The following is a 137,210-nucleotide window of genomic DNA, read 5'->3' as shown; positions in this document are numbered from 1 at the left end:
TGAATTTAATGTCCCAGTTGTAGCCAAATCCACTGTTCCTTCTCTTTTGCAAGCTCTGCAAGTTGTGTGGCCATTGTGTGCCCTGACAGAAGCGGGGAAGGCTGGCGACCGTGTGCAGGTAGACTGGTCCCCACCAAGGAGGGTTGTCCACTCTCCCAGGAACAGTGACCCCCTGGCCACATCAAGTGTTGTGTGTCCCTCCCTGGACCTGGAGGCCACAGCTTCTGCAAGTAAGCAACTGGATGTGACTCTGGACCTGCTTAATTCCCACAGGCCCGGAGACCGCCTCTCTCCAGGCTTTTAGCTCAGGCAAGCAGATGTGGGTGAAACGGACCAAAGGTCAGTTTCTTTAGTATCGCTTCTCAGGAACCTCCTGTGTGGCCCCAGGAGGGCAGGGCCTGTCATCAGTCACACCTGCACCCCTAAAGCCCCTGTGGGCCGAGGATGGCCACACCCTTCTGCAGCACATGCCTCAAGCTCCCTGAAGCAGAGGTTCCTGCCATGCCTCAGCCATGGACACGCCTGGTGGAACTGTCTCACCTAAATCGCCCTGCCCTTCCTCACAGGCAGAGAAACACACAGGCAGGGGTGGGCAGGGCCACGGGCCCATTACTCTAGAGAGCGGCCAAGCCCAGCATGGGGCTCCCCTTGGCTCCAGGGTGCAAAAGAAGCCGGACAATGCAGACATCACCTGCACGTGGCCCTGATGTCCCTCCTGATCATGCATGGGTACTGTCCCCACCCCTACCCACCCTACCCCAGATCCAGGACCCCTCAACAACTCTGCTACCAGCCTTTCCTTCGTACGCCACCTTTATTGTGTTTCCCCAACTCCTGGGCCCCATGGTAGACTGGCCACATGGCTACTGGGCTCCTGGCCTTCCTAGGGGTAGCAGCTGGTGGGCAAACACTCTGCCCTGCTGGAGAGCTGCCAGGCCATGCCCGGGCGCAGGCTAGTGGGGCTCCTGGCTCAGTCCTGATAGCAGTGCCAGGGAGGCGTAGAGTGCACACATGCGGCCCTGGGCCTGCGGCTCCCAGCACACGTGGGGAGTGTCCTCCCCCAGCTCCAGGCCACACTCGTCCAGCAAGACCCTGGCCGGTGCCCCTTCGCCCCAGCTGCTCCCCAGGAGCCCGGGGGGCAGGGACATGGTGCTGCGCTCCTGCCACGGGGCACTCTGCTCCAAGAGGTTCCCCACCTGCCAAGACAGGGCAGGAGTGTGTCAGATGGGGAAACTGGGCACCTTGTGCCTGCCCGCACCACCCCTTCCCAGGTGCCACAGGGCCCCTTCCACTGGCTCAGCCCATCCTCCTGCAGCCCGAACCCTCTCACCAGCTCGAGCGGCCCCAACAGGGTCTGCGACTCCAGCGCCTCCGCCAGCAGCTTGTGCTGTGTTTCACTCAGCACTGGAAGAGAGTCAGGTAAGAGGGAGGTCCTGAAGGCCCGCCTGGGAAAGCCCACTTCCCTCCCTCCCACCCCCCACCTGCCCCCAGGGGCCGCTCACTGGTCAGTGCCCCCAGCAGGTAGACAGCAGGGACGGCGAGTTCCGGCACCAGCATTCTGGAGGGGAGCACCAGGCACTCCAGGACAGCACCTGCTGGACCGTCCAGGGGCTCCACTGGCCCAAGGCTCTGGCCCTGCTCCAGCTGCAGGCATGGGAAGGGCAGGTGAGCCTGGCTGGCTGGGCAGGCCTTGTGTGCCCCGGGCACCCTCCCCCGCTCACCGCCTCCTCCAAGGCTCGCAGGGCCAGCTGGTCCCGCAGCACCCCCTCCAGGCCCTCCAGCAGCAGCTGGCACAGGTCTCTGTCCAAGAGCTCCAGTTGCTTGGAGATGGTCTCCACCTCTGCCTGTAGGCCCTGGAAGTCTTCAGTGAACGTCCCCTCCGCAGGGACCCCATCTGTAGGGACAGAGGGACTGGCACTGCCCGGGTGCTTACAGGGCCCTGGAAAGCCTTGGTCAGGACAGGCAGACCCCAGGCGGCAGAAGGAGAGCCCACCAAAGGTCCCCGGGGCGGTCAGGAGGGCACTGACCTGTCAGGAAGTTGGGGAGGCACCCCATCATGGAGAGGCCAGAGAGCAGCTGCGGCCAGGCGCCTTCGCTCGTGGAACCCTTGTGGCCTGGGCAGGGGCATGGGAGGGCAGGGCTGGTCAGTGCAGGGGATGGGTGTCTGAGCCAGAGAGGGCTGAGGCCTTCCCCGGGCCGTCACAGCCCCGGTCACCACCGCCAACACTGGCAGCCCAGGGCAGGGAGGGAGGCCAGGGAGGCCCAGGGTCAGCTGTCCTGTGTCGCCCCGTGTGTGTGTATGGGGGGTGCCCACTGCCTCAGGGAGCTGCCCGGCCTCCCTGTGCCCTGAGAACACGAGGAAAAGGCCTCAATTGCCAAGGGAGTGTGCTTTTCCCACTGGACACCCCACGCTGGGGGCTCTTGGCTCTCACCTGTCGGGGGTGGCTGGAAGGTCCTCTGCTTCTTATCCGGGAAGAGAAGGACGTCTGGCAGCCAGGTGGGAGCAGACAGGGACAGGCATGTCACCCAGATCCCAGCATCCCCTCCCCTCCCCTACTAGAAGCTCCCTTATCCAGCTCAGGCCCTGCCCAATCACCCACACACCAGAGCACAGGACCTCAGCCACCTGCCAGACACAGGACGTTGTTCAGCCAGGGGCTCACAGCAGCCCAAGCTGGTGGCTGGCTCTCCCCAGGCTTCCCTGCTTCTCTGCCAGAGCCTGGGCCTGAGACACCCCCAACTCCAGCTCACCCAAGTCAGAGTTAATAACCAGCTGGGCCACCCGGAATGCGAGGATGCTGCCCGAGGGGATGGTGACCGTCTTCTTCTGGCTCAGGTGGCCCTGGCCCTCACCCTGAGGCATGGAGATGGGCTTAGGGCTGGGCCCTGGGCACCGGACTGTGGGGTGCAGGTGTGGGCTGGGTGCGGGTGTGAGCTGGGTGCTGGGGGCAGGCCTGCCGCCAGGTGACTTCGGCTCCGCAGCCAAGCGCAGGGCTGGGAGCTGCTCTGAGGCGCCTTGGCAGAGCCCAGCCCGCTGCCTCCATCACCCACTGCTGCATGCCCACGTGGGGCCAGGCGTGGCCCGGGGCTGGCTACACACCTGCAAGCACATGGCTCCGGGCAGGGAAAACCGGCCTGAGCCCTCCCGCTTGTGGGTCCGCGTGACTTCCACCTCCTTCTGTGTCTGCAGCACCTCCGTCACCACATACACATTGTCCCTGCGGTTCCGCAGCTGCTGCAGGATTTTGTGCTCTGGCTGCCGCAGGTGCCTGTGGTCCGAGGAGCAGCAAGCTCACTGGGTGGCAGTCCCCCTAGACGTCTTCCCTCCCCTGACAGCCCCATGCCACTGGGGGAGGTGGTGCAGAGGGGCCCTGCAGAGGTCTGTGGATGCCTGGGCACTGGAAGCCTCTCTGTGCGCTCCCCACGGGGACGGGATCCCATGAGGAAAGGTGGACTCGGGGACTCCAAGTGCAGACTCGAGCGGCCCCCTCCCCTGGGCCCCCATGTCCACACCACCACTTGTCCCCACAGCAGGCTGGGGCTCAGTCCGGTCCTTAGGATCCAGTCCTGGCAGCTGAGGCCCCAGATGACCCCTGCAGCTTCCTTCCTGCAACCTGGTTCCTGCCACAGTGCTCTTTTGCCTCTGGGACTTTCCTGATGCCCCAAGGTTGTGACCTTCCCAGGAGCAAGGCTGGGACCGGGCACAGTGGCTCACCCCTGTAATCCCAGCACTTTGGGAGGCTGAGGCAGGAGGATTGCTTGAGGCCAGGAGTTCAAGACCAGCCTGGTCAAGATAGCAAAACCTCACCTCAAAAAATAATTTAAATAAATAAATAAATAAAAGCAGGGTTGCTTGGGGTGGGTGGGGCCCTGCCCTCTTAGGGCCCACCTCTCACGGAGCAGGGTCTGCCAGGTGTTAGGGTCCACACTCAGCGAGTACACATTCATCGAGGTGCTGGAGCTGTCAGACACCGCGGCCCCGCCTGCGATCTTTGCCTGTCCTGGGGCTGCCAGCTCCACGCTGCCCTGCAGCTGCCCATCCATGGCATCGTAGAAGTGGAAGCTGCTGCCACGCTGCAAATCTAAAGCAAGGCCAGACCTGAGGCCGTGCCCACCGCCCTGCCTGTCCCCCGCCCCCACCAGCCCTGTCCCAGCCCCAGGGCAGAGGGACCGTTGGGAAGGCCCTGGCCTCTGGAACAGAGGCCCAGAGCGAGAGCCTGCAGAGCCCGGTGGGTGGCTGGCTGGACCCAGCCCGCTCCCCTCTCCCATCCAGCCTCCCTGGGGCTCCGTCTCAGCACTACATCAGGCACCTGGTTCCGGGGCATCCGGCTCCAGGATGTCCTTGATTGACAGGTTGACACATTTATAACGGGGTTTCCAGAACCAGGAGCTTGAGGGCTTCCTGACCACCAGGCAGTAGGGCTGGAAGCCAGTGGAGCTCTGCAGGCTGGTCACAGGGATGAGCTCCCCGCCGTGGTCCAGCTCCCGGACCACTCTCCGGACCACCCTCTCAAAGGCTGACCCCATGCTCCTGAGGAGGGGAAATGGGTCAGGCATTGTGCCCTCAGGGGGAGGGCGGGAGGGAGTGCAAGAAGGGTCAGTACCCGGAAGCCTCCCACGATGGGGGACTCCTTCCCTCCACAGCAGCCCTGCCCAGCTCATCCTGGGATGCTCCCACTAGCAGAAAGCTCCTGTCCCTGGCCGCCCCCCAACACAGAAATAGTGTTCTCCCTGTTGTCTATGGGACCATGAGCACCTTCAGCCAGGGACAGTGGGGCCTGATGCCCAGATCTGCTCTAACACAGAGGGCTCTGTCCACTGGAATGGCTGCCTCTGGCTGGGAGGAAACAAGCTGTCACCCCTGAGTGTGGCACAGGGACCCACTGCACAACCCAGCCAGAGTGTTGCCCCAGCCCAGTGCGTCCTCCAGGGCCTTCTCTGTGCCTGCAGCTCCATGAGCCACCTGTCCAAGGCTGAGGCTTTGGGGGTCAGAGGCCATAGCGGGCCTCCGCTGGGATATGGGTCACCTGGGCCACTGTGGAGGGGCCGCGGCTGCTCCAGGAAGCCTCTGAGTGCCGGGTCTGCTGAAAGTGGAGACTGGGCCCAGAAGGCAGCTGAGGGCGGGACCAGGACCGGCCCGGGAACCTGGATGGGCACCTGGGAGTCAAGCCCAAGCCCAGGTCCAAAGGCCGGGCCCCTGGGCCGGCCAAGGGTAGCCTTTCCTGAAGCCTGGAGCTTCCGCCCCCGTGTGCGGCGCGGGGCCTTCTGGGCGAACGCTGGGGCAGCAGGGCCAGCATCCCCCACCCGGGAGCTCCAGCCAGGCCGGGGGAGGGGGCGGGGCGCAGCTCACCGTGACTGTCGGCGCCCCGAGGGTGGCGCGTCTGCTCTCCCTGGGAGCCGTCCGGGGAGCAGCAGCTGGAGGTGCCCAGACCTAAAAGTGAAACTGCAACCTGACGCAGGGCCCGCCCAGGACGCCCTCCCGGAACCTTCCCGGAGAGCCCGCCCCGGCCCCCTTCCTGCCCCCTTTTCCCGCCCCCTCTTCCCGCCAGCCCGCCTGGAGCAGCAGCCTCGGGCGTCCCGAGGAACCTTGGCTTGGCGCTCCATCCTGGTAGCCTCAAACTTCATAGCACTTTGTGGTTTTTCTTAAAACTCTGAGCCTGTGCCCGGGCAGATCACCTGAGGTCGGGAGTTCAAGACCAGCCTGACCAACATGGTGAAACCCCATCTCTACTAAAAATACAAAATTAGCTGGGCGTGGTGGCCCGTGCCTGTAATCCCAGATACTTGGAAGGCTGAGGCAGGAGAATCGCTTGAACCTGGGAGGCGGAGGTTGCAGTGAGCCGAGATCATGCCATTGTACTCCAGCCTGGGCGACAGAGTGAGACTCCGTCTCAAAAACAAGCAAACAAACAACTTTGGGCCTGTGCCAAAGGGTCTGGGCAGATCTTCCAAAGATGTACAAAATGTAGAAATTGCCCTCAAGCAAATGCAAAGATGCTCAACATCCTTAGTCATCAAGGAAATGCAAATGCAATCCACAGAGAGATACTGCACACGACAAAGATGGTCATATTACTAAAGGTGAATAACCAGCACGGGGGGGACGTGGAGTCATTGGAATGCTTGTGCAATGCTGGTGGGAATGTCAACCCGTGCGGCCCTCTGGAATAAGCCTGGCAGCTCCTCCAAGAGTCACAGTGTGACCCAGCAATTCTACTCCTAGCTCTGCCCACAGGAATTGAAAGCAAAGATGCAAACAGATGCCTGTGCACCAAAGTTCGTGGCAGCATCCTTCGCCATAACAGCAGCATCCTTCGCCATAACGGCAGCGTGCTTCGTCATAGCGGCAGCATCCTTCGCCATAACGGCAGCATCCTTTGCCATAACGGCAGCGTCCTTCGTCATAGCGGCAGCATCCTTCGTCATAGCGGCAGCATCCTTCGTCATAGCGGCAGCATCCTTTGCCATAGCGGCAAGGTGGAAACCCTGTCCATCCATTGAGGGGTGCGTAGACTAAACATGGCCAGTCCAGGCACTGGAATCCAGGCCATGGAACGGTGCCCACTGTCAAAAGGAATGAGACTTTGATGCACTGGGCGACACAGACGGACCTCGGAGACATGATGCTAAGTGAAAAGCCAGGCACACGGAGCGGACGGCGTGATCCTGCTCACATGATGTGTCCTGAATGGGCACGTCCAGAGGGCAGAAGGGAGATGGCGCTGCCGGTGTCCAGGGCAGGGGGTGGGAGCGACGGTTGCTGGTTTGGGGTTTCTTTCTGGGGTGAGGAAGTGTTTTGATATTGGCCGTTGGTGATGTTTGCATACCTCTGAATATGCTAAAACCCACAGAATTGCACACTTTAAATGGATGAATTGTATGGTATGGGAATTATATGTCTCATTAAAGTGGTTATTTTAAAAATTTAGTGCCCAGTAGCAACACCTAGTCTCGGCACAGGCTCCCTCAGTGCCCTACTGACCTAAGTCATGGCGGGCCCAGGGCCAGGGGCCTTGAGCCCATCCCTGCACACTGTAGTCCTCACACCCGGCCCTCCCAGTTTCTCTGGGGTTGTGGATGGGGCCACTTGGGCTTGGGCCCCACTCCCAGGCCTGACCACAGTGGGGACGCGGTGGTGCCCTGTGGGTCCCTTCTGGTGCTGTCTCCTGGCTCTTTTGTGTATTTTTTGTTGTTTGTTTTGTTTTGTGTGAGGCAAGATCTCTCTGTCGCCCAGGCTGGAGTGCAGTGGCGCAACCACCACTCATTGCAGCCTTGACCTCCTGGGCTCAAGTGATCCTCTCCTGTCAGTCTCCTGAGTAGCTGGGACTACAGGTGCTCAGCACCACACCTGGCTAAGTTTTTGTTTTTGTTTTTGTTTTGAGACTGAGTCTTGTTCTGTCACCAGGCTGGAGTGCAGTGGCGTGATCTCAGCTCACTGCAACCTCTGCCTCCCAGGTTCAAGCGATTCTCCTGCCTCAGCCTCCCGAGTAGCTGGGACTACAGGTGTGCGCCACCACGCCCGTCTAATTTTGTGTGTGTGTGTGAGAGACGGAGTTTTGCTCTTTTTTGCCCAGACTGGAGTGCAATGGCACGATCTCAGCTCACTGCAATCTCTGCCTCCCAGGTTCAAGCCATTCTCCTGTCTCACCCTCCTGAGTATCTGGGATTACAGGTGCCCGCCACCACGCCCAGCTAATTTTGGATTTTTAGTAGAGACAAGGTTTCACCATGTTGGCCAGGCTGGTCTCGATCTCTTGACCTTGCTATCCACCTGCCTTGGCCTTCCAAAATGCTGTGATTACAGGTGTGAGTCACCACACCTGGCTGTAAATTTTTTAAATTATTTAATTTTTAGTAGAAAGGTCTCACTTTGTTGCCCAGGCTGATCTTCAACTTCTGGGCTCAAGTGATCCTCCCGCCTCAGCCTCCCAAAGTGCTGGGATTCCAGGGCTGAGCCACCACACTGGGCTTGGGTACTATTTTGCAGACCAGGTGGGTCTAAGGTTTCATCTCAGGACACACTGCTGGGCAGAGCTGGCCTTCCTCCGTGACCCCGGCAGGCAAGGAGCCCACACACTGCTGCCCCCGGAAGCCAGCGCCCTGGGGTGTGGCAGCCCATCCCTGCTGGGTAACAGGGCCAGCACGTGGTGAGCTGTTGTGCTGCAGTCTCCAAAGTGAAGATGGAATGGGCCGGGCACACAGCATCCCTGCAAGGCCACAGGTGTTGGGGGCTGCTTCTCCCTGCCCTGTCCTAGCAGCCACTCCTGAGGGGTCAAGGTCCTGGCTGGGGCAGGGTTGGGCAAGGAGGATGCAGGCTCATTTGCTCACCCAGATCCTGCAGCCCAGCCTTGAGCCCAGCTGGAGGTGTCCAGGGCAGGGGTGTTGCGGCAGCCTGGGGCTCTGCACCCTCCACCCTTCACCACCACATTCTGCCTCTTGGCCTTTACCTCCAAGACCTCTGGGGCCACACCAGCCCCCCACCCTGCCTGGCTGGCCTGGCCTGAGCCTCACCCTGAAGGCTCTGTCACAGTCACTCATTCATCCAACAAATGTGTATTAGCACCTGCTGCTAGATGATCTTCCAGCGATCCCGGGTTCTAGCAGCAAACAAGACAAGGTCTCTGCCCTGGTAGGTGTGAGGCCAGTACGCTGAAGGGGATTTCTGGTGGTGTGTGCGTTGGAATGCTGCAGCCACAAATAACTGGAAATTCAGATGCCAACAGAAGGAAACATTATCTTGTGTAATCAGAAACCCAGAACTGCTGTGTACCCCAGGCTGGACACAGGCAGGCCTGAGAGCTTTGGCTGGTAGTGGGCACCTAGGGCAGGGGGACCCAACCCAGCCTGGCGGGCTTCTAGCTCTGGCCCAGCTGGAGCCCGTTAGCTGGGTGTGGGCCCAGAATCCTTGCTTATGGTAGCAGGAAGCTCCAGGAGCCTGAGTAGAGACTAACAAGTTTGTGCGCGTGTGTATCCACGTGCGTGCTGTGTGCGTGTTGTGTGCGTGTGTATGCACGTGCGTGTTTGTATGTGTGTATGCACGTGCGTGTTGTGCGCGTGTGTATGCACGTGCGTGTTTGTATGTGTGTGTATGCACATGCGTGTTGTGTGCGTGTTTGTATGCGGGTGCATGCATGTGCATGTTTGTGCGTGTGTGCATCCACGTGCGTGTTGTGTGCGTGTTTGTGCGCGTGTGTATACACGTGCGTGTTGTGCGTGTTTGTGCGCGTTTATGCACCTGAGTGTTGTGTGCGTGTTGTGCGCGTGTGTATGCACGTGTGTTGTGCGTTTGCGCGCGTGTGTATGCACGTGCGTGTTGTGTGCGTGTCTGTGCCCGTGTGCACACACGTGCGTGCTGTATGTGTATGCACGTGCGTGTTGTGTGCATGTTTGTGCGAGTGTGCTGCACGTGAGTGTTGTGCACGTGTGCATGCACGTACGTGTGCGCGTTTGTGCGCGTGTGCGTGCGCATGCACGTGCGTGTTGTGTCCACGGGTTTGTGTTCACGTAGTGCATGTACACGTGAATTTGCCCATGTGCTCCAGCTCGTTGATGCAGGCACGCATCTGCATTTATAAGCATGTAAGTGGGCCTTTGTGTTCCTGGGCGTGCATATGTTGCTGTGTGTGTTCGTGTACAGGTCAGGGTGCGCAGCCGGTGCCACGCCCGTGGCTGTCCGCTGCAGGAAGGTGAGCCCATCTGGGCCTCCTCCCTCCTCCCCTTCTCCCGCTTTTCTCCTTTCCTTTGCAGCAAAATTCCTGGAAAGCCCTGCACAGCCTTGCTGCCTCTAAGTCTGTGGTGCGCCAGGCCCCTCCCAGACACCGGCAGGAGGTGGCGGCCTCCAGAGTGCAGGGCGGGCCTTGCCTCCAGCAGGGGTGTGAGGAGCCCAGGCTTATTTTCCGGGAAGGCCTCGCAGCCTTGTGGGGGAATGGGGTGGAGGCGGCAGGCACGGCAGCCCCTGTGGGACCTGGTCTGAGACCAAGCAGGCGCCGTCTGTGGCCAGGAGGGGCAGTTGAGGGCCCGGACGGCTGAGGAGGGTGTGGCCCACTGTGCCCGCAGGTCAACGGGCAGTGACGAAGTTACCTCAGCTTCCAGCTGGGCGTTGGACAGGTGCTCTGTCCACACTCAGTTCTTTAATAATAACCCCGAACGGGAAGTGCTCAAAGGATGGCAGAGGTCAGCCTGGGAGGAAGGAGGGAGGCCGGCCCCGCCCCAGCGCTCCCGGCCCCCATTCACAGGCGGGGCCAGAAGCCTTGAGGGCAGGAAGTCTGCAGGGGGAGGGCGAGCGCCCCGGTCGCCTGTGTCGGGGTTCATCCCTCCGCCCAGTTTACGGAAGTGGGCCAGGTCCGCGCAGGTCCTGGGGGGCCAGAGCCTGGGGAACACCACGTCCCTTCTGCTGCGTGTGCAGAGTGAGCGGCGGGCGGCGGGGCTGCAAGGAAGGGCGGGCCCGGGGGCGGCTGTCTCGGAGTGCGGCCGAGGGGCCAGCCCCTCAGAGGGGGCGCCTCAGCCCTCAGCAGCGTCCAGGCCCCTGGTCCTAGGAGCCAAGACAGGCGCTGGGGTGGAGGCGCGCAGAGCACGGAGGAGGGGACCAGCGAGAGAGGTGATCCCGGAGCCGGGAAGGGCACGAGGACCCACGCCTGACCGCGACCTGGACAACCCGGCCTCGGGAACCAGCCCTGCGCAGGGCGGGACTTCGGGTGCCTGCCAGACCCTGTCCCGGCCTGGCAGCAGCTCCCGAGGGGGTCTGGGGTGCCGGGGAAGTCCCCACCATGTCCTGGCAGCCTCACCCCTCGCTGGCTTCTCTGCCTTGCCCCGCCCTTCCCCCCACCGTCTCATCCCCTCCCCCCCGCTCCCGTCCCCCTGCCCCCTCCCCTCCCCGCCTTTCCCACTCTGCCCCACCGTCCCTTTTCACGGCGTCACCTTTGCTGGTCCTCCTGCCCCCTGCTCTACACACAACTGCACTCCAGCCTGGGTGACAGAGCAAGACTCCGTCTCAAAAAAAAAAAAAAAAAAAAATTAGCCGGGCGTGATGGCAGGTGCCTGTAGTCCCAGCTGCTCAAGAGGCTGAGGCACGAGAATCACTTGAACTCGGAGGCAGAGGTTGAGTGAGCTGAGATCACGCCATTGCACTCCAGTCTGGGTGATGAGAGCAAAACTCCCATCTCAAAAAAAAAATCAGTGGCTTAGTGAATATTTCTCATAATTCTGAAGGCTGAAAGTCTGAGAGCAAAGTGCCAGCTTGGCTGGGTTGTTGGTGAGGGTCCACTTTTTGGTTTTGATGAGATGGGAATTCAGCACGACTTGTTTCACAAGATATAGGTCACCAAGAGCCCGCTGATAAAGCAGGCTGCGATAAAGAAGGCAGCCAAAACCCAGCAATACCGTAGCAGGACCAGCTGCAGACAAAGCTCCTCAGACACCGGATTAAAGAAGGAAGAAGGTTTTATTCGGCCGGGAGTGTCAGCAGACTTGCGTCTTTTTTTTTTTTTTTTTGAGACCGAGTCTCGCTCTGTCGCCCAGGTTGGAGTGCAGTGGCACGATCTCAGCTCACTGCAAGCTCCGCCTCCCAGGTTCACGCCATTCTCCTGCCTCAGCCTCCCGGGTAGCCGAGACTACAGGAGCCCACCACCACGCCCCGGTAATTTTTTTTGTATTTTTAGTAGAGACGAGGTTTCACCGTGTTAGCCAGGATGGTCTCGATCTCCTGACCTCGTGATCCACCCGCCTCGGCCTCCCAAAGTGCTGGGATTACAGGCGTGAGCCACCGCGCCCGGCCCAGATTCGTGTCTTAAGAGCCGAGCTCCCCGAAAAAGAAATTCCTAGCCCTTTTAAGGGCTTACAACTCTAAGGGGTCCATGTGAAAGGGTCATGATAGATCAAGTAAGCTTGAGGAACGTGACTGGGGGCTGCATACGTCAGCTAACAGAACAAAAAGTTTTACAGTGCCTTCTCATACAATGTCTGGAATTTACAGATAACACCAGTAGTTTTGGTCAGGGGTTAATTTATTATTATTATTGTTATTTTTTTTTTTTTGAGACAGAGTCTTGCTCTGTCGCCCAGGCTGGAGTGCAGTGGCGCTATATCGGCTCACTGCAAGCTCCGCCTCCTGGGTTCACACCAGTCTCCTGCCTCAGCCTCCGGAGTAGCTGGGACTACAGGCGCCTGCCACCACGCCCAGCTAATTTTTTGTGTTTTTAGTAGAGATGGGGTTTCACCGTGTTAGCCAGGATGGTCTCCATCTCCTGACCCCGTGATCTGCCCGCCTCGGCCTCCCAAAGTGCTGGGATTACAGGCGTGAACCACCGCGCCTGGCCTTCCTTTACTTTCTTAATAAACTTGCTTTCGTTTTCCTCTACCGGCTTGCTCTTAAGTTCTTTCCTGTGGCCGGGCGCGGTGGCTCACGCCTGTAATCCCAGCACTTTGGGAGGCCAAGGCAGGCAGATCATAAGGTCAGAAGATCAAGAACATCTTGGCCAACATGGTGAAACCCTATCTCTACTAAAAATACACAAACTAGCCAGGCGTGGTAGCGTGCGCCTGTAGTCCCAGCTACTCTGTAGGCTGAGGCAGGAGAATCACTTGAACCCAGGAGGCAGAGGTTTCAGTAAGCCGAGATTGCTCCACTGCACTCCAGCCTGGGCAACAAGGGCAAAATTCTGTCTCAAAAAAAAAAAAATTATTTCCTGTGTGAAGCCAAGAACCCATGTGGCCTCCCGGGCTGAGCCCCAATTTGGGGATTTGCCCTGTGACACACAGACACACAGTCAGCTGTCTTCCTTTCTTTCTCTTTCTCTCTCACTTTCTTTTTTTTGAGATGGAGTCTTGCTCAGTGGCCCAGGCTGGAGTGCAGTGGTGGGATCGTAGCTCACTGCAGCCTCGACGTCCTGAGCTCAACCAGTCCTCCCACCTCTGCCTCACTAGCAGCTGGGACTAAGGCACGCACCACTATGCCCAGCTTATTTTCGGTATTTTTTTGTAGAGACAGGGTTTCACTAGGTTACCCAGGCTGGTCTTGAACTCCTGGGTTCAAGTGATCTGCCTGTCTGGATCTCCCAAAGTGCTGGGATTCCAGGCATGAGCCACCGTTCCTGGCCCAGCTGTTATCTTGCTGTGTTATCACATGGTGGATGTTATATATAAAGTTTCAGTGCCGCAAAAGAAATAGCACTCGAATATAAAATTTTCTTTTTAATTCTCAGCAAGGCAAGATACTTCTACAGAAGGGTGCGCCCTTACAGATGGAGCAATGGTGAGCACACACCTGGACAAGGGAGGGGAAGGGGTTCTTATCCCTGACGAACGTGGCCCCTGCTGCTGTGTTGTTCCCCTATTCGCTAGGGTTAGACCGCACAGGCTAAATAATTCCGATTGGCTGATTTAAAGAGAGTGACGGGGTGAGTGGTTTGGCGGGAAAAATGGTTATGACAGAGCAGGTAATTGGAATGAGTCAGGGCAGAGCAGGTACTCGAAAAAGGTTGCTTTATGAGGAAGTTAAGTTTAAAAGTATGAGGCAACGAATTGAACATATTGATATATTGATTCTTTGAAAAGAAATTTAGAACTCATATCCAACAGCGGAGAAAAAAGAGAGGTGGTCTCTGGCTGCTGCTGCTGCTGCTTTTTTTTTTGAGATAGAAATCCGCTGTATCACCCAGGCTGGAGTGCAATGGCATCAGCTCACTACCTCTGCCTCCCTGGTTCAAGCGATTCTCCTGCCTCAGCCTCACGAGTAGCTGGGATTACAGGCACCCACCACCATGCCCGGCAATTTTTTTGGGAAAGTCTTGCTCTGTCGCCCAGGCTGGAGTGCAGTGGCGTGATCTCAGCTCACTGCAAGCTCCACTTCCCGGGTTCAAGTGATTCTCCTGCCTCAGTCTCCCAAATAGCTGGGACTACAGGCATGTGCCAACATGCCTGGCTAATTTTTGTATTTTGAGTAGAGACGGGGTTTCACCATGTTGGCCAGGCTGGTCTTGAACTCCTGACCTCAGGTGATCCACCTGCCTTGGGCCTCCCAAAGTGCCGGGATTACATACAGGCATGAGCCACTGTGCCCGGCCACTCTGTCTGCTTTTTTTTTTTTTAATTTTTTTTTGAGACAGAGTCTTGCTCTGTCACCCAGGCTGGAGTGCAGTGGCGCCATCTCAGCTCACTGCAACCTCCGCCTCCTGGGTTTAAGTGATTCTCCTGCCTCAGCCTCTCAAGTAGCTGGGACTAAAGGTGCGTGCCACCATATCCGGCTAATTTTTGTATTTTTAGTAGAGATAGGGTTTCACTATGTTGGCCAGGCTAGTTTCGAACTCCTGACCTCGTGATCTGCCCACCTTGGCCTCCCAGAGTGCTGGGATTACAGGCATGAGCCACTGCGCCCGGCCACTGTCTTTTTTTTTTTTTTTTGAGATGGAGTTTCGCTCCTGTTGCCCAGGCTGGAGTGCAATGGCATGATCTCAGCTCACTGCAACCTCTGTCTCCTGGGTTCAAGTGATTCTCCTGCCTCAGCCTCCTGAGTAGCTGGGATTATAGGTGTGTGCCACCAAACCCAGCTAATATTTTTGTATTTTTAGTAGAGATGAGGTTTCACCATGTTGGTCAGGCTGGTCTCGAACTCCTGACCTCATGATCCACCTGCTTCGGCCTCCCAAAGTGCTGGGATTACAGGCGTGAGCCACTGCGCCCGTCCTGTCTGCTTCTTATAGGGCACTAGTCCCATTCACGAGGGCTCCACTCTCATGACCTAACCACCTTCCAGAGGCCCCACTTCCTGATTCTAGCACATTGACAGTTTGGATTTCAACAGATGAATTTAGCATGTGGGGGCGCAAACATTCCGTTCTCAATGCTCTGCATGTGCTGGTCATGTTCCGGCAGGCCAGCCCCGGCGGTCACAAGGTAGTGGTCACAAGAGTCTCAAGGGAAACGAGACAGGGCTAGTCCACTGCACAAGTGCTCATCAAGCCCCCTGGTGGGAAATTTCATCCCGTTCATTCTCAGAGTCCTTTCATGGTCACCCATGTCCTGGCACATAGGTCACTCCAGAGTCACCCGCGGGCTTGTCTCCAGACCACTCGCAGGCTGCCTGGAGGGAGAGAGGCAGAAACTCTAGTCAAGTGTTCAGCTGGGAGAGTTGCAGCGGGAGAGGAGGAGGAGGAGGGAGGATAGACACGACTGGGTGGTGCTTAGATGGGGTCTGCAAGGCAGCAGGAAGCAAAGATGGTTTCACATGGATTCCGCCTCTCCTAGATCCATCTGGGCTAGGTGGGACTCCTGGCTGGGGCTCCCATGGCCTGAGTCAGCCTGTTCTACTGCCTGGACTTCCCAGCCTCCATTCATTCGCCCTTCTGCTTGGGGAGCCAGCCTTCTCCAGCCAGCAAGCTGCCTTTGCTGCTGCCACTAGAGAAGCCCTCACAATGCCCATCACCGTATGTGAGGTGGAGTGACACTAGCCTCGCTAGTGCTGGCCCTGGGAGCAGGACAGAGGCAGGCTGGGTGGAGGCCATGGACTGTGTCCTTACCTGCGTGCACAGGTGTCTCCTCAGAGGCACCATGCACGGGAGTCCTCTGCGTCACTGTTGCCATGTGTTTCACATCTGCATATGTTAGAAACCTTGGTATCTTATTTTTGCTGCAGCTACTTGTTTTAGAGAAAAGAGAAAGCATTTTCATTTCCTAACACACTTCTCATTTCCTATACTCTTTCTTCTTGTAGATCTGAGTCTCCGTATTGTATCCTCTTCAGCCTGAAGAAATTTATTTTTACTTTTTTGAGATACAGTTTCACTCGTCGCCCAGGGTGGAGTGCAATGGTGCGATCTTGGCTCAGTGCAACCTCGGCTTCCCGGGTTCAAGTGATTCTCCTGCCTCAGCCTCCTGAGTAGCTGGGATTACAGGCGCCCCCCCACCACATCCAGCTAATTTTTGTATTTTTAATAGAGACAGGGTTTCACCATGTTGGTCAGGCTGGTCTCTAACTCTTGACCTCAGGTGATCCACCCACCTCGGCCTCCCAAAGTGCCGGTACAGAACCTTAAGAAGGGCTTTGCAGTCCCCCTCCAAAAAAAAAAAGGGTCTCGTTCTGCCAGCCTCCTGTCTCAGCCTCCCGAGTAACTGGGACTACAGGCGCCCACCACAACGCCCAGCTAATTTTTGTATTTTTAGTAGAGGCGGGTTTTCACCATGTTAGCCAGGATGGTCTCCATCTCCTGACCTTGTGATCCGCCCACCTCGTCCTCCCGAAGTGCTGGGATTACAGGCATAAGCCACTGCGCCCAGCCCAGGCTAGCCATTTTAACGTGTACAATTCAGTGGCATTATTACTGTCATAATTTTGTGTAACCATCACCACTACTTCTGAAACTTTTTCATCACTCCAAACAGAAACCCTACACCCATTAAGCAACATTTCTCCATTCCTTCTTACCCCAGCCACTGAACCACTAATCTACCTTCTGTTTCTAGGAATCTGTATTCTAGATACTTCATGGAAGTGGAATCACACAAGATTTGTCTTTTAGTGACTGGCTTATTTTACAAAGCACAATGTTTTTGAAGTTTATGAAAGGGGCTGGGCAGAGACCAAACTACACCGGTTGCGGTCAAGAGATCTCTATTGGAGGTATCGAGCGGCACCACGAAAGGAGAAGGAAGAGAAGAGAGAGAGGGCTGCTGGTATGCTGAGTTTTATATCCCTTGGGCCTAGGTGGATTGGGCTAGGGGCGGGCCCAAGGGAAGGCGGGAGATGCTTCTTTCTGATTGGCCCTCCTTTGGCGGGTTCAGACAGTGCCTGGTCAAGGAGGGGAGAAGAACCCGGAACCGGCGCCATTAAGGTACCCCTGTTGCCTAACAGTTTATCCATGGTGTATCCTGTGTTAGAATTTCCTTCTTTTTTTCTTTTCTTTCTTTTATTTTTTTTGAGACAAAGTCTAGCTCTGTCGCCCAGGCTGGAGTGCAGTGGCTTGATCTTGGCTCACTGCAACCTCTGCCTCCCGGGTTCAAGTGATTCTTCTGCCTCAGCCTCCTGAGTAGCTGGGACTACAGGTGCGCGCCACCACACCTGGCTAATTTTTTGTATTTTTAGCAGAGACGGGGTTTCACCATGTTGACCACGCTGGTCTCAAACTCCTGACTTCATGATCTGCCCGCCTCAGCCTCCCAAAATGCTAGGATTACAGGTGTGAGCCACCACGCCCAGCCGAATTTCCTTCCATTTTAAGGCTGAAAAATATTTCATTGTTTGTATGGACCACATTTTGTTTATCCTTCCATCCACCCGTGGACACTTGGGTTGTTTCCGTCTTTTGGCTATTGGGAAAAATGCTGCAGTGAACACGGGGGCACAAATATGTTTGAGTCTCTGATTTCCATTCTTTTGGGAATATAGCCAGAAGTAGGGTTGCTGGATCATACGGTAGTTCCATTTTTGTTTTCTCCTAGAAAGGCAGATTGCCACATGCAGCGCCTCATTTGGATGTGTCTGGAATCTTGGAAGCTTCACTACCCTACGTTCTCCTACAAATGGACCTTGAGAGCTTGTTTGGAGGTTCTACCAGGGGAGCCCAGCTCCTCTATTGGGTATGGTCGTCCTCTTCAACTGAGCTGCAGCTTCGGGAGGGACGCACATGAAGCAGTGAGGAAGGAAGGGGACACCCGCCTAGCCAGCCAGATCAGCCGAATCAACCCTGGCGATCAATGGGATGACAGGTGTCGCAGACAGATCGCCCTGATATCCGGTAGTTCTACTTTTAACCTTCTGTGAAATCTCCATCGTTTTCTGCGGTGCTGCGCCATTTACATTCCCACCAACAGCGCACAGAGGTTTACACTTGTACATGTTTCCACTGACGAACCAAAAGCTTTCATGTCTTCAGAGGTTCAACATGTCTATCCAGGGAACCTTGCTCTCCGATGTCTTCTCCTCTGGCCACAGTAAGAGGTTTCACAGACCCTCCTGGGTCAAGAGTAACTGTTAACTGGCCCTTTTCCCATGGGTCCCCCCGTAGACCCCTCCCAACACTCAACCGGGGCGAAATGAAACGCAGGGACTGTGGGAAGGAACTGCGGTATGGGCTGGGAGGGCCCCAGATCTCGCCCCTCGCCAAGTCTCCCAAGGGGATGCGATCCCGGACTGCACAAGCTGGGCCGCGCGGCCTCCCAGAGCCCGAGCGGCCCCTTCCCAGCCGCGACCAGGCCACTTCCCGGCGCTCACTAGTGACGTCCCCGCCTCGCTCTGCGCGTGCGCCGCTCCGCCTCCCCGTTGCCGTTGCCAGGGCGACGGCAGGTCCTCGGCGGGACGGCAGACATCCGGGCCTGCTCCCGGCGGCTCCGCCCCGCCCGGGGGAAAAAGGTCGCGTAGCGATGACGTCGCGGGGGCCTGGCCGGGCGTCGCGGACTCGGGAGATGGAGGAAAAGGAGATATTACGGCGGCAGATCCGCCTACTGCAGGGTAGGTCCTGCCAGGGCCGGGACGCGAGTCCCCTTCTTTCCCCCTCACCTCGCGGCGGGTCCCCGGCCCCCTCCTCGAAGGGATCGCTCACCGCCCGCGTGTTCTGGGTGGTGGCTGGGGTGGGGGACGGTAGGGTCCGCCAGGACTTGTGGGCCAGCTCAGGGCCCGGGTCAGTCCCCGGCTCCAGCTTTGTCGAAGGAGTGGTGCCGGCCCTGCGGGGGCTGCAGAGGGTGGAGACAGGGCCGTCGCTTAGTAACCCGCGGGAGGCGGCGGCTTTCCCCACTACCACGGGCTGTAGCGTCCCCCGGCGCCCACCCTCGCTCCCCGCGCCCCACTGCGGGGCTGGGACTGGTTCATGGCTCATTTCGGCAAAGCAGGCTCCGGGCGCACGCGGGTTCCTTCCTTGACGCCCGTTTTGTTTTGTTTTGTTTTGTTTTTTTGAGACAGAGTCTTGCTCTGTCACCCAGGCTGGGGTGCGGTGACGCGATCTCGGCTCACTGCAACCTCCTCATCCCGGGTTCGGGTGATTCTCCTGCCTCAGCCTCCGGAGTAGGTGGGATTACAGGTAGGCACCAGAACGCCTGGCTAATTTTTGTATTTTGAGTAGAGACGGGGTTTCACCATGTTGGCCAGGATGGTCTCTAACTCCCGACCTCAGGTGATCCAGCCGCCTCGGCCTCCCAAAGTGCTGGGATTACAGGCGTGAGCCACCGTTCCCAGCCTCATCGCCTGGTTTTGATGCCCCTTTTCTCCGAACAGTCACACTCCCCTTGCCATTCCAGGCGCAGACTCAACAGGCTTCAGCTTCCACACTTAAACATTAAAAAACCCAAATTGGTCTTTCTAAACTTAAAAAAAAAATCCATGTTGGGACGCAGTGGCCCACACCTGTAATCCCAGCACTTTGGGAGGCCATGGCAGGAGGATGGCTTGAGCCCAGGAGTTTGAGACCATCCTGGGCAACATGACAAGACCCGGTCTCTACAGAAAAATTTTAAAAAGTGAGATGGGCATGGTGGCTTGTGCCTGTAGTCCCAGCTACTCAGAGGTGGAAGGTTCGCTTGTACCCAGGAGGTCCCCGCTGCAGTGAGCCGTGATCAGGCCACTGCACTCCAGCCTGGGCAACAGAGAAAAACCACATCTCAAATAAAAAGCCAAAACCAAGCAAACAAAAAAAACTTTAAAAATTAAAAACCCTTTTTGCTTTTACTCTCACAAAGGGAAGACTTAAGGATTGGGAAATCGTGTGTGGATAAGAGGCCAGGTGGGCTGCCTCCCACCTGGGGACACTTCTTGGGCTCCCATCACACCTGCTCTAGGGTGTCACCACGTCTGGGTGTGGCTTTCTGTGCCCCCGGGGGCAGGGCCTGTGGTGGGGGAATGCTGATAACTGGGAGGCTGGCTGCTGCTGCCCTTGGCTGTGTTCCTGGCTCTCCTGCACCGAGATAGCTATCCAGGGACTTATTTGGAAAGTCCTGTGATTGTGTCAGTTCACTGCAGTAGGACTCTAGCCCATTGCTATCTTCCCTTCTGCAGGGAAGACTATGAATCTGGCAGGGCAATGGCCTCTGCTCCTAGTACTCTTTTTTCCTGTTGTCAGGTGTGGGGTCCTCAAGTGTGTCAGTTCTGTTACGCTCAGTGGAGTGACTCCTTTCCATCTGTAGGCAAGCCAGAGGGCCTGTGTGGCCACTTGTCCCCTCTGATTCAAACAGTGCAGAGGGGATCAGTGCAATTCTCTTCAGACTGAGTGATACGTCTCATCAAATGATTGTGGATTCAGTAGACCAGCAAATAAGGGTTGTTATACCACATGGTTCATTTCTGTGTTAAGCAGGCAGAAGTAGGATTGAGGTGGAGCTGATGGAGAAAAGGCTCATAGAAGCGACAGGCCCAGGTGATGCGGGCTGAGTTGTCAGTGAGTCCCAGGCTCTGGGGGCTGTCCCTCCTGAAACTGGCAGGGGCTCAGAAGTGAGGTGGGATCCGGGGGTATCTTGCCAGCTGATGCCCTTCCAGGGTAGTCTTCATTACTGCGGTTACCCTCTGGCTAACTGAGCCTGTGGTTCTGTCTTCTCAGGTCTGATTGATGACTACAAAACCCTCCACGGCAATGCCCCGGCCCCTGGTACCCCAGCAGCTTCTGGGTGGCAGCCACCCACTTACCACAGTGGCAGAGCCTTCAGTGCCCGCTACCCTCGTCCAAGCCGGAGGGGCTACTCCTCACACCATGGGCCTTCGTGGCGCAAGAAATACTCCCTCGTGAATCGGCCCCCGGGACCCTCAGACCCACCTGCCGACCATGCTGTGCAGCCGTTGCACGGGGCCCGGGGGGGCCAGGCTCCTGTCCCGCAGCAGCATGTCCTTGAGAGACAGGTCCAGCTCAGTCAAGGTCAGAACGTGGTCATCAAAGTTAAACCGCCATCAAAGTCTGGCTCTGCTAGTGCCTCAGGGGCCCAGCGGGGCTCTTTGGAAGAATATGAGGACACCCCCTGGAGTGACCAAAGGCCCCGGGAAGGTGAAGGTGAGCCCCCTCGGGGACAGCTGCAGCCCTCGAGGCCAGCAAGAGCCAGGGGGACCTGCAGTGTGGAAGATCCTCTTCTGGTCTGCCAGAAGGAGGCTGGTAAGCCCAGGGTGCTGACGTCAGTGGGCAGTGTGGGCGACGGTCCCCGGGAGCTCCGCCGGACGGTCAGTGAGAGTGTGATCACCGTCAAGGCGAGCTTCCCATCCTCCACTCTGCCCCCACGCACTGGCGTGGCCCTGGGCCGGAAGCTGGGTTCTCATTCTGTGGCTAGCTGTGCTCCACAGCTCCTTGGGGACAGGAGAGTAGATGCTGGCCACGCAGATCAGCCAGTTCCGTCTGGCTCAGTGGGGGGCCCTGCCAGACCGGCCTCAGGACCCAGGCAGGCCCGGGAGGCCTCGCTGGTTGTGACCTGTCGAACTAACAAGTTCCGGAAAAACAACTACAAATGGGTGGCTGCCTCCGCGAAGAGTCCCCGCGCTGCTCGGAGGGCCCTCAGTCCCAGAGTGGCTGCAGAGAATGTGTGCAAGGCCTCTGCCGGCACAGCAGACAAGATGGAGAAGCCGCAGCTCATAGCCGACCCAGAGCCCAAGCCCAGGAAGCCAGCCACGTCCTCCAAGCCAGGGTCTGCCCCCAGCAAGTACAAGTGGAAGGCCTCCAGCCCCTCTGCCTCCTCCTCTTCCTCCTTCCGTTGGCAGTCGGAGGCCGGCAGCAAGGACCATGCCTCCCAGCTCTCCCCAGTCCTGTCTAGGTCCCCGTCGGGGGACAGAGCAGCAGTAGGACTCAGTGGCTTGAAGCCCCTCTCTGGGGAGACCCCGCTCTCGGCTTACAAAGTGAAGAGCCGCACTAAGATCATCCGGAGGCGGGGCAGCACAAGGTGGGCATCCCGGCCGGCTGCGGTAGAGTGTGAGGGGCTGTGAGGGGGGTTTGTTTGGCACCCCTAATGGATCTGCTGAGCTCGGAGCTTTGCCTGCAGTCGGGTTCACATTTCCAGCAAGAAATGAGGCAGGAAGTGCTGCTGTGGTGGTTTGGGCTTGCCTGGGGCCGGGGCCCTGGCCGGCATAGACTTGACGGGCAGGTTTCCCGTCCCTCACACTGCTGGCAAGCCCATCCTTTCTCCTGCCGGTGAGAGACAAGCAGCTCGCTGGGGGCAGCTTCCATTCCAGTTGCACAGTGTTCACAGACGGAAGGCTTTGTGCCAGGCCAGGCGCAGCAGGAGTAGCTCCCAGGGACCAGCCCAGGGTCCATGTGTCCCAGGGGGATGGTGAGACAGTGAGAGCAGTGTGTCTGCCCCTGGCCTGGACCTGCCGGCCATGGGTCTGTGCTGGGAGGTGGACCAGGGCTCTGGGCCCTGCCAGGGGTGCCTGGTCTTTCCTGCATGCCCTGTGTCTAGGGCTTGGGCTCCAGGAGGCCTGGCCTTTGCTGGCCCCGAGGCTGAGGCTGCTCCAGCTGGGCTGAGTGGGAAGGAGCCGGGGTCTGTTGGTGGGAAGGAGCCTCCTTGGGCGTTCCTGGCTTTGGGCTCTGTGGCCTCCCTCACGGAGTGCTAAGGCTGCAGTTGGCCTTTGGTCCCAGGGTGAGCAGACTGGTGTTAGGTCCCAGCCGCCTTGGCCAGGCAGCCAGGCGGAGTCACTCACTTGCTTGGTGCACGTCTCTCCCGGCCTCTATCCTTGCGGACTTGTGCTGAGACTCAGAGATGGTGTCATGGCACAGTGCTTGGTCTGGGCTCAGGGACTCCATCAGGTTGGCAGCTAAGGTGGTGGCTGCACCTGCTGGGCAGAGGGCGGAGGTCCTGCCTTCGTCATCAGACACAGTGGCGCGCACTGTCTCGGAAGGCACTTCCTTGCTGTGCATCGCTGCCGTCTGGTCTAGGTTGCTGGCTCGTGTAGCTCATTCTCTCTGGCCCTTGTCCCCCAGATAGGTGCCGTCTTGAGGCACATGGGCACCTGGCTCCCGCTCCTGGCTGTTTCTCGGTGGCAACTCTGCTCTAAACCATGCTGGCAGCTCCCTCTGTCCAGGAAGTGTGGAGAGGGAGCGTGGAGAAGCTGCCCCCTTACTGAGGGGCTCGGAAGGCCACGTGGGGTCGGTGGCTGCTCTCCTCAGGGATGTTGGCCTGTCTCTTTGCCCCATGCTGAGGCTCTTTGGCCTGGGCAGATGGGGAGGGGTGGACATGCGGGTGGGGACGGAGCACTGAGGCCCCTCTGCTCTCCCTGGGAGCATGGCAGCCTGCCCTAGTTCTGGGGTCATCTGGGATTGTGGATCCAAGCCTGCCGCCTCAGCCTGGCTGTGGAGGGTGGGCAGGGCCGCCATGGGTTGAGGGAGGCAGGGTCCAGAAAGGACTCCCTGTGGCCTGGTCCTGGCCTTCAGGAGCTGCTCGCACGCTCCTCGGGTGCTGGTGAGGAAGGGTGGGTGGGCAGAACCCCCAGGGCTTGTTGAGAGCTGCCTGTATTTTGTCTCCACAGCCTTCCTGGAGACAAGAAAAGCAGCACCTCACCTGCCACCACCGCCAAGAGCCACCTCAGCCTCCGGCGGAGACAGGCCCTCAGGGGGAAGAGCAGCCCTGTCCTGAAGAAGACCCCCAACAAGGGCCTGGTACAGGTCACCACGCACCGACTGTGCCGCCTGCCACCGAGCCGGGCCCACCTCCCCACCAAGGAAGGTATGCTGGGAGCAGGGGCGCTGGGCACTGGGGCTGGGCATGCCTGCATGGGATATGCTGGCCCGTTAGGAGCCATGGGCACCTTCCCCGCCTCATGCTGTTAGAGGCCCTGGCTGGGAGGGCACTGCCTGGCAGACAGTGGGCGGTGGTGGGTTGGCGGGTAGAGGAGAGGGTCCAGGTGCTGCGCCCTGCAGTCTGGGTGTGGGATGTGCTGCTGGGCAGGCGCTGTGGCCTCTTCTGTGTGTCTCTTGGTATGGACCCAGCTGCGTCCCTCCTGAGGGAGGAGAGGGCAGCGGCTGCTGAGCCCTCAGGCAGGGGCGAAGCCCTTGCTTGTGCTGCGCTGAGCACCCCCAGGCCTCTGCCTCCTCCAGGGCCTTTCTGTACTCAGCTGGCTGAGGCTGCAGGTCTACCTGCCCTGCCCTTTCTGAGTGTCACATGGTACTGTGTGAGTTTTTTGAGTGGCCTGAAAGAATTGGTCTGGTCTCCCGCCGTACCACTCTGAGTGTGCCCAGTCACGCCTGGAGAGAACTGGTCTGAGCCCCTCAGAGCCCTTATGGTGGCCTGGGAAGGCCCCGGCCTGCAGGTTGTGGGGCGTAGCCCCTTTGAAGTTGACCCCCACTGCAGTGATGGTGCCAGGACACACTAGGGGAGCGGCCTCCAGGCGGGCACGTGGTTGGGGGTATGTGGTGAGGGTCTAGAGCCCTTGGGTGTGGCACCCCCCAGACACTGTGGGGGTCAGCGTGGAGCCACGTTCGTCTGTGTGCACCTGGTCCTGTGCGTCTCTGTGGCTCCCCTGGGCACGTTAGGGCAGTGGCTTCCCGAGCTCGTGTCTGTGACATCTGGAGAAGGTGGGGCGTTGGGGATTGAGCAGGCTTGGACCTGGGCACTCCAACTGGGAACTGATGCTCAGAAATCTAGCCAAGGCTGGGCGCGATTGCTCATGGCTGTAATCCCAGCTCTTTGGGAGGCCAAGGTGGGAGGATCACTTGAGGCCAGGAGTTCAAGACCAGCCTGGGCAACACGGCAAAACCCCGTCTCTACCAAAAATTCAAAAATTAGCCAGGCTTGAGCCTGGGTGGTTACAGTGAGCCGAGATCGCGCCATTGCATTCCAGTCTGGGCGACAGAACGAGACTCTGTCTCAAAAAAAAAAAAAAAAAGAAACCCAGCCAAGCATACTGTTATCTAGGGAGGCTTCAGAAGGCTCTGGAAGGAGCTGGGCCTGGGCAGACCCAAGAGCTGTGTGGGGGCTGCCACGGGAGGGCAGGGCGTTGGGTCCCAGGTGGAGGGCTGAATGGGGCAATGCAGCCGGGTGTCGCAGCACAGTGGGGTGGGAGGAAGTGAGGCTGCTGGCGCTGGTCAGTTGTCCCCCATTAGCCGACACCTGCTGCACACCAGGACACATGTGGATTTCATCCTGGTGACAGGGAGCAAGCAGAGATCTATGAGGTCACTGGTGGCCACAGTGAGGTGGCCGGATGGCGGTTAGGTCATGGGCTTGTCTGGGAGTGGATAGTAGGGGTGGCTTGGACAGTTGGCAGTACCCCCTGGTCACTTGGGGAGGAAGGGTTGGGGAGGTGTCCAGCTCTGGGAGGCCAGCAGGGGCTGCTGAGCCCTAGGAGGCCGAGGCTTGCGGATGGCGTGGTGGTTGGGGTGAGAGGCTCCCCACTGGGTGCAGGTTCAGCCCTGCTCACCTGGCCTGCTCCCTCTTCAGGCCTCTAGTAGAGTGGGGCCTAGGCAGGGGATGGGGGAGGTTGCTTCCTGCTGGTGGGACCTTGCTTGGCGCCCCCTGGACTCCTGCCGGGAAGAGTGGGCTTGGGAGGCCACCAGCTTCACCGGCTGACCATTTCGGAGTGCACAGCTGAGGGGCTGCTGCGGTCCTGCCTCACGAGGGGGAAGGGCGTAATTGACCTCATCTTTTTTTTTTTTTTTTTAATGTTTTTAGAAACAGGGCTCTGCTTCCCTCCCAGGCTGGAGTAGAGTGGTGCAGTCACGGCTCATTGCAGCCTCAACCTCCTGGGCTCAAGTGACCCTGCTGAACAGCTGGGACTACAGGTGCATGTCACTGTGCCTGGCTAATTTTTAATTTTTTTGTAGGGACAGGGTCTTGCTTTGTTGCCTAGGCTGGTCTTGAACTTCTGGGCTCAAGTGATCCTCCTGCCTTAGTCTCTTAAAGTGCTGGGATTACAGGTGTGAGCCGCTGTGCCCAGCCAAACTCATAGTTAAAGACCAACATGAGGCTGGGCGTGGTGGCTCACACCTGTAATCCCAGCACATTGGGAGGCCGAGGCGGGCGGATCACCTGAGGTCAGGAGTTCAAGACCAGCCTTGGCAACATGGCAAAACCCCATCTCTACTAAAAATACAAAAATTAGCCGGGTGTGGTGGCGAGCGCCTGTAATCCCATCTATTCGGGAGGCTGAGGCAGGAGAATCACTTGAACCCAGGAGGCAGAGGTTGCAGTGAGCCGAGATCATGCCATTGCACTCCAGCCTGGGTGATAGAGTGACATTTTGTCTCAAAAAAAAAAGACCAGTGTGGTGACTGCATGGAGTGAGAGGAGAAGGTCCTGTGTGAGGAAGGGGTGGGGAAGGCGTCCTACTCACTTGCCCACCACTGGCCCAACTGGCAAGTGCGGTTGAGTCACTGTGCCTGGCAGCCTGCCGGCTCCAGGGGATACTGCAGTGAAGGTGAAGAGATGGTGAGGCTGGAGCCGCCTTCCAGTGGTGGAGACAGGGAGCCACTGGAGTGCTTGTACATCAGCCAGGAAGGTGCTTCTGGGTGGAAAATGCCTTCTGAGGAACAGGCAGGGGGATAGCACAGGGCCAGCTGCAGAGAGGTGGTGGGCGAGTGGGAGGGCTTCTCTGAGGAGGTGACCTGAGCAGAGAGGAGCGAATAGGGCTCAGCTCTGTAGGCTGAGGTGGAGGTGGGAAGGAGCTCAAGGAGGCTGTGGGGCCAGTTCACCATCTGGGAGTGTGGCTTGGAGGGGATGGAGCCATCAGAGCAGAGGGACCAGGTCCCAGGAAAGGGTCTTGTAGGCCACAGGAGGGAACGGGGGGTTGGTTCTGCTTACGTCGGGAAGCCAGGAGGGGACAGGGGAGGACCCTGGGAGGGGAGGGTCCAGGGCCCTGGGGTGTCTGGCAGGCCTGAGTGGGCAGAGTCAGGAGGGCCTGTGCGTGAAGCCATTGACGCCAGGCCAAGGAGTGGAGTCCGCATGCTTTCAAGCGGGCAGGGAGCCCGTGGAGATGTGCGCGGAGGTGAGAGGCCGAGCCTGCATCCTGGCCTGGTCACTCAGGCGGCTGACCCCAGAGACAGCCACTGTGAGACTCTAAGCTGGCCGCAGGGGAGATGGGCATGGCCAGGGCATCTGCTGAGGAGATGGGAGGCTGGGACCCGGGAAGCTGGTGAGTGGCTCCCCCAGGCGTCCTCCTGCAAGGCCCACCATCTCCCTCCCTGCCTGCCTAAGAACTGAGGCCTGCCCATCCTCTGCCCTGGCCAGGTGGGCTTCTGGGCATGGCCCAGCTTTGTTTCGTTTAACGCTGCGGCGCTCTGGTGAGCCAGTGAGCCCTTCCCAGGCCTTCCCTCAGCCCTCCCGGGTGGCAAAGGCCTCCATCGGCCGGGGCGTTCCTTCCTGGATGCTGGGGTTGTGTGGGCTGTGGATGGGGCCGCCAGGTGGGGCTGCTCCTTCATTTGGCTCTTTGGAGTTTTCTTTCCCCATTGTCTGCCCAGCAAAAGCTTAGTTCCAGCTCCACCTCTCCTCTTCAAGGAGACGGCAGTGTCCCAGTGTCCAGCTGGGGACAACTGCCCCGTGGGCTCCTGCACCAGGGACAGGGGCTTCTGAAAGCTGCTAGGCAGCCGTGCTGCCGCCTCCCTCCCCTGCCTCACTTCAGCCTTGCTGTGTGGCCCAGTGGCCAGCAGAGGGCATGCTTGTCCCTCTTATCCCCTCCGTCCCCCCTTTTTTGGTAATTGATCGCCTAATTTCCTTTTTATGTGAAAGAAAGCAGATATCAAGTAATTTGCAGCAATAACCTGCTAATGCTGGGCCAGTATCGAAACTCCCCTGTTCATTTCAAGTGGCAGATGAAACGCTAATACATAATTATCCTTGCAAATTGGATTATTTTAAATAACCAAAAGCCTACGGCCAGGAGAAAGCGATCCCATCTCCCCTGAGTTACTATTGCAGCGTAATTGCTGCGTTCAATCAATTTCCCTGGCATTAGAAATTCCATCACAATCAACATTAAGCTTTATTCATTGTGATGGCTAAGAGCCGGGCCATTTCTCCTCTTTTTCTTAACTGGCAAAATTAATCAGGGAAAAGATTTTAAACATTTACCCGTGCGAAAGAGGTCAGCCCTGCCACTATATTGCTCAGCAGATAAGGGAGCTAATAAAAAGAAAATTGAATTACTAATGATCACCAAGAACAGAGTATATAAAACCTGGCCATCGCCAGTTCAGGAAAAGGGAGAATCAATTTTCTTGGGACAAGGTGCGTTCATTTTTTATTTTGGCGCATATTATCAGCAATTTAATTTGAGAGGCATAAACAGGAGGAAACAGTTAGGGAATAATGAGCCTGGAGGTGTAAAGTGCTGCAGGATATATGCTGTACACAATTTATTTGGCACAACAGATAATAGCTTTAATTGAATTCAAAAGTGCATTGTTCAGCAGCAGTGTGGCCGCTCCCGCCTGGGGACTGAGACTGTTAGGAAGGTTCCAGCCTGACTCTTCGGTGCCTCCCCGCCCCTCCCCGCCCCTCTCAGCCCTCAGAAGTCCTCTGGGGCTGGAGTCAGACCTCGGCTGGGGGCGGGGCAGGGGATTCCTGGGGTCTCTCCCTCTGCTGTCGGTGTGCCTCTTGCCTTCCGTTTCTTCCTTCCCTTTTCTCCTGGGGATGGGTCTGTTGGCAGCTGGGGGATGAGGATGTGAGACACTGGCAGGGCGCCGAGGCTCATGCCTGGAATCCCAACATTTTGGGAGTCTGAGGCAGGTGATTACTTGAACCCTGGAGCTCAAGACCAGCCTGAGCAACATGGCAAAACCCCATCTCTACAAAAAAAGCAAGAATTAGCCGGGCGTGGTGGCACACGCCTGTAGTCCCAGCTACTCGGGAGGCTGAGGTGAGAGGATTGCTTACATCTGGGAGGTGGAGGCTCTGGTGAGCCGAGATTGCACCACTGCACTGCAGCCTGGGTGACAGAATGAGACCCTGTCTCAAAAAAAAAAAAAAAAAAAAGATAGAAGACAGCCCCAGAAGGGTGGCCTGGGCGAGTAGCGTTTTGCTGGAGGCTGCAGTAGAGACCTGCCTGGGTTGATCTGTCTCTGGTGGACCGATGCTAGAGGAGGCATTAGGGCAGAAGAGATGAAAACCTTTTCGGAGTCTGAAAAATGGTGTCCTGTTTGCCACTCAAGTAACTGTGGCAATTAGTGCTCTCCAGTACAGTGTTTACAGTACACACAGCTGAGCACTGTGGCCAGGCCCTCCCTCTGGTGCGGGGGATGTGGGGCCAGCTTCATGGTACATCCTCCTGGGGCCCGTCGCTGTGCTCGGCCACCCTGAGATGACAGGCATGACTTCCTAAGCCTGGCCGGCCTGTGCAGAGGGATGCTGTCCAGGCTGTACACTCCAGGCCAGGCCAGGAGTGAGGCCTGCTCTCCCACCCACCACCCTGTGCCCAGGCTGGGGAGCTTCTTGGTGGCAGGAGGTGATGGGACTCCTACCAGCCACATGGAAACGTCTGCTGTTTCATGCCAAGGAAAAGTCATGGTAGGTGGGTAGGCAGTGGTGTCGTCATCTGCTAGCGTGGGAGGGCCCCTCTGCTTCACCCACCCAGGATGGTGGATGCATGCCGGTGGCCTGCCCCCTTCCCCCATGGCCTGGAATGAGCCCAGGGCCCTTCCTGGGAAGCAGCCGTCTTCCCAGACTTGTCGCCAGTGTGCTGGGTGAGGGTGCGGGCCTGGCAGGTCCTGGGCACACCTGTGGTGGACAGAAAGGGCCTGGCTTGCGTGGTGATCTCGTGTGGACAACCAGGCTGGCTCGAGGCCTGCCGGCTGCCCAGGCTTTAACAAGAGCCAGGCCGGGCATCTGCCTCTGGCTCAGAGCTTGCTGCACACACGGAGAGCGATTCCTACCCGTCCCTCAGTCTGCCGTGCCTGCCCCGGGGTGTGGAGGGACTTCTGTCAGCATTCGCAGACGAGAAGTGGGGTCTCCACTCACCCCAGGTCACTGGCAGAAAGGGCGGACGTGGGTCTTGGACCCTTCTCTGGCTGGTGTCACCAGGTGCCAGGGCTTCCCCGCCTAGGTGACTCTTTTGGGGCCTGGATGCCCATTCCCTGCGTCCGAGTTTCTCTGAGGAAGTGCTTAGGGAGACCCCGTGTGAGCTGTTGGCCCTCAGCCCCTCCCTGCCACCAGGTGGTTGTCGTGGCCCCAGAGCGGGACCCAAGTGGGACCTGAGGGTCTGGGGTCCCTCAGGCACACAGCGCTCTCTGGATACTGGGTCTCACCCTCTAGCCCTGGTGAAGCCAAAGGCAGTCTCCCCAGAACCCTGGCCGCCCGCCCAGTCCTGTGTGGGGTCTCCCCCTGACTGGTGCGACATTTCCTCAAACGCTGCCTCCTGACTGCTGGGTCTCAGAAGGGCCTGCCTTGACGGCTGTTCATGTGACCCCTCTGAGTCCTCAGAGGTCCCTGGGGCCCTCCTGTGTCCTCGGGTCCTCACATGATCCTGTCTGTGTTGCCTCCCGGTGCCTTGGAGAAGGGGTGGTTTGCCACGCAGCCCTGGCATCAGAGGCCTGGGTGGATTCCGCACCCAGCCCGCGCTGTGGCTTTGCACTGTTTGGCCACAGATGCTTATGGGATGTCACTGAGCAGGCACCAGCTTGGGAGTGTGATGGCCCCCTGCCCCTCTGCCCCTCTGTCCCCAGCGGCTTCTCCCGGTGACCAGTGCAGCCTGTGGGTTCCAGTGCATGGGAAAAACCCAACCGCTTTCTCTCGACTGGCCCTGCCCCCCCCATCGAAGGCCCGGCTTGCTCCAACTAGGCCCAACCTCTGGCCAGGCCCGTCCCCTACCCTTAGTTGTGCACAGTTTGCTCTCCTCATTCGGGAGTCTGTGAGGTGGGCCATGGTCCATTCTGCCAGGCCAGCTCCTCCAAGATCACGTGCCAGCTGCCCCGCTACCGTGGGCATTCCTTCCTCCTGCCTCGTGTTTTGTATTGCAGGAATTGCCTGCTTATTGTCCGTCCTGCCCGTTAGGAAGGTGCTGTGGGGAGCACCCTGGCTGCCCTGCGTGCACGTGAGCCTCAGGCTGCGGCAACTTCTGGTGTGGGTGAGGTACCCTGCTCCCAGAGGACTGGACCTGGGCAGAAGGGAGGGCCTCGCTCCCTCAGGAGGCCCCATGGGCAGGAAGGTGGGGCAGTCACCATGCTTAGCGGGCAACCGAGGGGTGAGGGCCTGGCAGAGGGCTGCCCACCAGGAGGAAAAGCCACAGGGCTCCCTGCCCTGACACTGTCCTGCCCCTGTGAGACGTGCAGGCCGGTGGGGGTCGGCAGCAGCACTTGGAGGCTCAGTGAGCAAGTGGGCAGAGTGCCACCAGCCTCGAGCCCCCGCCTCCGGCAGAGGGGCTGGTTTCTGTGCCGTCCTAGCCGTAACCTCCTGTGCCAGGCTGCTGGGAGGCCTTTCTGGCGGTCTCCCTGGGAGGCTGGCCATGGATGGAATGGGAGGCATCGGTGGAGCCCTGACCTGCTGCACAGAGCCTGAGGACAGAAGCTTGACCGTGGAGGGTGTCTGTCGCTGCCTGGCCGAGGCGTGGCCGCTGGCCCCGCAGCCCCTTGGCAGTGCTGCCTGGCTTCTGTTGTGAGTTGGCTGGGTCTGGGTCCTAGCCTTGTGGGGAGCTAGAGTGCTATGATCGGGAGCACGATGGCTCCCCTTCCCTGCGCAGAGACGAGTGGCGGCCCCCGAAGAGGCGGGAGCACCCAGGGCCCGGGGTGCACCGTGGGGTGGGTGCCAGGGTGGGCTTGGTGTGTCTCGGCAGTGGGGGAGGGTGCCAGGGCCAGAGGGGCCAGACACTGTCCCATGGCCCCAGCGAGAGTGAGGAGCAGGCACCCTGTCCCATGCTGCTAGGTACTGGGGAGCAGCCCCGTGTCCGCTGCTGGAGGCCTGGATCTTTGCTGGACGCAGGAGGCAGGGTTATGAGCCCCCAGGTGTGGTGCGGGCATGGCCTGGCGGGAGACTTTGGCCCTGTCTGTCTGTTCCCCTTGCTGTTGCTCGGTGCCCTATCTGCGAATGGGGTCAGGAGTGTTTGCTGTGGGGCTGAGCAGTGCCTTTGGGTGCTTTGGCCCGGCGTGGTGTTCCTGCTGGGCTGTGCTGGCGGCCAGCATTGCCCACCTGGGAGGCTCTGCCTGGTGCCTCTGGGGTATGTGATCCACCATTGCTTGCTGTGTGCAGCTGGGCTGTTCGATTTTACCGTGGTGAACCCCGTGAAAGGGCATGACAGCAGTTAGATCTGGAGTCCTGCTTTCATAAGGGAAAAAGAAAATGCTGAATTAGGCTTCAGGAAAGGCAGCCACAGCGATCCTTGAATCTTGCATAAATTATCAGGCATGCCGGCGGCCTCCAGTTTTGCGTGCGTTGTGGCTGTGCTAATTAATTACTGCACAGAACTGGCATGGGATCGCGTGTGTGCCATGGTAGTGCTGCACTGCGCTGTGGGCACCAAGCTGAAGACCTGGGCTGCCCAGGCAGGGTGGTGCTCTCAGGAGAGCCAGGACTCACCGCCGTAGGACCCTGGATCCCCAGGCTGGGGGCAGCTTGGGCTGCTCCTTCTGTTGAATGGATTGACATAGTCCTCTTGTCCCTCTCCTCCCAACCCAGGGCTGGCACATCCCCCCAGTCACGTGTCTTGGCAGACTTTGAATCAAGTGCAGGACACCTGTCTGAGAGCTCGGGTGGGTCCCTCACCCTAGTGGCCTCTCTCAGGAGTCCACCAGGCAGTGAGTGTTGGGATGCAGGACACAGGCTCTGTCGCCACCTGCCGACCGCCACCAGGCAGCCAGCAGCACGCTGCCAAGTGCTCTGGTGGCTGGTGGGCACGGCACAGGGCTGTCCTGATGGCCACCCCTGCTGGTCTGGTCCTCCCCCCACTCTGCCGGCCTGTGCTTTTCCCGTGGCGGCCTCTCAGGGGTCTGTCCTCAGGCACGGCCAGCAGGGCTTATGCTGCTTGCCTCCTGGCGGTGTCTTTTCACCAGCTCTCGGTTCTGCCACCAGAGTAGTGGGGGCATGGCTCTGCCAGCCTCAGCTGGCCTCCTGTTGAGGGGCTGGGGAGTGGGTGTGGCTCTGGGCACTGAGGTGGCTTTCCAGCTGGGAAATGTGGTCTGTACCTTCTGGGATTTGGCCCCTTCTCTGCATGGGGTCAGGATGTTGCTGGGCCCCTGTGTAGGCCCCTGCTGGGGCTGTAGGCTTCTGCGCCCATCTGCTGCCCGTAAGTGGCCCCTTCCAGCCTCCTCTGTCTCTCCACCTTGACCTTTGCCTGAGGGCACCTGCTGTGGTCCCACAGGTGGGTCGTGGCAAAGCCGGGTGTGGTCAGAGTCCATGTGGACTTGGGCATCGTCTGGGAACCCCGTGATCCCCACTGGTTGTTTCCCCCTGCACCAAGTCCGATTGCGTGCTGGGCGGGGTCCTGATGGGAAGGAAGTCCTGGTTCCCTGAGGGGTCTCCTGCTCGGCACCAGCAGCAGGACTGGGAGAGGAAGCAGCCCCAGCCCAGTGTCTCCTGCCCGCAGGCACCTGGTCTTCCTGCCACTCATCCTCCAGAGCTGGCCCTGCCCTTGCTCACTGGGCATCCCCTGAGCCCTGGGGCTATGTTGGGACCGTGACTGGTGAGCCAGCCTGGCGAGGTCCTGATGGCATGGGCGTGACTCTTGGTGGGAGCTGCTGGGCTCTTGCCTGATGGCAGAGAGAGAATGTCCAGCCAGGGCCTCTCCCACTGCACCCCCACTGAAGTCAGTGCCCTCTGTGGCCCCATTGGGGCAGCAGCCTGCATCCTAGCGTGGGTTTCGGTGTGGCCCTGGGTGGACTTGAACTATGGTGGCTGTGGGGGTTCTCCAGGCCTCCCACATCTTCAGTGCCAGTGCCAGCACCCTGGGCTCTGGGCCAGCTGCAGGCTGATGCCACTGAAGCGGGGCCGGTGCCAGGCCCAGGCAGACGGCAGGCTTGGGGTTGTGTGGCAGGCGTGGCATCCAGATGGGTGGGGAGGCCTCCTGGGAGAGTGGTGCAGAGGCACTGCCCGCCCCCATGGCACGGCCCATTCCCTGTCCTCCTGTCCCGTCCTGTCCCTTGGTACAGACCTGCTGCAGCGCATGGCCAGCTCTGGTCACTGGGTGTGTGCTGAGTGGCGGAATCCCAGCTGGTCAAGCTGTGCTTCCCGTAGAGAGGTGCATGGGAAGGCATAGCAGGAAGACCAGGGCTGTCTGTGGCACCCTTGATTGGAGCCCCCTCTTTCCAGGGCTGAGTCCGGTGACCGCAGCCTCTGGTCCGTGTCCTCATGGGAGCAGGGCGACATGCAAGGAGCCCCCTCAGGATGGGCCCCAGGGACGCTCCTCTCCCGGCTCCCAGCTGAGACCTCTCCTTTCTGTGCTCTGGGGTCCCTTGGGTGGCTCTGCCTGGGAAGGGACACAGAGTCTCTGGGCCCAGCTGTTCTGGAAAGGGCTGGGCCACGTGTCCCTCTTCAGAGCTTCTAGATGGCCACGGGAATCCTGAAGAGGAGACCGTGCCCAGGCCCGTGCCTGCACCACCTGCCACCCCTCAGCGCCCTTCTTTCTGGTCCCCTCGCCCGTGGCTCTCCAAGGCTGTGCCGACCCTGCTGTCAGGAGCTTTCACTCAGCAGGAGGCTGGCACTGTCACCAGCTCCTGTGGGAGCCTCAGGCCAGGCCGAGCGCTGCTGGGAGGTGCCACCCAGGCCAGGAGAAGCCAAGCAAGTGCCATGGCTGTGTCTGGGCCTGGCTGGAGATGGCGAAGCGCGACTCTGCGTGGCCTGCCCAGCTGGAGATGGTGAGGCACGACTCTGCATGGCCTGGGCCTCGGGGCTCACAGAGAGAGTAGATGGCATTTCAAAGGAAGTCTGTGGCTAGATATGATGACTGTAAATTTAGCAGCTTCTAGACATTAAGTGTCAAGTTATCTGTTGGTTTGCTTGAGTGTCTGTTACGGAGCCCTGGTCTTGGAGATCAGCCCCAGGGCCGCAAGCTCCCTTCTGGTGCCTTTGATCCAGGGGCTGGCAACGATCTGCACCCAGGCCGGGGGCTGGCGTGGAACATGTGCCGGCTTCTGCCGCTGGTTGGTCTGCACAGCGTGGACACAGAGCATGGGCTCGGGACAGAACGTGGCTGGCAGGTCCCCTGCTGTGGGGTCTTGTGGGCAGAAGCATCAGCTGCCCTCCCTATTCCTCTTGTTCCCCCGGGGAGCTGAAGGCCAGGGCCACGCGGCCACCAGTGAGCGCAGCGCAGCTCACTCCCCTTTGCCTCGAAGGTGCTGCCCAGTGCAGGTGTCAGGTGTGCGCCTGGAGCTCACAGGGGCCGGTCTCCTCCCCAAGGTCCAAGGACCAGCTGCTGTTGGCCCCTTCCTTGACCCACCTTGGTGCGACTTGCCTGCTGCTAGCGTGATGGGTTGGGGCCTGGCTCTGAGGCTGCGGCCTCATGGCCCAGCTGGGGTTTCTTTGAGGCTGACCAGCTGGTGGTGAGCTCTTGGCCCCTCGGCCGGGTGTGTCTGACCAGCGCAGTCAGGCATGAAGTACTGAGGCTGCCCTGCACTTGCAGTGGCATGGCTCCTAGCAGAGCATGGCACATGTTAGGGGCTCTGGGAACCTTAGCCCAGAACCCCAGGGAGCTCTCCCCTAGGGCCTGGTGTCATAGACTGTTTGGCCTCAGTAACTGCGGACTCCGGGACTGCGTCCCCACGTGCTGGAGTTGTGGGAAGGGCTGAGGGAGTGGGGCTCAGAGCCCTCCAGGGTCTGCTCTGCCGGCCATGTTGCTCCAGGGCCCATCCTGAAACAGGCTGTGGGCGCTGCGGGGGCACTGTGCCCGGTGTCTCTCCCAGGCACACTTGCCTCTCCTGCCCATTGGGGGATGGGGAGGCTGCCCATGAGAGACGGGGCCACCTGGGAACACGGACTTCTGTTCCAGGGCTGCGCCCTCCCCCACTGGCTAGCTCTGTCTGGGAGACTCTCCTGGCATCCAGGCAGTCCTCCAGGCTGCCCCGGGTGCTTGGCTGGCCTTGGGTGCTCAGACATGGCCCCGTGGGGCCTGTAGTGAGGTCCTTCACCCGCCCCCAGCCCATGCCAGCTCTCTCTCCGTCATCCCGCGGCCCCGCTCTGACTCAGTTGGCCTTGGAGTGTTGTGCTGCGTCTCAGTGTGCTCTGGCTCCAGCAGGCTGGTGGCGGGAGGCGGCAGCCCTTCTCCTGCCAATTGCCCTCTGCGTTATCTCGGGGTGATTCAGGGGTGGGGCAGCCTGCGGAGAATGCACTCCTGGTGGCGTGAAGCCTGGCAGTGGCCATTTCCCTAGAACGCAGCAGAGCATCTGCCTGTCCAAGCTGGGTGAGGACAGGGGCCCTCACACGGGTGTCCTGGAATTCTGAGCTGTGATCTCCTACTGCCTCTGGGAGCTCACCAAGCTGGTGCTTGAGGGATGGTGGCAGTTGTCCTGAGGTGGCCTCCATCTGTAGGGCCACATGGAGCTTGCAGCGGGGAGTGTCTTCCAGGATGGCTGCAAACACCACCCTCCCTGAGATCACCTTCCAGACAGGGCACCGGGAAAGCATGAGCTGCAGGGGCATGGCGGCAGCGTTCTGAAGCCGCCTGCTCTTGTGGGACCTCTGTCTGGCTCTGAGCCACTGGCGCCGCAGGTGAGCTCGGTGTCATCATGCGTCTGTCTTTGCTACAGCCCCCGGGGACGTGGATCAAACCTGGAGGGTTGTGTGCAGTGGGAGGTGTGGGGGCCAGGTGGTCCAGCCAGGGTCTGCCCACCAGAGTGCTGGTTGACGAGGGAGCAGTGGCCAGCGCTGCTGCAAGCACCTTCTCCAGGGAGAAGAGGCCCAGTCTGGGGCACCTCTGGGCAGGGCATATGGCAGATTGCCCCGTCACTAGCCTCTGACCCTGAGGGTCCCCGGACTATCAGGATGAGGGGGCTCAGGTTCTGTGTATGTGAAGGGCTAGGCTGGATTGCTCCAAGCCACCCAGGGCAGGGCTCTTGCTGAAATGGAAGGGCGATATATATATATATATATATATATACACACACACACACACATGTATGCATACATATATATGTGTGTATACATATATGTATACATGTGTGTATATATGTATACATATGTGTGTGTATATGTATACATATGTGTGTGTATATGTATACATATGTGTGTGTATATGTATACATATATGTGTATGTGTATGTATACATATATGTGTATGTATATATGTGTACATATATGTGTATGTATACATATATATGTGTATGTTTATATGTATACATATATGTGTATGTATATGTATACATATATGTGTATGTATATATGTATACATATAGGTGTATGTATATGTATACATATATATATGTGTATATATATATATTTTTTTGAGACAGGGTGTTGCTCTGTCACCAAGGCTGGAGTGCAGGGGCGCCATCTCACTGCAACCTCTGCCTCCCAGGCCCAAGTGATCCTCCCAGCTTAGCCTCCCAAGTAGCTGGGACTACAGGTGTGCACCACCACACCTGGCTAATTTTTGTATTTCTTTTTTTTGTAGAGACAGGGTCTCACCATATTGCCCAAGCTGGTCTTCGATTCCTGGGCTCAGGCGATCTGCTTAACTCGGCCTTCCAAAGTGCTGGAATTCCAGGCGTGAGCCACTGCACCCAGCCCAATACATTTGTGTTTTTTTCCCTTTTTTTTTTTTGAGACGGAGTCTTGCTCTCTTCCCTAGGCTGAAGTGTGCAGTGGCACGATCTCAGCTCACTGCAGCCTCCACCTCCTGGGTTCAAGAGATTCTCCCACTTCAGCCTCCCCAGTAGCTGGGATTACAGGCTCACGCCACCACGTCCAGCTAGTTTTTATGTTTTTAGTAGAGATGGGGTTTCACCATGTTGGCCAAGCTCGTCTCGAACTCCTGACCTCAGGTGATCCTCCGGCCTCGGCCTCCCAAAGTGCTGGGATTACAGGTGTGAGCCACCGCGCCTGGCTTCCAACACATTTTTAACGAGGCGAAGGAAATTGGCCTGTAGTCAGGTCAGGGAGTCTTCTGTGCTGTGCGGTGCTGCGGCCCACAGGGTTGTGTGTGGCCCGTGTAAAGGCCTGTCAGGAGCAGCATGACATCTGCAGTGAGCCAGGCTCTGCTGAGGCCATGGGTCATCAGTTCTATTTCAGGGGTAAACTTGGATCTCCAGGGAAGGCTGGCAGAGGACCAGGCATCAGGGGGCTCAGCACTGGGCCACACGCTTACAGGGTGACCAGCAGCAGAGGGACCCCAGAGACACACCTGGGTAGGCACACCCCTTCTAGTCTGACCCCTCCATAGAAGCCCCCAGCAGGGAGAACTCCCGTGGCAGCCGTGCCCACTGATGCTGGGTCTCCTTTCAATAGGGAGCTGCCTCTGTGGCCAGAGGCTAGGACTGCCTGGGTGGGGTGGAGGGTGGAGAACAGAAAAACCCTCCCTCCTATTCCAGCACCCCCGAAAGATGCATGTGTGCTCGACTTACGTTCCTTCTGCGGACCCCTTCTGCAGTCCCCAGGCTCTGAGAGCCCCAGGCAGGTGCTCTGGTGGGGGCGGGGCTGAGTCCTGGCCTCAGGGCTGTGGGGTGGTGAGAATGAAGTAGGGCGGTGCGGGGAGGCTGCTTGGATAGGGCTGGCCTCCCGGGAAGTCCCCCGTGCCTGTCCCACCTCCTGCCTGCCCCGGCGGGTCCCTCTGGAGGGTTGCAGGCGTGGCTTGTTTCTGGGCCATTTGAAAACACAAGTAGCAGATGCCCCGAGTGCAGGAGGCCCGGAGCTGCTCCAGCCTGGGCTTCCTGCCCACACCCAGTCCCCCCGGCCTGTTGGGAGCTCCCCAGAGGTAGACATAGTGCTGGGGGCAGGGCCTGCCCAGTGGGGCACCAGGACTTGAGAAGCCCTCAAGGCCTGGGAGGGGGTCTGAGTGGGTGGAGGGTGGGGTCAGTCCCTTCAGACTTTCGAGACTCCACCCACGTATCACCACTTTCACGGCCTGGGTCTTGGTGTGCTCAGTAGCCCTGTGACCTTGGGCCAGTGCCACCACTCGTGCCTCTGCCCTGTGTCTCCAGCCTCCTTGCCTCGTCTCATTGGCAAGACCTCTTGGGAGGAGCCAGGCTGCCCCTGGGGTGGCCGTGGTTTTCTTGTTGAGAACTCTCTGGGCTGGGCAGGGGCCGTGGCGGGGCCGGGCTTGCCCCTCCCAGGGTCTGTTTCCCTGTCCCAGGCCAGCTGTTTGCAGCTGAGAGCCCTGTGGGCCGGGTGGGCCGTCTTCCTGTGTGGCTGTGAGTGTGTGCGGGAAACCTGCCGCTATGAAGCCTGATCCCCTCTCTGGGTATACAGGCCAGAAACCCAGCCATGGAGGGTGCTGCTGGGCAGAGATCACGGTTCCCAGCCAATGAGGCTGGAGGATGAGGGCAGGGAGGGGGCGGCTCCTGGCCTAGCTCCTGGGCAGGGGTGGGCCCTGGTGGGCACCGTGAGCTGCCCCTCAGTGGGAAATCAGATGTTCTGTCCCGTGGGGCAGAAGGACACTGTGAGATTCAGCCCCACAGCCCTGTTAGCAGGGCAGTGCCGGCCAGCTGGGATCTGGGGTGTCTGGGGGTAGATGCCCACAAAACATGGAAAGGCCTGGAACCTTGGGGGAAATGGAAACGGCTCAGTCTGGGCTCTGCCTGGGGATTGGAGGATGCAAAGCTGGGCTCCAGCTAGAAGCTTACAAGGCTGGGTGATCTAGGGTTGTCTGGGTGGGTCCGGCTGAAACCAGCACCCTGCGGCAGATCCCTGACCTGCACCCCAGTGCTTCCCAGCCGGTTCCCACTGCATGGGCCTGGGAGGATGAAGCAGCACCAGGGCTATGTGGGGTCCCAGGGTGGGCAGCTGGCCATTGGCTCCACCACCCCCAGGCCTTCCTGGTGGCCTCCAGCTGCCCCTCCCACCACACGCAGGGCTGGAGTGGTCCCGGAAGGGTGCTCTTACCTCCTCCCAAGTCAGGGTCCAACAGGGAAGCCTGCCCCCAAGCTGCCCTCTCCCGGGAGACGCCAGTCCCCTGCTGAAGAGCTCTCAGCCTCTTCTTTGTTCTGTTGAGGGGGAGACCCCACCTGCCTCTTCCTCATGGTGGCCCCAGGCAGCATTTTCATGATGCTGGTAGCTCTGAGCACCCCCACTGCTCCTGCCTTCTGCCAGGGCCCCTCCTTGGGCCCCAAAGAAGCCCACCCAGCTCCATTGTGCCTTCGTATGGGAAGGAGGTGGGTGAGGTGAGCAGTGCTGTTTCAGTCCTGCCAGGCCTGGGGGGTGGTCCTAGGCAGGCTAGGGGGTGGTTTGTGTCTGTTGGGATGGCATGGGGCTGGCGGTCTGGCTGCAGCTCCCCTGTGGCACCATCGGGTGCAGAGGTGCTGGGCCGTGGCTTCTCACAGGGCAGGGCACCTCTGGGACTGGGGGGGTGTCCTGCGTCCCCTGCAGTGCAGCCTTTGGGCCCATGATGAGTCCTGTGCATGGGATGGAGTGGTGGCCTTGGCTGCCCTGGGGTCTGGTCAGGCTATTGTCCTCAGGTGGCCTGACCGTGGGGCCTGCGGCTGTGAAAGATGAGGTGGGCCGCTTGCCCCATGCTGCTGTGTGGGCCGCTGTGGCCTATGTGCACACACACAGCACGGCACGCACCTACGGGTGCCAGCGTGAGCACACGTGAACACTGGTCAGATCCTGCCTGCCGCTCGGGGCTTGGCCTCCGTGCAGCCTGAGCCCCTGTTTCTGCAGCTGTGATGGGGGGTGCTCAGGCCTGGAGTAACGAGGAATGCGAAGCTTAGTCATTCTTAACCTTTGCGCTTTCAAGACACATGAGCTCCTCTTACGGAAAGATGAGCTCCCAAGCCCAGGTCCCTCCCACTGCACTATGGTCTGGGGCCCTGAAGGCCAGGGCTGATGCTGGCCCTGGTGGTTCTCACCCACCCTTCCCCCTGCTGGCCCTGAAGGCTGGAGCCCCAGGGCATTGGTCAGGAGTCTAGTTAGGGGGAATGGAGCTGGTGGGGGGCCTGTCTGCAGCCTGCCTCCCCAGCTCCTACCCTAACCCGAATGCTGGGCCACTGCCTGCCTGGCCCTGTGCCCCACTGCCCCCGGTCAGCCGTCAGCACTACTCGCGGCTACCCCTCCCCTCCCCTCCTTTAGAGGGCCGATGAGTCACCTTCCTGGGGAGGCCGGCGTAGTGCTTGCTGCACCCTGGCCTGGCCTTAGCCCCCTTAGGGTCCCTCGCTCACTGTGCACTGGGGAGGCATCAGCGGGAGGCAGGCATTGCTGCTGGGGCTGCACCCCGTGCTTGGGTGGGGAGGATCCAGAGGAGAGGGGATGGGCCTCCCTCAAAGGCACTGGGCTGCCTGCCGGGCTGGTGCCACCCCAGTCAAGGCCAGGGGAGCCTCTGTCCCTTGCCCCTGTGGTCCCCGTTGGGTGGGCTGAGGGCAGGGAGCCCCCTGCTGCCTTCTCAGGGTCGCCAGTTGCACGTTTGTATGTGCCAGAGGGAGCACAAGCGGTCGAGCCAGTGTCCCTGAGACTGCAATTGTGGCTCCCACGTGCCATCTCCAGCCTTGGTGGGCCTGGCCCGGGTGCTGTGGCTGCCAAGACCAGCCCTGGAGGAGGCCCTCAGGGCACACCTGGTGCCTGGCACCCATGACGTCCCCTCTGCGGCCTGCCCACTGTCCCGCAGACATAGGAAAGGCCAGGAGTGGCCCAGAGGAGGGCGGCATGTGATCGGGGAGTCCTGGCAGCCGGCAGTTTCTGAGCGGGACACGTGGTTTCTCTCAGGGGCTGCTGCTTTCTGTAGAGGGTGTTGCCAGGACTCTCTCCAAAGAGTCTTTCTTGGGCTGTGCTCAGAGGAAGCAGAAGAGGATTCCTGAGAGAAGGCCGTGCCACGTGGCGGAGCTGGGTCTCTGTGCCGCCCGGCAGCCACTTGGGCCCAGATCTGTTCCACTGATGTTGGGATACAGCCAGGCCCAGCCATGTGAAGGTCAGGGGTGGGCTGGGAGGGAAGGGCCTGGGGTTCCCTGGGTTAGGCTGAGGCCGTTTCCAGCCCGGACTGCCCAGTGGAATCACCTGGGTTCCCCCAGACAGGAGCCTGACTCTGCGCTAGGCCATCCTGGCCTGGAGCTGCCTGCTGGCCCACGGCACCAGCCCCTCCTGCAGCACCGGGGCCATGGCACTCATGCAGAAGGGCTGGGGGCCCTGTGGACCAGGAGACCTGAGGCTGTGCTGAGTGGCCGCTTCCGGGTCCTGTACCCTGAGATGTGGTGGCCGGGGCCTCGGGGCTTGGCCCTTCCTCACTCAGAGCCTGGAGCTGCTGTCCTGGCCCCGAGCAGGTCTGTCCTCTGGGGGCTGCTCTTCTGCCCTCGAGTATCTGGGAGCCCCCAGTAACTGTGTGTGCCGGTGGGGCAGGGAGCACAGGTGGGCCTGGAGATTCAGGGAGGGAGCCCAGGTGTGGGGCAGGCGGGAGCGCGGTGTCAAAGCAGAGACAAGGTGAAGAGGCGTTCTCAATGCCGCAGAGCTCCCAGCCCTGGGAAGGGCCCGTCCCAGGTGCCTCTTATGGCCAGACGGGGAGCAGGTGAGCCACAGGCCTGGGGTTCTGGGCACACAGGCTCTCTCCAGGCTGGCTGGGGCTGCAGGCCGGTGGGGAGAGCTTGGGGGACATTGTTCACAGAGCACGTGCCCTGGGCCCCAGTCCCCTTCTTTGTGAAGTGGGGGCCGAGGCTGGGTGCACGCTTGGCCGCACACACCTGGCCGGGCCCAAGCCCAGCTGTCCTTCGCTGCTGCCTGCATGCCCCGAGCCTACCCCCACCTGCTCGGAGCACGACCTGGGGTACAGGCCCAGTTTGGTCCGGTTTCCTCCTGCTCTTCTGCACCCCTGCCCAAGGCCTGCGTTCACCCTTTTTGGGAACCCCCTTAGCTGCCTGCTGCACTGTCTCCTCCAGCCATGGAAGGCAGGGAGGCCCCGTCCCTTCCCCTGCACCTGAGGTGGGGTAGAGCCGTGGGGAAGAGGGGAGGAAGCCCCACCCTCCACAATCTATAGCGACTGTCACGGAGCAAACTATTCCCGTTTCATACAGACGGGTCAGGTGTCGGCGTGCGATCGATGGCTCGCGCACAATAATTACAGGAACTAGCAGCTTGTGTTGCTTGAGTGACTTTAAGAAGAGTAGGGTCTCAATCTTCCCTTTAATAGGGCTCTGACAGTCCGCGGTGGCGGCTTCGGTGGTGCTGCGTCTCCGGCTGACAGTGTTGTCATTAAACACCAGGTAGTGTGGAACAACAGAGAGCACGGATCCCACACGGGGGGGACAGGGCGGCTGACAGCGGTCATTTGTCATCACTGAGCTGCCCAAACTCCTCAGACTGCACTGCAGACGGCTGCTTAGGGTGACTTATGGCCCTGTCGGGCTGCTGTTGTGATTTGATAATCCGTAAATGTTTGTCAAAGATGAATCCCCGGATCCCACGGGGCCGCGGCCCAGGGACTCGAGGCCAGGACGGGAAAGCTGAGGGACCATCCTCTCGTGTGGCCGGCCACATGCTGCACCCACCTGGGGAGGTGCTGGGGCCCAGCTTCCCAGGCAGTCCTGGCAGGGCTCCTAGGAGGGGCCAGATGTGCCTGCTCCTCCTGTCTCAGGGCTGGGGTCCTCTGCAGTCTCTGTTGTGGGGTGAGCATGTGCATGAGAGTAAGTGTGTGTGTGTGTGTGTGTGTGTGTGTGTGTGTGTGTGACTGCAAAGTTTCCTTTCGCGCTGACGAGGCTTTGAGGCAAGTTTTTCTGCCAACGTGGGATTCTGGCAGGGAGGGCCTAATGGCGGCAGCGAGCAGGTCTCTGCGCTCCACCCTGCTGAGCAGCCTCAGGGCGCAGGGCCAGAGGGTTCGAGGGTGCCCAGGAGGGCCCCAGCGGCCCCATGGCCCTGCTCCTGGCCACCACCACATATAGGGGCTCCTGCCCTCCGTCTGCAGCGTTTGAGGTCCTGGGAGCCATCACGCACAAGAAAAGTGGAGTGATTTATTAGACTCATAAAAATTCATACTTTGTGGTTCCAGTCATCCCGCATCTGAGGCTTGTTAGAGTGCGGGCCTGGCAGCTCCCGCCGCGCCAGCGTGGGGGCGGGGCACTCACCAGCCGCCCCCTGCCTTGGCTGCCATTGCGGCTCATTTAGAGAAATGGACCGGCCTGAAGCACACAACCACGCAAAGGGAGGGCTGGCTGGGGCGGAGGGGCCCAGCCATGTCACCAGCACACTCCCTGCACCTGCAGGGCCTGGGCTGGAACTGGCAGGGCTGGCTAGATGCCAGGGTGCTGAGTGTGTTTAACCCCTGGGGCTGGCTCCAGATGGGCAGTGAGTCTGTGCCAACACAGCCAGGGGTCTGCCCACATAGATGGTGGTCCAGGTGCATAGGTGGATGCGGCCGGTGTTTCCAGCCATCTTGAGTGACACAGGTGGAGCGCCTGTGCAGGTGGATGCGGCCCCTGTTTCCAGCTGTCTTGAGTGACACAGGTGGAGCGCCTGTGCAGGTGGAGGCGGCCGGTGTTTCCAGCCTCCATCCCTTCCAAAGGCACCTGTGAAGGCTCCTTGGCCCAGCACCTGCCTGGCCCAGCTGTGCCATCTGTGGGCATCGTGGGCTGGTGTCTTCCTCTAGGCCTTGGCCACATTCCCACCTGTGGGCCGAGGGGCCGAGGTGCCCTCAGCTGATGTGGCTGGCATTGTGGGTTCTGTGTGGTGGCCAGGAGGGGCACAGGTGCCTCCCTTCTTGTGATGGGGACATTTTGCCTGAGCTGGCCAGAATCAGGCAGGAGCCCTACCTGGATCTTTCCCTCCAAACAGTGGAGGGGCCTGGGAGGCCTGTTTGTGGGGAGAGCCTGAGCCTCCCGTGGTGCCCACTTTGATTCCACTTTTCCGCACAACTGCAGGGTCCCCACAGCCTGCCAGTGCTGTCTGCAGGAAGCTGATGTCACGCATGACCGGCCCAGTTTGTGTGCTCATCATCACTAATCACTGCAGCCCCTCGCTGCGCCCCAGGGGCCCTGCCGATGACCCGCCTGGCTGGCGTGATGGAGGGCCGAGGCGTTGCAGGCGGGGGAGTGTGTGTGCGCCACAGGCTGGCTCCATCCTGCCCTTCTCGGTGTCTAGATGAGAAAAGCAGCTGGGAACTGCCCATGTGTGGTCGGGGAAGAGAAAAGCAGAGGCTGGGCTTCTGGATTGGGGAGTGGGGCGGGAGCCCCATGCAGGCCTGGGCCCCAGGGACTGACCCTCATGTTTCTCAGAACCCAGTAGTAAGGACTGGTGAGTCCAGACAGTGGGTGCAAGGCATGGCAGGCTCCCTGAGCTCCCAGCATTCATGGGAGGGGAGTGTGTCTGCAGGATGGTGGGGGCACTGGCCAGGCACAGGCCTCGTCCTGCGGGAGCAGACACCCAGGACCACAGCAGATGCGGCGGCCAGGCCTAGCTGCACATGGGCCAGACAGGGAGGGGACTGAGGAGGGCAGAGAGAAGAAACACAAAAAACCAAGGAGGATTTCCTGTCCTGCCTTGGAGAGTGGCCTTGGAGCGTGGCCATGCAGCCCCTCACTTCACCAGTGTCAGTAGAAAGGAGGCTCTTGGTCCTGCAGATGGGTGCCTGCAGGTGCACGTCCAGGTGGTGAGCCCAGCTCCTGGGCTGGGCCGCATTTGAGCTGCACGGCCTGGCTCTGCATGAAACTCGAGGGCCTGAGGGGGAGCGAGAGCAGGGTACAGGTTTGTGGGGTGAGCAACCCGGCCCCGTCCTGGCTGCTAGCGGTGAGAGCCACAGGATTGGGAATGACCATGCACGTGTGCTCACGCCTGTGTGCATGCCCACCGCCCACCGTGTGCGTGTCAGTCTCTGCGTGTGCTCCTGAGTGCGCTTGCGTGTCCCGGCAGGATCATGCTTGCTGCGTGGTAACACCGAGTGGACGCTGGGAGGCAGGCCCTGGGTGGGCCAGTGGCTCCAGGCCAGCTCCACTGCAGATGCCGCAGACACTGGGGAGACAAGGGCCCGAGCCAGGATGGAGCCCCCCTGTCCCCGGTGGGGACACATGGCCTGAGGCTCCTGGGAGAGAGGGCAGTCTCCTGTGGACCTCATGGTGGCACTTGAGGGCCAGAGACCTGTTTGACCTCACTGCCCCCTGCACATGGTGGACCTCGGGGAAGCCGCTCCTGATGGCCCCTGGGGTCCGCCCACCCCTTCTTGGAGGCCAGAGCCCATGTCACCCCGTGTAGCCTTGGCCTCGCCACCTTCAGGACCTAGCGCTTGGAAGTGCCAGGGGTGAGCACCAGGCTACCAAGGTGGCGACTCTGCAGCCCCAGGGGACAACTCAGACTGGGCCGACTTCAGAAAGGGGCCGGTGGAGGGGCCCTTGCTGTGCAGGTCCTGGCGAGCTACGCTGGTCAGCGGCCAAGCTGGATTTCAGCTGCTCCACAGCCCTTCACCTTGGCTGGGCCACTCTGTCCACCCCCGCCAGCCTCAGCAAAGGCTGTGAGGAGCTGCCAGGCCCAGGTGCCTTCCAGGAGGTGCCTCGGACTAGGCCTGGCTGTGCAGGGAAGGGCATCTGTGCTCACAGTGGGCAGAGCCTCCTGCCCCAGGAACAGCGAGAACTGTCCCCTGAGCTGCCTTCAACGAGAGACAGTTCTGCGGACGCTGCCTCTGACTGGCTGCAGTAGCAGGCGCTGTGCCCCCACCAGGCCTGGGGGTCTGCGCACTGCTCAGACATACGTCACGGTCTGAAATGCAAGAGCCCAGGGCTCTCGGGAACGGGAGCCACATGCTGTGTTGGAGTTTTCATGGCCGTTTCTCCAAGAGCACGATCAGCTGCTGTCAGGGACGCTGCCTGATGGGACTGCGTGAGCCTCAGAGTCTCCAGTGTGGGGCCTGGTGTTGGGTGTGCAGCAGCCTCGGTGGGGGCGGGATCACCTGCCAGCTGCAGGAGAGGAGATGGGGCCTCTGGGCTCATCTGCCCTGTCGGCTGGTCTGGAACTTGCTTGCCCCATTCCCTGGGGCTCCCCCTGCTCCCCTGCCTTTGCCCCTCAACAGTCTCCTAGCCAGGGTGGGAGGGGTGGGGGTGTGAGGGGCCTTTGAGCTGGACCTGCGGGGAAGGTGGGGCCTGCGCTTGGCAGGTGCTTCCTGAGGGCAGCGTGGTACCAGAGGCTGTGGAGCCAGCTGAGGCCGTGGGTGTGAGTATGGTGCCAGCCATGCAGCAGCACAGGGTAGGCCTGGCCCTGACTCCCAGTGCCCCCAGCTCTCCTCCCACGCCCCCCGCTCCGACTTCCCCACAGCGCCTGGGCACCCCCTGCCCAGGCTGTCCCAGCCTCTTGCAGCCCCCACTCTAGCCCTGGGCCTATGCCCTGCTCTCTCCTCTCTCAGGAACCCCAGGCTCTGCTCCTTCCAGGCAGGCTCGGCTCTCCTGGAGGGGCACTTCCCGGGATCCTGCCCGCTGTGTGTACCTCCCCGCGCCACTGAGCAGTCTGTTGTAATCACAGCTCTAATTAGGCGATTAATCGTGGGAACTGTGCTCTGTGGGAGGAGACGTTGCCTCGTCCCTGGCGCCCTCTTGCGGCTGTGAGGCGCAACCCCCTGAGCTCTGGGTTGGTCGGTCAGGCAGTGCCGGAGGAAGAGGCCCACCAGTGAGTGGGGCGGGGAGTGTGACTGGCGCTGTGTCCGGGGGCCGGGTGAACTCAGGTTTCTGGGGACGGCACAGGGCCTCCTGCCCTCTCTTTAGGCTGTGTCCTGCTTGCCTGTGGGGCATTCACGGCCCTACTGGAAGGTGCCATACCCAGTCTGTGCTGCTGCCCGGCCCCTCCTGCCTTGTGCTCAGGGCACCGGGGCCAGAGACCCGGGCTGGCACAGAGTTGGGACCGCCTCAGAAACTGCAAGAGGACTGGAAAGACACAGAACCGGGTCACAGACACCAGGAAAAGTAGGTTTGCAGGCGTGCAAGCTGCCATTAAGTCAGAGAAGGGCATAGGTGGTGTGGAGATGGCGAGGTGCCAGGGCAGCTGTTGATAAAAAGCAGATCAGGCAATGTACAAAGAAGGTGAAATCGTCAGGAATTAGGGATGGGGGGCCTGACTGGCCGGAATGCCCGCGGCCCACAGCCATCCGTCACCCTGGGCAGTGCTGCAGCGGCCCCGGGGGCTGCACCTGGACTGGCCCCTTCCCTGCTCGCTCTCCTCGCATGCAGGGTCTGGGCTGCCCCAGGCCTGTTCTGTGGGTCTGGCCCATCCTGGCCGCTCGCTGCTGCCACTTCTCCCGTAACGTGGTGTGGTGCAAGGTGTCTGTCGGGCAAGTCAACATCATCCGTTCGTGGGCCCCACACCGTCCTGTCTGCTGCTGTGGGGGTGGCCGATTCCAGCAAATTCCGTGGCAGTCTTTGGCCTCCTGCTCAGCTGTCCCCACTCCCCAGCTGGGATGAAGCCTGCGGAGGCTTGGGGAAGGGGCTTGTAGAATCAGGGTACTTTCTCGGGCTGGCAGCCCAGCAGTGACAGTTTTGCTGTCTGCACTGGGCCCGTCTGCACCAGGGCCCGCTCTTGTGCCTGCTATTTCTGGAGGCCCTGGTGCTCCCATCTCTGTAGCCCACTGTGCATGAGGCCCAGGGGCTGGTGGATGCTGGCTTGGGGCACGGTCAGAGGCCTTCTGGGTCTCCACCTCAGTTGATGGGCGAGGCCCTCCCTGATGGAGCTGGTCCTGCTCTCATCAGCATGCTGGGAGCTGGACAGATAGCTGGACAGCTCCCCGGGACACTCACCCTGGCCCTGGTGGGCTGGACGGTGGAGTGGCGGAGCAGCCTTCTCTCCTGCCTGGCAGCCTCAGACAGTTCTACGCACAGAGTAGTAATTCTAGTTTCATCTTCTTATTCATTAACCAATTGTGAAATTAGCAACTCATTTTCTTCCTAGTTATTTCCCTTCAAAGTTCCATAAAGATCTGAACTCTCTCTCAACTCCTGCTCCACATAAAACAGAGCAAGGCTGTGACCCCCATCTGATCAGATGAGCCATCTGTGTTGGAATTGTCCGAGGAGAGTGAGCCGGGTGGGCAGGGCCAGGCTCTGCAGGAGCAGCTCATGCTGGGGGTGGGAGCAGACTCCTGGACCCATGATGGCCGGGCCCAGCCTCAGCGGCCGCCCCCCTGACAGTGCGTCGTTGGGCATGTGGTGCTTGGTACACAGCAGGGCTCTTGAGGTGCCTGAGGGCTGCCCCACCTGGTCCCCGGCCCGAGGGCATGGTGCCGTGTGCAAGAGCTCAAACCCTGCTGATGGATGGGCTCATATCCCATTCACATATGATGCCAGCAGTTTTTTTGTAGTTTGTCTTCCATTGCGGTAGTAAAGTTTTTAATTAGGAAAGCTAATGAGATCGATTAGTCATTAGAAGTGACCTTTTGATGGCGGGCGGAGAGGGCTGCGTGTGTGGGGCTGATAACGCAGGCCGGGGCATCGCCGGCAATAAAGGTGCAAGGGGCTTGATGTGCGCAGAGTGTGCCACGGGAATGCATCACATGGAGAAAAGAAATTACAGCCCTGGGAGTCTGTAATGAAGGGAATTAAACCAACATCCTATCTAAATAACACGATTATCTACACAAACCCCAGGAGCCAGGATGGTGGGTGCCTGGGCCTGTGTCCTCAGGGAGGAGGGCAGAGGCCTGTTTATGCCAGGGTCCTTCTTGGCCACAGAGCAGCATCCTGCAGCCTCCCAAGCCTTGCCACCTGCCCACGCCATCGCTGCACACCCTGGGGAACAGGGCCGGGGAGGGACCCTTCCTTCCTGCAGCCTAACTTTCTGGGTCCATGTGCCATGCATGGTCTTAGGAGCCCTTGCTTCTGCCAGCCACTGGGGGCCCAGCTCAGAATTCATCTGCTACTACCCATCTGTCCGGCTGTGCCCTGCTCATCCTGGGTTGTCATGAGGTTGTCTGAGCTGCCCATCTGGGAGTGACAGGGACTGCCTGCCCGTGGTCTGCAGGGCCTGCTGTGGGGGTGGGTTGCAGGCTGGAGCCCAGCTTGGGCCCACACTGGCTGCCACCTTCTCACTGTGAGCCCCTCGAAGTGCCCCCACTCTGGTAGGGACTGTGGGAGAGGGGTCTATCTAGGTGACATGTGCAGAATATACCTGCCCAGCCTGAGTGGGCTGTGACAAGAGGCTGGGGCCGCGTTATTACCGTGTGGTTTTCAGGAGTGACATTTGGGCAGTAAGAAGTAACTTACTTCTAAGTTACTTAAGCCTGACCTGACCACTGCCAGCGCCGCACAGGAGCGTGATCACGGTGCCGCCGCCCGCCAGGCCCTGCCTGCCCCAAGCTGCCCCTCCTGGGCAGAAGTGTTGTAGAATGCAGAGTCCAGTCCTGTGTGCAGTGGGGGCTGGGACTTCCTAGAGGACTTGGCATGTGCTGGACCTGGGAGGGAGGGCGAGCCCTGGCCCCCAAGGTTAGAAGTGATTTTAGCCAAAGGGAGGCTGTGCATTTGGCAACGGGAATGGAGCTGGGCCAGGTCTGGGGGCTCCTGTCCTTAGAATTTTGGGAAAGAGGTTGATGAGGAGGGGAACATGAACCCCTGGGGCCGGAGTGTGGCCCAGTGTCCCTCCTGCCTTACTTGGCCCCACCTGGCCTCTGAGCAGGACTGCAGCCTAGCTTTGTCATGCCGTGGCTCCAAGCGGCCAGCATCGTCCCAGGCTCTACGTCCCGGAGCAGCAGGCATTGGGTGGCCTGGGAGGCTTGTGGGAAGCATGGTGGGAAGCAGGCTGCAGGCTGGCAAGTGGGTCACCTGGGTACTCTGGGGTTGGGGGTGGGCCGGTGGCAGCCCCGCGCCCCGGCCCCATGGCTGGCGGTGCTGCAGTGGGTGCCCTGACTGCCCAGGTGCCGAGGCTGACCCCCAGCTTGGCCCAGGTGGGGCAGGAGCAGCCGGGCAGCCTATGCTCTCCTCAGGCAGAAGCAGGGAGCCTGCAGCAGGGCTGGAAGGTGGCGAGGTCACCTCGGGGTTATTGATAACTTAAGGACTTCTTATGTTCTCCAGCGCTTAGTTGAAACAAGCTATTGATTTTTTTGCTGGTTTCTCCTTGCTTGTAAGACCTTGAGAATTCAATTGGCAGACTCTCTGATGTGGACTCTTGGGGGCTCTGGGGAAGGCTTTGATGCCATGTTGGGGCCAAGTGTTCCTGACTTGCTCCTGTGCAGGCTGACAGGTGCCTGAGTAGAGGCTGCAGCTTGGATGGTGCTGGGGGAACGCCTGAGGGAGGGGCTCTTTGCCGACATCTGGACAGGGCAGTGTGGGCAGGAGAGTGAGCGAGTCTGTGGAGAGATGGGCCAGAAGCGCGGCCGCCAGGAGGGGCCCTGGCTGCTCAAGGTCCGTTGCGTTTAGGGCTCTGGAAAAGAATTTGGGAAATGGTAACAGTTACTGGTCCTGTCCAAGGAGCAGGGTGCCTCGAGGGCTGTTTGGCTGCGGGGGCCAAGAAGGTGTGTCCTGGGGCTTGGGGGCAGTCAGGGGTCCCGGGCACAGGGGAAGCTGGGCACTGACTGGAAGGAAGTGAGGTCCCCTGGACTGGGCTGGGCGGGGTCCTCCTGTGGGTGACCCTGAAGGGGGTGGAGGGGGGCGGGGGCCTCTTGCAGCAGCCCCTGAGCCTTGGGCTGCGAAGGGAGCTGTTGGGAGGGCGGGCCTGCGCCCACTGCTGGGTTAGCTTTAATGATCTGGGCGGCCAGAGCCGTACACGATGACCTGGGCGGCCAGAGCTGTACACGATGACCTGGGCGGCCAGAGCTGTACACGATGACCTGGGCGGCCAGAGCTGTACATGATGCAAGTTGGGCAATTAGACGCAACCCTCGAAGCTATGGGTAAATTGCCAGCTATCAAGTGGAAGGGAACTCGGGCAAAAGATTCCTGTTAATTGCATGAAACATTCAGCAAGAAAAAAGCCGTTGTGTCTATCACCCTGCAAAATGTTATGAAAACAGTGATTAAGTACATAAATCTGTCTGGGCACAGCAGTGAGGAGGTGCCCCTTGAGGAGGTGAGTGCTCCAGCGCCCCTCCCGTGTGCAGGGCACACGCCAGGAGCCTCCCAGCCCCGCCCCTCTGGCCTGGGTAGAGGTGGCCCATCTGCCTTCCTCACTGCTCTGCTGGAAGTCAGTCAGCCACCTCGAGTCCCCCTGGTGCGGATACTGTCTAGGGGACTCCAAGGCATCCCCGGCTGCCAGACCCCTGGCTTCTCCTGGTTTTCCTATGGTGTGGGCATTCCCTTGTTTCTCCAGATGGCTAGAGGGTGTGCGGGGCTGGTGCCCGCCTCTCTTAGAAGCTGCACTGGCTAGCTCCTGAAGCGTCGGCTGCCAGGCGCCCTGGGGATGTGTGTGCCAAATGGGTTGAGGGTTTTATCCACGGGGTGATGGAGAGTCTTCAAGCTCCGGTGGAGGGGGTGGGCAGAGCTGGCACTGTGGGCAGCCTCTCTGACCCTGCCCTTGCCGACCTTCCCTGACCCATGTCTGTGCTCTGGGTTTTCTCTACAGCGCCCAGCCTGCATGCCACGCGGACTCCACCCACCAGCAAGGTGATCAAGACCCGCTACCGCATTGTCAAGAAGACGCCGGCCTCGCCTCTCGGCGCCCCACCCTTCCCCCTGTCTCTGCCCTCCTGGTGGGCCCGGCGGCTCTCACTATCCAGGTAGGAAGGCTTCCTCCAGGCTCCTGCAGGCCTGGGAACTGGGCTGTCTGGCCCTGCCCTGAGGGCTGCAGGGTAGAACCCTGCCAGGGGGAGCTGAGCGCATCCCAGAACTGCTTGGTGTTGGGCTCGTTGGCTGGGGGACCAGCCCGATTTTTCTGTGTCTTTAGCAATTTCTGCACCAAATAGGAGGCCAGCTTGTGTTTACCACATACACATGAAGACGGACGGACACACACGCACACACATGCTCTGCTGTTCTCAGCAAGCCTATTAGCTGGTGAGGGCTCTGGCCCATGAAAGCTTCTGCTGCCCAGACGGTCAGGGCCTACGCCATGTGCTGTCTGAGCATCTCTCGGGGAGAAGCTGCTGGTGAGAGAGGCTGGGCCTTCAGTGGCCTGTCTGGAAGCTGTCGATATATGATTGTCAAGGCGGTGATGTGAGCTCCTCCTTGCCCTGCTGCTGGCTGCCTGCCCGTGGTCTGGCCACTGCTCCCACTCTGACCTCGGTGCAGGCTGGGAGTGTGGCTCTGTCGGCAGGTAACGGCTTTTGCCTTCCTGGGGCCCCTACCCTGGGAGGCTTTGCCACCTGCTCAGTCAAGGTTGCTCAGCCTCTGGGCCTCAGGAGGCTTGGCTCTAGGGGTTGGCCCCTTCCTTTGCTGTGGTGGTGGTGCCCCATCTCCAGGTTGGGAGAGGGTGATGGCCCTGGCAAGCAGATGGGAAGCGGGCAGTGGCAGACCCCTCCCTCTGTCTTCTGACCCTCTCCGAGGGAGCCTGCTCCTGGGGGAGTGGCGTGGGCCAGAGATGGTGGGCAGGGCCTCAGGGCGAGCAGCCACGGTCCAGGGCACGGCCACCCACTGGACCGTAGCTGCCTGGCGGTTCCCTGCTGCTAGCCAGAGGTTTCCAGGCCTGAGGCTAACCCCAGGGGATCCACCCACCAGTGTGGACAGCCCTACCCAGCTCTGGGGCCCTGTGGCAGGTCAGCCAGCTGTCGAGCCCACCAGGTGGTGTCCTGCTGCCTCCCGTATCACCAGGCCACACTCAGCTTGGCCCTGCTGCTGACTTTTCTGGAGGCAATAGCTGGAGTATATTTTAAATTAATTTTACTGCACTTTTTGTAATATTTTTGTTTTAAATAGATTTATAAGCATCTCGGGGGCTATTTCTACAAATTTATGAAGATAATTTTTATTCTCTTGATAAGGTTAAATTTACACCTGCTATTTCCATATTAATTCACATTGCTAAGTGGATCTAATTTTCTTCCGTTCTTCTATCTGGTGAGCATGGCCTTTCCTAATGCAATTTCCCCCACACTAAATCACTGTGATCGGGAGTCATGATCGAGCTAAATTAACTTAAATTAATTTACTTAATAAGAGCCCCGGATCATCGGGAATGAGGTTCAGATTTATGGATTCTCCGCTCCTGCTCCCCATCCTGTGGTCGTCGTCAGCCCGACGTCGAGGGTCCACCTCTCCCTGGGGTGCAGCTGGGGGCCGAGTGATGATTTTCCTCAGGGCGGACCCAGCAGGGCCTCTCCTTCTGGATTCTGAAGGCCAAGAAGGCCTCCGGTTTGGGTGCGGCTGGTCTGGGTCCTGTAGCTGGGCCTGCCCAGGAGGGCCCTGATGATGGTGTTGTTGCACAGAAACAGGTGCCCATGCCCTGGGGCTGAGGAGGCCGGGAGGAGGAGGAGGTGGCAGCCGGCCCAGTGCCCAGGGCCTCCTGTCGGTGCCGTGTGGCTGAGAGCAGCGGGTCAGCTGAGAGGCTCCCTCCAAGTTCCCTGTCCTTCCAAAGTGAAGCCTGGCCAGCTGCCCTGCAGGAAGCGGCCGTGACTCTCTGAGTGCCCCAGTGTAGGGGCTGCACCACAGGCATGGGTGGGCAGGCGGTGGAGCAGGCATCGCCTTTGATGGATCAAGGCCCCCAGCACCAGAAGCCTGAATTCAGCCCAGCCCTGGAGGCCCTGGCTGTGGTCGGTGGCCATGGGCTCCAGGCCTCAGTGTCTTCTCTGTGTGTGAAGGCCTGGCTGAGCCTGCCCCAGGATGCACATGTGGCTAAGGGGGTGTGTGAGGGCCCTCCTCGCTTTCCTGACCGCCTCACCCCAGTCTGTTCCACTCCTTGCCAGGCGTCTGGGACCCTTTGGGGCATGAGCCCAGGGCTTGTGGATGGGGTGTGGGGGTAGGGTGGGGAGGGTGCTGAGCTGAGGGGCACGACTCTTAGGAAGTCCTGGGAAGAATGGGCACCAGTGGGCTGGGCCTGCCTCGCCCAGGGTCACCTGCCACCTGCGTCCCAGCATGGCTGCCTGGCCTACTATTGCCTGTTTGCATGCCTGGGCTCAGGGTTGTTGAGGCAGAAAGGGCCTGTCTGGGCCAGCGGCTGGTCTAGCCTGGCCCATGTGCCATCTCCCGTGCTGTATCAGAGCCAGGGCTGCCTGCATGTGGCTGGACCCTCAGCCCTCCCTGGGCAGGCCCAGGCCACCATGGACTAAGGGCTGCCATGGAGAGGAAGAAGGCAGGCTGTCCTGCCAGTTGGCTGGCTGGAGCCTGAGACCAGGGCTCTCCTTGGGCCCCAGCTCCCTCCCCCATCCCTGGAGGGGCTGGCGGGCAAGCCCCAGCAGTCCTGGAAGCCACGATGTTCAGAGCTGGCGGGGGCTGGTGGACACGCGGGAGGGGAGGGAGGCAGGGTGACTAGTGGCTGAGGAACAGCGCTGGTGTGGGATGCCCCCTGCCAACCCCTCACTGTGATTGGAGATCTGGTCGCCCTGAGAGGAAGTCATCTGTGTACGTGGGGCCTGCTGTCCCTTGAGGTCCCGGAAGGCCTCTTCCCGTCAGAGCCTTAGCATCTTGCTCTGTTGTTGAAGCAGACCCGTGAGTTCCGAGCATGGAGCCGGGCCTGCTCTCTGTGAAGCTGCCAGCTCCTGGGAGATGGACGAGGCCAACAGCGCTGCTCTGGGAGGAGAGGGAGCTGCTGGCAGAGGCTCTGCGAAGGGATGGCAGTGGGGAGCACAGCGAGGCCCAGGGGGCTCTGAGTGTTGAGGGAAGGCCCTGGGGGTCTGTGTGTGAAGGCCAGGCTGACCCCGCCCCAGGATGTACACAGAGGTCCCAGGGCTGCTGCTGGGAGTGGCTGAGCATCCTGGGTAGGGTGTAGTTGGGGGCAGTGCAGCGCAGCGTGAACATGACAGCCTGTCCCTGCCTGCTTGTGCCATGGGAAATAGGTAGGGTCTCTAGGCTCGATTGTGGTGGGGTGTTCAGGACAGGGCCTGAGCCGGAACCCCAAAGATGGAGGAGGGGGCAGGACCTCTATCTCTCGTCCTGAGAGGAATGGGACTGGGCCCTGCCCAAGGTGGGGACAAGAAACAGTAACACAGGCTGCCACAGTGAAACTTGCACAGCTCTGCTGCTGACAACAGCCCTCACCTTGTGCTCTCTCTGTCCCCGTCCCTGGGACCTCCCCTGCCCTCTTTTCCCCTCCCCTCCCCTCGGCTGTGATGCTCATGGCGGGGACTGCACTGCCCTGAGGAGGCACGAGAGGGGGCCCCTCTCCTGGCCATGAGCCCCCAGGACCCCTCTGCAGCTCCTTTCAGCTTTCGGTTGGAGAGCCCCAGGCCCTGAGCTATTGGCCCTAGCTCTGCCCTGGGCAGTGGGGAGGGCTCAGGGTGATTAGGCCTGTTCCCTCCTCTGGGAAGCTCTAGAAACTCCCCCTTCCCTGCAGCCCGAGGGAAGGAGGGTGAGCAAGTGAGTGCCCCGCCTGAGCCTAGGCCTCCGCCGTGTCCCAGGGGGTGATTTGGCACACGCACCCTCTCTCTCCTCCTCCTAATATAAGTAGAAACTTACTGTTGGCCTGGTGGTCACGTTGGGCCCATGTGGAAGGCTGGAGGACAGCATCAGGGCCCCTTGATGGCTGGGTTTGTAATAGGGGCCGGGGCCTCTCCTCCCTGTCAGCAGCTTTCTTGGCCTGGACATGGAGGAGGCGGTGGGGAGATGGCTGGGTGCTGGAGGAGGTGGTGGGGAGCCGGCTGGGTGCTGGAGGAGGTGGTCGGGAGATGGCTGGGTGCTGGCTGGTGGCCTCAGGTTTGTGGCCGACCAGTGCTCGTCGTTGTCAGACAGAAGGCAGAGGCTGCTGGGCAGTAGCTCCTGGGGCTTCTGCGTGCTGCCAGCCAGGGTCTCTGAGGATGGGCACACCATTGAGGCACGCACCAGACATCATGTGTGGAGACTGGGGTGGGGCAGAGGGTGGGAGGAGAAAAGGAGCAGTGCCTGTGTGCCACGGGCAGGAAGGGACTCCTGCCTCAACGGGTGGCCGCCTGTGCTCCCATCAGAGGCCGCGTTGCCCTGGCCTGCAGATGCCCGGCCATGTGGCTGCTTGGGGCGGGGCAACAGCTGACGGGGGCATGCTGGTGGTGTGCTGGCCATGTGCCACCTCTCCCCAGAAGCTGAGGCATGGGACTGGGTTGTTCTGCTGAGCATGGTGCCCGTCACATCTGCCAAATACACAGGATGGGGCTGTTGCTCTGGCTCGGGGACCCTGGGAGCTTACTGTACTGCTGCCTTACACGTGCCTCGGCCATGCCACAGTGGTCCCTGAGAGCTGGCCCTGGCCAGCCCTCCCCCGGGCCCCAGGGCTGCTGCCTTGAAGTAAAGCCTGTCCCAGAGGGCCTGGGATGCAGGGGTGCGAGGCAGAAGGTCAGTGAAGGGTTTTGGAGGAGCCACCCTGAAGGCTGAGACTCTGCTGAGGGGATTTAATGTTTTTGTTTTTCTGAGATTTGTGGATCTGCTGGTGCCCTCACCAGCTCCAGCAAGTTCATTAATCTGAACTGAAGCTGAAATGTGACTTATATCCCTAACTGCTTGTCACTTTTTTTCTCTTTCCAAATTCATTTGACATGAAAGTGCGAAATAAACAGAAGCCGCTGCGCTTAAGCAGATGAATCGGAGGCTTTTCCATCCTGACTACAAATGGTCCTGTCACAGGGCTGCCTCTCGCTGGGCTGCCTTATTTTATTTTATTTTATTTTGTGTCTGTGCCGTAAATCTTAAGTAATCTGTGCAGTTTTGATGAGGGTTAGGCCAGGATTTTGAAGGGCTCTGAAACGCTTCTCTAAAGTGACGTCTCATTAAAGAGGAATCCAGCCTGGGGACGGGAGGGGTCCTCACCGCGATGCTGCGCTCCCCACGCGTGTCTCCTTAATGAGCAGGTGTGCCTGCACAGCCTCCTGGGATGCCAGCCGCCCTGCCCCGCCTCCTGCCTGTCTTCTGGTTTGGGCACTGTCTTTGTCAAATGGGGCCGTGTCACACAGTAGCACAGACTGGGGCTTCAGCAGCAGACGGTGACTTCTCACAGTCCTGGGCCGGACGTTCGAGACCAGGTTGCTGGGCAGACTTGGTGTCTGGCGAGGGCCTTCTTCCGGGTTTACAGACAGCTGTCTTCCCGCACATCCTCACGTGGCCCAGAGAGAGGCAGGGAGAGCGTGGTGAGTGCGTGTGCACTCTGGGGTCTCTTATGAGGATGCTTGTCCCATCACGAGGTCCCCACCTCAGGACCATTTCACCTCATCACCTCTGAAAGCCCTTCGTCCTCACACCATCCCGCTGGGGTCAGGGCTTCAGATCAGGTTTCGAGGGACACAAACATTCAGTCCACAGCAGGGTTCTTGCCGTCTTCTGACGTGCCCCAAAGGGTGTGCCAGTCAGAGGAACTTGGGATGAATCCTAACGTAACACCAGCGCCCCGTGGCCGGGCATGATGGCTCACACCTGTAATCAGAGGACCTTGGGATGAATCTTTATGTAAAACCAGTGCCCCGTGGCCAGGCATGGTGGCTAACACCTGTAATCAGAGGAACTTGGGATGAATCTTTATGTAAAACCAGCGCCCTGTGGCCAGGCATAGTGGCTCACACTCATAATCCCAGCACTTTGGGAGGCCGAGGCAGGTGGACCGCTTGAGCCCTGGAGTTCAAGACCAGCTCGGGCAACATGGTGAGACTCCATGTCTACAAAAAATACTAAAATTAGCTGGGCGTGATGGCTTGTGCCTGTGGGTTCAACTACTTGGGAGACTGAAGAGGCAGGAGGATCACTTGAACCCAGGAGGTTGATGCTGCAGTGAGCCATGATCATACCACTGTACTCCAGTCTGGGCAACAGAGCAAGACCGTGTCTCAAAAACAAAAATAAAAAACCCCAGCACTCCATCATGGCCCAACTCTGGGTGCCCTGGTGTTGAATGTCTCCTCCAAAACTTATGTTGACATCTAACAGACATGGCCAGGTGCAGTGGCTCACCCCTGTAATCCCAGCACTTTGGGAGGCCGAGGTAGGCAGATCATTTGCGGTCAGGAGTACAAGACCAGCCTGGCCAATATGGTGAAACCCCGTCTCTACTTAAAAAAAAAAAAAAAAAAAAAAAGTCGAGCATGGTAGCAGGTGCTTGTAATCCCAGCTACTTGGGAGACTGATGCCGGAGAACCACTTGAACCCAGAGGCAGAAGTTGCAGTGAGCAAAGATGGCGCCACTGCACTCCAGCCTGGGCAACAGAGTGAGATAGTCTCAAAAAAAAAAAAAAAAAAAAAAATAGACAATGTGACGTGACGGTGTAGGGAGGTGGGGTCTGTGAGAGGTGATTGGCTGTGAGGCTTCCACCCCTGTGGATGGCTCAGTGCTGCGTGGTGGGAGGGGCCCCTGATCAGAAAGGCAGGGCGTGGCATGATTGCCTCTCGATCTCAGGCACCTGCTTGCCTTCTGCCATAAGAAAACCCTCACCCGGTGCCGGCACCATGCTCTCGGATCTCTCAGCCTCCAGAACTGTGGGCCAAATACACTTGTTTTCTGTATAAATTATGCAGTCTGTGGTATTCTGTTATAGCAGCAGAAAATGGACTTAGATGCCAGGGCTTGCTCTGCATCTGGTGAGAGCCAGAGAGGCCCTGCCTGCCCCATCCTGGCAGTGTGCAGATGCTCTGCTCAGCCAGCCTCAGGCCTGGGACCCTGTTACAGGCTGGCATGGGGAGGTCCTAGACACCAAAGGGGTGTCAGTGTGTAGGGTCAGTTGTTGAGTGCCTGGCACTGGATGGGTGGGGCTCCCCCACCCACAGATACCTGGGCAGCAGGCAGCTCCAGAGTCTGAGCAGGCAGGCTCTGCCCACAGTGCTCTCCTTCTGTAGGGGGCAGTCAGGAAGCAAGCAGACAACAGAAGCAGATAGTTCTGTGGGTGGCTTCTGCCGGAAGTGCTGAGGCCCACCCAGGATGGATCTGTGGGGGGCTCAGAGAAGGCCCCTTTGAGGGCAGGGGCCTGTGGGGGGTTGAGAGGCCCGCATGGCCATACCACGAAGGGTTTGGAGTGTCTGCAGAGAGGATAGGGGCTGGGGGGTGGTGTTGAAGGTGGGATTTGCGGCCCAGCCGCTGCACTGGTTGGGGGCCAGCGGTTATCAGGGCAGGGCCAGCCCCGGGTGAGCAGCAGGCCAGCCGAGAGGCAGCACTGCTGCGGGCCTCCTGGGCTGTGAGGGCCGGTGTCACTCCAGGGCACGTTTCCAGGGTGTCTGCTGCCTGCCTGCTGCCTCCCCTCTGACATGGAGCCCGGGGAGCTTGGGCCTTTGCCAAGAGTGCTGAAGCCTTGTGTCTGCCCGTGTCCAGCTTGGCCCGGTGGAGGGTGGAGGTATCCTGTCTGTATCCTTGCTGCCCGGTGCTGGCTCTACTGTGAGAAGCTCATGCAAACAGCCTGGAGAGGCCCAAGGCCAAGGGCGGCCCTGAATGCTGTGAAAATGTTGAAGAATAATGGCATTGTCGCTTCTGGTTTTGGTTAATGGAGTTGCTGAGAATCGATTGATTTTGTTAAAAGCAGGTGTTGGTTTCGTGGGAGGAGCGATGCACCCACTGTGTTCTCACTGAACACTGGCTGGGTGCAGGTCTAGGTGCCCACTCAGGACAGAGGGGCAAGACCCAGGGCCAGAGCACAGAGGGGGCGGGGAGCCCTGGGGCCTGGCTGCTGGCGGGAGGGGCTGGGAGCCCTTGCCGTGCCTTCCTGGCTCCCACCCTGCTCTGGCCCTGGGTGTGACAGAAGGCAACCTCCAGGCCCCTCGTCCCTCTGTCCAGAGAACCCAGGACATGCGGTTCTCCTCCTCCTGGGCCTCCCTGACGGCCAGGAGCGAGCCTGTGCTCCCAGGCACTTCCCTCTGCTCCCAGGCGCTTCCCTCTGCTCCCAGGCCCTTCCCTCTGCTCCCAGGCCCTTCCCTCTGCTCCCAGGCCCTTCCCTCTGCTCCCAGGCCCTTCCCTCTGCTCCCAGGCTTCCCTCACAGCCAGGAGCTTCTGCTGAGTCCTTCGGTGTTTGCAACCTTGGGCTTGGCAGTGGTCCTGGCCGGCAAAGGGCCCGGAAATGCGGCTTGCATGGTTTCGGCAGCTCTCCGCCCCTTCTTGGGGGAGGCTCACGTTGGTGGCTTGCGTTTGAGCCATGGCTCTGCCTCTGCCCCTGCTGGCCCTGTGCCCCTCTGCCCCGCCCTGTACCCCTCTGCCCTGCCCTGTGCCCCTCTGCCCCGCCCTGTGCCCCTCTGCCCCCGGTTCCCATCCCCCTTGGGCTACTTGGTCCACACAGTAGTGTGGGGGCCAGTAGGCCCAAGGTGGTGAGTGGGCAGAACACAGGGTGACCCCCTCCAGCTGGGGAGGACAGGGCTGCGTGGGGCAGGAGGCTGGTTGGGAGCACTGCTGCCTACCTTGTATGTCCTAGCACAGCTCTGGGGGTGGCCTGGAGCCACCACAGCCTCCACGGCCTTTCCTCGCCTCTGTGGCAGGACAGCAGGCTGGCGAGGCAAGATGACCAGTGAGTGGGCCACACTAAGAGGCTGTGGACTCAGGTCAGGGGGTCTGGGTGCAAGTGACCCTAAGTACCGGGATCTCCTGATTCTCCCCGAGCCAGGAGGGCAGGAAGGCTCTGGCCCTGCAGGTTCTGGGAGAACCCGGCTTGACAAGGCTTCACATAGAGGGGTGGTGGTTTGGGTTGTGATTTTTAACTGGGTAGGAGCCTGAGTCTATGGGGTTTTGTGAGTGCTGCCACTCAGGCTGAGGTCTGGCTTCTTGACCTTCTTTCCAGGGTCCCCCAGGCAGGTGGCTGTAGCAGGCTGCATGACACAGCCCCTGCCCCAGGCCCTGGTCCGTGGCCCAGGCAGTTCCTGCCTTTCTCCTTGGCTCCTTCACTTGCATTCGCTCACCCAGTGTGTGTTGAGGGCCTGATCTGTGTCTGGCTGTGCCTGCATGGAAGCTATGGCCCCATGGGGACTTAGGGACAGGCTTTTTGGGGCCTCTTCGTAGCTGTGGTGCCTGCCAGGCAGAGAGGGGACTCTCTTGGAGAAGGAAGCAGCTGGCACAGCACCGGGGAGCCCCAGAAAGCCCTGTGGGAGGCACAGCGTGTTCAAGTGCAGAGACTTCAGGCCTCGAGCTGCTGGCGGCCCAGATAACACATGTGAGACCCGGAGACCACTGAGGCGACCTGGACTTGGCCGTACCAGACAGCCATGTAGCGATGGCCCTGGTTCAGCTCCTGTTGTGGGGCTGCTGGCCGGCAGGTGTGACATCTGTGTCCAGGCTTGCCCTGGCCCCTGGCTGCCCAGGGCCCTCCTGACCACAGTGTCGCGTCTCTGCTCTGCCTACTCCAGGACTCCACTGAGACCTTGGCCTACAGGTGGCTTCAGTCAGCAACAAAAGACCACAGCGGCCAGGATGGGGCAGGAGCGGGCGGTGCTGGTCCTGGGCTGTTGCCTGTTGGAGGTGGGACTGCTGTGTGGCTCATGGCCCATGTGGACCCCAGGCTGCCACCCTGGCTTTATGGCTGCACCTTCGGGGGCAGCTTCCTGCTGCTGCCCACCCAGCTGCCGGGATGAGGTGGCTGTGACTGGTGGCGGGGTTGGGGAGGATTGGGAAGGCGGTGCTGCTTGATGGACAGGTGGGTGCAGAAGCCTTGGGGCAGGCCTGGGTGCCGAGTCTCCCTGTCCTGGCTGTTCTGGGAACCCCTGGGTGGGAGGAGAGTAGCTGTGTGGCTCCTGGGCTTTCTCCTCTTTCCTGTCCTAACTAGCTTCTTGCATTTCATTTTTTGGGATAACTTTTTGTTTTGATATACTTTTACACTTACAGAAGTTGCAAAAATACCACTTAGGACCCCCTGGAGCCTGGTGCTTTGGGGTGTCTCTGTGACCACGCGCAGTTCTCCAGTGCAGGAAGGGCTGGGAGTCTGGACAAGAGATGCCAGCTATTTTGTGGACTGTCCTTCCACTGGGCTTATCTGATGTCTTTTTGTGATAAGATGCAGATTCGCCATTTTGGCGGGAAAGCCATAGCAGCACTGGTGTGGCCTCAGGCTGTCCGGCACAACGATGTTGGCCTGACCGCTGGGTTTATGCCATCCGGCAGTTTCTCTGCGGAGCAGGTTACTTTGGGCAATTGTTGGGGAGAAGCGTGAGGACTGAGGGAGCATCCTGTTTCTTACCGGACTTCTGTCCACTCGTTCTAGATGTTGGGATAACTTTCCCACGCCTCCTTCCATGCTGTGAGTGGTGGCTTTCCCTGTGCCCTTTGCCCTGCATCATTGTTGATTTGCTTTAACGGTGTGGACCCAGGAGTCTTACTCCACTTGATAGGCTGTAATCTGCTCTGTTATTTTGGTTCTCAGTTGGTCCCAGCCTTGGCTGGTGGAAGCCGCTTGAGGCTGGCCTGCGTCCCATTGATGTGTCCTCTCATTGGTGCTCCAGGCTCACCCTGGAGTCAGCTGTTTCTCTGCAGAACCCCGGCTCCTTGGGGTGCAGTGGCTCTCGGCCCTCCATGGCCAAGAATCACACAGCCACAGGTGTCAGTGGTGCTAAGGTCCTGGCCTGGGGTCACACGCTGCTGCCCTCTTGAGTCAGAACAAGGGCGTTGAGTGTCTGCTCCCACTCCTGTGCACACCCTCACCCCACAGCACGAGTTCCACTCCATCTCTGCTGGTTCGCTCCCACTCCTGTGCACACCCTCACCCCACAGCACGAGTTCCACTCCATCTCTGCTGGTTCGCTCCCACTCCTGTGCACACCCTCACCCTACAGCACGAGTTCCACTCCATCTCTGCTGGTTCGCTCCCACTCCTGTGCACACCCTCACCCTACAGCATGAGTTCCACTCCATCTCTGCTGGTTCACTCCCACTCCTGTGCACACCCTCACCCTACAGCACGAGTTCCACTGCATCTCTGCTGGTTCGCTCCCACTCCTCACGACACCTCTCTGCTCGTCCACCTGTCACACCCACACGATTCACTCATCTGCTGGTTCGCCCACCATCTCACATCTCTGCTGGTTCGCTCAGGCTTCCCTCATTCCGTGTTCCTGACTCTTCTCCCGCCACGAGACACCTGCCCCATCACCCTCAGTCTGTCCGCTCATTTGCTCAGGCCTAGCACACAAGTTCCAGTACTATTAGCAGATACCACGGAGCAAAGCAGGGCTACTAACTAGAGGTCCACATTTGTTCATAGTTCTTTTCTAGGTAGAATTTACGTACAGTGGGAGGTATAAATCTAACAGTCTATGAGTTCTAACAAATGAATCACCAGGTGCGGTGGCTTGCACCTGTAATCACAGCACGTTGGGAGGCTGAGACAGGAGGATAGCAGAGCCTGCGAGTTCAAGACCAGCTTGGACAACATAGTGAGATGTCTGTCTCTACAGTTAAAAAAAAAAAAAAAAAGAAAGAAGAGAAAAATTAGCCAGGCATGGTGGCATGCACCTGTACCCCAGCTACTCAGGAGTCTGAGTCAGGAGGATCGCTCGAGCCCAGGAGGTTGAGGTTACAGTGAGCCATGATTGACACTGCACTCCAGCCTGGGCGAAAAAGCGAGACTGTCTCAAAAACAACAACAGAAACCCCAAAACGCATGCACCTGTGCCACGCATACCTCGTCGAGATAAAGAACATTACCATTGCCCTTCTCTGTCCTCTTCCCGGTAGAGGCCTCCATCCCCAGAGGCAGCCCCGGCCCTGAGTCTCTCACTGTGGATTAGCTGCCTGCTCTGCAGCTTCTGTAAATGGAGTCAGATGTTCTCGCCTTCCCTTCTTGTTCCACACTTTATTAATTTTACTTGAGCCACTTGCAGTTTGGGGTGATTGTGAGTAGAGCCTGCTGAGTCCTTGTGCAGCTCTTTCTGTACACCTGTGTTTCCATGACTGTCGCACGTGGGGTCGCTGGGACGTAAGACATCTGCTGACTTGATGTGAAATCACCAAACCACTTTCCAGCGTGCTGCGACCCTTTCTGTTCCCCTCAGATGTGGTGTTACCGGCTTTCTAATCTGCATTCTCACATGTGTGGCCTCTCACTGTGGTTTTAATTTGCGTTTCCCTGACGTCCAGTGATGTTGAGTACTTACTCGGACTAACGTAAAGCCATTGGTTGTCTTCCTGTGTGAAAGATCTGCTCAGGCCGTTTGCCCGTTTGTGACTGGTATTCTGGCTCCTCATTCTTGACTGCAGGAGGCCCCCTTCCCCACCTTGCTGAGCCAGCCTTACCTGGTGGGATGAGAACTTTGTTCCTGCCCCGGGTCTCAGGGTGAGTGCGGGGGCTCCTGGCCCTCTGGGGGCCGTGTTCCTGTGCTCCCATCCCCTCGTGTGTCTGCCCACAGCACCCCCATCCCCCGACCTGCCGCTTCCCTCCTGTCCTGGCTGGCCCTCACTCTGGGCTTTGCCAGCGCCGCTGTGCTCTGAAGCCCTGACCTTCCCAGGCCTTGTGTGGGTCTGTTTGCAGGGGTGGTCACAGGAGCCCGTGGGGTGGGGTCCTGTGCTCACCCCTCGGGGGGTCATCTGCTGGAGCCCCATTCTCCACGCTGGCAGGCATTTGTGCTTTTCCCACCCAGAGCCTGGGGCCTGGTCAGAGGGAGGGCTGGCGGGCTGCCACCGGTCCCGTTGCTTGAGCTTCTCATTCACGCTCTCTGAGATGCTCTGGAATTTGAGAAAACTGGTAAAGAAATCAAAGCAGGAAGTTCGGCCTGAGGGTGGCAGGGAGTCTCTGCTGGAGCTGGGTCCAGGGCGCTCTGGTCCTCTGTGTGGGGTGTGGGTGGGCACCAGGCGTGGTCAGCCTGTGGGGTCTTGGGGCCCATCCTGGCCCTGGGGAGGCCTGTGGGGACGGCCCCCAGAGCTCCCGTTCCCCCCCACTCCCCAGGCTTCCCCACGTGCTGCTGAGGCAGGACTCCGGCAGGTTTTTTAGAATTTTATTTTATGGGAACAGGCGGTTACGGCTCCCCAAGTGCTGTAAAAGTTAATGTGATTGCCTCCCTGTGCCTGTGCTCATTTTTATAATTTTTTATTTTATGAAACAGGACAGGGAGCTTAGTGACTTATTACTATTCATTTCGTTTCAATGCAGTAAATATTGATTCAGTTGGGGGTTTTCAATTTAAACCACTCGGCGATTATATAAAATATTACTGGCCTCTGAAATTATGCTTACCGATCCCTTCGGCTGCTCATTAAGGAAGGAGTGCAATTTTTAGATCCCTTTTGCCTTCATCATTCTAATAAATGGGCTGAGATACGGTTTTGCACGGAAGGTGCCACAGAAGCTGCTAGCAGGGGCTTGACAGCGTGGATGCAACTCTTAATTTGGAAGTCGTTTCAAAGTGTGCTGTGGTTATTTATTTATTTCTCTGTTTGTTTGAGGCAGGCAGGCCTTTCGGCTTTGTGAGTGGAGTCCTTGGCAGTGCCCATGGCAGCAGGGCTGAGCTGGCATCCCCCCGAGCCTGCATACCTGCCACCTTCTCCAGGTGTGGCCGAGGGCCAGACCCCTCCTGCCGCCTTGGCCTTGGTGGTTTGGGGTAGGGAAGAGGGAGGAGAGCCAGTCTTGCCAGGCCCTGAGCTAGCCCGCATCCACACCGAGGCTGAGATGTCCCTGAGGGACACCTCTGATCCTCTGGGACTTTTTCCGGACGAAGGGAGAGGGACTTTTTCCTGGAGATCTTAGACCCCAGCCCTCACTGGCAGGCAGGGCAGATCTGGGCCAGGACACAGGACCCTGAGGGGGGAGCCCCTGGGGCCAGGGTGCCTTCTTCCTTTGCTGTTCTGACCAGCAGGACGTGCGTGCGGTCAGGTGCCCACACAGGTGTGGGTGCGAGGTGAGGCCCTCCCCAGGCCCCTCTGGCATCAGTCCCTTGGGAGCTGAGCATCGAGCCGGCAGTGGCTCTGGGTCCAGGTCTGTTTACTGGCTCTGTTCCTGTCCCCACGGGTAGGCAGCTCTTGGTAGGGAGTTCAGGATGGTCCTGTGGTCAGTGCTGCAGAGGGTCAGGGCCAGTGTGTCCTGGACTGAGGGTCCAGATGGTGGCGGATAAGGTGGACCAGGGCCCTGGGAGTGGCCTGATGCTGAGGCCCTGGTGGGAGAAGGGAGGTGGCCGCCACTGGATCCCCCTCACTGGGCCAGTCCGTGGTGTGTATCCCTTGACTGTGGTGTTTTCAATGGGTGGCTGGTGAGGAGGGGGGTGCCTGGAGGCCACCAAGGCCAGCCCACTCCTACCCCCCGCAGGCTCTGCCGCCCGACCTGGGCCTGCTGGTCCCTGCATCACTGTGCCTCTTAGGCCTCCACCCTTTGGTCCCATGCACGTCTGTCTTTTCCTTCTTGTTTCTCCTCTCTATCCCCTCTCTGCACGCATGTGTCCAGCTCTCTGTAGTGTGCCCTCTTTCTGCTTTCACTCCTTCTCTGCCCTCCTCCCCAGGGATATAAGCCACACTCAGGTGCTGCACCTGGTGCACCAGGTGGAGGCAACGCGCCTATGGGGTGGGCTGCCAGAAACACGGTGGCCGAGGGCTTCCTAGCAAAGAGGGAGGCCAAAAGGAGTAGGTGCTGTGAGTGGAGTCCAAGCCAGGCCCAGGGCCGAGGGTGTCCTGTGCCTGCAGGACTGAGGGAGTCATGCCCTGTTCTGCTCCTTCTCTAGGGCCCACCCTGCACCCGGCCTCACAGCCTTGCACAGCCTCTGCCTCCCCTGCCCCAGGGGGCAGCTCTGCTCAGTCCACCCCATCCCTGCGGTGAGAGCATGGCCTGCTGGGCAACGGTGGCAGAGGGACCCGTGAGTCCAGGACAGGGGGGTCCTCTCTGTGCCACTGTGACCATGCATGGCTCCAGGCTGGGCTGGCCTGAGGAGCTGGTGATGGGGCATGTACCCCAAGCCGGGTGTGTCACACTGCTTCTCCAGCTGTGGGGCTCAAGACGCTGCTTTGCCCTTTCGGGCTGGCTCCTGTGGGGTCATACGGGTGTGAGCCTCGCCCAGGCCCGGCTGTGAATGGCCGTCCCTGTCCCTGTTGTGGGCAAGCCCTTGGGACAGGATGCAGGAGCTCCCTGGTGAGATGCTGCTGCCACCTTGGTGGAACCGCAGTCCACAGCGTGGTTCCCTGTGGGTCGGCAGCGGCATCGCAGGGACAGGCTGCAGGAAGCGTCTGGTGACAAATCCGGAGGGAGCCTTCCTTCAGTTTGCACAAGGACCTTTGGGGAGGGAGCTCAAGGGCCCCCAGGGTTTCCTGTGAGATCCGTGGAATTCCCCTCAGCCTGGGGAGGGCGGAGCCCCCTGTGCCTGGGCCCTCCTGCCCCATCTGCCCAGCCGTGGACGTGCGTGTGTCTGCCAGTTGGTGCCTGGGCTCCCTGGAGGGAGGGTCAAGCACGGACATTCCTGGAAACTGAAAAACCACCCCGACAGGAAGAAATAAAATATCCTTGTCACCCGGCGCTACCTGGGTGCCTTACACAGTTAAACGCCATTTTAAATACCACTTTACCTTGGTTTTAGAGGTGGTCGTAAAGTATCATTTACATAGTCAATATTTATTTATTTATTTATTTATTTTGAGACGGAGTCTTGCTTTGTCGCCCAGGCTGGAGTGCAATAGTGCAGTCTCAGCTCACTGCAGGCTCTGCCTCCTGGGCTCAAGCAATTCTCCCACCTCAGCCTCCGGAGTAGCTGGGATTACAGGCGCCCACCACCACTCACGGCTAATTGTTGTATTTTTAGTAGAGACAGGGTTTCACCATGTTGGCCAGGCTGGTTTCAAACTCCTGACCTCAAGTGATCTGCCTGTCTTGGCCTCTCAAAGCGCTGGGATTACAGGCGTGAGCCACTGTACCCGGCCTCAGTATCTTATTTAACTCCTCGAGTATATCAATCTATATCAATCCTCCAGCCAGATCTCACCCCAAAACATGATGAACCTCTCAGGGCTGGGCTGAGTATCTGGCAGATGGACAAGCGTGGCGCGTTGCACTCAGGACCCGGGAACCCTTCCAGAACAATAGGCGCTGTGGTAGCTGCGGCATCTGCCTACCTCGTCCCAGGGCCCCACTGGGGAGGAGGCTGGTAGCAGGTTCTCTGGGCTGGGCCTGGGTGGTCACTGCAGTTGGCATGTGGACAGTGCCTGACAGAGAACTGAGGCCCCCACAGGGGACAGGAGTGTTCAGGAGAGCTGGGCCTGTTGGGGGTGGGAGTCCCTAGCCTGGCTGGCCCCAACCCTGGCCTCCCTACCTCCTTTCTATTATATTGCTATGTGGGCCCTCAGAGGTGGGACTGTGGGTGAGACTCCTACAGGGTCCAGGCCCCGGGGGGCCTCCCAGCTGCTGAGCACTGTGCAGCCCCACCCACCTGCTGGGGAGGCTCTCACCTTCCTCATGGCCCCCTTCCCCCCGCACCGCCCCTGCCCCATCCGCAGCTCCTGCTAGGGCCCTGCGTGTCAGGTGCCTGTTGGGCGTGGTTAGGAACCATGGGTGTCTAAGGGTGTTTCCCTGGAACCATGTGGCCTGGAGTGTGGGTGTGGGCTGCAGTTCCAGAGACCCGTGGCTCAGGGACAGGCCCAGGGACCACGGTGGGTAGGATGCACCCACCACTTTCCTGACTTTCCTGCAAGTCAGCAAGGGTCCCGCTGCCCCATCCACTCCCCAGAGTCAGGCGCGGTTTAATTTGCGGTTGGATGTCTGCTAAGATTGCGTCCACTTCCCAAGTCAGCACTTAATTGGCAAGGCGCTTGATTTAACAGCGTGGGAGCCTCCACCGGAAAAATGGCTTGAATAAATCACCGCCTGACGCCAGAAAATAGATATAATCTCAGCATTAACTACATTAATAGTAGCAGGAGCCAAATTAAGAAAGCCATAAAGCATAGGCGGGCGGGCATAAATTATGGCCCAGCTCAGTACCCTCAGTGCTCTGGCTTGCGCGGGGCGGTCCTGGGGCGGGACAGGGGCGAGGCGCCCCCTTGCCTGCTGAAGCTGCTTCCAGCCGGCTCCTCCCCTGGCCAGGGTGGTGGGCGGGGCCGGGCGATGGTGGGTGGGGCTCCGTGGCCCAGCCGCGGTGGGAGGGCGCATCCCCCCAAAGGCTGGCTGAGGGGCCCCAGCTCCCTCCTTTCCACTGGCTGCGTGTCTTCCAGGACTCCCCCACCCCACCCTACCCAGCTTCTTGGAGCCAGGCCCTGGCCGAGCCCTTCCCACCTGGGGCGTCCCCTGCCCAGTGGGTACTAGCAGTCATGGGGAGTGGCAGAGCAAGGAGAGGATTCAGTTAGGGCACAGGTACAAGACCCAGCTCCAACCTTTCTCTGGTGTCTGCAGCCTAGAAGGCTCCCTGCAGGCAATGACATTTGGCCAGGTGGTCACAAGCTGATCCCCACCCAGGCCCCACCTCGCTCCTCTCATTGCTGGTTACTTAGGCCCTCCCCAGAGAAGCGCCTTCATCTGGATGAACAGTCCTGGGGGTCAGCGCTGCCACTGGCTTGGGGGACAGAGGGGGCATGGACTGCTGGCCCTTCTGGGCCTTGTCAGCATCAGCAGCCACGGGCAGAAACGTGGACAGCGGAGCAGAGGAGGGTGCCATCCAGGCTTAACGTTAATTCTTGGTCAAGTTCAACATGGTTTGTGTTCCCTATTTGCTTGTCTCCAGCTGGCTTGTTTCTTATGGATTCGTGGAACTCCAAGTGTTCGGGGTGGGGGGTCGCCTTTTTGTCATTTTCCTCACTTTGAATTTCGTGAGGATGTTTGCAGAAGTTTTTACTTTTCTGTGCACTTAAATCTGTCAGTCTCTTGAGATTTTATGTATTGATGTGCTTAGAACAGCCTTTCCTACCTAAGATGGCATGAGTTCTGGAAGCTTCCCTCCGGCCCTTCCCACTCATGTCTACCCCATGAGCACCTGCTTTTCTGTTCTCTGCCTACCTCGATTGGCTTTGCCTGTTCCTGAGCTTCGTGGTGATGGGGCCGCGTAGCGGGTGCTGTTCTGTGTGTGAGCTTCGTGGTGATGGGGCCGTGTAGCAGGTGCTGTTCTGTGTGTGAGCTCCGTGGTGATGGGGCCGCGTAGCAGGTGCTGTTCTGTGTGTGAGCTTCGTGGTGGTGGGGTCGTGTAGCAGGTGCTGTTCTGTGTCTGACTTCTTTTGTTCATCACTTTTCATGGACCGAATTGTGTCCCCCACCAAGTTCATAGATTGAAACCCTAACCCCCAATGTGACTACATTTGGGGATGGGGTCTTCAAACAGGTAATTGAGGTTAAATAGGATTATAGTGTTTGGCCCTGATCCACTAGGACTAATGTCCTTACAAGAATAAAAAGTGCCACCAGGGGCACATGCCCAGAGGAAAAGCCATGGGAGGACATTGCAGGCCAGGAAGGGAGATCCCACCAGGAACCAGCCTTGCCAGTGCCTCGATGTAGGCACCCCAGCGTGTGAGAAAGTGTGTTTCTGTTGTCGTAGCCGCCCAGTGCAGAGCATTCCATGGCAGCAGCCACGCAGCCGTAGGCGCCCACGTTTGTCACTCCGCTGCAGTGCCACGCCTGGCGGGAACCCGTTCTTTTTCCCTGCTGTGTGGTGTTCTGTGCTATGGATACGCCACGTGTGTCCATCTTGCGGTTGATGGGTGGGTATCTGGGGTCTCTCCCATCCTTGCCAGTTATGAAGCTGCTGTCTTGGGTGTGTCTCTGGGTGCCTGGTAGCTCTCATTTCTGTGGAGTTGCTGCCTCAGAGGGTGATGGACACTGAGCTTTGGAAGCTGAGGCCAGAGCGTGTCCCAGGTAGCTGTCCCAGCCTGCCAGTAGCAGCATGTGAGCGTTGCTTGGCCAGGATTCGCAGGCCCGTGTCTCCTGTTCTCGCCATGCTGGGGGGTGTGAGGCCTCACGCCCATCCCGCTGGCTGGCATTGCTGGGCATCTTTTTCTTCACTCAGGTCTCGTGGTGGTGCTGTCTTTGCTGTAAAGGGCCTCTTTGGGTGCTGGCCTGTTTTTGTGTGATTTGCCTTTTGGCTGATTTGCGGGAGTTCGTTTTTGTTGTGGATGTCTTCCGCCCCACACGTCTGCTTACAGCCGCGGGCCTGCTCTTCCACGGCGTCTGGTTTTTCAGCCTTTTATGAGTTGGTGCTCTTCGTGTCCTGTTTAAGAAATATTTGTCTACCCCATGTTCATGTTTTCTTCTAGAAGCTTGGCTATTTTAGCTTTTACATTTTTAAGCCTGAGGCTTCTTGAATTAATTTTTACTTGTGGTCTGAGGTAGGGGCCAAGTCCTTTTGTCTCCCCATGGAGACACATGTATTGAAATGAGACCCTGACCCACTCAGGTGCAGGGGCGGCCGCGTCACTCGGGTGAGCAGATGTATGGGCTGTTCCCAGACTCCCCGTCCTCACTGATGACCCACTTGTCTGTGCCCTTCGTTATTCCTGAACGCTTACTCTTCCAGATCACCTTAGAAACACTGGGCCGGGTTCTCGGCCTCCCCAAGGAACCAGCCTCCAAATCATAGATTTGCATGTTCTTCTTATGATTTCAGCCACACACACAAACACCTCAGATCCCCGGCCCCGCCTGCCTCCCCCGTTCTCAGCACCAGGGGGACCCACGCTCTGTAACTTGCACGTGTTGGCCCGGCGCATCTGCTGTAGGATTTTTCCTGAGTTATTTTAGGGTGTTTCTGGCTTTTCTTCTTTGTACGTTCCCATTGCTGTTTGCCGGCGTCTTGCTAGGCTTTTGGTTCTCACACGTCTTTGCTTCATAGTGGGTTCTGGTTACCCCTCTGAAGTGAGTGGGTTTTTATTGTGCGTTTCCCGTGGTTTTTGCAGATACCGCTGTCCTTGCGAGGGCCGCGTGAAGTTTGCTGAGGTCACCACCCCTTTCCAGGGAGCTGAGCCGGATTTGCTGTGTGGACTTCGGAGGGGCTGTCCCAGGGTCTGGGGGTGGGGGGATGTCTGCTGTGAGTCTCTTTAGACAGCAGTGACCTGAGGGGTCCTTGAGGGCCTAGGCAGGATTCCTGGCCAGCCTCCCCTCAGTAGCCGGCACAGACAGAGTGGGTCCTGGGCCGATGACCCAGCCCAAAGGGTGGCACAGGTGCAGAGGGTCGCAGGCCCGCCAAGGACAGCTGCACCTGGCCGCCTGGCACCTCTGCCGGACGAGCTGAACTCGGCACTCTGGGGCCATGAAGTCCCACTAATACTTGTTTTTTGCAGCTGACATACAAAACACCAATAGCTTCAGCTGAAATGGATTTTTAAAAGTGTCATTTTATGGAGAATTTTACTTTCCATCTTGTTGTTTATTAGGCTCTTAAAGGGAAAGCTTGTAATGCATCCATTGATCGAAATACCAATTGAATAGATGTGAGCACATAAAATACATAAAATAGTCCCAGCCCCTCATAGTGGAGCACGACGTTTGTAACGGAGGCAGTGTAATTAGTATTGCCCCCTGCCACCCAGCCAGGCTGCAGAGGCGCCCCCGAATCCTTCTTATTCATTACTGGGGTGAGACGGGGCAGGGCTGGCCCTCGGAAGGGCCAGTGCCCAGTGAGGAAGTCCTCAGGTGTCACAACAGAGCCTCCACCCCACGAGTCAGCCCAGGGGCCCGGGGAGCCAGCCCTGCTCAGCCTCAGCTGCACCAGTCGCACTCAAGGCCGTCCCTGTCCTCATGGGGCCCCCAAACAAGGCTGCTGTCCCTAAGGCTACATGGATCTTTCCCCTCATGGCGCCCTGGCCTGTGGTGCAGGAGTCTCAGCTCCCACCCAGGCCTATAACCCTGCCTGCCTGCTGGAGGTGTATCCTGGAAAGCTGAGTGGCTGGCCGGTCTCTGCAGGCCCCCGTACTGGGAGGTAGATGCTGTGGGGGTGACAGCGGGAGACTAGAGAGCCCATCTGGCCATGGCACCGGAGCCCCTGCTGAACAGCAGCTACTGCCCTGGGTACCTGGAGGCCCCTTGGAGCTGGTGAGGGCCCCATGGTCTGGGTATAGGGGTTTGGAGGACAGGGGGCCAGACTTGTGAGGAGTAAGTTAGAGGAGGGTCCTTTCTGTGAGATCAGGTGGCCGTAGCCATTGTGAGGCCTGTGTGGCCACCACGTAGTCAGATTTCAGCCCTGGCAGCCACAGGCCCTTGAACACTTAGCCCTGCCCCTGAGATCGTGGGAGCAGGGTCCAGGAGCCGGGAGCCCGCCTAGCACCCCCATTGCATGCCTCTGGTCTGTCTGGCCTGAGCGCCCCTCCCTGCCGGCCCAGCTTGGGCCCCTCCCCCGAGGGACTCTGTCTTCCTCCTCCAGAACTCAGGACATTCTGTGAGTGCCTGTCCAGTAGAACCACCTCCCCTGCATTGCCCCAGCCTGGGGCTGGGACTCTCCAGGCGAGGGCCCCATGTAGCCTGGCCAACCCACTTGGGGGCCGCAGCGGCTCAGCACCAGGAGAAGCCGGGAGGGAGGCTTCCAGCCAGTCCCACGCGTGCACACCCATGGGCACACACGCATGCTCGCCCTCCTGAGCCAGCACTGTGATGGGGGTGTCAGCGTTTCCAGTGGAAAGCCCCACTTAAGCAGTTTAGTGCCTGTCACGGCGCGGCTCTGCCTGACCTACTTGGGGATTCGCTGCGGCGCCGCCTCCCCCGGCCGCTCCTCTTCTGCTGACTTCGCACTCCCCGCTCGGGCTCCAAGCTTCGAAAAATTGTGCTCCATTTCCTGAAAAATGCTTCCCCGGTTGTTTTCTCTGTGTCTCAGCTGGCCTGCCTGTCTACTGCATGTTGCCACTGGCCTGGGTGGCCTGGCCAGGGGCTGCTGGGTCCCCGGCTCACACACGGATGCAACCCCAGCCGAGGAGGCCCTGACGGTGTCCCTGTGGCCCGGTGCCTGCTCCTGTGGTCCTGCCTCTTCTGGCTGCTAGGGCCGGGCCAAGACCTCACTCAGCCCTCGGCCTCTCCTGCTGTCACCATACTTGTGCCCCCGAGGGTCTTTCCACGTCTGCATGTCGCACGTCCCCGTGTCACCTCTGTAGCAGCCTGGCCATCATCCTGGGGAGACAGGGATGGGTTTGCCCTTCTCGGAGCTCTCAGGGCACGCATTCTGACTGTGCCTCCCTCCTTGAGCCCCGCTGCTCCCTTTGTTCTCAGAGAGCCCATCTTGCCCCAGCCCGCATTCCCAGTGCCTGGCCCTTGCTGCCTGAGCCCGCTCTTTGCATCTGCTGACCAAGCCCTAGCAGCCACCTCCCTGCCACAGGTCTCCTTCCTGAGTGTCTGTAACTGACCGGGGCATCCTGACCCTTCCTCACCCCACACTCCTCCTAAGAGGTCCTGGGAGCCCCAGGGTGGCACACACTTGGGTGTGTTCTTGCAACACACATTTACAGAGCCCCCTGCGTGCCCAGCACATCCGCAAGGCCAGGGGTGCAACAGTGGTATCTGCAGATACGGCCCCTGTGCTCATTTTCCCCAGTGGTAAGCAGGGCCAGCCTCCCCAGTGCTGTGACATCTGCACTTGGCCTCAGGCCTGCCCTGGGATCTGGACAGAGAGACAGCATGTGCAAAGACCTGGTGCCAGGAGTGAGCACGGCGCTTTCCAGAAACCAGAACTTCCCCGGGGGACTGGAGTTCTAGGCTGGAGGGAGGCTGCATGGGGGCTGTGGCCAGCAGGACCTGAGTACCTGGTCATCTTGAGAACAAAGGGACCCACTGCAGGGTCTTGGCAGGGACTTGATCAGATGTGTGCAGTTTTCAAACCAGCTGGCAGGGTGGGATGGGTGCAGCCCCCCCTTTCAGCTGTGAACCAGGGTGGAGACCCAGCTGGCTCAGTGCCGGCCTGGGGCTCTGCGTGGCGTGTTCAGGGCCTGGGCATTGTCTCAGAGCAGGGCTTCTGTCAGTGGTGAGGCTGAGGGCCCTGGGCAGGGGGTCCGAGTGGAAGCTGATGAGGCCCCTCATGGGGAGAACTGCTGACCGACACTGGCTGCAGGGCCTGGCTGTGGGAGCAGGAGGGCCAGCTGGGGCTGGAGTGTGTTTAACAGACAAGACTGGAACTGGATTGGCAGCAGCTGGAGGTGCAGGGTGACAACACGAGGGTCCTGGAGGGTCCCCATTGTACTTGTCTGCCTTCAGTTTCCCTTCCAGGGTCTGATGTCCCCTCGCCGGCTCCACCCTTTGGCGGTGCTTGGCAGGAAGAAAACTTCAAATCCCAGCCCTCCCTGCTGTGGAGCCCCTGGCAGGTCTGGAGGGTCTGGGAGCGGCTCTCCCCTCTGCTGGCCTCGCCTCTCCCGCCCCTGGTCACACAGTGACCTCTCTGTTCCCAGGTCTTTCCTCAAGCACAGACACAACCTCACAGAGTTCTCAGGGGCTCACGTGGGGTGGGATGTCACTGAGGCTGGCATGGGAACTTTGGGAGGGTGGGGAGGGACTTGGGCTCACATGGGGTGCCATGTCACCGAGGCTGGCATGGGAACTTCGGGGAGGGTAGGGAGGGAAGGATGCTGAGAGGCTGCTATGGGGAAGGAGCCCCTGGTTCCCGTCAGCGGCTCTCCTCCAGATAAGGGTCTCTGGCCCCACTGTGGTCTGTGTCGGCCTTTGTGCAGCCGCTGGTCGCACCACTGGGCCCGGGAGCTGGGTTGGGAGGATGCTCCGGAGAGGCCCGGCCTTCCCAGAGCTGCCTGCAATCTGGCCTAGGCCTCGAACCCCTGGCCACATGGCCCGAGGCCTTGGAAGACCCTGTTGAACAAGCCACAGAGCCTCAGGGAGGGTGTCCTGGGCAGCGTGTGTCTGAAGGTGCTGTGAGACTGGGCAATTGCAAGACACAGCTTCCGGGCTTAAAAGCTGCCTGGCTGCGGCCTGGACCCTCGAGTCCCTCCAGTGTGTGTCTGGCCGGGGCATCCTGGGGGCTGGGCTGCTTCCCAGATTTCTAGGGTGGAGGAGGCCTCCCCCAGTCCCCTCACCACCTCTGCCTGAGTCGAGAGCGGGCCCCTTCCCCAGCCTTCCTGCCATGCCAGTGTGCCAGTCACGCTGACTGCCAGGCTCAGCACTCTCTGATTGGTCTCGGAGCTGGGTCCCATAGCATGGAGACACTGCAGGCAGTGCCCATGGCAGGGAGCAGGGCCTGAAAGGTCCCGGGTGCTCAGAGGGCTGGACTTGCCCGAGGAGCCGCTTTGGTTTGTCAGATGTGTTTCTGCTGAGCTGGGGCTTCTGCTGCTGGGAGCGCAAGTGCTGAGGCTGTCACCCTGGGGGCAGGCAGTGCACGGGGCCTGCTTGCTGTGCATGCACTGCCCTGACTGCGAGGCCACTGATCTGGCCCACGTGTGTGTGCGCATCTGTGCCCAGGAGCAATGACATGGCCTGGGGTGAGGCCCCTCTCAGCCTGCACGGCCCACATGACATGGCGAGGGGGCTGCTCTGACCTGCCATGGGCAGTGCCCTCAGGGAGTGGGTAGAGCATGGATGTCCAGGGTTGGTTCTCAAAGTCCTTGCGTGGGCCACTCAGCAGCAGTGGCCCAGGCCGGGGCTTGCAGGCCCGGAAGCCTGGCAGCTGGCAGGCTGTGCGTGGGCATGCCTTGTGGATGCCGGCAGGGGATGCACCAGGTTTGCCCCTGGGCTTTCAGGAAAACCAAGACCTCAGAGCGAGCCTCTCTCCCATCTTGCCCAGGCCCCCAGCACCACTGAAGTCCTGGGGACAGGGGAGAGGAGTCCCTGAGGATCGAGGGCCGGAGGTCCACCCGGCCCCCACTGTTGCTACCTGTGCCTAGCAGGGCTGGCGGCACTCAGCGGGTCTGAGGGGCCCAGGCTGAGGCAGGACAGGGGCTTTCAGAGACAGGAGGGCCTGGGCTCATCCCTCTGGGCACCCGTGGTGCCCCTTGCCAGCCTGGACAGCCTCTGGCCTGGAAGTTTCCGGCTACTTCTGAGGCGGTACTGCACAGACAGCTTCTTTATACACCTACTTTTGTGGTGTATGTGTCTTTCTCCCCATTACTGCTGCTTTTCATTTAAAATGTTATCTCCCCCTCCTGGCCTTTGTGCCCCCCCAGGGGGGGAGAGGGACGGCCCAGCCTCGCCCTGGTGTAGTCAAGGTTATGGTGATAAATCCTGGGGCATTGTCACTTCTATTCGGAGTAAATTGGCTGGCCGCTTTTGGGCTGAAGGAAAGATAATTTGCTGTAGTATTTCAAATGGATTAGAAATGGATTTGAAGGGAAAGTTCATGCCTCCCATTACAAAGGCGAGAAAGAAGACTATCTTAAGGCACTGTTCCCTCCCTGGCCTTCATTATCCACGCTTAATACCTTTCCTATTTTCCAGCGTTAATGAAATTTCCTGGCGGCGTGGGCCTGCCGGACGGATGGGAGAGGCCTTTAGATCTGCAGCTCCCGTTGCAGAAAAGGAATTACAGAGCCTTCCGTGAGGGCAGACGCGCGCTCCGGGTCCTTGGCCCTGCTATTATCTCATTAATTTCATCCCCCTTCTCAATGCAGTTCGTTTCCAAAGGCCGTCCTCTCCATTAGGGTCACAATTTACTGGAGTGCTGTGACACCCACGGCCGTGAAAAGCTACAAGGCCCTCGCCCCACGCCCTCCCAACACCCTCCTGCTGCAGGTTCCAAAGCCAGCCAGGCAGCCGGGGTGAGGGCAGGGGTGAGGGCACGGGTGAGGGCAACCCCAGACAGCTCTCCGTCAGCCCCGCCAACCTGTGCAGGCCCGAGGTTCTGCCACAGCATCTCCCAGGATGCAGCTTCTTGGAATGAGGCTCTTGGGCTAGGTGTGCTGAGCACCGGGAAGCGCCCTGCCCCATTCCCGGGAGGCCCTGGGCTCCCAGGCTGTGGTGGGCAGTGGGGGGCTGGGAACATTCCCAGGCATGGAGAGCGGGTGCAGATCCCGGGACAGTTCAGCAGGGCCTGCCACGTCTCCATTCCGCCCAGATCCTCTAGCGCCCTCTGGGTGTTCTCACACTCCAGTAAGGTGTTTTCTTAGGAGGGAAGAGAAGGGGACAAGCTAATTGTTCGTGTTCATCCATAAGAATGAGCAGGGGCGGCTGGGCGCGGTGGCTCATGCCTGTAATCCCAGCACTTTGGGAGGCCAAGGTGGTCGGATCACCTGAGGTCAGGAGTTGGAGACCAGCTTGGCCAACAGGGTGAAACCCCATCTCTACTAAAAATACAAAAATTAGCTGGGCGTGTTGGCACATGCCTGTAATCCCAGCTACTCTGGAGGCTGAGGCAGGAGAATCTCTTGAACCTGGGAGGTGGAGGTTGTAGTGAGCCGAGATCGTACCGTTGCACTCTAGCCTGGGCCACAAGAGCGAAACTCCGTCTCAAAAAAAACAAAAAATAAGAATGAGCTGGGGCATAGCTGCTGTAGCGCCCAGCCAGACCGAGCTCCCGAGACAGAGCCGAGGGGCAGCCCTGGTGGGTGGGGTGGTCCTGGAAGCTTCCAATGCCTCCTGACCCCCAGAGGTGCTGCTGCCTCTGCCCCACGGGCCCTTCCCTGGGCCTGGCCAGCTGTGTCTGCCCCTGGGAGGGGAGCAGGTGCCGCAGCCCGGGCCTCGCCCTCCCTCCAGGTGCCTTTGGAGAGCCACACAGTGATTGGGTGGTGGCCCGTCCCCATGTGAGCCTCAGTCAGGGGGACACTCCTGCAGGTGAGTCCTTGCACACCTGGGTTCTGGGCCTCCGTCCCAACCATCTCCTCAGGGCGTCCTGGCTGGACCCGGGCGGAGGGCTGGGTTGGCTTTGCTGCCTGCTCGTCCTTCCTGCTTTGTGGTGGCCAGGGTTGAACCCAGCCTGTGCTGTGTGAAGGGTCGGGCATGCAGGAGTGGTTGCTTCCCCCGAGAGTGCAGCCTTACCATCTACTCGCTGGAGCCTGTGGGGAGGCAGGGAGCTGGGGGCTCCCAGGAGCAAGTCCAGGCTGGCCCTGAGCAGCCTTTCCGGGGCAAGGACCACAGTTAGCTCTGGCCCCGGTTGTATGATGGCCAGAGGCTCTGTGAGTGGCTGGAGCTGCAGTGGGGGGTGCACCCTGGCCACCAGCTCCCTCACCCTCCCAATGGTGAGACCCCTGAGGCCTGTGGGTACTGTGGGGCTGGTGTAGGGCCCTGGGCTCAGCCTGACTGGGATTTGGGGTCGAGCTGAGTGTCCCCCAGGCAGTGGCCGTAGCTCCTGTGGAAGGTCAGAACCTGCCTCTGAGCCCCCAGGCTGATGGGGGGTTCTCCAGCTGAGAGGCTGGTGCAGGAGGTCCTGCCTGGCCTGGCCCTCCCTCCAGGCCTGGTGCCAGGATAAGCTGAAGGTACAGGCCATCCACCTCCCAGAGGCCAGGGCTGCACTGGGACCCCAGGGTCTGATGAGAGCCTGGAGGTCTGAGTCTGGCTGGCAGGATGCCTACCCTCCACCCCTCTGGCCCAGACAGTGCCCGGCTGGGGGTTGGGGAGCAGTTGGAGTGTGCAGGGCACAGACAGGATAGGTGGGAGGTGGGGGCCAGCAGACCACTCAGCACTGCCAAGCCCCTTGGTGGGCTCTTTCCCGCCAAGATTGGTGTTTGTGAACTTGAATTTTAATTAAAGGAAACTGGGTTAAGTGCTCTGGCTGCCGTGCTTGTACTTACACTGCAGCTCCAATCCCCGGTGCCAGGCTCTCTGTGCTCCCATTATGTCTCTAATGGGCCCTTGGAGGCCCCCGGCTGCTGAGAATTACCCCAGCTTGCAGGCAGAGGGACCAAGGCCCAGAGGGGTTGCGGGGCTGAGTGGTGGGGATGGCGGCTGAACCCGACAGCAGGGCTGCTCCATCCCCAGTACCGCCATGTCTGTTGGCTCCTCGTGGGTGGCTTTGATGGATATGCTGCTGTCCCCCTGCACCTGCCCCATCCAGCCAGACAAGTGAGCCCCACTTTCATGCATGCTGCAGGCCTGGGTCTAGGGGGCACCCCACCCTGGCCCAGACCAGCTGGAAAAGGGTGTCCTGCAGCTGTGGTTGGGTTGAGGGGCTCAGGTACTCCACAGCAGAGAGGGCTGTGTAGCTGCAGGGCCATGGGGACCGGTGTGGCATGGGGAGCATAGAGCAGGGGCACAGCCCTGTGCCAGGCCTGAGCTGCCCTTCCTCACCTTCCACTTGACTGGTCCCTTTGCTGCGTGCGTACCCATGGCTGCCCAAAAATGTCTTGCCCAGATTTGCTGGGGGCGCGGTATCCACCTCAAGGGTCATGGCAGCTTGAGCAGAGCGTGAGCTCATGTGGAATCAAGCTCAATTTGCATGAGCTAATCACTGCCGAAGTGCACCCTGGCAGCCCCTATGCCTGACAGAGGCCCACCCTGGCAGAGGCCTATGCCAGGCCCTGAGCCCCCCACCTTGGGAGCTGCTTGCCCGCGGGTCCGCAGGGCTGTGGGTGTGGCTGGCAGCTGCAGGGAGGTGCCTCTGGAGTGCAGCTCAGGCCCCTCCAGTCTTACTCTGCCCCTTGGCTTCCCGGAGGCTGTGGAGTATCTGGCAGGAGTGGGGGCTGCCGGGGCTCAGGGCCTGTTGGCCTAGGTCTCTTCCTCTAGCCAGGGTCATCGGCTCAGCTAACTCCAGGGGCTGTCGCGGCCTCTTCAGCCCTTGGACTTGAGGCAACATCAGCATTTCCCTCAAACAGCCTGCCTGGCCCGGGGTCTGTGAGGCTGTCCCCATGCACTCTCAGTGCAGGGCTCTCTGAGCTGTGGATGAAGGGGAGGCAGGACAGGGCGGAGGAGGAGAAGAGGCAGGGTAGCCTGCTGACCCTATGGTGTCTGTGGTCCTGAAGGCCAGGGTGGTGTGTGCCGGGGCCGCGTTGGTAGAAATAGCCCCAGCCTTGAAGCAGACTCAAGGGAGCCTCAGCCCACGTGCCAAGGGCCAGGTGTGCTTCTCACCAACACACGGACACCTTGCAGCCCCTCTGCCCTGCAGCCCCAGGGACCCTTACCCCGCAGCACACAGCCGGGTGGTCAGGGCCCAGGGGTGGTTATGTCCACGGGAGAGGTGTGCACTGGAGGAGGATGCTGCCCCCTCACCGTGGCTTCTAGGGGCGCATGAGTTCCCAGCCTCATGGGTGGGGTCGGGGGCGCCACCTCCTGGGACTCCTTGTCAGTGTTCCCTATGACAGCCAAAATGTCCCTGAGGTGGGGATTAGGGGCCAGAAGGGGACAGAGGTCTCTTGGCAGCTGGGCCAATGGCCCGTGGTCACCCCAGCTGGAGTGTGTACCCACCGCAAGCGCTGTTCCCTGTCCCCCTTGGGAGGCCAGGCCTGGACTCGGCCCCTGGCACTGACCATCAGAGCTGTAGTCTGTCCTGGGGCCAGGCTTGACGTGCATTTCCTGTCTCTGCAGGTCCCTGGTGCTGAACCGCCTGCGTCCAGTTGCCAGCGGGAGTGGGAAAGCCCAACCGGGCTCCCCTCGGTGGCGGAGCAAAGGCTACCGCTGCATCGGAGGGGTCCTCTACAAAGTATCTGCCAACAAGCTCTCCAAGACCTCCGGCCAGCCCGGCGATGCGGGCAGCAGGCCCCTCCTCCGCACAGGTGAGAGGTGAGGGCGGGGGCGCTGGGAGGTGACACCGACCGGCCAGCGTGTGGTGGGCACTGCAGGCCAGACCCCCTAACCTCCAACATGTTGTGGCTGCTCTGGGCCTTGGCCCAGGCCCCTGTCTTGGGGAGGAGGTCAGGGGCCTCGTGCTCCCAGGGAACCCGTCCAAACAAGCACTTCCCAAATGGGCCATGTCCCAGCCCGGGAGTTAATTTCACTCTTCCATACACCCAGCGCCTTCGTAGCCATCCCTAGTGAGACCGACAGGGCAGCCGGAGAATGGAGGGTACCAGGAGGCCTTCCTCTGCCATCCCCCAGGAAGGGCCCTGCAGTGGCACCCACCTGTCGTGGCTGAGTGGCCCCTGATTTTCTGTGGGGTGGGGGAGAGTTGCTCACAAGCGCCGTGTTTCGCTTTTGGAAAAAGGATGAGGCCAGGTACGGCAAACACGCCCGGGCGAGCGCACACCTGGGGCCGCGGCGCCCATAATCGCATTGGCGACGCCTCGACAACTGTGTCTGGAGGCAGCCGGCGCCGCCACCTCGTGCCCTCCCAGCCCAGGGAAACAGGCTCAGGAGAAGGAAATGCTTTGGATTCGCTTATCCTACAAATTAACTAGAAAAATATTTTGGTTTCAGTCCAATTTTACCCCCTTTCTTGTCCATCAAAAAAAAAGAGAGAGATTGCAGGTGGTGCTGGGATTGCAGAGGCTGGGCTGTGCTGGCTCTCTGACCCGCCTGGGGCCTGGAGAGAGAACAGGTTCAGCCCCTGGAGGAGGTGGACTCCGAGGGCAGGGTCTGCGGGGGTCAGAGGAGAGGCAGGAAACTACCTCCCTGGAAGCCAGCCTCACTGGCCACCCTGCCTGGCTGTGTTCCTAGCGTCCATCTCTGAGCTCCAGGGGCTTCCGGGCTGTTTCCTGGGCAGAGTCGCTGGGAGCAGCACGGGGGCCCTGGCACCTGCCTCACAGGGCTCTGAGCCACACTGTGGCTGGCCAGTGCCCGTGACCATGCCTGCAGGCTGGTGGCTGGGGCTGGGGGGCCCTGGTGAACAGGGCAGGAATAAGTCCCCACTCGCTGAGGATCTGGTGAGAAGCCCTGGGTCCCTTCCTGGGCACTGTGTCACCCCTGTGTGTGCCTCCGCTTCCCCACCCATACCTTTAGGGACTGGGCTGTGTGATTTGTGCGTGTGGCCTCATCTCTGCTACACCCCAGATGCTCAGTGCAGGAGCTGGCTCAGAACATGGGGGCCTTGGTGAGGCTCCGCCCCTGGGGGATGCTGCCGTGGGTTGGGGGACAGGCCCTCCTGTCACCCAGCAGGGCCTTCTCTGGTTACGTCTGATCCTCTGACTCTGGAGCTTGGTGGCCTGTGGGGCTACACACAGCTGTTTGTATCATGGAGGGCAGGGGCCTCGGGCTCCTCTCCAGCAGTCATTTCCCTGAGCGAAGTATAAGCCCCTGGCCAGTCTCTGGCACAGCAGGTCCCAGGCGCCTGTGGCCGTCCACCAGCCACCAGCCATGTGGGCCAACAGGGACCCTGACCAGTGGAGCTCCCAGGGCAGGCAGCAGGTGCTCTGAGAACATGGCGCTTGACCCCCAGGGACAAAGCCATGAGATGCCTCTGCTTGTGCCGGGTGGTCCCACCTTCCCCTGGGCCTCCTTGGCAGAGGCCAAGCCCCACGTTGGCTGGCACTGCCCTGAGTGCACTGACCCTGCAGGCACAGTCCTGGCGCTGGCTTTCCTCTGTGGTCCTAGAGGCAGTGGGCAGAGCAGCCGGGCTGATCCCTCTGCCCAGGGAAGGGCGCCCCGAGCCCTCACCTGCCTGCCTGGGTGGGAGGGTGCCCTACACCTCCCATGGATGCTGCCTCTGACATCCCTAGTGCAGGGAGAGGCACGGGCTGAACACCAGTGAAGATTCCTGGGGCCCACAGTTGTCAATACGCAGACTCGTGTCCAGTCAGGCAGTCAGGGAGGCCTTTCTCATGAGCTGAAAACAGAGGGGCTCAGAAGGGACAGGAGCAGCAAGAGCATCCCGAGGCGGCCATGCAGAGGCCTGGGCGGGGGTGTGCGGGGGTGTGAGGCATCGCAGGACCCTGTGCACAGCCAGCAGGGGGATGAGATGGGTTGGGGGCAGGCGGGGTCTGCCTGGCACCACTGCACCCCCATTCAGAAAGCTCCCGGTAGTTGTGATAATAGTACTGACTGAGGTTAATAATTAAGTGGCCAAGACAGCAGCCATGGAGACCATGACGTCCTGACATCCCCGCGAGCCCCGGGTGGCCAGGATAGGCAGCTAAGGCTGCTCCTGGCAGTCAGTCTGCAGGCCCTGCCCTGCTCTGCGGAAGCCGGAGCCAGGGAGGGGATGCCTACTGCGCTTTCCAGAGCCAGAGCCCATCCCAGGGACCCACCCACTCAGGGAGTGGCCCCCACCACAGCAGCTGCATCCCACTCCCTGCACAGTGCCCAGGCTGGCCCCGCCTCTTCACCCCAGGTCGCGGTGCGTCCTTGGGACTCTCCCTGCACCATGCACCCATGGGACCCACAGAGGGCCTTGTGGCATGGGTCCGTCTCCCCGCACCGAGGTCCTTGGGTCGTCTCAGCCCTCGCCGGGATCCCGTGGCCCACGTTTGTTGGGCTGGGTGGGCTTGTGGGGGGAGGTGCACCTGCCATCCTGGCTCCTCCCATCCCTCAGTGTCCACAGAGACGCCTGTGGCAGGCAGCAGGTTTGCACTTGGCCCCCTCAGACACGGTGCCCACCACCCGGATGGCCCAGGGTCTGAGCTCTGGGGAGGAGGGAGTGCATAGCCCTGGCCCACTCAGCAGTGGGGAGGAGAAGGAGGGGCTGCCACACTCCTCCCTGGGAGGCTGCGGCGCTGCTGCGTCTCCCCCTTGGTGCCAAGTGCTGAGCTCTGCAGAATCTCGCCTTTCCATTTACACACATGGCAGAGCCCTGGCGGGCACAGAGCCCCTGACGTCACCACACTGTGAACAGTCTATCCCGGCCACCCTTGCTGACTGGCCTCTGCCTCTGTTGGCGCTTCCCTTGGCCCAGAGCCATCAGAGAGCCAGTCTGGTTCCCCCAGCCCTTCTGGGGCACGTCTCACCCCTGCACCAGCAGCAACCCAGAGCTCCCTCATTCAGCCTCAGCAACGCAAGCAAGGAGGGTCTGGTGCACAGAGGCCAGTGCCAGCCAGGGCAGGCAGGGGTCCAGGGGCCTCCTTGCTCCCACCCCTGTCCCTGGGGAGGCCCCGCCTGCCATCGAGTAGGGCTACGGCCTCCAGTGTCCTGCTGGCCAGCCTTGGTGGTGACTGTGGCAGTCCTGGGACTGTGCAGAGCCCAGTGAGGCCGCACCCGCCCTTTGGGTCGACAGGTGAGGCCACAGCTCCAGCTGCCTGGGCCACCACCGGCCCCGCCTTGCCATGAGGAAGGTAGATGGCTCCCAGCTGTGGGATACCGCTGACCGGCCCACTTAAGAGGAATAATAATTAAAGAAATAAATTTCCTCCCCTGGTGTCAGCAGAAATTTGACTTCAACAAGAAAGTGCAGCCTTCTTGGAAGGGGTGGGGGTGGCTGTCCTGGCTGACCCCCCAGGCTCTGGGCCCCTAACGGCAGAGGACAGTATGGCTTCTACCCCCAGCTTCCCCACTCCTTGAAGCTGAACCCTCCCTCCCGGGCCCACCTGCCACCTGAAGGGCTGAGCCCCAGGGCCCCTCCCCACATACTCCTGTGTGGGCCCCCAATGAGCATGGCCCATATGTGGCCACCAAGAGCCTGATGGTCCCTGTGGTGGGGCAGAGGCCCCAGTCTCTGGCCACAGGGCTGGCCTTGGCTTGTTCTGTGTCCCCAAAGCCCCCAGGCACCTGTGGCCGTGGCCCTCCCTGCTGTGGGCCAGCTGCTGCGTGTTCCTGGCACGTCCGGCCTCTGTGCCTCCCCTGCTCGTCACCTGCCCACCCTCCCTGGGGTGATGAAGGCCCTGTCCGCGTGCCCCCGCCCCACATCGCCTCTCCTGGGGCGCCCTCTGCCGCTGGCTGCCTTCTCCCAAGGGCGCAGCTTCCATGTGCCAGACGGACATGCCCTGGAGGGCCTGGTGGGTGCGCTGTGAGCAGACCAGGGCTTGGCGCAGCCCTGCCTGACTTCCTGGGAGAGGGCTGGCCTGGGAATTGGGGCTGCCTGTGTGCTCCGCTCATCGTGGATGTTGTCCCTTGGCCAGGCAGCAGCTGTCTAGTGGGTGCTGGCCGGAGCAGGGGCTGGAGGTGCTGAGGAACCTCTGACTGCAGGGCCCCCACCCTGCTTGCCTTGCAGAGCCTGACATCCAGCGGTGCCCAGAGCTGGCACTGGGGCACCGAGCAGGGGGTGGGGCTGGTGGGAGCCGAGTCTATTCTGGGAAGATCTCAGGGAAGTGAAAGTTCTCTGGAATGCATGGCGCCTTCTGCTGTGGAGTTGCTGGGGGTTATTCAGTTGAACTTTTTAGCACTTCTCAGGCAGCCCTTGCCTCTTTTCCAGCCAGCTATTTTATGTGCATTTTTTAACACTGCAAAGCATTTGAAAAAGTGCCTCCTGTTCTTGTCAGAACTCCTGCCGTGAGCCTCACACTGGCATTTTTTTAAAGAGCACAAAGTGGAAAGGGAAGTAACCCCTCCTGCTGCACCCTGGTCCTGCCAGGTGGGCACGTGATGCCGGCGTGTCCCTGGCCGGGAGCAGATGGCGTCGCAGTGTCACTGGCAGCCTGGGTGAGAGTCTGGGAACCAGCAGTGCCGACAGACGGCCGCATTGCCGCGTCCCTCACCACACAGGCTGGCAGGTGCGAGGGCATGCCCGTGCCGCCTGGACTGGGCCCTGCTGCCCACCCGGGGACAAGGGTCCTGGCCTGAGAACAGGGACTGCTGTGAGCACCCCCGCGTTGGTCCACCCGCACCAAGACCCTCATCACCCTCCCTTTGCCCTTGGCCTCCCCACACCCCCCAGGTTTCTGCCTTCTTCAACACCTCCTTTCCTGCCCCCGGGCACCATTACTAGCTCCTGCTCCTGCCCCAGCTGGGCTCGCTGGCCACTCAGCTCTGGAGCTGCCCTTTTGAAACTTGAGACGGGCTGAGTGGGAACAGTAGGCAGGGCCCCTGGGGGCGAAGGGCAGCAGCACCACTGACCCCAGCTAGGGAGCACTGGGCTGGACGCAAAGCACAAAGCAAGGAGTGTGGGGGGCTCCAGCCTGGGGGTGCAAGGGAGCGGAAGCCTTGGGTCCTCAGGTGGGAGTCTGCGGCTGCTGGGCCACCTGGGAGAGTGAGGACGAGGCTGCTCTCTGGTGCTCAGAGTGGGGTGGGTCTGGCTATTTAGGGCTGGGCAGCTTTGGGACATCCCTTTTTAAACCAGGATGGCTTTGTCACCACCTCAGGTCCCCAGAATTTCTGAGTGATGTCACCTCTGCCTCTTAACTGCAGTGTCCATTTCAGCATTTGCCCTGTAGGAAATTGGATCTGGTCTGGGAAGGATCACGCGCGTATTTGAGGAACCCGGGAAAGCCGCCCTCAGCAGGCTCGTCCTGCCCTGCCCACCCCGTGATCCTGGGTGACCTCTGTCTGTAAAAGGCAGGCAGGGCTGTGTCACTGGAGCAGACCCTCCTCCTCCAGGTGGCACCCCCTCCCCGCCTCATCCCCTTGGCTCTCAGGCCTGGCAGCACTCGGCCATGTCCAGCCCCAAGGTCCATTTCCTTCCTGCCACCGCCGCCCTCCCAGGCCGTGGTGTGCAGTTTCAGAAAGGCTGGGGTGGTGCTTATGCTTGGGGTTTTGAGGAGCATCTGATGAGGCACCTCTAAAATTTAGAGTAACAGACACTAGCCAGGATCTGCCAGGGCCAGCCCAGGGCCTCAGGGACAGGTGCCCTTCCCCCAGGCCTCCACAGCTGCAGTGGGCAGCTGGGCAGATGCCTCCACCAAGCGGGCTTTGCCCGCACACTTTCTCTGCTGCATTTCTTTAGTTCTACAGCCCTCTAAAAGTCAGAAACCGTTCTTGCTCCTAAAAGGCCAGACCATGTGTGCCCCATGGGCCATATTCACGCCCTGGTCTAAGTGACCCCGCAGGTGTCCCCCACAAGCCCCAGCCCAGGCTCTGGCAGAGGGAGGTGCTGCTGTTAGCTGTTCTGTTTACAGAGCAGCTTCCTGGGTAGCCAGGGCTGAGGAGAGAGCCAGGAGCAGTGTCCATGAGCCAGTCACTGCCTTAGTCCAGGGTGGGCACCCAGGGACGTGGGGAAGCCAGCAGGGGGGTCCAGCCAGCAGAGTGTGGCCCTGGGGAGCCTGGCCAGGGAGGCAGCAGGAACAGGCGGGTGGCCCCAGCCCACGTGGCCAAGCCCTCCGTGGGTGCTGCCTGGCTTTACTGGCTCTGAGGGCAGGGACAGGAGCCCTGCCCGGACCCTGCCCTGGAGAGGAGCCAGACACAGGGCCCAGCAGCTCCCCACTCTCAGGTGCTGTGTCTCCAGAGGGGCCTGGCAGGGCCCAGGGTATCTGAACCACTGTGGGGAGGGGACCTGTGGGCAGTGTCCTGGAGGGGAGGCTGTGCCTGAGCTGAGTGCTGGGACCCCTGAGGGCCTTGACTAGGAGTCAGCAGGGAAAGGGCGTGCGGGCCAGGCTGTGGCCTGCTGTGACCTGTTCCTCTCTCCCCCACAGGCCGGCTGGATCCTGCAGGCAGCTGTAGCCGTTCCCTGGCCAGGTACTGCCTTCCGGCTGGGCAGTGGGTGGGCTCCCTGCTCGCCCTCGGGCTCACGCACCTCTCTCCCCGTCCGCAGCCGGGCCGTGCAGCGCAGCCTGGCCATCATCCGGCAGGCACGGCAGCGCAGGGAGAAGAGGAAGGAGTACTGCATGTACTACAACCGCTTCGGCAGGTGCAACCGCGGCGAGTGCTGCCCCTACATCCACGACCCCGAGAAGGTGGCCGTGTGCACCAGGTGCCTTCCTGCCCCCGCTGCGGGCCTGGGGGAGGTTCTGTGCAGGGCCCTGCCCTTGGTCCCCGCTGGCCCTTCCTCACACCCGTTTCTCCTGGTGCTGCAGGTTTGTCCGGGGCACCTGCAAGAAAACGGATGGGACCTGCCCGTTCTCCCACCACGTGTCCAAGGAGAAGGTGAGTGCGGCGCTGGTGGCCCTGCTCCCCTGCACCTTTCTCCGGGGCCTCAGCCACCTGGCCTCCGGGCAGATGGTGCCCACAGCTTTCCCTGGCCTTGGGACATGCAGATCCCTGCCCTGGCGTCCTTAGAGTCTGCCGTACCGCCTCTACCCCACTGCAGGCTTTGCAGCCGGGCTACCTCTTCCCAGGAAAGCAGCGCTGACAGGGTCCCTGCTCACCACGCACAAGGGTCTCTTTTCCCTTCTCCTGGCAGCACCAGGCCTCACCAGATCCCCAGGCCCCCCTTACACATACCCAGGGGAAGGTGGTCCCACAGGTGCCCCTGTGGACCCAGGGCTGAGGCCTCAGGACCTCTTCAGACTGGGCTTGGCAGGAGGGGGGAAGCTGTATGTGAGGGGCTGGGTGGAGAGGCTGCCTGGGCAGAGGGTGGGAGGGAGGGGCTGGAGGGGGAACAGCTGGACTCCTGGCTCATGTGGTTGTCCCCGCCACCTGAAGCCCCACAGACTTGCTTTGAGCCAAGGTGAGTCCCCTGCTGGGAAGAAGCAAGGGAGCCCTGGGGCTGAGGTCAGGGGTCAGTGCTGGCGGGGACGTACGTGGCTCCTGTGCCCTGGCCTCAGCCACGGTGTGACCACAGCATGCGAACGGAGCGAGGGCTGCCTCGGGTGAGGGAGGCGGTGTTGGGCAGGGGTGCTGCTGCCGCAACAGCTTTTCCCCTTGAGGAACTTGAAAAGAATCAGCATTTTTCTCCCTAATAGAGCTTCGGAACTCTGTTGTGAGCAATTTGGAAATTCACGTCGAGTTTCGGGTTCATTAGCTCCCAGCTCCAAAGCCGGAGCACATTCCAAGCTGTCTAATGTGGACGCCCCGCACCAGTGCCCTGAATTAATGTTATTGTTATTTGTGTGGACGTGGCGGGGTGCAAACAAGGTTAATTGAAATGAGAATGCAGTTTCCTCTTGATAACAGCCCCGCTCTGACAGCCAAGAGGAGCTCCGTTTGCTGTAGAGTTGGCTTTATCATCCCTTTTTATTAGAGCTAATTTGGGCTCTATATCAAAAACCACATTAAGGGAATTGTCTACAGCCCACCACCACCAGCCACAAACGGGCCCCCAGCCCCTCTCCCCTCTGCGGCTGCAGTTAAAAGACAATTAGAAATAAACTCCCGCTCGTTAAATCACCCTTTGTTTCTTTGCCTTCTCCCTCCCTCCCTCTCAGCCCTGGCCCTGGCTCTCTGGACCCCTTCTTCCCTCCTTGGCCTTAGACAAGTAACCTTTCCCATCCCCAATCTTGTCCCGGAAAAGTGACTTTTTAAAGCCTCTGGTTCTGCCCAGATCCCCCAGGGCTCCTCAGGCCCCAGCAGCTCTGAGCAGGCTGGGGAGGGGAGGGGGACAAGGGTATTAGTGGGAGCAGGGAGGGTGGTCTGACCCAGGAGGGAGCAAGGCCCTGGGAGGGGAGCAGGAATAGGCTGGGGCAAGGCTGGAGACCCCAGGGTGCTGGCAGGGGCTCTGTGGGGGCTCCATGCTGCAGCCGGACGGTGACATCCTTGTTCTGGACACCCAGGCAGCCCAGGAGGAGCCCATGGTGGCCCACGAGGGGCAGGGAGATGTCTCCTGGAGACGGCAAGAGACCCCCTGCTTCCCTCCCTGGGTGGCTGTAGCCCAGCCATTGCTCCTTAGGCCTGAGGTTCCCCCAAATGGGAGAAAGTTACATTTCTTCCCTCTCCCAGCCCAGTGGTGATAACAAGCACTGACTGTGGCCATCGGCCCTGTGCTGGGGCAGAGGACGCTGCTGGACCCCTCCTGCTGACCGCCTTGGCCTCCATGGTGCTGGCCTGCAGCCAGTGCCACACCAGGCCTGCTTCCAGGTGGCTCCTGCCCACCTAGAGCCCAGGGACACTGCCTGAGGCCCACGGGTCAGGTGCCTGGAGAGGGAGAGCCCTCCGTTAGCTGCTGGCCCGTGGCTCGTCCTCCCACCAAGACACCGGTCCCCATGGCCTGAGAGTCTCCAAGGGCAGCCCTGGCTACAGGCTAGTGGTTGGGAGCCCTGGCTGCCATCTTGCCCTGGACGGTGGGCAGGCTCAGAACAGGTGAGGGACTCAGAGGAGGGCGCCCCTGAGGCTGAGCCACGGGGCCACAGGGCTGCTCCATGCCTCCTCTGGACAGAGCGACGGCAGGGGTGTGGCTCACCTGGGGAGGCTGGGGCCCACTTCTGAGCAGCAGCCTCCCTGCCCCGCAGGTCCTGGTGGCTGCCCTTCCTGCCTGCTGGTGCCGTGTGTCCATTTCTCTCTCGGGTGAGGCCGTAGGGGGGTCCCCAGCCACCGTCTGTGGGCCCTGGAGGGTGGCTGCCTGCTGGCCCTCACTGCCGGCCCTCCCCACAGATGCCGGTGTGCTCCTACTTCCTGAAGGGCATCTGCAGCAACAGCAACTGTCCCTACAGCCACGTGTACGTGTCCCGCAAGGCCGAGGTCTGCAGCGACTTCCTCAAAGGCTACTGCCCGCTGGGTGCAAAGGTGAGGGGTCCGTGGGGGCCCGAGTGGGCAGGGTTTCTGTGGCTTGTTCATCCTCTGCTCACTCCTGGGTACCTGCCGTGGTGGCTGGATGGTCCTTCTGCAGCCCTGAGGTGGTCAGTGTCATCACGTCCACCTCACAAGTGACTCAGAGAGGTCCAGCAACTTTCCCGGGGTTGCACAGCACCAGCACAGGGCGGGGTTTGAACCATGGGAAGGTGAGGCGCAGAGGACCTAGACTTCCAGGTGCAGCACTGGTAGCCCCGGGAGCTGGCCCCCCATGGTAGGAGTGTGGCGACTGGGCCGGAGCAGCTCCTGGGATGTTGCTGGGGGTGGCCGTGCAGTGAAGGGGATATTGGAGGCCAGGGAGCTGGCAGGGCTACAGGTGGATGTGGGGCCAGCAGCCTCCCCAGGAAGGCAAGGGGTGGACAGGACACTCCTACCCAGCCTGGGGCAGAGAGGTGGGCCAGGCAGAACCGAGGGGGCCGCCTGAGCCGTGGCCGGCAAGGGTGGAGTGAGCTGGCGCTGGAGCTCATTGTGGGGCACCACTGCTGGGTACCACTGCTGGGTGGAGAATTGGGGACCTGGGCTGTAAGGGTCACCTGCAGCTGATGGCTCTGGCTCCCCTCTCCCTGGGGGCATGACTGACTCCTGTGTTGCGGAGGCGCTCACAGGCTCACCTGTCTGGGAAATTCCTGGCAGTGGAGCCAGCTCCTCCCCTCTGCCTCACCTGCCCTCCTGGGCTTCACCAGGACTCGCCACCCCAAGCAGCGTGGCCTCAGCGTCCCCAGTGGGCCTGGTCCCAGGTACAAGCCCCCTCTCCCCCAGCCTCTCACGCCTGTTTCTCTCCCTGCCCTGGGCGCTCCTGCACCTGGCCTAGGGCTGGTGGTTGAGGCTGGGGGCCTCCTGGCTCAGGCTGGGGAGGGGCCAGAGCTGGGGGACCTGGAGCTGCTCCTTATCCCTGGCATTTTGGGAGGGAGCCCCGGGGCCTGCAGCACGGCTCAGTGCCACCCGGTCCTCACACTTGTGTTGGCGCTGCCTCAGGGTCTGCAACCCCCGTGAAGCCAAGAACACCAGGCACCCCAGGAACCCTTTCTCAGCCCACCTGCAAGGACACCGGGCCTTAGGCTCTGGCGGCTCTCCTGCCCCTCCCTTGCTGGGTTCACCTGTGGGGTCCTGTAGACGCTGGGCCACACACTCCTTCCTGTGCACAGCGTTCTGTGGTGGGCCGGGCCCTTCCCAAGCATCCTCTCCCTCATCCTCAGTCCTCACACCCACTTCCAGGGAGGAGCCAGCCCGCAGCTCCTGCTGCCAGGCCAAGGGTTGGCCAGGCCGGCCTCCCCAACCTGAAACCTGGCAGGCAATCCCCTCCGGGGAGGTAGGGCCTGGCTGGGGCAGCCCCAGACCCTGTGGGGGCAGTGGCAGGATCCCCGTGGAGGCCATGGCTGATTATTGTAAAATGTTTCGATTTGAATGAAAATATCAAAGTGATATTTAGGTCCTGCTTCTATTAGTGGAAGTGCTTACTGCTGCCTTTCCGTGTGTCCGCGCCGCGGCGCCCGCATGATGGATAGCAGCTTGTAATTATATATGGGAAAGCGCTGAGCCGGCCAGATCCAGCGGGGACAGGCGGCAGCCCGGGCCTGCGAGGGTTAATTTTATTCTCTAAATAATGTGAAAAGTGCTGAATCGTCACCTTGCGCCTGAAGTAGAAGTCCTCAAATGGGCCCCAGAGAGTTTATAATATTCCACTGAATCAAGTGAAATTGTTAACCTTGCTTCCTAAAGCGATGGCTTGTTAAAGAGCCACATTCCCTTTCCTTGTGAATAATTTAGGCTGGGAGTAAATCTCTGCTCCTTCCCCTTTTGGGGGCCACGGCTGTGGCTCAGGGGTCAACCTCTGCCAGATGCCGCCTGTCCTCCTAGATACCAGGACGGGGATGACTTCAGACTGCCTGTTTGTGCACACCTGCGGGGTCTGCCGCGTCCTGCCTCGTCCTCCCCAGTAGACGTCCCTGTCCGGGTGCAGCGCTCTTTTCCTCCCTTGCCTCGGGCGCTTCCTCCATCCTTGTCAAAGGGATCTCCCCGGCTGATAGTTTTGCTGGCGGGAGACTTTGAGACTAGAAAACTCAACCTTCTCCCCTTAGTCTTCATAGCCAGCCGTGTCTGTCTGCTGTCAAATTCTGATCCGCTGCTGGCATCCTTGAACGGAAGAGTTTTCCCTCCTCCGTGCTCACCGCTCGCCTGTTTGTCCACGGGTGTGTCTGGCTGTGTCCATTGCCATCCCCTTTTAATATGCTGCCCTGCCAGGGCTCCTGCCCTTATGATGTGCCTGACAGTTTCTTCCTTGCTTTCTGGCACCCAGAAGCTCCTAGCACCCGGCGGCTCTGGGACAGCCGCTCCTGGCTCCTTATGGGTGTGTTTCAGATTCAGGGTGTGGGCCAGGCGCGGTGGCTCACACCTGTAATCCCAACACTTTGGGAGGCCGAGGCAGGTGGATCACCTAAGGTCAGGAGTTCAAAACCAGCTTGGCCAGCATGGTGAAACCCTGTCTCTACTAAAAATACAAAAAGTTAGCCGGTTGTGGCGGCAAATGCCTGTAATCTCAGCTACCTGGGAGGCTGAGGCAGGAGAATTGCTGGAACCTGGGAGGTGGAGGTTGCGGTGAGCCAAGATCGCGCCATTGCATTACAGCCTGGGTGACAAGAGTGAAACTCTGTCTCAAAAAAAAAAAAGACTCAGGGTCTGGGCGCTGCTCCTGGTGGCTCTAGGTGGGACAGCTGCTCCTGCAGGGCACCCTGGTTCCTTCTGGGTGTGTTTAGGACTCAGGGTCTGGGCGATGCATGTGCTTGTTGCAGCTGGGGTGTTGGCTGCTGCCAGCGCCCCCAGTGCACAGGGCTGGGGAGCATCATGTGCATGTGTGCAGGGGTGACAGTGACTCCATCCCCACCTCTGCGTTGAGAGCTCCTGTGCACCTTGGCCCTCCTGCATCTGCAGCGCCTGCTCCATGAGCCTCCACGCTGCCGTTTTCTCCACGCCCTGTGTGTGGTTGGTGCCTGTCTGCAGGGAGCTGCCGGGAGAGGGAGGGCCCTGGCTGAGCCTTGGGTTTCAGCTCCCCAGTGTGAGCTGAGACCTGAGTCACCTGGGATTCCCCTCACGCACACCCTGCCTTCGTCCTCCAGGCTTGCAGGGGCCCCTGTGTCCTCTGGACAGCGCCTGTCTTGGTTTTGGTCACACGCAGCGCTTCTCGGTTGGTCAGCCTTGCTTTCGCCAGTGCCGCCCTTTGTTAGGCCGAATCCTTCGTCCTTTATGAGGCAAGGTCCTGACATCCTTTGCCCTATGATTTGTGCTCGGGGGTCTTGTTTAGGACCAGTCTCCACCCACGGTCACAGAGTGCTTCCTGCATCGCCCGCTGCTGGTCAAGAGGCAGCTGTGGGTGTAGCTTGTCCCTGCATGGTTACTTCCTCCTCTGGCCTCAATCTCCTTTTATATACAATCGGGATAATGGCACTGCCTGTCTCAGAGGGGCATGGCGACTCTTCAGGGGGCCACAGTGGGCCTGGCAGTGTCCTGGGTGGCCCTGGCACAGGGAGGCCTCCCTACAAGTTGGCTGCCGTTCGCTGTTCTTTATTTACGTGTTGTGTGAGGTGGGGCCTCAGTTTTTCTTCATGTCATGGGTGCTTTCCCTCAACAGCAGTCCAACCCTTTGATTTGTGGTGTCAGCTTAAAAAAGACAGCTTTATTGAAGTACAGTTTCCCTCCCACACAATTCCTCTGCTCTAGGTGTATGGTTCTGTGGGTTTGAGTAAACTTAGAGTCGTACAGCCGCACCGCAATGCAGCTTTCAGTCGTTTTCATTGCCCCCCAGAATTCCCTCACTCTGTTCATCATCAGTCCCAGCCCCGCCTTGCTCCCACCCCGGCCCCTAACACTCATCCCCTTCAGTCTCTGTAAGTTTCTTTTGTGGGCGTTTCGTGCCACTGGAATCATACAGTACACGGTTGTTTGGCATCTTTGATTTTGCATCATGTTTGGAGGTCCGTCCTGCAGCACCTCAGCGCTGCACCCCTTTTCATGACAGAAGCCGCTGCAGAGACTCTCCACGCTTTGTCCGTTCGGGTGGTTTCCAGTTGGGGGCTGTCGTGAATAATGCTGCCTCGAACGTCTGCGCTCAAGCCTCCGTGTGGCCGATGCTTTCACTTCTCTTGGGTAGACACCTAGTGGAATCGCAGGGTCATAGGGTCACTGCAGGGCTACAGGGTCGCCCTAGGTTAACAGCCTCCTGTTTTCTAAAACGGCTTCACAGTTTGACACTCCTGCCGGCAGCGACGAAGGCTTTCGTCTCGCTTACTTCCTCGCCAGCTCTTGGTATCTGCCTTTCTGGCACACCCGTTCTGGTGGGCGTGGCGTGCCATATCCCTGGGGTTTTGGTTTGTATTTCCCTGATGGCCTGGACGTGCAGAGCACCTGGGTGCTTATGGGCCATTCCTATCTTTTTTGAAAAACAGCTTTGTTGAGATACGATTCCCATACCACATAATTCACCCATTTTAGTGTACAATTCAATGGTTTTTGGTATACTGTGTTACTTTTTAATTGTGGTAAAATATATATAACATAAATTTTGACCATTTTTAAGTGTCAAAATGGCACTTAGTTCAATAGCATTAACTACATTCACAACACTGTAGACACATTCCAAAATGTTTTCCTCACTCCTGACAGAAACACTGAGTATTCAGCAGCGACTCTCCACTCCCCACTTCCCAAATCCTAGTTAGACACCTAACTAGTTATCTCAGTGAAGGCGCCTCCTCTAGCTATGTCCTCTAAGTGGAATCGTACGTTCTGTCCTTTGGTGTGCGGCGTCTTAACACGCAGCATAATGTTTCCAGGGTCTAGCTATGTCCCGTCAGTGGAATCATCCAGCATCTGTCCTTTGGTGTCTGACATCTTTCACTCAGCATCATGTTTCCAGGGTTCACACATGTGGCACCACCTCATTCCTTTCTTATGGCAGAGTAACATTCCGTTGTGTGTGCACTGCGTTTTGTTAGTTCCTTCATGTGCTGGTGGGTATGTGGCTACTGTGACTAGTGCTGTAGTGATTCCTGACGGGCAGGTATCTGTTTGAGTCCCGCTTTCACTTCCTTTGGGTGTATATTGAGGAGTGGAATTGCTGGAGTCTGAGTAATTCTGCGTTTAGCTTTTTGAGGAATCGCCAAAGTGTTTTCTGTTGTGGCTGCACCATTTTACGTTCCCAGCAACGGCGTACAGGTTCCAGTTTCTCCACACCCTCCCCACCACTTGTGGTTGAATTTCTTCATTCTAACTTTTTTTGTGTGTGGATTCTTTAGGGTTTTCTTGCATGTAAGATCATGTCATCAGCAAACAGATAATTTTACTTCTTCCTTTTCAAGTGGGATGCCTTTTCTTTCTTTCTTTTTTTTTTTTTGAGACATAGCAAGACTATGTCTCAGAGTGAGCTCTGTCATCCGAGCTGGAGTGCAATGGCATGATCTCAGCTCACTGCAACCTCCGCCTCCCGGGTTCAAGTGATTCTCCTGCCTCAGCCTCCCAAGTAGCTGGGACTACAGGTGCACGTGCCACCAAACCCAGCTAATTTTTGTATTTTTAGTAGAGACAGGGTCACACCACGGGGCCAGGCTGGTCTCAAACTCCTAATCTCAGATGATCCGCCTGCCTTGGCCTCCCAAAGTGCTAGGATTATAGGTGTGAGCCACCACGCCCAGCCTCTGGCTAGAACTTTTAATACTATGTTGAATTAAAATGGCAACTGTGGGCATCCTTGTCTTTTTCCTCATCTTAGAAGAAAAGCTTTCATTTTTCACCATTGAATATGACGTTAGCTATGGGCTTTTATGTATAGTGTTTACCACACTGAGGAAGTTGCCTTCTATCCTATTTATTGGGTTTTTGTTTTTTTTTTAACATGAAATGGTGTTGAATTTTGTCAGGTCTTTTTCTAGATCAATTGAAAGGATCTTGTGGTCTTTTTTCTTTATTCTATTAAGGTGGTCAGCTCATGACTGACCACACTGAATCACAGTCTGTCACAATCTCATTAATTGATTTTTGTGTATGAAACCATCCTTGCATCTGGGAATAAATTCCACTTGGTTATGATGTGAAATATGGTTATGGTTTGTTTTGGTTATGGTTTGTTTTGAATTAGAGTTTTGCTCTTATTGCCCAGGCTGGAGTGCACTGGTACGATCTCGGCTCACTGCAAACTCCGTCTCCCGGGTTGGAGCAATTCTTCCGCCTCAGCCTCATGAGTAGCTGGGATTGCAGGCGCGCGCTGCCAGGCCCGGCTAATTTTTGTATTTTTAGTAGAGATGCGGGTTTCGCCACGTTGGCGAGGCTAGTCTCGAACTCCTGACCTCAGGTGATCAGCCCGCCTCGGCCTCCCAAAGTGCTGGGATTATAGGCGTGAGCCACTGCACCCAGCCCTTAATGTGTAATCCTTTTAATGTGCTGCTGAATGTTTTGCTGAGGATTTTTGCATCAATATTCATAAAATATATTGGTTGGTAGTTTTCTTTTAGTGTCTTTGTCTGGTTTTGTTGTCAGGGTACTACTGGCCTCACAGAGTGAATTAGGAAATGTTTCCTTCTCTTAAACATTTTGTAAGAGTTTGAGAAGAATTGGTGTTGATTCTTCTTTTAAATGTTTTAGTAGAATCCACCAGTGAAGCCGTCTGGTCCTGTGCTTTTCTGTCTTCTTTCTTTTTTTTTTTTTCTTGAAGAACAAGGTCTCGCTATATTGCCCGGGCAGGTCTCAAACTCCTGGGCTCAAGTGATCCCCCCACCTCTGCCTCCCTAAATGCTGGGGTTACAGGTGTGAGCCACTGCGCCTGCTGTGTCCTGGGCTTTTCTTTGTTGGGAGATTTTGGATTACTGACTCAATCTCCTTGCTGTGTAGATCTAGTTAGATTTTGTACTCTTCAGTCAGTTTTGGTGGATTGTGTATCTCTAGGAATTGGTCCATTTCATCTAAGTTGTCAATTTTATGTGTGTATAATTGTTTCAAGTATTTAATAATTGTCCTTTTGATGTCTGCAGAATCTGCAGTGATACTGGAAATTTCATTTCTGTTACTGGAAGTTCGTGACTTCTTTTTTTCATTGTCTTTTACTAGAGGTTTGTCAATTTATTGATCTTTTCAAAGTACCCATTGTTTGTTTTACTGATTTTTCTCTATTGGTTTTCTGTTTTCGATTTCATTGGGCTTTCTGCTCTTATTCTTTCTTTCTTTCTGCTTACTTGTGGTTTATTTTGCTGTTTTTTTCCCTCTACATTCTTGAAATGGGAGCTTAGATTATTGATTTGAATAATTTGAATATTTTCTCTTTTTTCTGAGACAGGGTCTCACTCTCACCCAGGCTGGAGTGCAGTGGTGCAATCATGGCTCACTACAGCCTCAACCTCCTGGGCTCAAGCAATCCTCCTGCCTCAGCCTCCTGAGTAGCTGGGACTACAGGTGCATATCACCATACCCAATTAATTTTTTTAATTTTCTGTAAGACAGGGTCTTGTTCTGTCAGTCAGGCTGGTCTCAAACTCCAGGCCTCAAGCAATCTTCCCACCTCAGCCTCCCAAGTAGCTGGGACTACAGGTGCATGCTACCACGCCTGGCTAATTTTTGTATTTTTTATAGGGATGAGGTCTCGCTCTGTTGCCCAGGTTGGTCTCAAACTCCTGAGCTTAAGCAGTCCATCCGCTTCAGCCTCCCGAAGTGCTGGGATTATGAGTATGAGCCACCAAGCCCAGCTCCTGTGATTTTTGTTTGTTTGTTTTATTTCCCTTAAGATTTTCTCTTTGCCCTATGGATTATTTGGTAAAACGCAAAAGAGTCATACAATCTGAAGAGAAACTAGAGTATTGCCTGTGGGTTATTTTGAAGTGTGTTATTTAGTTTCCACGTGTTTTGAGATTTTCCTGTTACCTTTCTTTCATTGATTTCTAGTTTGATCTATATTGATTAAAATCATACAGATTTTAATTCTAAGTTTCTCATGGTTTTTTTATGGCCGAGGATATGGTCTTTCTTGGTATATGTCCCATGTGTACTTGAAAAAAATGTATATTCCACTGTTGTTGGTGCTCTATCAATGTCTAATAGATCTTGCTAGTTAAAGGTGTTTTTGAGTTCTTCTATATCCTTGACGATTTTTGGTCTAGTTTTCAGTTGTTGAGAGAGGTGTTGAAGTCTCTAACTATAATTGTGGATTTGTCTATTTCTCCTTTCATAACTTTCAGTTATTGCTTCACGTATTTTACAGCTTTTTTGTTTGGTGCATTTACATTAGAATTGTTGTGCATTCTTCTTGTTGTTGTTGTTGTTGTTGTTGTTGTTGTTGTTGTTTGTTTAGAGACTGGGTCTCATTTTGTTGCCCAGGCTGGAGCTCAGTGGCACAATCACAGTTCACTGCAAGCTCAAACTCCTGAGCTCCAGCGATCCTTCCACCTCAGCCTCCTGAGTAGCTAGGACTACAGGCATGCACCACCATGTCTGGCTACTTTTAAAATTTTTTTGTAGAGATAGGGTCTTGCTATGTTGCTCAGGCTAGTCTTCAACTCCTGGCCTCAAGTGGTCCTCCTTGACCTCCCAAAGTGCCGGGATTACACATGTGTCCCTACTATGCATTCTTGATAGATTTACTCTTTTATTATGTAATATTTCTGTCTCTGATGATTTTCTGTGCTTTGAAGTCATCTTTTTCTGATATTAATATAGCCACGCCTGTTTTCTTTGAATCAAGTTTTCATGTCTTTTTTTTTCTCTTTTTACTCTAAATTTATATGTGTGTCATATTTGAAGTGACTTTCTGGTAGACAGCAGATAGTTCAATCATGTTTTAAAATTCACTCTGCCAATCTCTGTCTTTTAGTTGATATATTTAAGACATTTACATTTAATGTGGTTATTGCTATATTAGGGCTTAAGTGTATCATTTGATTTCTTTTGTTTTCTATTAGTTCTTTTTTTCCCTCTGGGTTTTCTTCCCCCTGCCTTCCTATGGGTTACTTGAACACTTTTTAGAATTTGTATTTGATTTACTTATAGTGCTTTTCAGTGTAGATCTTCAGTGTCTTCCCTTCTCTGTGGGGGATACATTCCAAGATCCCTCATGGATACCTGAACCCATGGGTGTCATGGAACCTGATTCCATCATTTGGAACATGTTTCTATTATCTTCCACCCACAAATCAAATGCCTTTTTAAATCTTTTTTTTTTTTTTTTTTTTGAGACAGAGTCTTGCTGTGTTGCCCAGACTGGAGTGCAGTAGCGCAATCTTGGCTCACTGCAACCTCTGTCTCCTGGGTTCAAGCAGTTCTCCTGCCTCAGCTTCCTGAGTAGCTAGGATTACAGGTGTGTACCACCACGACTGACTAATTTTTATGTTTTTAATAGAGACGGAGTTTCACCATGTTGGCCAGGCTGGTCTTGAACTCCTGACCTCAAATGATCCACCCACCTAGGTCTCCCAAAGTGCTGGGATTACAGGCATGAGCCACCACGCCTGGCTGCCTTTTTAAATCTTAACTAAACGTTTATCACACACTGTAGCCCTAACTTTTGCAGTTTGCAGTGTGACAGCAAAATTAGCATTAATTTCTTTTTTTCTTTCTTCACAATTTCATGGATAGAAGATCATTCTTACTGTAGATCTCAGCAACCTCAGAATATTATATTATTATTATTATTATTTTTTGAGGCAGAGTGTTGCTCTGTCACCCAGGCTGGAGTACAGTGCAGTGGCACGATGTTTGTCCACTGCAACCTCCACCTTCCAGGTTCAAGCGATTCTCTTGCTTCAGCCTCCCAAATAGCTGGGATTACAGGCTCGTGCCACCACACCTGGCTAATTTTTGTATTTTTATTTTTATTATTTTTTTCGAGATGGAGTCTAGCTCTGTCACCCAGGCTGGAGTGCAGTGGTGTGATCTTGGCTCACTGCACCCTCCATCTCCTGGGTTCAAGTGATTCTCCTTTTTCAGTCTCCTGAGTAGCTGGGATTACAGGCACCCGCCACCATACCGAACTAATTTTTGTATTTTTAGTAGAGATGGGGTTTCACTGTGTTGGCCAGGATGGTCTCGAACTCCTGACCTCCTAATCCACCCGCGTTGGCCTCCCAAAGTGCAGGGATTATAGGCATGAGCCACCATGCCCAGCCTATTTTTTTTTTTAAGTCGAGAACTTTCACCTTTTTACCTAAAGGAAGCATTTTACAGCTTCTCTTATCCAACTTGTTAGCATCACTACTGTTGCACTTTGGGGCCATTTTTTATGAAAATAAGGGTTACCCGGACACAAGTGCTACAGTACCACAAGAGTCAGTGTGATAAGGGATACAGCTACTAAGTGACTAATGTTAGGTCGTGTATACGGTGTGGAAAAAGGAATGATTCGTGTCCTGGGCAGGACAGAGCATGACAGCGCAAGATTTCATCACACTACTCAGAGTAGCATGCACTTAAGCATTTATGAATTGTTGGCCGGGCGCAGTGGCTCCTGCTTGTAATCCCAGCACTTTGGGAGGCTGAGGCAGATGGATCACGAGGTCAAGAGATCGAGACCATCCTGGCTAACACGGTAAAACCCTGTCTCTACTAAAAATACAAAAAAAAATTAGCTGGGCGTGGTGGCAGGCGCCTGTAGTCCCAGCTATTTGGGAGGCTGAGGCAGAAGAATGGCATGAACCCGGGAGGTGGAGCTTGCAGTGCAGTGAGCCAAGATTGCGTCACTGCACTCTAGCCTGGGTGACAGTGAGAGACCCCATCTCAAAAAAAAAAAAAATTATGAATTGTTGGCCGGGCACGGTGGCTCACACCTATAATCCCAGCACTTTGGAAGGCCAAGGTGGGCAGATCACCTAAGGCCAGAAGTTCAAGACCAGCCTGGTTAACATGGTGAAACCCTGTCTCTACTAAAGTTACAAAAAAAAAAAATTAGCTGAGTGTGGTGGCGGGCACCTGTAATCCCAGCTACTTGGAAGGCTAAGGCAGGAGAATTGCTTGAACCTGGGAGGTGGAGGTTGCAGTGAGCCGAGATTGCACCACTGCACTCCAGCCTGGCCAACAAGAGTGAAACTCCATCTGGGGAAAAAAAAAAGTTATGAATTGTTTATTTCTGGAATTTTCCATTTAATATTTTTGGACCACAGTTGACTTCAGGTAACTGAAACTGCAGAGAGTGAAACGGTGGAAAGGGGAGGACCACCATATAGCTTTTGTAGTGCTTACCTTGGGTATTATATTTGCATGACTGATCCACGTCTGCTGGTGGTGTCGTTTTGCCAGTTTGAATTAAGTGTGGAAACCCTACCTTCCCTCATCTCCCTTAACCTCCCCTTTTATAACCGTCTGGAATACTTCCTCTACAGAAGTTAGAACCACAACAAACACAGTTATAATTTTTATTTCAATCATCAAACATAACTTAGAAAACTGGGGAAGAGATGGAAAGTCTGGTATCTTTATCCATATTTTTGCTTATCTTGTTCTTTATTCCTTCCTGTTGTTCCAAGCTTTTTTCTTTTGTTTCCTTTTTGTTTGGAGAACTTTAACCACTTTTTAGGGTAAGACTGGTGGTGACATTGTTTTTCTTCATCAGAGAATATCTTGATTTTCCCTTTATTCCAGAAGGATAATTCACTGAATATGGGATTCTGTGTTGACAGTTCTTTCTTTTGAGCTTGAAAAATGTTATGCCTCTTCCTCCATGGTGTCTAGTTAGAAATCCACTGTTGTTTGAATTTTTCCCCTGTAGGTAAAATGTGGTTTCTGTGGGGTGCCGTGACTCATGCCTGTAATCTCAACATTTTGGGAGAACCAGGTGGGCAAATTGCTTGAGCCCAAGCGTTTGAGATTAGCCTGGTCAACATGGCAAAACCCCATCTCTTTAAAAAAAAAACAAAAAACAAAAAACAAAAATTAGTCACACATGGTGGCATGCGCCTTTGGTCCCAGCTACTCAGTTGGCTGAGTTGGGAGGATTGCTTGAGCCCTGGAGGTCGAGGCTGCAGTGATCTATGATTGTACCGCTAGGCAAGAGAGTGAGACCCTGTCTCAAGAAAACAAACATAATGTAGTTTCTCTCTGGCTGCTTTGAAGATTATTTCATTGTCTTTAACTTTCACTGTCTGACATCTGGGGTAGATGTGTTTGGTCTGTCCTGTCTGACATCTGGGGTAGATGTGTTTGGTCTATCCTGTCTGACATCTGGGGTAGATGTCTTTGGTCTCTCCTGTCTGACGTCTGGGATAGATGTCTTTGGTCTATCCTGTTTGAGGTTTGCTCAACTTCCTGAATCTATAGGCTTATGTGTTTTACCAAATTGGTGAAGTTTGTATTATTTCTTTGAGTTCTTTTTTCCTGTTTCTGCATCTCCAGTTACATGAATGTTAGGTCTTTTGTTGTGGTCCCAAGGTCCCGAAGGCTCTGTTCATTTTTTAAACCTTATTTTCTTTCTGTTGTTCAGATGGGTTAATTTCTTTTTTTTTTTTTTTTTTTTTGAGATGGAGTCTCGCTCTGTCGCCCAGGCTGGAGTGCAGTGGTGCGTTCTCGGCTCACTGCAAGCTCCGCCTCCCGGGTTCACGCCATTCTCCTGCCTCAGCCTCTCCGAGTAGCTGGGACTACAGGCGCCCGCCACCACGCCCGGCTAATATTTTTTGTATTTTTAGTAGAGACGGGGTTTCACTGTGGTCTCGATCTCCTGACCTCGTGATCTGCCCGCCTCGGCCTCCCAAAGTGCTGGGATTACAAGCGTGAGCCACCGCGCCCGGCCAAGATGGGTTAATTTCTGTTATTCTGTCTTCCAGTTCTCTGTCTCATCCATTCAGCTGTTGAGCCATACACCGAGTTTTTTATTTCAGTTATTGTATTTTTTAGTTCCAAAATTTTCATTTGGTTCTACTATATCTTCTTTTTCTCTGTTGATACTTTCTATTTCTTCTGTTTCCAGCATGTTTGTATTGCATGTAGAAGTGTCTTTGTGATGCTGTTCTGTCTTTATGAAATAATTCTGACGCCCTGTCAGCGTTGGCGCTGCCCCTCTTCACCGAGCTTGGAGCTTCCCTTGTTCTTAGTGTGAGCAGCCACTTTCTGTGGGAGCCTAGTCATGCTGGCTGTTTGGTGGAGGTGCTGCCTCCTTCTTGCCAGCTAGGAGTGGAAACTCAGCTCCCTGTGCTTGGCCTCATTGACACTATAGAGGGTGGTGTGGAAAACAGACCTTCCCTGAACCTTCCCTCCCTGCCTTGGGGGAAGGAGTTCCACAGTGCCTCTTCCACATGGCCTCCACTGACTCCGCGGGGGGATGGAGAAGGGGTGAATGTCCTGGCTTTTCACCACCCCGGCAAGGAAGGGAAGGGCCTCTTGGCCAGGGTTGAGTCCAGGCTCCCTCCTCAGCCTTTGCTGGTCTGGCTAGGGGTGCAGTGGTTTTGGGTGTTGGCTGGAATAGGATGGCTGTTGCCCGAGAGCTTCTGTCTTGCTGGGCTGCCCTTTGCCTGTGCCTGTGGGCATTTCTGGGCTGTGGCTTCCTTGACTCCAAGTCTTGGATGCGGACAGGAAGCAACCCAAGGGAACCCAGCACCAGTCGTGCCCCGATCCCTAGCCATCAGCGCCTTCTCCGCAGCCAGAGGTGGCTTGGGTTTGTTACAGTGGCACTTAGCGGGAAGTACAGGGATGGTAGGTTGGTACTTTGGGTCTGTCTTCCCAACAATGCAAGCCCCTTCTTTTTTCTTTTCTTTTTTGGACAGTCTCACTCTGTCACCCAGGCTGGAGTGCAGTGGTGCGATCTCAGCTCACTGCAACCTCTGTCTCCTGGGTTCAAGCAATTCTCCCACCTCAGCCTCCCGAGTAGCTGGGATTACAGGTATGCACCACCATACAAGGCTAATTTTTGTATTTTTAGTAGTGACGGGGTGTCACCTTGTTGGCCAGGCTGGTCTCGAACTCCTGGCTTCCCAAAGTGCTGGGATTACAGGGGTGAGCCACTGTGCCCACCCAACTTCTTTTTAATGCCAGTTTTGGCTTATTTTCCCCCAGAAATGGAGGATCCGTTTTACTGAGGTTTTCAACGTATGGGTGCATGTCGGTGTGTCTACAACATCCTTTGTTGTGTCTAGAGTGTTTTTCATCTGTATTTAATTTGCGTTTTCTCACTTGTTTCTGGGAACAGTCTTGCCAGGGGCATGTCTATCTTATTGCCCTTTTCAGACAACCAGCTTTTGGTTTTGCTAGTGTTCTTTATTGCTTGTTCCTTTTCTTTGTCATTGACTTCTGTCGTTGCTCTTTATTATTTCCCTGCTGCTTTAGGTTTTCCCTGGGCTCCTTCCCTGCTTCCTGCCTTCTGCTCTGGGAGCACCTGTTCCTGTGCCGTAGGTTTTGGGTTCTGGCCGACGTGCTTTGAACTCTTGGCCTCCCTCTCAGGAGCCCCTCCCTGCTGTCCATGTGGGCACCTGCAGTCCCCCACACCAGCCCCACAGGCCCTCTCTGGCAGTTTGTTCACTGGTCAGGGTCTGGTAGAAAGCATCCAGTCACTTACTGTGTTTAATAAACTTGTTATTATTTTAGATTTACCAAAAAGTTGCAAACATATCACAGAGAGTTCCCGTACACCCTCAGCCAGCCTCCCCTGCCAGGAGCATCCTGCAGATCCACAGCCAGCAGTTCGATGTGGTTTGACCTATGTCCCTGCCCAAATCTCGTGTCGAATTATCATCCCTGATGTTGGAGTTGGGGCCTGGTGGGAGGTGACTGGATCGTGGGGATGGTTTCTAATGGTTTAGCACCATCCTCCAGTGCTATTCTTGTGATGGAATATTCACAAGATCTGGCTGTTTGAAAGTGTGTAGCACCTCCTCCCTCTCTTGAGCTCCTGCTCCAGCCCCCTCTCTCGACCTGCTCGGCCGTGTGAAGTGCCTCGCTTCTCCTTTGCCTTCTGCCACGATTGGAAGCTCCCTGAGGTCTCCCCAGAAGCAGATGTTGCCCAGAAGCAGAAGCAGGGAGCGGCTCCTGAGGTTTCCTGTACAGTCTGTGAACTGTGAGCCAAGTAAACCTCTTACCTTTATAAATTACCCAGTCTCGACTGGGTGCAGTGGCTTACACCTGTAATCCTAGCACTTTGGAAGGCCGAGATGGGTGGATCACTTGAGGCCAGGAGTTCAAGATCAGCCTGGCCAACATGGCCAAACCCCATCACTACTGAAAATAGAAGAATTAGCTGGGCACAATGGTACATGCCTGTAATCCCAGCTGCTTGGGAGGCTGAGGCATGAGAATCAGTCGAACCTGGAGGTGGAGGTTGCAGGGAGCTGAGATTGTGCTACTGCACTCCAGCCTGGGCAGCAGAGTAAGACACTGTCTCAATAAAGAAAGAAATTACCCAGTCTGAGGTATTTATTTACAGCAATGCGAGAATGGACTAATGTAGAAAATTGGTACTGAGGAGTGAGGCATTGCTACATAGATACCTGAAAATGTGGAAACAGCTTTGGAACTGGGTAACCCACAGAGGTTGGAAGAGTGTGGAGGGCTCAGAAGAAGACAGGAAGATGAGGAGAGTTTTGAACTTTCTAGAGACTTGTTAAATTGTTGTGACAAATGCTCAGAGTGATACGGACAGTGAAGTCCAGGCTGAGGAGGTCTCAGATGGAGATGAGGAACTTACTGGGAACTGGAACAAAGGTTACTTTTGTTATGTGCTAGCAAAGAGGTTGGCTGCACTGTATTCCTGCCATGGGGATCTGTGGAACTTTGAACTGGAAAATGATGATTTAGGCTATCTGGTGGAAATTTCGTGGGTTTTGTTTTGTTTGTTGTTTTGAGATGGAGTCTTGCTCCAGGCTGGAGTGCAGTGGCGCGATCTCAGCTCCCTGCAACCTCTGCCTCCCGGGTTCAAGCAATTTTCCTGCCTCAGCCTCCCAAGTAGCTGGGGTTACAGGCATGTACCACCACGCCCAGCTAATTTTTATTTATTTTTATTTATTTATTTTTATTTTTTTGCCTTCAAGCATCTGTTTAAGAAAGCACATCTTCTACAGCCCTTAATCCATTTAACCCTGAGTTGACACAGCACATGTTTCAGAGAGCACGGGGTTGGGGGTAAGATTATAGATTAACAGCATCCCAAGGCAGAAGAATTTTTCTTAGTACAGAACAAAATGGAGTCTCCTATGTCTACTACTTTCTACACAGACACAGTAACAATCTGATCTCTCTTTCTTTTCCCCACATTTCCCCCTTTTCTTTTCGACAAAACCGCCACCGTCATCATGGCCCATTCTTGATGATCACTGTCTCTTCGGAGCTGTTGGGTACACCTGCAGAAAGGCTGTCACTTCACACTTGGAAGGCTGCACAGCGGCTGGGCAGAGGCGCTCCTCACTTCCCAGACGGGGTGGCGGCCGGGCAGAGGCGCTCCTCACTTCCCAGATGGGGTGGCGGCCAGGCAGAGGCGCTCCTCACATCCCAGACGGGGTGGCGGCCAGGCAGAGGCGCTCCTCACTTCCCAGATGGGGTGGCGGCCAGGCAGAGGCGCTCCTCACATCCCAGACGATGGGCAGCCAGGCAGAGACACTCCTCACTTCCTAGACAGGGTGGCAGCCGGACAGAGGCTGTAATCTTAGCACTTTGGGAGGCCAGGGCAGGCGGCTGGGAGGTGGAGGTTGCAGCAAGCCGAGATCACGCCACTACATTCCAGCCTGGGCAACATTGAGCATTGAGTGAGCGAGACTCCGTCTGTAATCCCAGCACTTCGGGAGGCCGAGGCGGGCAGATCACTTGAGGTCAGGAGTTGGAGACCAGCCTGGCCAACATGGCGAAACCCCATCTCCACCACAAATACAAAAACCAGCCAGGCGTGGCGGCATGTGCCTGCAATCCCAGGCACTCGGCTACACTGCAGCCTGGGCAACAGAGGGAGATGGTCTCAAAAAAGAAAGAAAAGGAAGGAAGGAAGGAAGCGAGGGAGGGAGGGAGGAAGGAAGGAAGGAAATTTTTGTATTTTAGTAGAGATGGGGTTTTAGTAGAAACATAGTTTCACCATGTTGACCAAGCTGGTCTTGAACCCCTGACCTCAGGTGATCTGCCCGTTTTGGCCTCCCAAAGTGCTGGGATTACAGGCATGAGCCACCATGCACAACCAATCTAGTGGAAGTTTCTAAGCAGCAAAGCGTTCAAGGTGTAGCCTGGCTGCTTCTGACATTCTGTGCTCATATGTGTGAGCAAAGAAATGACCTCAAGCTGGAACTTATATTTAAAAGGGAAATAGAGTTTGGAAAATTTACAGCCTGGCCATGTAGTAGAAAAGAAAAGCCCATTTTCAGGGGAGGAATTCAAGCAGGCTATAGAAATTTGTGTGACTAAAAGGAAGGCAAGTGCTAATAGCCAAGACAATGGGGAGAAAGCCTCAAAGGCATTTCAGAGAACTTCATGTCAGACCCTCCCATCACTGGCATGAGGCCTAGGAGAACTGAATGGTTTCCTGGACCCGGCCCGGGGCCCCACTGCCCTGCACAGCCCCGGGATCTGGCTCCCTGTGTCCAGCCATTCCAGCTCCAGCTGTGGCCCAAAGGGGCCAAGGTACAGCTCTGGCCACTGCTTCAGGGGGTGCAAACCATAGTAAGCCTTGGAAGCTTCCACGTGGTGGTAAGCCTGCAGGTACTCAGAATGCAAGAGTTGAGGTTCGGGAGCCTCTGCCTGATTTCGGAGGATACATGGAAAAGCTTGTACGTCCAGGCAGAGGACTGCTGTAGGGGTCGAGCCCTCATAGAGAACTTCTGCTAGGGGGAATGTGGCATTGGAGCCCCCACACAGAGTCTCCACTGGGACACTGTTTAGTGGAGCTGTGAGAAGAGGGCCATTGTCCTCCAGACCCTGGAATGGTAGATCCACTGACAGCTTGCACCATGCACGTGGAAAAGCTGCAGGCACTCAGTGCTGGCCCTTGAAAGCAGCTGTGGGGGCTGAACCCTGCAGAGCCATGGTGGCGGAGCTGGCTGAGGCCTTGGGAGTCCTCCCCTTGCATCCTTGTGCCTGGATGTGAAACGTAGAGTCAAAGGAGATGATTTTGGAGCTTTAAGATTTAATGACCGCCCTGCCGTATTCTGAACTTGCATAAGGCCTGTAGCCCCTTTCTTTTGGCTGATTTCTCCCTTTTGAAATGGGAGGATTTACCCAATACCTATGCCTCCATTGTGTCTTGGAAGTCACTAACTTGTTTTGATTTTATGGGCTCATAGGTAGAAAGGACTTGCCTTGTCTCTTTTTTTTTTTAGACAGAGTTTCGGTCTTGTTGCCCAGGCTGGAGTGCAATGGCGCTATCTTGGCTCACCGCAACCTCTGCCTCCCAGGTTCAAGCGATTCTCCTGCCTCAGCCTCCCTAGCAGCTGGGATTACAGGCGTGCACCACCACGCCTGGCTAATTTTTTTGTTTGTTTGATTTGTTTTTTGAGACAGAGTTTCACTCTTGTTGCCCAGGCTGGAGTGCAATGGCACTATCTCAGCTCACCGCAACCCCCCACCTCTCGGGTTTAAGCAATTCTCCTGCCTCAGTCTCCTGAGTAGCTAGGATTACAGGCATGCACCACCACACCTGGCTAATTTTGTATTTTTAGTAGAGACAACGTTTCTCCATGTTGTCCAGACTGGTCTTGAACTCCTGACCTCAGACAATCCACCCGCCTCAGCCTCCCAAAGTGCTGGGAGGCATGAGCCACCACACCCGGCCATCCCTGCCGGTTTCTAATGGCTTAGCACCATGCCCCGCGTACTGTTCTTGTGATAGGGTTCTCATGGCATCTGGTCAGTTAAAAGTCTGTAGCATCTCCCCTGTTGTCTCTCGTCTTCCTGCTCGGCCGTGTGAAGTGCCTCGCTCCCACTTCGCCTTCTGCCACGATTGGAAGCTTCCTGAGGCCTGCCCAGAAGCAGATGCTGCCATGCTTCCTGTACAGCCTGTGAACTGTGAGCCAGTTAAACCTCTTTTCTTTATACATCGCCTGATCTCAGGTATGTCTTTATAGCTCATGTATCATCTCGCTGTCAGAACTAAGACATCCACTTTGGTGCGGCGTAACCGTCAACTCAACTCCAGACCTTATTTGGATTTCCTGTTTTCCCTGATGCTGTTTTCTGTTCCAAGATACTACATTCCATGAAGTCACTGATTTTGGAGTGCAGGGGAGAGTGAGAAAGACGGAGAGGGTGGATAGAAGTGTCTGGAACACATCCTCCAAGGTGGCTGGTGGTAGTAGAGGGGGCAGCTTTGATTTTGGACAGTGGGAAGGAAGCTGGCAACTCTGCTGGGGACAAAGGGTGCATTGCAGCCATCAGAGGTGCTGCTGGCTGTGGGGTTAGGGCCTCACCCCCAGGAGAGAATGAAGCAGAGCTGGATGTTGTGGTCGGTCAGGGGCCCCTCAGGCCCTGGGCTGAACCAGCACGGGTGGTGAGGGAGCTGCTGTGGTCAAGCCAGCTGGGCAAATCAGCCTGCTCTTGGCCAAGGAAGAGGGCGCCATGGAGCCTGGCCCAGTCCCTGCACCCCTCATGTCAGCTCCGCAAGCACAGGCTGGAAGAGTCTCCCTATGGACCATGCACCCAGGGCCAGGCTGGCTTGGGGAAGAGGTGACCTGGTGCCTGGGAGATTCACCCGAGGCTCTCCACTGTCTTGGTGCTGGTAGAAAAGGCAGATGACCAATTAGTTATCTGAAGACAGTTCTCCGGTTGCGGACCCCAGTCCAGGCCCCAGAGGGCCCCCTGTGGGAAGCAGTGCCTCAGTTCGTGGCCAGGCAGTGTGGACATTGGCTTAGCTGGAAACATGAGCCCACCCAGGCTGCCTGGCCTGTCACGCTCGGCAGCTCGGATGGGCCTCTGTGCTTTCTGTGAAGGCCGTGTTGAACCTTTTTTTACTTTTTGACCATTTGAAGGATTAAAAGCTGTCTGATATTTTAAATTGGCATTTCTCTGATGTAAACTGAGGTGGAAGACCTTTTCCCATGTTTCTGAGGCCTTTGTGCCTTCTCTTCTGGAAAGTACCTGGAATATTTTTGGTGAGGGTGAGGGTGTTTTTCTTTTGGGTTGTTTGATTCTTACTGACTCAGAGGGAATTTATAAACATAAACATTAAAATATATATAATGTCCTGGACTTTAATCTGTTAGTCACATGTCTTCTCCGTTTGTGGTTTATCTTTGCATTTCTTTGTGACGTGTTGAAAATCAGAAGTTCTTGATTTTAACGGACGTAGTTTTATAGTTTTCTTTACATTTTGCACCCTTAGTGTCTTGAATAAGAAATTCTTCTCTACACCAGATTGTGCTCAGTTGCCTCTAAATACTGTGTTGTCTTTACCTTTCACATTGAGACTTTCATCCAGCTGGAGGTGATTTTCTTGTGCGGTGTGTGTGGTGGGGTCCAGTTTCATTTTGCCACGGCGCCTGGCCTCGAAAAGCCCATTGTCTCCAGCGGGTGTGCGGTGCGGCCCTCCCTCCTGTGGCCGGTCCGCGCGGATGCGGGCTCTGCTTCTGGCTCTCTGTTCATTGGTCAGTTTGTCCCTGAGCCAAACCATACTCTGAATTATTTGAGCTTCATAATAATAAAGCAAGTTCTTTCACCTTGTTCTTTTTTAGAACCAATTTCAGCTATTCTTGACCATTATTCTCCCAGAAATATGTTTTAGATTCTTCTTGTCAGGTTAAAAAAAAGTTGGAATTTTGATTGGGATTGTCTTGAATCTGTAGCTTGGTTTGGTGGAAATGGGCATCTGTCCCCAGAGCAATGAGCCGCCAGCCTGTGGGGATGGCATCTGTATTTCTTCAGTTAGACCCTCCCTTTTAATGTCTTTTTTTTTTTTTTTAAGAGACAGGGTGTCACTGTGTCACCCAGGCTGGAGTGCAGTGTTGTGATGATAAGTCACTACAGCCTCCAACTTCTGGGCTCAAGTAATCCTCCTGCCTCAGCCTCTCAAGTAGAAGGGATTACAGGCACATGCCATGACACCTGGCTAATTTTTGTTTTTTAATCTTTTGTAGAAAGAGGGTCTTGCTCTGTTGCCCAGGCTGATTTCAAACTCCTGGCCTCAAGCAATCCTCCTACCCTCCTACCCTGGCCTTGTACCTTTAATGTGCTTATTAATAAAGTTCTTTATTCTTTTTTTTTTTTTAAGACAAAGTTTCACTGTTGTTGCCCAGGCTGGACTACAATGGTGCAATCTCGGCTCACTGCAGCCTCTACCTCCCAGGTTCAAGTAATTCTCCTGCCTCAATCTCCTGAGTAGCTGGGATTACAGGCATGCGCCACTATGCCTGGCTAATTTTGTATTTTTAGTAGAGACAGGGTTTCTCCATTTTGCTCAGGCTGATCTCGAACTACCAACTTAAGGTGATCCACCCACCTCGGCCTCCCAAAGTGTTGGGATTACAGGCGTGAGCCACTGTGCCCAGCCCTTGATTAGGTTTTGTTAGATTTATTCCTAGCACTTTTATTACTATAGTGTATTTAAAATTTTTATTTTCTCACTGTTCATTGGTGTATAGAAATATAATTTTATATGGATTTTCTCTCCAGCAACTTTGCTGAACTATATTACTGATTAGTTTGTAGATTATCTTGCATTTTTCTGTGTAAACAATTATGTCATTTGCAAGTAATGACTTTTTTCTTCTTCTTCTTTTGAGTCCAAACAAGTTTTCTTTTTCTTGTCTTCCTGCACTGGATAGGACCCCAATACAATATTGACTGGTGATGATAGTGAGCCTCCAACCTTCCCCCTTGACATGTGATGCTTTCTGGGAGTTATCTTTTAAGAAACCCTGTATATCAGGCTAAGGAAGTTACCTTCAATCACTAATTTGCTAAATGTTTCTTTTTAAAAAACTGTTGAATTTTATTAAATACTTCTTTCATATCTGTGAGGTGATCATGTAAGTCTTCTCTTTTAACCTATTAATGTGCTAATTTTTGTTCATTGATTTTCTAATATTAAACCAACCTTGCATTCCTGAGATAAATCCAACTCGGTCCTTGATATATTAGTGGTTTTACACATGGCAAGACTCTTGTTTATAATTTGTGTAGGACTTTTGCATTCTTTTCATGAGTGATATTGGCCTAAATGTTTTTTTCTCATATAGTCCTGGTCAGATTTGGTTTCAAGATTATTCTGGCTCCATAAGCTGAGCAGTGTTCTGTGTTTTTCTATACAGTGGGCTTGTTCATGGAAGACTGGAATTATACATCTGGAGTATTTGGTAGAACTACAAGTAAAGGCCAGGCGTGGTGGCTCACACCTGTAATCCCAGCGCTTTGGGAGGCCCAGGTGGGTGGATCATGAGGTCAGGAGATCAAGACCATCCTGGCTAACAAGGTGAAACCCTGTCTCTACTAAAAATACAAAAAAGTAGCCAGGTGTGGTGGCAGGCACCTGTAGTCCCAGCTACTCGGGAGGCTGAGGCAGGAGAATGGCGTGAACCCAGGAGGCAGAGGTTGCAGTGAGCCGAGATTGCGCCACTGCACTCCAGCCTGGGCAACAGAGCGAGACTCTCTCTCAAAAAAAAAAAAAAAAAAAAGGAAAAAAAAAGAGCTACAAGTAAAAACCCTTTGGGTTGGAGCTTTACTTCTTAACTACTGATTCCAGTTTCTTCATGGTTATAGAAATACTTGGATTTATTTTTCTTGTCAGTTTTTCTAGAATTTGTTAATTCACTGGTGTTTTCAGACGTACTGGCATGCTGTTTCTTATCACAGCGTGCAGTGTCTTTCATCATCTGCAGCATCTTTAGTTACATGCTTGGTGTTCCCAACATTGTTTACATCTTCCTTCTCTTTATTTCCTGATTAACCCTATTGGATAAATTGATTACTGTTTTAAACAACCAACTTTTGGTTTTAATTCCTATTTTGTTTTTCTTTCCCTCTGCTTTGAGTTCATTTGCTGTTTTCCCCCTAACTTTTAAGCTAGGTCTTCTGTTGTGATATAAGCATTTAAGGCTGTGCATTTTCCTTTAAGCCCTGCTTTCACTGTTCCACAGATGGTGATACATTTCCAGATCTTTGGAGAGTTTTCTGGGGGTTTTGTTTGGCTGGTTTGGGTTTTTCATTAGTGAACATGAGATGAAGGTCTCAGGCCTTTGTAATTTAAGATTCATTTCATCATTTCATGTCCAGTGTGTTTCCTTGTATATTTTCTTCCATCATTTTACTTTCTTCATCGCTCCTGGGTAATTTCAAAAAGTTCTTTTTTTTTTTTTTTTTTTGAGACCGGGTCTCACTCTGTTGCCCAGGGTGGAGTGCAGTGGTACAGTCTTGGCTCACTGCAACCTCCACCACCCAGGTTCAAGCGATTCTCCTGCCTCAGCCTCCCGAGTAGCTTGGACTACAGGTGCCTGCCACCACACCCAGCTAATTTTTGTGTTTTTAGTAGAGATGGTTTAGGAGAGACAGTTTCACCATGTTGGCCAGGCTGCTCTCGAATTCCTGACCTCAAGTAATCCACCTGCCTTGGCTCCCAAAGTGCTGGAATTACAGGTGTGAGCCACTGTGCTGGGCCTCGGAAAGTTCTTTTTGATCCTAGGTATTTGGTTGTGTTCTGCAGGAGGGTTCTGATCGGCGCTGTCCAGTGCAAACATGTGTGAGTCATATGTGAATTTCAGCTTTTCTAGTAGCCACCTTTAAAAGGTTAAAAAAGAATACACCAAAGCAGATGGAATCATATGTTTTATTTAACCCATCCTATCAAAAATTTCAACATGTCATCAAGGAAAAAGAAATGTGTATTTTACATTATTTTGCTCCTACTAAGTCTGAGCCCTGGCACATGGTTTACACCAACACCCACACCTCAGCTCACACTGGCTGTGTGGCAGGTGCCCTCTAGCCATCTCAGCCGGGCACTCTGCGTCCAGTGTTGCCCACCAGCCGTTGTTGGGGCTGTGGGTGCATCTGATAAAATGCACCCGCAGCCTTGGCGATGCCTGCAGTCCTGCCGCTTTGTGAACCATGGACCCGCACGCCCTCACGCCCGTCCCAGTGCTGCGTGGGATGCCTGTGCTGGTGGCAGGACTTTCCTTGTCAGGCACAGCCACTGCCCCCGCCCCCCAGGAGGCCTGGCCCCCCCCCCCCCCCCCGCCCCGGGCCCCTGAAGCCTGCTCTGCTGCAGGACCAGGCATCTCTCCAGCTGCAGGCCCCTGAGGAGGCCCTGGGTCTCCGGCCCCCACAGCACTGCCAGGCCCTGTGTAGAGGGACTTAGACTCCGTGTCGCAGGAATGAATAAGTGAGTGGGTGAGGGTATGAGCACTAGCCTGAGCCTGGCTTCCACCTGGGGGTATGGCGGGGGCCACACCACAGGATCCAGGGAGGGTATGGGGTACAGTGCAGGGCCCGGTTCTGAGCAGGTGCTCACGGCCAGCCCCAGGTACAGGAACAGTACCTGGGATCCCAGATTCTTAGGTCAGGTGCCTGGCAAGGGACTGTGTGGCTGGGAGGACGTGGGTTCAAGGCTGTGGCACCCCACGAGCTGGAAGCACTGCGGCCACTCCAGTGCCGCAACAGGTTTGAGCTCCACTCTTGGTGGGAGCTTGTCACAGTTCGCATTGGGGAAGCCTGTCGCCTAGTCCCATGAAGAGCAGTTTGGGTGCCCCATGTAGTAGGCTCTGCAGGGTGAGGGAGAGGGCATACCCTCCCTGAAAGGCCTTGGGCATGAGGCAGGCAGGCAGCTGGGCTGCAGAGCAGAGCCCAGTAGGGGTGGGCAGAGGAAGGGCGGGCTGGGCTGCTGGGGCCTTGGGCAGCCTCTTTATGTTTCCCTGTGGGCCTGGTAGGAGAGCTGGGGCCATGTTGCTGCCCAGAGCACCTGCTGGCTGGCACACCCCCTGCCCCGCGGGTATAATTAGCACTGTGACAGGTGCTAGGGATCGCGTGCCCAGCCCAGCCCTGACCCAGAGCAGCCTGGCCTTGGCTGACCTGCCCCACTCTCTCCCGGCCCAGCCTAAGACCCCCAGGTCTCTAGCCACACCCACCTTCCCAGGCTCCCTCTGTGCTGCCAGGATGGGCAGGCTGGGGTCTGGCAGAGGCAGCGGGTGGGCAGAGCCCTGAGCCGTGGCCTGGCCGCAGGCTCTGGGAGTCCCCAGGCTGGCCCAGCCCCGCCCTGCTCTCAGTCTGTGCCCAGGGCCTGCAGTTGCTGAGGGCCTCTTATGGGTGGGTGAGGGCCCAGGTGGAACCTCTCTGGACTGGTGGCCTCAGCCTTCCAAGAGGAAGCCTTTGACCCCAAGACTTGGACAGAGCCTATGGGGCCCCGTGGGTACTCGGGGGGCCTGGCCTGGCCCTCCTTGCCCTCCCCATGCAGTGCCACAGCCTCCAGCCGGCCCACCCACCTGCACCCCTTCTCTCTGCAGTGCAAGAAGAAACACACGCTGCTGTGCCCCGACTTTGCCCGCAGGGGGGCGTGTCCCCGTGGCGCCCAGTGCCAGCTGCTCCACCGCACCCAGAAACGCCACAGTCGGCGGGCAGCCACGTCCCCCGCCCCAGGGCCCAGCGACGCAGCTGCCAGGAGCAGGGCCTCGGCCAGCCATGGGCCCAGGTGATGGGGCAGTGGGCACTGTGCATGTGAGCCTGGGTGGCCCCTCCCTGTCTGGGGGGATGCCCAGGGCCCTCTGGTTGAGCCCCCGCCAACTCAGCTCTTCGGGCCTCAGACCCAGAAAGAAATCCCAGTTCAAGGCTGGGGATCACATGACCTCCAGAGATGCCCCTACCCCACTTCCAAGTCTGGACAGAGCCAAGGGCATCCCTGGCCGATGGAGGAAGGTGGGGCTTCACAGAGACCTGCTCACTGGGAGAGGGTGGGAAGCCCAGCCCCGGGAGGAGTCTGGGGGCTCCCTCATCCAGCCCACCTGCCATGTGGGTGTGGGAGCCCCATGGAGACCAGGAAGCCAAGGCCCTGGACGTGAGGGGCAGGCTCGGTGTGGAGCTGGGGCCTTCCCCGCACCCAGCCTGTCCTTGCCGTCAAGGGCCAGGCCTGACCTGTGCCTGCAGCTCTGCCCCGAGACCACGGAGGGCCACGGGAGCAGGAAGGAGCTGAGAGCATGGGCAGCCTGTCGCTGGGATCCCCACCCGTCACCCCACCTCACACGTCTGCCCCTTCCTTCCCTGCAGGAAGCCTTCGGCAGCCCAGCGCCCCACCAGGCAGACGCCCAGCTCCCCTGCCCTCACTGCGGCTGCCCTGGCTGCACCTCCCCACTCCCCAGGGGGGTCAGCCTCTCCCTCATCCTCGAAGGCTTCCTCCTCCTCATCCCCTCCCACTTCCTTGGACCACGAGGCACCATCTCTCCAGGAGGCTGCCTTAGCAGCGGCACGCTCCAACAGGCTCTGCAAGCTGCCTTCCTTCATCTCCCTGCAGTCCTCACCGAGCCCAGGAGCCCAGCCCAGGGTCCGGGCCCCCAGGGCCCCCCTCATCAAGGACTCAGGTAGGCAGCATGGCCTGGCTTGGGCACAGGGGAGTTTTAAATGTCCACCTCAGACCACCACGTCAGAATCTCTAGGTGGGGCCTGGGTGAGTCCCGTGGGTGCCAGGGGTGCACCTTCTAGCCCTGGGGCAGGGCCAGCCAAGGTGTGAGTGTAGCGGTGGCCGCTGCGCAGTCTGCCCCAGCTGAGGGCTGATTTAATTAGAAAGCACCCATTTCTGTTAATTTGTTCTGGAAGATCACCACGCACTCCTAGAGAGAACAGATGTTCCCTCTCCCCCGATGAGCATTTGGGGCTTGGTAAATGGCTCCACTCAGCCTTGTTTAGGAGAGAAAAGAGGATTTTATGGCTGCAAACGACCCTTTCTGTAAACATTTTACAGCTCTCCGCGCGTTTGAGTGACGATAAACCCCACGCAGCTCGGCGGGCTGCAAATTTGCGACCATACGGCTATCATTTTATTGTCATATTTCACGGTCGTAACGTTAATGGAAGATGCTTGCTGCAGCTTTCTCCAACAGCTCCGCTGAGCACGCTCAAACGCCTGCCTCGGAGGGGCCGCCTCCTGTTCGCAGCCTCCACGTCAGGGGCGCAGAGCCGTGGCCAGACCCTCCGCCCCACGAGACCTGGGCACCCGCTCCCTCCATCTGGGTGGGCCTCTCTGGGGTCGGGGAGCAGATGGGGCCCCGAGGCAGCCACTTCTATTTTTTTTTTTTTTTTTTTTTAAGATCAGGAACCTAGCAGCCCATTGCAGAGCCAGTGGAGGTGGGCAGGGCGCTGAGGGGTCCTGTGTGCAGCTTAGGGGGGCCTGGGAAAGGCTGCAGAAACCTCCCCTGCTTGGCCATGGCCAGGAGCTCGGGCAGGTGGAGGTGCCTGGACAGTCTCTGGGCGGGAAGCTGGAGCTGTTGCTGGAGCGGCCACCGCAGGGGCAGGCTGACAGGTCAGAGCCTATGTAGTCTGCAGCCTGGGCCCTGGCTGCTGGGCCCGACTCAGCTGTGCGCGGGTGAGTGGGCTCATTGGCCCTGAAGAGGGGCACCTGGGCAGGGCCAGTCCTGTGGGCAGCTACACGGAGGCATCTCTGTTCAGCGGGCCACCGCGGTGCCTGTCGGGTGGTCTGGAGGGGAGATCTGGGGAGGGAGGAGAGGCGCTGGCACCCAGTGAGTGAACATTCATGGGGCAGGAGCCCCTGGGCTTCCCCGCTGTGGGGAACTGCTCCCTCCACACTGCCTGCCTCCAGGCTCTGCCCGCCTCACCCTGGGGCCTCTGCTGTGCTCCTGCCCCTCCCCGCCACAGCTTGTGTGCACCCCGGCTTTCCACACGGAAGGTGCGTCGTGGCCGCCTCATGTGTCTGGCAGCCTCACTGAACGTGCAGGGCTGTCTGGTGCCGTGTGCGCCAGTACTGATGGCTCACCCTGCAGACCTTGTGGCTGGGACTGCCGCCCGCCCAGGAGGACCCTTGGACTGTAGGCAGAAGCCTCAGTTGACCTCATAGACTGAGCCTGCACCACAGCTAGACAGCCACAGAGGCTCACCAGGACCTGCTGGCAGCAGGGGGCAGAAGCTGAAGCCTGTGGCCTGTCTGTGCTCTTCTCCCTCGAACTCAGGAGGGTGTCCCTGCAGACCTTGCTGTGTGTGCTTGGGCTGACAGAGCCCCCCCATCCTGAGCCCCTGATCAGGAGCTTTGCAGGCTGGGGGGGTTCTTCCAGGGGTTTCCGGGCACCTAACTTTTGCCCTCTTTGCATAGGGAAGCCTCTGCACATCAAACCACGTCTGTGAGGACCCCAGGGACCGGCCTGCACCTACCTCAGACCCTCATCCTTGGAGAGGAAAGAGGCTCTGTCTGCCACTCTACCCCAGAGGAGGGCCGCCTGCCACCAAGCCTCACCTGGGGGCCACAGGGACACTGCTCTGCCTGCCTGGCCCTCAACCTTCCATGACCAGCGTGTGCCCAGGGCCTGGTCTTCCTCCCCCAAGCCGGGCCCCTGTCCCCACCCCACCGCCCTCCAGGGTGCCAGGCAGGGCTGGCCTCCAGGCCTGTCCCCAACTGCCGTTGGCAACAGTGGCCCTGCAGCCCCCCAGCCCTCCCCACCCAGGTTTTCGGCCCAGTGAAGAGGCCACTGGCCAGGCCTCCCAGGCAGGTGTTTTATGTTCAGCAATAAAGGTTCTATCTGTAACTGGTTGGCTTGTCCTGACTGTTGCCACGCCACCGCCAGGCAGAAAGCACCGCCCCTCTGGGCAGGAGGATGGAGCCCCTTTCCTAACTCCCACGATGGTTCCGAAGTCAGAGGCGCTTATCCCCGGACCTGAGCAGCACCATCCGGGGTGGGGAAGGCCGAGGGGGCGCTCTGGGCACCCGGGTGCAACAGGCTGGAGCCATGGCGGGTGGGGCAGCTCGGCCAGCTCTCAGCTCCCCTGCCCTGCTGGGTGCCCGTGCTGGAGGGGCCTGGCCAGGAGGCCTGGCTGAGGTTGTGCCAGGGACCCTGGATTGGGAGAGGCAAGGCCTGGAGGGGCACAGGATCCTCTAGGCATCCGCTCCCACCTTCCCTCACCTCCAGAGAAATGGGGGGTGGCCCCTGGGCGAGGCAGGCCAGCAACGCCTTCAGGGGCCCCACGGCACAGCCTGGGGTCAGATGCACGAGCCTCGTGCCCTCTGCCTGCCTGGGCTCTGGGTGGGTGGCATTGCCACTGCCCACCCCACACCCCACAGGGCCCCTTGGCCTGGTCCACACTTGGGCGGGGAGAATGCTTCGCTCCTCGAGGTCATGGCCTCCACCCTAGAGTGGGGTGTCCTGACGTTGGCATCAGAGGGGACGAGGCACGAGGCTCGTGCCACGGTTCCACCAGAGCGAGTGCTGGGTGATACGGTGGCAGTTTCTGGTTCTCTCCACAGTGGTTATCGCTGTGACCTCTACCCTGGGCCTCTGGGACCCAGCCTGTGGCCTTGGCCCTGCTGGGATCCCGGCCGGATTGGGTGGCATGGTGGATTCTGGAAGCCAGAGCTGTGGGTAGGATGTGCCCAGCTGGCTTCTGTCCCCTCCAGCACTGGCTCAGCTCACCCAGACCCAGGTGTTCACAGGGGCTCATGTCCTTGTTCAGGACCCCAGATTCGAGGGTGGGCACGGGCTGGACACGAGGCAGCCAGATCCTCTAACTTCACTTTGTGCCACCGGCAAGCGTCTGCCGCAGGCCTGGTGGGCAGCTGGACCCACCCATGGGTGCCACTGCCTTCGGACACCCTGCGTCTGGCACATGGCCCCTGAAACTTGAAACATCCAAGGGGGGTGGGGGGTGGGGAGTGAATAGGCTCCCCGTCCACCCAGCGCCTGTCTGGGACCATGAGCGCTGCCATCTGACACACGGCACAGCCACTCGAAGGCCTGGGGCACTGCTCGTGGGCAAGGGGGTGTGACGGCAGTTCAGGGCCAGGTCCACTGTCCCCAAATGCAGCCCCTCCCAGGAGTAGCCAGCAGGAAGGCTCAGAAAAGGCTGGCCACTGCCTTCGGGGGGCCACCATGGTGTCCCAATCCCCCATCTGGGGACCTTGTGCAGCCTGGGCTCTGCCTGGTCTCAAGTCCTTGCGTTTCCCCTGCATGGAGTGCGACCATTTGGTCACACGAGGCCCCTCATGCCAAGGGGCAGCTGGCAGCAGACCAGTGACTGCCAGGGCACCTGACCAAGGGACCCGGGAGGCCGGGACTAGGAGAGTCCCTGCCCCTGTATTGACCATGGCCCCAGCTGAGGACAGCCTGGCGGAATGTCCCCTGCTGGGATGGTCGGAACAGGAGGAGAGGGGGGCATAACGCTGCACCCAGGCCCATGCGTGCAGCAGGGTAGCGTGTGCTGGGGCAGCCGGATGGAAACCCTGAAGCGGAAGCACACGGCACCCTGGGGGGTCCTCAGAGCCCTGGCGGGGCACGGCCGGGTCCCAGGCAGGTGATGCGCCCCCCCAGCGCCAAGCGGGACGAGTCTTAGGGCTGTTGTCTCTTCTGAGGGAGATGTGATGGCCGCAGAGGTGGGAGCCGTGGCAGAGTCCAGGGCCACTGCGGGAGGTGGATGGGCGAGCAGGGGTGCAGCAGTGACTTCAGAGTGTGGCTCTGTGCCCTGTGTGCCTGGAGGGGTGCTGGCTGGGCAGTCGGATGCTGGCCTGGATGCCCCTGGGGGCTGGGAGGTGACCGAAGGGAGAGTGTCTGGGGGTCCGCTGGGAGCGCCTGCACCTTCCTGGGCTAGGCCTGTGCCCGTCCTGCCTCTGGGCTGAGGGCATTGACCCCGCCACACTTAGCGCCCAGCAGCACGGGAGGGCAGGGAGCTTGGGCGTGCGGTGGCTGAGCGAGTGCCCTGACTGGCGCCCGGCATACAGCAGGCGCACCATCCGTGCTTGAGTAGGGGCACAAGGAAGGGGCAGAGCAGCGACAGGCTGAGGAGGGACTCTCAGGAGGCCCTGGGCTTGTTTTTTGGTTGTTTTGTTTTTAAATGCAAATGAGCCCCTGCGTGGAGGAGGGGCGCCCGGGCAGCAGGAGCAGGGTCGGGGTGGAGGCAGCCCCAGCAGCCCCCTAGCCCAGAAGACGCACAGCCTCTGTCTGCGGGACAGAGAAGTTTCTGTCTCCTGTGATCAACTCCGCACAGCAAACTCGGGCACTGAGGGTGTGGGGTTCTCCCACCTAAATACATGCCCCCAAAATGACACTCCAGGCCCCACGCGTGGCCTGGCAGGGGCAGCTCAGCCCTCCCGTGCAGCTGTGCTCTGGCAGGGGTGGAGGAGCTGTGCCAGGACGGTCCCCTCAGGCCCCTCCCTGCAGTAAAATGCATGAGCTCAGGGCCCCAGCAGACAGCAGACTGCGTGGGGTCCCATGGTGGACAGCAGAGGGGGCTGTGGGGTTCGGGTGGTGAGCACCCCAACCTCCCTGTCCCTCCTCGTACCAGGTTTCCCTCCACCCAGAGCCCTCTGGGGGCCCACGATGACTTCCTGGGCCCTACACCAGCCCCCATGGGCTCTGATCTTGAACCAACCACCCTGGGCTCTTCCAGGCCCCTCCCTGGCAGTGGCTCTGGGCTCCCTGCTCCCCGGCCTGAAGGGCTTGCCCCTCCTTCTGCTCAGGTGTCCATGAGGCCCCCCCAACCCCACCAACCCAGAACTCCCCACCTAGCCAACCTTCCACCTTCTCACAAACGTGTGTGGGGGACAGGCCCTGAGGTGGCCTCGTGATGCCCCCCACCCCCCGCCCAGTGTTCCCACCCCTGGGTGATCCCTTTCCTCCAACAGACTCCTGGAGGGTGGCCGGATGCCGCAGCTGTGATCACGGCACCTTACGCCCCGCTGAGAGCCTCTCCCTGCTGGCCCGAGGCGTCAGGGCCTGGGCTGGGGCCGCACCTGGTGAGGAGCTCAGGGTGGCCTCCAGCCTCCAGCCAGCAAGAAGCCAGTCCTCAGTTCTACAGATTTGAGGAAATAATTCTGCCAACAGCCTGACGATGCCTGGTGGCAGAGCCCTCCTCATCCCACGTTGAAACTGTAGCCCGGCCACCTCCTAGACTGTACCCTGGACGGGGGCTCCTGCTAAGCCCTGCCTGGGCGCTTGGCTCACAGAAGCCACAAGAACGTAAATGTGTGTTAAGTTACTAAATGTCTGGTAATTTGTGAGACAGCAATAGAAGGCAAATCCACTATCATTTTACTCATTATTATTATTATTATTTGAGACAGAATCTCGCTGTTGCCCAGGCTGAAGTGCAGTGGCGTGATCTCGGCTCACTGCAACCTCCGCCTCTCGGGTTCAAGTGATTCTCCTGCCTCAGTCTCCCAAGTAGGTGGGACCATAGGCGTGCACCACCACGTCCGGCTAATTTTTGCATTTTTTAAGTAGAGACGGGCTTTTGCCAGGTTGGCCAGGCTGGTCTCGAAATCCTGACCTTGTGATCTGCCCACCTCGGCCTCCCAAAGTGCTGGGATTACAGGCATGAGCCACTGTGTCCGGCCTCATTTTACTTATTATTTTTATGGCTGATTTTCTGTTCTCTGAGGCCCACTCAGCAGACTGTATTTTCCAAAAACACTGCAACAGTCCATCTCAGTCCACAGGCCCCTTCCTCACATGACCTACACAGGCAGTGTCCGTACCCCTGCCCAAGGGGGTGGCCGACCTCTACACACGAGGACCACCAGCACGGTGCAGCGGCTTCTGAGGCACGTGCATCCCTCCACCTTCCTCTCTTGGATGCACACACTGGGAACCAGCAGCCATGCTGTGAGGAAGCCAAACCAGCTGTGGGGAGCAGCCCTGTGGAGGTGTCACAAGCAGCTGTTTTGGCCAACAGCTGTCACCATCTGCCAGGCCTGGGTGTGAAGACCCTGCCCAATGGCATCATCCATCAGCTGTCCTGTCACCCCAACCCCCAAGTCCTCCCAGCTGTCAGGACCAGAGGCAAGCTGTGCCCCTATTCCCAGGACACATCTCCCCGTTACAGAGCCCAGGGATGAAATAATACTTGTGCCATCAAGCTCCAGGGGGCTTCTCAGTAAGGGACCCTGGCCACCTCCCTGATGGGATGTGCCCCCTAGGCAGGCTGGCTGACGTACGCTAGGTGCTCAAGAGAAGCCTGTTGGGTGCGTTGAGTTACCCAGCCACACAGACTGCCCCTGCGGAATGCTGTGAGGACCAACTGCTGAAAGTTTGGAGGGTGTGAGAAGCCCTTGGGTTGGGAGGCTGGCGGGAAGGGAGAGCGCTTCTGGGAGCCCAGGGAACAGCCGTGCACGGGCGAATTCTAGGGAGCCATCCTGGCTTGGTGGTGACAGCACCAAGCCTCAAGGAGTGCTTGGCAGGCTTGGGGTGGATGGGTTAGGGTCGATCTTGGAGGCCACTCCAGCCTCCACCACCCTCTCCCACCTCTCAGAGCAAGATGAGGCACTTAGGCTTCCTGTGGGTGGTGGCGGGATGGGGGTGCCACTGAGTCCAAGCATGGCTGTGGGGTCAGCGTCCCTCAGCCTGAGGTCAGAGCTGCCGCCCCTGGGAAGGTTCCCACTGCAACAGCCTGGGGTCAGGCGCCTCCTGCTTTCCCACGGGTGTGCCAGAGTCCTCCTGGGCTGGTGACCAAACACCCTCCCCTGGTCTACTTGGCCTGGCAGGAGCCACAGTGCGACGTGGAGGGGGGGTGGACAGTGGGGACACGGCCCAATGCAAACACTCTCTCTTTCCTCCTCAATCCCCTTTCCAGCATGCCCTAGGGCCGCCAGGGTGTGGTGCCCAGAAATGCTGCTAAACCCTTGGAGGGGCCATGGAAGGGCCCTCTAGCCCCAAGGCCTCTCGTGGGGCTGCAGGTGCAGACAACCTCGACTACCACCAGCTCCACTGCGCGGTGGCATCCTCCCTTCCCGGGCCTCCCTCTCAACATGGGGTGCCATAAAGGAAACCCCACACCCCTGGCTGGCTGACCACTCATGTGGTCTCAAGTCCAGGTTCCCAGTGTGGGGACTTGGCTCTGCTGCATGCCCACTTCATTTCTTCATCTGCAGAAGGGTGGGGAGCTCAGAGCCCCCCGCCCCCCGGACAGGATCGGGGGAGAAGGGTCCCTGCAGGTGGGTCCTCATGCTGTCCTTGGCCCTGCCCTGCAGGGAGGAAGGCCTGGTCTTCCCAAATCAGCAGTCCCAGCTCTGCCCAGAGGAGTGGGAGGGTCCAGGCAAGGGCCCGGGACACCCCGAGACACCTTAGGAAGCAGATGTTCAGTCCTCACCGCATGACCGTCTTCTTGTTATAAAACAATAGATCTTTGTAGAGGGAAGGAGGTGAGGGCCTGGCACTAAATCTGTGGCGCCGTGACCAGGCCTCCCTGTGGCCTCTGCGCAACTCCTTCCAGGCTTTTTTTCTCTACACAGGTGGTTACATTTTAGACCTTTTAAAAAATTGTTGAAGTCATAGAACAGCAATGGAGAGAATTCAAGAAAAAACAATAGGCCCACTTCGGGTCACCGGCCTTGTAACTCCTGGCACACCCCTCCCATCACCCCGCTCGCTGGTGTCGGGGACCTGGGGTCACAGGCCCACCGCCCATCGGCACCTCCTTTACCCCGTGAACCGGAGCCATCTCTTCCCAGCAGGTGCATGGCCGCCAGGTGGAAATCCCCGCCTTCCCGTCTCAGTTACCCCCGTCCCACTCCAGGCCCAGCAAGGCGCCTCCAGCCCTGCCGGGGGCGAAACTGGGCGGCGGCGGGCGGCTTGGGCCAGGATTCCTAACGCCCTGAGGGGCCGCCAGCCCGTGGGCCCCGCCCCGCCGCTCGCACCCACCCGCGTCGTCCCGCGACCCCCACAGTCCTGCGCTCTCCGCGGCCCCCCACACGCCGGCCCTCCGTCCCCGGCCCTTCGCGCCGCCCCCCACGCGTGTGTCCCCCTCCGCCCGCCCCGTGCGTCCCGGCGCCCGGAGGTGCCGGCAACTTTGTTGACCAAATTCCTGAACGCGCTTGAGCCGCGGGCTAAAAATAACCCGCTCAGCGCGCCGCGCTCTGCCGGGCCGCGCGGTGTCACCCGTGTCCGGAGGCCGGGAGGTCCCGCTGCCGCCGCCGCCGCTAGCGGAGCTGTCCCCGGCCCCCAGGCCCGGCCGCAAACCCAGGGGTCCCAGGGGGCGTCCCGCCGCGTGGCCCGAGGCGGACGAGGCCCCGAGGGGGTCCCCGGGCGCGGTCCCCATCTGCTTCCCCGGACTCTCCGGCCGCCGGGTCTGGGAGCTGAGGCCCCTGGAGACCGCAGTTGCCCCCTGAGGCGGCGCGCCCTCTGCCCGTGCAGTGCCCCGTGATGGCCACCAGAGGGCCCTGCCCTCTCCTCTCGCCGGGGGCCCGTCCCCACCCCTTCCCACAGCTGTTTCCCGCAGGAGATTGACAGCTGGGCTCTAGTTGCCATGGGGATAAGCAAATGAGGGCGGCGGGGCTGAGGCTCCGATTGGCCCGGGGGCGCGCGCCCCTCCCGGGGAGGCGGGCCCAGGCACCCAACTCTATAAAGGCGCGCGCGCGGCTTCGCGTTTAGCCGTGGGAGGCGGGGCCGGCCGGCGGCGCGGGTGGGGCGCGGGAGCTGGCCTGGAGCGGCCCGAGGCCGCGGCCGCGGGGAGGAGGCGGCGACGCGGGCCCGGGGTCGCCCGAGACACCTGGCCAGCGGTGCCCCTAGCGCGCCGCCCCGGAGTTGACCACGTGAAACTTTTCCCTGCGCCCCTCGGCGCCGCCGCCCCCCCGCCCCCGCCGGGACCGTCGCCCGCCGGGAGCAGGGGGGGGAGAGGCCCGCAGCTCCCCCCCCACTCCCACGCCGCCCGTCGGGGCGCGGCCGGGCGCGGGCCCCAGGCGATGGCCGCGGAGCTGGCGATGGGCGCCGAGCTGCCCAGCAGCCCGCTGGCCATCGAGTACGTCAACGACTTCGACCTGATGAAGTTCGAGGTGAAGAAGGAGCCGCCCGAGGCCGAGCGCTTCTGCCACCGCCTGCCGCCCGGCTCGCTGTCGTCGACGCCGCTCAGCACGCCCTGCTCCTCCGTACCCTCCTCGCCCAGCTTCTGCGCGCCCAGTCCGGGCACCGGCGGCGGCGGCGGCGCGGGGGGCGGCGGCGGCGCGTCTCAGGCCGGGGGCGCCCCCAGGCCGCCGAGCGGGGGCCCCGGCGCCGTCGGGGGCACCTCGGGGAAGCCGGCGCTGGAGGATCTGTACTGGATGAGCGGCTACCAGCATCACCTCAACCCCGAGGCGCTCAACCTGACGCCCGAGGACGCGGTGGAGGCGCTCATCGGCAGCGGCCACCACGGCGCGCACCACGGCGCGCACCACCCGGCGGCCGCCGCGGCCTACGAGGCTTTCCGCGGCCCGGGCTTCGCGGGCGGCGGCGGCGCGGACGACATGGGCGCCGGCCACCACCACGGCGCGCACCACGCCGCCCACCACCACCATACCGCCCACCACCACCACCACCATCACCACCATGGCGGCGCGGGACACGGCGGTGGCGCGGGCCACCACGTGCGTCTGGAGGAGCGCTTCTCCGACGACCAGCTGGTGTCCATGTCGGTGCGCGAGCTGAACCGGCAGCTCCGCGGCTTCAGTAAGGAGGAGGTCATCCGGCTCAAGCAGAAGCGGCGCACGCTCAAGAACCGCGGCTACGCGCAGTCCTGCCGCTTCAAGCGGGTGCAGCAGCGGCACATTCTGGAGAGCGAGAAGTGCCAACTCCAGAGCCAGGTGGAGCAGCTGAAGCTGGAGGTGGGGCGCCTGGCCAAAGAGCGGGACCTGTACAAGGAGAAATACGAGAAGCTGGCGGGCCGGGGCGGCCCCGGGGGCGCGGGCGGGGCCGGTTTCCCGCGGGAGCCTTCGCCGCCGCAGGCCGGTCCCGGCGGGGCCAAGGGCGCGCCCGACTTCTTCCTGTAGGCGCCGGACCCCGAGCCAGCGCCGCCGTCGCCGGGGACAAGTTCGCGCAGGCCTCCCGGGGCCTCGGCTCGGACTCTGCGGTACAGGACGTGGACGCCAGGCCCGGCCCGGCCGTGCTGGCCCCGCTGCCAAGTCTGCGGGCGCGGGGCTGGAGGCCCCTTCGCTCCCGGCCCCCGTTCGCGCGCGTCGGCCCGGGTCGCCGTCCTGAGGTTGCGCGGAGAACGGTGATTTCTAAGGAAACTTGAGCCAGGTCTAACTTCTTTCCAAGCGTCCACTTGTACATACGTTGAACGTGGTTCTCCGTTCCCACCTTCGCCCTGCCAACCTAGAGGGACCGCGCTGCCGTCCCTTCCCGGGTGGCCCCTGCCTGCCCCCGCCTTCCTTCGTTCTCTTCTCAGCCTCCCTTTCCTTGCCTTTTTAAAATTCCCCTGCCGGTTTTAAAATCGGTCTTATTTTCCAAGTATTTATATTTATTATGCTTGGTGATTCGAAAAGAAAACCTTGGAGGAAGCCCCTTCCTTCCCCAGCCGGGGTCCGCCCTCAGTCGCGAGTCGCAGCATGAGTCGCTCGCCAGGAGGGGCCCGGCCCCTGCCTGCCCCCTCCCCGCTTGCCCCCGACCCTGCTACCGGCGTTCCCTGGAGGTCGAAGCCATGGACGTCACCCGTGCTGTGTCCAGGCCTGCTGTCCTACTATGCTCAACGAGGGGGGAGGGGGGTGGGTCCTGTGCTCAGCCGGGTGGGGGCTGGCCCGGATCCCGAGCTGCTGTCTCTCTATGCACCAGAACATTATCTGTAACTCCTGGGGAAATACATCTTATTTTAACCTTCAAGAGAAGTGAAAGAAAAAAGTAATTAATGCACAGTATTTCTAGCAGAAAAAAAAATTTTTTTTAAGAGGAGGCTTGGGCCAGAGCCTCCTGGCATGGGGCGGGTGGAGAAAGTGTTTTTATTTTAATCTAAATTGTGTTGCGTTTTGTTTGTGGAATCTTCCTTTTAATGCTTCATCGCTTTTTGGACTAGCCGGGAGAGAGGGCGAGGAGGCGGGTGCTCCGGGCCCTGTAGGCTGGGCCAGGCGCCTGGGGGATCTGCCCGTTTTCCGAGGCCCTCAGGGGCCATCACTGGGATTCCAGCCGGTCCGCACCCCTCCCCTGAGCACTGGGAGTGGAAGGCGCGCCGACTCGTTGAAAGTTTTGTTGTGTAGTTGGTTTTCGTTGAGTTTTTTCATTTGCTACGAAACTGAGAAAAAGAAAAAAATACGCAAAATAAATCCGTTTAGATCCAAGTCACTGCAGCCTGGCTAGTTTCTCGGTAGTTTTCAGTTTTGCCGTGTTTCTCCCTGAATTGAAGGAAGAGGAGGGCCCTGCACTGGGCTTTGTGCTGGCCCTGGGTGACGGACGGGCCCTGGGTGACGGCAGGACCAGGGAGAAACTGAGCAGCGAGGCACCGTCAGCCGGCCCGCACCCCGCAGACCTGTGCCCTCTGCGTCTGCCCTCGTCGAAGAAGGCCGAGGGGCTTTTAGGGAGAGTCACTGAGGCAGGCTGGGGGTGCAGGGCAGGAGGTGTCCTTGGTGGGACACACTGCTGCATCCTGGTGGCCAGAACTGTCCCCAGCCCTCAGAGTCTGCCCGTCTCCCACCTGAAGACGCAGCCTGCCCCTTGGTCCTCTGAACGGCTGGCTGGGCATGGACTGGGAGCACTGGGGAGGAGGCAGCACCCCAGAAATCTCAGTTCACAGGGCCCAGGGCGGCTGCAGGACGCGTCGTTGATGGTTCCCTCCCTTCACTGCCGGAAGAGAGGCAGGCGAGGGTCCCTGGTTTGCAAATTTGGAGAGAGAGCTTCTGGCCTGCAGGGGCTCCCCAAACTCGCCTTTCTTGGGAGGGGGCTGTGCTGCTTTTCCGTCGGGGGTAAGCGGAGGTTCTTTCTGGGGACGGGACAGAATTATCTGTGAGTCTCCTGAGTTTGTTTTATCGTTTCAAGCGGAGGGACCTGGAGGAAGAGAGGAAGGCGAGTCCTCCGTCAGTCTCTGCCACCTCCCCCTTTGCTTTTGGGTCTCTGTGGGAGTTCAGGCAGAGTCCCAGCAGGGGAGCTGGCCGTGAAGGCATCTCTGTGGAGGAAAATGCTGGTGGGAATTACAGAAATGTGGGGCAGAAGATGGAGCTGAAGAGACTATGCCGGCAGGGACAGGCGGGTTCCAGCCAGCCGTGGGTGGCTCAGCCGCCCGGCCCGGGCCTTCGCTCAGAGGCCATCTCTCCCCAAGGAGGGGCGGGTTTCCTTGGGCACATTCTCGGACGGGAATCTGCTGGCTCATTTTTCGTAGTCCGAAGTTGTAAAGAGCAGAGGACATGGGACACCTTAGTTTTCACCATCGCCGCCCCCAGGAGCCCTCTGCACAGAGCCTTTCTCCTGGCTGAGAAAGTGCAGGACCCAGCGACTTTTGGCAGCCTGGATCAGAGGCAGCCTTTTTGGGGTGGGAGCTGTGTCACCCTCCCTGCCCCCTACCCCCACCTCAGGCGTCTGGGAGCCCTGCATTCAGGGGCCAGAACTGGGCCTCCCGGTGCACGGGGCCTGCGGGCGCTGCTGGAGGCTTGCTGGATTTGGGACTCAGAGGAACCCCGCTGCGGCACGTGCCCGGGCTGCCACCGGATCCAGCCTTCTCTGCAGCATGGCGGGGCCCAAGCTGTGGGGCCTTAGCAGCTGCTGCTGCTGGAGTCAGTTCACTTTCCTGTTTTCCATTTTCTCTCCCCTTTCTCTTTCTCTCTTTCGTCTGTCCCCCTCCACGCTCTCCACCACACACAAGGTGGAGCAGGCAGGTGAGCACCGGGACGTGGGGACCCCTGCGGGCAGGGGACTTCTTATTCCTGTGTTCTGAGACAGCACTTTTCTGAAAACCATTTTGGGGGACCCATGAACCCCCGCGGGAAGATGGCCATGTGTGGAAAGCGCCTTTGGCTGCAGTTGCACCCATGCCCACCCACACAGCACAAGCCTGGACCAGCGGCACACACCGGACCCAGACTCCGTACAGCTGGCAGGGCTGGCCGGAGGCCTCAGTTTGCCCCGAGGGCGTCCCTGGGACCAGTGTGACCCTTCAGGAGGGCCTGCTGAGCCGGACCTGGCTGGAGCTGGCAGCGGGGGAGGGTGGGCAGCTCTGGGATTCCTGGCTGAGGGAAGTTGTGTGGCCAGCAAGGAATCAGAGAATTAGATCCCTCAGCTCCTCCTTACCGGGCCTGGGGCCCTGGAGGGCAGCAGAGCTGGAGTGCCAATGGCACTCGTGAGCATGTGTGTCCCTGTGTGCAAGGCAGCACCAAGGTGCCTGGGGCTGAGGGGAGCTGGAGGGTCCCTGGAAGGGGCGACCACAGCATCCTCTGTCCAGCTCCTGGGACCCTAGCCCCGACCCATCCTGGAAGAGCAGCTGACCTCACCCCCACCCCCACCTGGATGTCCCCAGAGGTCAGTGATGGTGCCTGGCCTGGGTGCCCCCCCACCCCGCCGCCGTCACCCAGAACCAGAGCAGGCAGGCAGGGACTCCTGGCACTTTGAGGGTGCCATCCTCTGCCTTCCTGGAGAAGGCTGCCTGGGCCCAGAAGGTAGGGCTTGTCTCCCACACACCCCGGCCACCACCCCATGTGCCCACTGGGGGCCCACAGCAGGGACCCAGGTGACAGCCCTGGCCCAAGAGCTCCCGAGGGGGACACCAACTTGAGTGTCCTGCATGTGACACTCGGCCCCCGTGTGAGCGCTGGCGGGGAGGCTGGGGCCTGAGGCTGCCTTGAACAGGGTGCAGCGTGAGGACTAGTGTTCCTGGGGCAGCTCAGATATGTGGCCCCAGGAGTTGTGTCCCACCTCCCACCAACGGGAGCAGTGTCTTCCCAGACAGCAGGGAGAGGCTGAAGGGGCTGGGGTTAAGGCCCTGGGCCTGGGTGGACACCCATGGCACATACTGGACACATGAGCCCAGGAGCACTGGCCGCACTCCCCCCCTCCACTTGCCTGTGCCCAGCAGCCCACCTGGACCCCCCCCGCCCCACTCGCCTGTGCCCGACAGCCCACCTGGACCCCACACTCACACACACGTCTGTGCCCGACAGCCCACCTGGACCCCACACTCACACACACGCCTGTGCCTGACAGCCCACCTGGACGGGCATTGGTCTCCTGCCTTAAGCCCCCCTCAGCCACGCGCAGGGCTTGGGCTGGGGGTGCTCACAGGAGAAGGCCAGGGTCTTCCCTCCTTCCCCTGCCATTCCCAGGCGCTGGGCCGTGTGTGGCCTTGTTTCCGACCCCCACTGTCCCCCAGCACGTCACAGTGGGTGGCTGTCGGCAGGGCCCACCTCCCTAGCCTCCTATAGAGCCGGCTCTGAGATTAGGGCCAGCCAAAGCGGAGGTGATCTCTGCCCCAGCCCCAGCACAAGGGTGGGCACGCTGTGGCACGTGCACACATGCATGGGCACACACGCATGCAGACAGCCCAGAATGTGGGAGCAGACTCTACCCACCCAGACACAACAGCAGACACGCTTGTGGCCCTGCGTACACACACGCGTGCACCTGGCTGGCACACATGAGGGTGGAGTTACACCCAGACGCATGCGTGTGGACCCACCGGCCCCACACGCAAGCCAACCCCATGGTTTTGTCTGGGCAGGCCCTCCGTGCTGAGTCCCGCCTGGCCACAGTGGGCTCTGACACGGGCCTCTCCAGTGAAATGCGGTCCTCAGCCACTGTCTGCTCGGTTCAGCCAAGCCCCCCTGTCCGGGAGGAGGTGTCCTGACCCTGCCCTGCTCTGGCTGCCTTGGCCTCTCCTTGCCACCTCTCTCCCAGCCCTGGTCCTTGGAGCCACCGTGAGGGGCCCAGATGCCCTCCAGGATGGAAGCCTCATCCTCCACTGCCAGGTGCTGAAGGCTCCCTAGGGTCACGCCCTCTTCCAGGGATGGATGTGGGGTGCAAGACCCAGCCACCCACTGGTTGGAACCATCACTAACCAGCCCAGCCAATTGTGGGGGGCTGAAGGCTCCATTTGCTCAGCAGGGACTTGGCTCAGCCTTGGAGGGCCCTGAAGGGGCCTGTGTGACAGATAGGCCTGTGCAGGTCACAGTGTCACCAAGGGTTCTGGCCCAGGGCCAGGGCTGTGACCTGCCACTGGGTATGATTGGGAGCCTGGGGACCCAACACCCCCACCTTGGGCCTACAGGAAGGGCAAAGCCATCCCTGGCCCAGGGCCTGGGGACGTGGAACAGGATGGGTGTCAGGAAGAACCTGGCCTTCTCCCCAGGGGGCCTTGGTCTCCCCACCTGCCAGCCACTCTGGGAAGCAGATACTTGGGGGCTCTGAGTCAGACACAGAGGTGATGGGCTGACATTTGGAGGACAGGAAAGGGCCACCAGCCCTGTGGGGTCCATGCTTTCCCTTGCCCAGTCCCCACTCCTCCCCGCTGCCCTCATGGCTGAAGCAGCCCTGCCTCTGCCGTCCCTGGGCCTGGGTGCCTGGTCAGCAGTTCCTGGCCACGGAGTCCAGCCGAGGGCTGGGGAGGCCCAGCAAGGGTGCGGGGCAGGGCCTGAGTGCCCCTACTGTCCCAGATTCAAGCCCAGCCTGGCGTCACCCTCACAGGGGCCCACCTCCCTAAGGCTGAGGGTCCTGGCAGGTTGTCAGGGGCAGCAAAGGCTGAGGCGAGGGTGAGGGCCCAGGTGGTCCCGGAGAGTGTGGATGGGACGGACCTGGGGGAGACTTTTCCTGACAGGAGCTGGGAGGGGTGTGGAAAGTCGGGGCGTGAGGTGGATGCAGTTTCTGTGTTTGACCTTGATGGTGTAATCCCTGAGGGTGCACGGCGAGGGGCAGCATGGGGTGGACTTTGGGGGTGCAGCGTGTGGGTCACCAGGGAGAGCCCGAGGCTGTGGGCTGAGCCGGGGAGGGTGGAGGCCTGCGGGGTCTTGGCTGAGCCTGGCTCCTGGGGGGTCTCGAGGTGGGGGCAGGCAGCTCTGACAGGAGTACCCTCCAGGGTCCCTGAGAGGAGGCATTCGGATCCCCGGGCTCCCCGGGAGAGGGTGGCGGCCAGGGGCCCCTGAATCAGGGAGTCTGGGGCGGCAGGGGAGGGTGGCGAGGCAGAGGCAGCCAGGGCCTGGGAAGTAGGACCGGCGCTCAGGGGACCCGGAAGTTGTGGAGGAGGAGGCAGGGCCTGGGAGAGGGTCCGAGGCGGAGGCTGGCCCAGGAGGAGGGGAAACCGCTTCCTCACCTGGGAGGCAGAGGAGGTGGGGGATGGGGGAAGGGAGGGTACCCAGAATCAGGAGGTGGCAGGAAGGTGGGAGTGGCTAGGACCCCACACCCTCGACCCTCACACAGTCGGCAGTCTGCACGGGGAGCAGTGGCAGAGTAATTTGCGGCTGGCGGGCTCAGCGCCTGCCTAATTTGCAGTGACACGGCTCAGCTGCCCAGGGCTCCAGCTGTCACAGCCAATTAGCCCGCGGCCGGGGAGGATTGCTGGGCAGGGGTGGGGGGGGCGGGGCATGAAGGTGTCGGTGGGGGAGGCTGTGGGGGTCGCAGGAGGGGCCGGCGCAGGAGGAGGCCTGTGGACTTCAGGCCCTGCCCGCCCTCCCAGGCACCCCAACCTGGCTGTGGAGAGCAGGAAGGTGGGGCGCCCCCCAACAGCAGCCCACCAGGCCTGAAGCCTCTCAGCTGCAGCCCTTGCTGCCCCTTTCAACCCTGGCATTTCCCTGAGCCCTGCCACCTCCTCCATGCCGGCCTCTGGGACTCCAGTGCCCTTGACCCCTGGCACCCGAGTTAGGTGTCCTGAGGGCAGCTGGGATCAGCTCCAGCCTGGAGGATAATTCCTCTCCACATTCAGGCCACTGCCTTCCCAGACAGAGCCACCTCGGCCCCTGACTTGTGTCTGTGGCCCAGCCCCTCCCTCCCATGTGGTGGGCTCCACCCTGGGGCCTCCCCGACTCCACTGCACCTCCCGGCACCCCCTCATCGTGGTCTAGCTCGCAGGGGACGGCCCCTTTCCCTCCCTCCCACCCAGTCCTCAGAGGCTGACACAGGGAGGTATCTGGAACATGCCAGGCGCCAGCCCCGTGGGCCTGATGGCCTCCCCGGAGCAGCCTGGGAGCAGCAGTGAGGGTGCAGGCAGGGTGCTGGGCACAGAAGAGCCCCAGGCTGCTGGCGGGGCCCCGCGGAACTCTAGGGAACTCTGGCTGCTCTATGAAGGAGGGTCCGGGAGCCCCTTCTCCTGCAGCACCCTTGCCCTCGTCTCCTGGCTGGGACCCAGGTGTCTGGTCACCTCCCCCAGAGGGGTGGGTTTCAGGGACAAGCCGTGTCCTCCGGGAAGCCACATGCCCTGGGTGGCCCCTCTCCAGCCGCCGCCTCTGCCCAGCTCTTGGTAGATGCCCCAGGGGAGCTGATACCCTGGGGGAGGGGCGTAGCCCACGGCTCCTCTGGGACAAGGGAGTTTCAAACACAGGGTCCCTGGCTGGGCCCACCCCACCCAGCCCCAGTTTCTCTCTGCAGCCTCTGGTCTCCTCTCTTCAACCCCAAGGCCGCCCCTCCACACAGAAGCTGCCCATGGCTGTCCCGGCCCTCCAGCCCACGCTCCTGAGGGGTCTGCCCGCCTCCCACCCCCCACCCCGGCCTCAGCACTCCTGGGGTGCTCCTCCTCACGGGAAGCCCTCTGCCGACCCCACAGCCCCCTTCGTCCCGGCGCACGGAGCACCGAGCACGGAGCACGGCTTGTCTGTCCCAGAAGCGTTAGGCAGCGCAGGCGCCTAGTCCGGCCTCGGCTCCAGCTCCACCCTCTCTACTGGGGCCCTGCCGTTGCCCCTGCTCCCCCGGCCGGCCAGGGGTCTCCTGCCCATTTGCTGCAGTGCTGGGCAGGGGCTGTGCTTTGCCGGGTGGGGCACTGCGGTGCAGCAAAGGTGTCAAGAGGCGGCACTTCTAGACACGCAGTCGCGGTGTGTGAGACGCTCGGGCTGCTCGGGCTGGGGCCTGGCAGGACGCAGAGCAGCAGTGCTGGGACCATTACCCCAGTGTGGTGGCGCGGGCGCCACAAACCCGGGCGGCACGAGGCTCAGGTATGGGAAGAGAGACGGGAAGATGAATTGCAGACTAAGCCAGAGGGTGGCCAGGAAATCGGGAGAGGAAAAGGGCGGGGAGGGAGGGGGAAGAGCCCGCAGGGCCTCCAGGAGGCCTCATCAGCAGATAGGTGGCTGGGCCTGTGTATAGAAAGTGGGGGCTGGAGCGGCTGCAGGGGAGCAGCCGTGAGATGGGGGCAGGGAGGGCGTCGAGGAACTGGGGACAGGTCCTGGGGCCACTGTGGGGGCAGCAGGGGCCCCTGCTTCTGTGTAGAGGATCGTGGGGGACACAGGTGGGAGCTGCCACAGTCCAGGGAGGTAAGCTGACCCGGCCCCTCACCCTTCTGTTCCTGCTGGCGGTTCCCTGCAGAGATGGTTCCTCACCCACCGTCTCTGCCCTCTGGGTCCTGGGCGTATCGC

The 137,210-nt window shown here is 58.7% G+C and overlaps 3 protein-coding genes across 5 annotated transcripts; 2 read left to right on the top strand and 1 right to left on the bottom strand.

The window, feature by feature from the left end:
• Nucleotides 1–795: 795 nt before the first annotated feature.
• GSDMD (gasdermin D) lies at nucleotides 796–10,437 on the bottom strand. Of its 3 annotated transcripts, XM_032760619.1 has the most exons (14): nucleotides 10,081–10,437; nucleotides 8,564–8,701; nucleotides 7,728–7,824; nucleotides 5,351–5,431; nucleotides 4,311–4,531; nucleotides 3,890–4,082; nucleotides 3,101–3,269; nucleotides 2,752–2,854; nucleotides 2,433–2,486; nucleotides 2,028–2,114; nucleotides 1,722–1,894; nucleotides 1,503–1,644; nucleotides 1,331–1,404; nucleotides 796–1,196 (listed from the first exon to the last, which is right to left on the bottom strand). In XM_032760619.1, exons 5-14 carry the CDS (start codon nucleotides 4,525–4,527, stop codon nucleotides 954–956), a joined length of 1,455 nt encoding a protein of 484 aa, XP_032616510.1. In that variant the 5' UTR covers nucleotides 4,528–4,531; nucleotides 5,351–5,431; nucleotides 7,728–7,824; nucleotides 8,564–8,701; nucleotides 10,081–10,437; the 3' UTR covers nucleotides 796–953. The 3 variants fall into 3 exon arrangements, with proteins under 3 accessions (XP_032616510.1, XP_032616511.1, XP_058300544.1); XM_032760620.2 differs by lacking the exons at nucleotides 7,728–7,824; nucleotides 8,564–8,701; nucleotides 10,081–10,437 and adding an exon at nucleotides 5,028–5,145 and having other exon boundaries at nucleotides 5,351–5,440; XM_058444561.1 differs by lacking the exons at nucleotides 7,728–7,824; nucleotides 8,564–8,701; nucleotides 10,081–10,437 and having other exon boundaries at nucleotides 5,351–5,447.
• Nucleotides 10,438–18,317: 7,880 nt separating this feature from the next.
• On the top strand, nucleotides 18,318–120,534 carry ZC3H3 (zinc finger CCCH-type containing 3). The gene is made up of 12 exons (XM_032760618.2): nucleotides 18,318–18,439; nucleotides 20,514–21,831; nucleotides 23,414–23,610; nucleotides 52,381–52,534; nucleotides 82,079–82,266; nucleotides 88,921–88,963; nucleotides 89,040–89,198; nucleotides 89,302–89,371; nucleotides 91,754–91,885; nucleotides 117,295–117,479; nucleotides 118,052–118,362; nucleotides 120,105–120,534. Exons 1-12 carry the CDS (start codon nucleotides 18,352–18,354, stop codon nucleotides 120,134–120,136), a joined length of 2,877 nt encoding a protein of 958 aa, XP_032616509.1. The 5' UTR covers nucleotides 18,318–18,351; the 3' UTR covers nucleotides 120,137–120,534.
• A 6,826-nt stretch (nucleotides 120,535–127,360) lies between these two features.
• On the top strand, nucleotides 127,361–130,013 carry MAFA (MAF bZIP transcription factor A). The gene has a single exon (XM_032758515.2). The coding sequence runs from the start codon at nucleotides 127,674–127,676 to the stop codon at nucleotides 128,730–128,732; it is 1,059 nt and encodes a 352-aa protein (XP_032614406.1). The 5' UTR covers nucleotides 127,361–127,673; the 3' UTR covers nucleotides 128,733–130,013.
• Nucleotides 130,014–137,210: the final 7,197 nt, after the last annotated feature.

The sequence above is a fragment of the Hylobates moloch genome, unplaced genomic scaffold, assembly GCF_009828535.3.
Source record: "Hylobates moloch isolate HMO894 unplaced genomic scaffold, HMol_V3 SCAFFOLD_9, whole genome shotgun sequence".
Taxonomy (NCBI): domain Eukaryota; kingdom Metazoa; phylum Chordata; class Mammalia; order Primates; family Hylobatidae; genus Hylobates; species Hylobates moloch.
Note: the sequence above shows the minus strand (reverse complement) of the source record. Positions and strands in the feature narration are given on the sequence as shown.

Coding starts and splice junctions, on each gene's coding strand:
- MAFA (XM_032758515.2), top strand. CDS start 127,674: ATGGCCGCGGAGCTGGCGATGGGCGCCGAGCTGCCCAGCAGCCCGCTG.
- ZC3H3 (XM_032760618.2), top strand. CDS start 18,352: ATGACGTCGCGGGGGCCTGGCCGGGCGTCGCGGACTCGGGAGATGGAG. Junction 117,480..118,051: donor TCGGCCAGCCATGGGCCCAG/GTGATGGGGCAG, acceptor CCTTCCCTGCAG/GAAGCCTTCGGCAGCCCAGC. Junction 118,363..120,104: donor CCCCCTCATCAAGGACTCAG/GTAGGCAGCATG, acceptor CTCTTTGCATAG/GGAAGCCTCTGCACATCAAA.
- GSDMD (XM_032760619.1), bottom strand. CDS start 4,527: ATGGGGTCAGCCTTTGAGAGGGTGGTCCGGAGAGTGGTCCGGGAGCTG. Junction 3,270..3,889: donor CAGACCCTGCTCCGTGAGAG/GTGGGCCCTAAG, acceptor CTCGGACCACAG/GCACCTGCGGCAGCCAGAGC. Junction 1,197..1,330: donor TGTTGGGGCCGCTCGAGCTG/GTGAGAGGGTTC, acceptor CTGTCTTGGCAG/GTGGGGAACCTCTTGGAGCA.